This window comes from Suncus etruscus, chromosome 12 (genome assembly GCF_024139225.1).
Source record: "Suncus etruscus isolate mSunEtr1 chromosome 12, mSunEtr1.pri.cur, whole genome shotgun sequence".
Lineage (NCBI taxonomy): Eukaryota > Metazoa > Chordata > Mammalia > Eulipotyphla > Soricidae > Suncus > Suncus etruscus.
Genome location: NC_064859.1, coordinates 69812251 through 69956429, shown reverse-complemented (window position 1 = coordinate 69956429; position 144179 = coordinate 69812251). Strand labels below are relative to the sequence as shown.

Sequence of the window (144179 nt, the reverse complement as noted above, 5' to 3'; positions counted from 1 at the left end):
CACACTACAGAGATTGGCACACATCCCAAAGAATGAGAACAATCAGGGCTGGCGGAAATGTGGAGATAAAGGAACTCTTATCCACTGCTGGTGGGAATGCCATCTAGTCCAACTTTTATGGAAAGCGATATGGAGATTCCTCCAAAAACTGGAAATTGTGCTCCCATTCAATGCAGCTATACCACTCCTAGGCATATACCCCAGAAATGCAAGAATATAATACAAAAAATCTCTCCCTCACACCTATATTTATTGCAGCACTATTCACAATAGCCAGGCTCTGGAAACAACCATGATGTCCTTCAACAGATGAATGGCTAAAGAAACTGTGGTATATATACACAATGGAATATTATGCAGCTGTCAGGAGAGATGAAGTCATGAAATTTTCCTATACATGGATGTACATGGAATCTATCATGCTAAGTAAAATAAGTCAGAGGGAGAGTGATAGATGCAGAATAGTCTCACTCATCTATGGGTTTTAAGAAAAAATAAAGTCATTTTGTAACAATCCTCAGAGACAAAGAGAGGAGGGCTGGAACTTCCAGCTCACTTCATGAAGCTCACCACAAAGAATGGGTTCAGTTATACAAATATCTACATGAGAACTACTATAACCATGTGAATGAATGAGGGAACTGGAAAGCCTGTCTAGAGTACAGGTGGGGCTGGGGTGGGATGGAGGGAGATTTGAGACATTGGTGATGGGAATGTTGCACTGGTGAAGGGGGGTGTTCTTTACATGACAGAAACCTTATCACAATCATATTTGTAATCAAGATGTTTAAATAAAGATATTATATGAAGAAAAAACTTTAACCTGCAAAAAAAAGATTTAATCATATAAGTCTTACAATAGTCATACTGGCTATTTTTCTATCTAGTTACCCTGTGAAACAGGACTTAATCCATTTTAATTCAGTTCAATTAACTGATATTTAAATAAAATCTACTAGGTACTGTTAACTGATTTGCATATGTATATATTTATCTTTTCAGTTAGACATTCATTATTTTCAAATAGATATTTCATCATAAAAATGTTGCATTTAAAATGAACAAACATTTGAGATTGAAATTCAGCAGTATAGTTTTGCTATTTTATAAATAATAGTGCAAGGATTTAGATCCATCCTTTAGGGCAAGTCCTTGAGAGTGAAACATACTGATTGAAAGCAACTACATTGCTCCTTTTATTGCATATGTAATCATTGTTGAAGCTAACAATCTTTTTATTTTTTTTTATCTTGAAATATGCATGAATGATAGAAAATAACCAGGAAATATTTATTGTGATTAATTGGTGGTGGGAATGTTGCACTGGTGAAGGGGGGTGTTCTTTACATGACTGTAATCATACAACCATAATAATGTTTGTAATCACGGTGTTTAAATAAAAATAATTATAAAAAAAAGTTGTAGTCATTTTCTTCAAGTTTTGTTACTTGCTATATTATTCTCCTATTTGGTTAATAATCTTAACACTAGGAATTAATTGATACTTCAATTGCAGTGGCTTACAATTGGGGTTGCTGCTGTATTTAAAAAGACCCCAAGAGATTGCTGTGTTGTCAGAAGAGTTAGTGTGGTACCAGAGTACAGTGAAAGAAGACAATGTTTGACATTGACATTTGAAATGTCAAACGTCTCACAGATTTCCACCACACCACACACACACCACACTTGCACACATACCAAACAATGATTTGACCTATAATATCAATTGTGATGTTTGAGATATATCCCATCATAATGGTATTGTGACACAAAGCATTATTCCTTAGGCACGAATGTCATCTCATTCTTGAGATTTATAGTGTTGTTCACAGGAATTGATTTTTTAAAGAAATACATTTTAGTATTTATTTCTTCATTTAAAACACATAGTGTTAGGTTAGGCATTATGGAACATGCTAGACATTCAGAGATAAATTAAACTGGCTTATTATTTTCATAGAGAATGAGACAATACAGGGAAACATAGTAGCAGGCACTGGCACTTATTAGACATGATGGCATGTTTCTTTTGTTGGTGGGGAACTTGAATTTGGGACTAGAGCATAATATAGGATTTATCCATATTAAATCCATTAAACCCACATGATTTTTCTGCCATGCAAAACTATGTGACTCATTTACCAGATAACGGAATAAACTTGAAATATTTTTACAGGTAACTATAAAATATATAATTCAAAAAGTATTTTTATTGGGGAGGTTGGGCCACACCCATTTGATGTTGAGGGGTTACTCTCATCAAAAAGTCTTTTTAAGGTGTTAAAGTGATAGGAGATACCCCTTCGGCAACAATATTGCAAACCACAATGTCTAAAAGGGATAGAGAAATTACAAGAGAAAGAGAGATGAGAAATAAAAGAGAGAGGAAAAAAAAGAGAAAGAGAGAGAGAAGAAAATGTCAGCCCCTGAGACAGGTTGGTGGTAGGAGAGAAACGGGACATTCATAGAAGGAAATGTACACTGAAGAAAGGTGATGTACATTTTAGGACTGAAACTCAATAATGAACAACTCTACCATTGTGAAATTAATCTGTATTATGAACAACCTTGTAAACATAAGGTTTAAATAAAGTAATCAATTGAAAACAAAAAAAACTTTCTAGTAGCAATACTATATATGAAAGAATTAAAATAAAAATGAAGGTTCCAGGCTCAGTAGTAGAGTCTGCCTTACAAGGCCATGAGTCCAGTCACTACAACTCTTCACATATATCACATAGTATCCATGTCCTGGAAGCACTAATATTTTAATCCCTGGCACCACAACTAAATTATTCCATTATCCCAGAGACTATGTGTTTGACCCATGGTCATTATAAAAAAATAGAAATAAAAGAAAAAAGTGAAAGGGATAATGCAGAAGAGTAGTAGTATAAATCAGAGTGCATTTTTAAGTGGAGTTAGAAAATGAGTATGTTTCATTGATAATTGATTCATAAATAACAAAGAAAAAAAGAGGAATGATATAATTTCTAACATTTCAGGGTGGAAAATAGAGGTTGCCAAAGAAAGAAAAGAGAATGAGGAGAGAAGATAGCAAGATCAGTCAGACTAGCAAAGGTGTCTTTCTTGCCTGGTGTTTACAGAATTGAGAAAAGCCATTTGAAGTAAAGAATTGAAAAATTACCAATGCACAAATTTAGTTACTGAAACTAGTCAGCCATAACACAATAAAACTTGAAGTCTCATTAGGTTATGGTCTAGTCTCTCTGGGATTTGATATTACAAATATGGATATTCTTTAGGTTTTGATACATGGGTCTAGAAACTACCTGTGAGAGAAAGTTTGATGGGAGACATGAATGAGATACACATTGGCACATAGAGTAAATTGGTTGTTAAAACTAGTTGGAAAATATTTTTCTGCTTGTATTTTTAATCATTTGAGGATCTCTCTAAATGTCTCAGATAAGTAAAAACTTTATACTTATTGATGAGGAAAAAAATTTAAAAATATAAGCAATACATAGTATTATAAACTTATAATATGTTCTGAAACCTAAAATTATAGGTATAATTTTATCTTTCACTTAACCTTATCAAAATTTATTACAATTAATTTTTATTGATTATAGTTATGCTTACATGATCCTAACATGTCTGCATGGAAATATAGAGGTTGCCACAGTAATAAAAAAGATTGTGGAGGGGCCGGAGAAATAGCATGGAGGTAGGGCCTTTGCCTTTTATGCAGAAGGATGGTGGTTCGAATCCCAGCATCCCATATGGTCGCCTGAGCCTGCCAGAAGTGATTTCTGAATGCAGAGCCAGGAGTAACCCCTGAGCACTGCTGGATGTGACCAAAAAAAACAAAAAACAAAAAAGAAGATTGTGGAGAAAGGATAGTGACAAGAGTCAGAATAACATATTATGATAATCATATGATTATGATTATGCTACTAAATTAGTTAAAAATTAATTTTACATAATAGAATTTCTTTTCTCAAACCATATTTGATTTCCAGGTTCAAGTTACAATATATGACTATCTTTGTGTTCCTATAGATATGAAAGAGCACACATGTACATGTATGTAATAAGCATGCACATAAATACTCAATGGTTACAGAGCACATACCTGCAAAAGTAATATTAAATTCAAAAACTATTCAATTAATTGGAACTGACAGAAAGCATGGGTTTTTAAAGTTGAAGATACAGTTAATATTTCAGTTTAGTCTGTATCATATGCATCTATTAAAATAAAAGAAGGACTGAAAATATAATAGAGGGGAAATGCAACAAATTTTTTCTCACAGCCCACCATGTTATTCTATTGTACAATATTTAATCCTAAAGCATCAGTAGGACTAATCTCTGAGAACAGGGATTTGGGTGGCTCCAAAACATACAAAACCAATTAACACAGAAGGAAATTCAAAGTAACCTTCATTTTGAATCAATGAATTAAAAAATAGTTAAAAAACATCAATTAAGATTCTTTGAGGAATGACTGAGTCTCCACTGAAGAGGTCACCCCTACTTTCATGACCCCTGTACAGATAGATGTTAGTAAGACTTCTTTTTAATTTATTTTTATTTTTTAATATCTTTATTTAAACACCATGATTACGATCATGATTGTAGTTAGGTTTCAGTCATAAAAAAACACACACCCCTTTCACCAGTGCAAAATTCCAACCACCAATGGTCCTCATCTCCCACCTCCCCAGTACCTCTCTGTATTTGAGACAGGCATTCTACTTCTCTCATTCATTAACATTGTCACGATAGTTGTTAGTGTAGTTATTTCTCTAATTGCACTCACCATTCTTTGTGCTGAGCTTCATTCATATTATGAAATGGTCCTTCCAGTCCTCATCACTATTATCTGATAATAATGTATTTTATTTTCCTTAAAACCCATAGATGAGTGATACTATTCTATGACTATCTCTCTCGCTCTGACTTATTTCACTCAGCATAATAGTTTCCATGTCCATCCATGTATAGAAAAATTTCATAGAAGCCAGCTGCCCTGTTTGGGACATCAGGCAGGGAAAAGCCACAAATCTGCGCCCGCCCAGTGGAGCCCAACTGTGAGTGCTCCTTGTAAATGTTTCTCTACTGTCCTCTTGCGTGAAACTCTTGGGAGTGGGGCAAAAGAGGCTCCAGAAATCTGCTCTCCCAGACGCCATTTCCAGGGCGGGTCTCCAGAACGTGAAAACCGGCGGGCTTTCGCAGAAGCCAGCTGCCCTGTTTGGGACATCAGGCAGGGAAAAGCCACGAATCTGCGCCCGCCCAGTGGAGCCCAACTGTGAGTGCTCCTTGTAAATGTTTCTCTACTGTCCTCTTGCGTGAAACTCTTGGGAGTGGGGCAAAAGAGGCTCCAGAAATCTGCTCTCCCAGACGCCATTTCCAGGGCGGGTCTCCAGAACGTGAAAACCGGCGGGATTTCGCAGAAGCCAGCTGCCTTGTTTGGGACATCAGGCAGGGAAAAGCCACGAATCTGCGCCCGCCCAGTGGAGCCCTTGCGTGAAACTCTTGGGAGTGGGGCAAAAGAGGCTCCAGCAGAGCACTTAGCTCCGCTTCGCTACGCGGCCGTGTGCTCTTTCTAAGGAAAGAACACCATCGTAACAAGAAGAAAAAATCAGACTAAGAACTGAGCTATAACACAGAAGCAAGCATTCCTCCTCGGACTGTCTTCTCTGTTGAATGCTTGAGCCTAAGATTTGATCCAGTGTGAGGCTTCACCCACGGAGGACTCCCCTCCCCTAGAGACAAGTCAGCCCATCCAGAAAGGGCAGAGCCAGAGAAGTGTGCTGCCTACATCATATAGCCAATGAATACCACCACAACACGTAGAAAAACCCAAAATACAAGTGTGACAATGGGGAAACAATGCAGGCCAGCATCAGACATAGAGAATGAAGAGGACAATTCTGATGACCAGATAATGGCCAACCAACTAATCAACCTCTCAGATAAGGACTTTAGACTAGCAATATGGAATATGTTCAAAGAACTCAAAGAAACCATGAATCGAGTTGAACAGAACACTAATAAGAACCAAGAAAATATGAAGACAGAAATCACAAAACTCCAAACTGAAATAACATATCAATTAACAGGCCTGAAAAAGTCAGTAAACGAAGTGAATGACAAAATGGATAAGCTCTGGGACAGGGTATCAGAAGCTGAGAATAGACTTGGTGCTGTGGAAGATGAGATACATAACAATTCTATACAGCAGGAGAGATTGGACAAAAAACTTAAAGCAAATGAGCAGACAATGGAAAAATTAGTCAAAGAATGGGAACAGATGAAAATAGAAGTCTATGATAAGATCAACAGAAACAACTTAAGAATCATTGGAGTCCCAGAGACCCAGGAAGAAAATTCCCAGGAAGAATCAATGGTCAAGAACATCATTAAAGAGAAACTTCCAGAGCTAAAGAATATAGGTGATCAAATCCTACATGCTCGAAGAGTACCAACCAAAAGAGACCCCAGAAAAACCACCCCAAGACACATCCTAGTCACAATGACAAATCCCACAGATAGAGACAGAATTCTGAAAACAGCAAGATCAAAAGGGGAAATTACATTCAAGCAAGCTTCCCTGAGATTTACAGCAGACCTGTCACCAGAAACACTCAATGCCAGAAAGCAGTGGTGGGATATTGTGACAAGACTGAATGAAATGAATGCTTCACCCAGAATACTATACCCAGCAAAACTCATTTTCCAATTTGATGGAAGAATACATGGTTTCACAGACAAAAAACAGCTCAGAAACTTCACAGACACAAAACCAGTCTTAAGAGAAAAACTGAAAGACCTAATCTAAGACAAGACTACCCAAAAGACACACCAAATTTTGAAATAAAGATGGCATTAAATCCCAGGACAATTCTTTCTCTCAACGTCAATGGATTAAATGCACCAGTTAAGAGACACAGAGTGGCTAAATGGATCAAAAAACTCAATCCAACCTTCTGCTGCCTACAAGAAACGCACCTGAATAGTCAGAACAAACATAGACTCAAAATAAAAGGCTGGAGAAAAATTATCCAAGCAAACAACACCCATAAAAAAGCTGGAGTGGCCATACTAATATCAGATAATGCAAACTTTATACACAGGAAGGTTGTAAGGGACAAAGATGGACATTTTATATTAATCAAGGGGTATGTAGAGCAGGAAGAAATAACTCTCCTAAACATATAAGCACCGAATGAGGGGCCAGCAAAATATTTAATACAACTGTTGACAAATCTGAAAAATAATATCAATAACAACACAATAATTGTGGGGGACCTTAACACGGCTTTGTCAACACTGGATAGGTCAACCAGACTGAAACCCAACAAGAATATACTAGACCTGAGGAGAGAAATGGAAGAAAGAGGCTTAGTGGATATATGTAGGACACTCCACCCCCAGAAACCTGGATACACATTCTTCTCCAATGTACATGGGACATTCTCCAGGATAGACTACATGCTGGCACATAAAACATACCTCCATAAGATCAAGAGGATAGAAATTTTGCAGACTGCCTTTGCTGACCACAAGGCTCTGAAATTATTTGTGAATTCCAAAGGGACTCAGAAGAAAAACCTTAACACCTGGAAGTTAAACAGCCTCATACTCAATAACCAGTGGGTCCGAGATGAAATCAAGGAGGAAATCAACAGGTTCCTGAAAACAAATGACAATCAAGACACAAACTATCAGAACTTATGGGACACAGCAAAAGAAGTACTGAGAGGAAAATTTATAGCTTTGCAAGCACACATCAGGAAGGAAGAAGGAGCTTACCTGAGTAGCCTAATGCACAGCTAATAGAACTAGAAAATGCTCAACAAAAGGACCCAAAAATAGGAAGACAGAAGGAAATAACAAAGCTGAGAGCAGAAATCAATGAAGTGGAAACCCAAAAAACAATCCGAAAGATCAACGAAAGCAGAAGTTGGTTCATTGAGAAAATAAACAAGATTGATAGACCACTGGCAAAACTAACAAAGAAAAAGAGAGAGAGAAACTTGATAACTCGTATTAGGAATGAAAAAGGAGAGATCACTACTGATATGAGAGAGATTCAAAGGGTAATCAGAGGCTACTTTGAGAAACTCTACGCCACTAAAAATGAGAACCTGGAAGAAATGGATAAATTCTTGGACTCTTATAATCTTCCACGGTTGAAGGAAGAGGATGTAGCATATCTAAACACCCCCATCACCATTGATGAAATTAGAATGGTAATCAAAGGTCTGCCGAAAAACAAAAGCCCAGGCCCAGATGGATTCATTAATGAATTCTTTCAAACTTTCCAAGAGGAACTACTACCAATCCTGGCAAGATTCTTTCATGAAATTGAACAAACGGAAACACTTCCAAATAGCTTTTATGAAGCCAACATCACCTTGATACCTAAACCAGACAGAGATGCTACAAAAAAAGAAAATTACAGACCAATATCGGTGATGAATGCAGATGCAAAGATCCTCAACAAAATCCTGGCAAATAGGATTCAATGCCTCATTAAGAAGATCATCCACTATGATCAAGTAGGTTTCATCCCAGGAATGCAAGGCTGGTTTAACATCCGTAAATCTATCAACATCATACACAACATCAATAACAAGAAAAATAAAAACCACATGATCATATCAATAGATGCAGAGAAAGCATTTGATAAGGTCCAACACCCATTCTTGATCAAAACTCTCAGCAAGATGGGAATGAAAGGAACCTTTCTCAATCTAGTTGAAGCCATCTACCACAAGCCAACGGCAAATATTATCCTCAACGGAGAAAAACTAAAAGCCTTCCCTCTAAATTCTGGTACAAGACAAGGCTGTCCTCTCTCACCACTCCTATTCAACATAGCACTGGAAGTACTTGCTATAGCGATTAGGCAAGAAAAAGATATCAAGGGAATCCAGATAGGAAAGGAAGAAGTCAAGCTCTCACTGTTTGCAGATGACATGATACTCTACTTAGAAAACCCTAAAGACTCTACCAAAAAGCTTCTAGAAACAATAGACTCATATAGCAAGGTGGCAGGCTACAAAATTAACACACAAAAATCAATGGCCTTTCTATACACCAATAGTAATAAGGAAGAAATGGACATTAAGAAAACAACCCCATTCACAATAGTGCCACACAAACTCAAATATCTTGGAATCAACTTGACTAAAAATGTGAAGGACCTATACAGAGAAAACTATAAAACTCTGCTCCAAGAAATAAGAGAGGACACGCGGAAATGGAAATGCATACCCTGCTCATGGATTGGCAGGATTAACATCATCAAAATGGCAATACTCCCCAAGGCATTATACAGATTTAATGCTATCCCTCTAAAGATACCCATGACATTCTTCAAAGAAGTGGATCAGACACTTTTAAAATTCATTTGGAACAATAAACACCCTCGAATAGCCAAAGCAATCATTGGGAAAAAGAATATGGGAGGAATTACTTTCCCCAACTTTAAACTGTACTACAAAGCAATAGTTATCAAAACAGCATGGTATTGGAATAAGGACAGGCCCTCCGATCAGTGGAATAGGCTTGAATACTCAGAAAATGTTCCCCGGACATACAATCACCTAGTTTTTGATAAAGGAGCAAGAAATCCTAAATGGAGCAAAGAAAGCCTCTTCAACAAGTGGTGTTGGCACAATTGGATAGCTGCTTGCAAAAAATTGAACTTAGACCCCCAGCTATCATCATGTACGAAGGTAAAATCCAAGTGGATTAAAGACCTCGATATCAGCCCCAAAACCATAAGATATATAGAACAGCACATAGGCAAGACACTCCAGGACATTACAGGCATCTTCAAGGAGGAAACTGCACTCTCCAAGCAAGTGAAAGCAGAGATTAACAGATGGGAATATATTAAGCTGAGAAGCTTCTGCACCTCAAAGGAAATAGTGCCCAGGATACAAGAGCCACCCACTGAGTGGGAGAATCTATTCACCCAATACCCATCAGATAAGGGGCTAATCTCCAAAATATACAAGGCACTGACAGAACTTTACAAGAAAAAAACATCTAATCCCATCAAAAAATGGGGAGAAGAAATGAACAGACACTTTGACAAAAAAGAAATACAAATGGCCAAAAGACACATGAAAAAGTGCTCCACATCACTAATCATCAGGGAGATGCAAATCAAAACAACGATGAGATACCACCTCACACCACAGAGAATGGCACACATCACAAAGAATGAGTATAAACAGTGTTGGCGGGGATGTGGAGAGAAAGGAACTCTTATCCACTGCTGGTGGGAATGCCGTCTAGTTCAACCTTTATGGAAAGCGATATGGAGATTCCTCCAAAAACTTGAAATCGAGCTCCCATACGATCCAGCTATACCACTCCTAGGAATATACCCTAGGAACACAAAAATACAGTACAAAAACCCCTTCCTTACACCCATATTCATTGCAGCACTATTTACCATAGCAAGACTCTGGAAACAACCAAGATGCCCTTCAACAGATGAATGGCTAAAGAAACTGTGGTACATGTACACAATGGAATATTATGCAGCTGTCAGGAGAGATGAAGTCATGAAATTTTCCTATACATGGATGTACACGGAATCTATTATGCTGAGTGAAGTAAGTCAGAGAGAGAGAGAAAAACACAGAATGGTCTCACTCATCTATGTGTTTTAAGAAAAATGAAAGACATTCTTGCAATAATAATTTTCAGACACAAAAGAGAAAAGAGCTGGAAGTTCCAGCTCACCTCAGGAAGCTCACCACAAAGAGTGATGAGTTTAGTTAGAGAAATAACTACATTCTGAACTTTCCTAATAATGAGAATGTATGAGGGAAATGGAGAGCCTGTTTAGAGTACAGGCAGGGGTTAGGTGGGGAGGAGGGAGACTTGGGACATTGGTGGTGGGAATGTTGCACTGGTGATGGGTGGCGTTCTTTACATGACTGAAACCAAAACACAATCATGTATGTAATCAAGGTGTTTAAATAAAAAAAAAAGAAAAATTTCATGACTTCATTTCCTGATGGCTGCATAATATTCCATTGTGTATATGTACCACAGTTTTTTTCGCCATTCATTTGTTGAAGGGCATCTTGGTTATTTCCAGAGTCTGGCTATTGCAAATAGCACTGCAATGAATATATGTGTGAGAAAGGCATTTTTGTATTGCATTTTTGTGTTCTTAGGGTATATCCTTAGGAATGGTATAGCTGGATCATACGGGAGCCTTGACTGAGAAAAAAACTCAGCTCTTTTGAGACCTTTTAGACAGAGTATTCTAGCCTGTTTCTTAAACTGTGAATTACCACAGCATATTGGTTCACATAACCATATGCAGGGTTAAAAAAAAACTTTTGATAAAATAAAGTTTCCTAAATTGCAACCATCAAAAAGAAATTCAAAATAAAATATGTAATAAATTAAGATGTGTTTCTTATTGCAGTGGCCAAGTTGCATTTCTTGTATGGAAAACTATTATGAGTGAAAAACTTTAAGCTTCATTCTAGAATGTCTGATAGCTGAAGTCAGTAATGATACAGTTCCCATTAACACATTCAGAACATTCTGGAAACCATGTTGGCATGCGTAAAATAATATCAGTTGTTTATTCTGTATTTGATTAGAACTTTCAAGTTTAGTTTCTGTTTGGCATTTGGGCCACCTTGACTGTGCCCACGGATTACTAATTATTCTGTCTCAGGGACCACATCTGGCAGTGCATGAGGGAACATATATGCAATAGTGGTGATTGACTGCAGTTCAGTTCACAGCAAAGTAAGCATCTTTGCCCAGCACTTTCTTTTCAGAATAGAAACTTTTAAAGACAAGCTATTATCATGATAATACTTGGATTAACTTTATTTTTACTTAATGATGACTATAATGGGGGGAGGCAGAGTAGAATTATTAATCTCCACATTTCTCAACCAGGAATCTCACCAATATAAAACACTGAATCAGAAGGCTATTAGTTCAGATCTCATCATCCTTAACAAACAGCAAAAAAAGCAGGACTTTACATTTTTCTCAAATTCTGGCATATATTTCAAAGCTTGAGGGTCATAGTCTTTTGCACAAGAGGGCCATTCAATGAGGCTTGACCCATCCTAGAATACAGTATTTACTTTCCTTCTTCCCTTGCAATTAGATACTAGGTTTGAGTGAGAGGCTGAAGTATATGTTTCCTAGAGAATCTTCTGTCTTGTTCCTCACCACCGGGCATACCTAGAAAACCCCTGTAATTAGGTACTCATAAGCTTGCTTAACAAATAATCACTGAGATTCAAGGGTGTGAAATCTGCATAATGATATTAATAACAACCTTGATTCTAGTCTGAAACCTCTCTTGCCACTGGTTCATTCTAATGATGAGTCCTAAGTGAATAGCCTGGTATTATTATATGAGTCATCAAAGAATTTCTGCCTGCCTGCTGCCCATGAAGAGGAAAATACAAAAGAAGGCATTGAAATCAGATAAGCAAAAAAAGCAAATATTTAATTATTATTCAGTGAACATTTAGAAAATGGTCTCGTCTAGAATTTGGGTGTTTTTTGTTTTAGTTTTTGTTTTTGAGAATGAGAGCTAAGAGATGCTCAGGACATATTCTTGGCTATGTTCCTCATCAAATCCTCCCTAATGGTGTTCAGGGTGTCTTACCACCTAAGTTTAACTCCTAACTCTGCTTGGCAGTTAAATGTTTATAAAATCTCTTTATTCATCAGTTTCCAGGGGTAAAATTTGGAGATCAGTGTGACTTCTTTGACAAAACTGAGTAGTCATTATCTATGCCACATAGGTAATAAAGAAGCTTTCAATAAATATTAATTGGAAGGTGACTGGTCAGCAGGCTGTAACTGGAATAAAGTTTGATCTCTCCTTAAAGACAATTTGGATTTTTGTGACAAGTTCATGGAGATACTTAGACTCTAGAGTTGTCCTCTCCTGTCCCCAAACCTCCCCTTACCTATTACGTTATCTGTTCTTCACTTACTTCTGTTTAGTGATTAATTTATGAGTTCCTGGACTTCCAAAGAACAAGAAAATAAAGTTTTTATTTCAGAAACTAATATTTTTTGGTTGAAATTGGAGGCAACAATTTGAATCCCTCATTACACCACCATAACTTTAGATCAAGTAGCAAGTTCTACAAAGTGGACTCTTATTTTTATGACCTACTCTAAAAAGATTGAACTGGTACTATTTTCTTTACATTTAAATTTTTCTCATAAAGCAGTTCATAAAATAATGTACATGTATTTGTTAACATAAAATGCATCTCATATTTGAGAATTTAAAATAATTATTTTACAAATCGTGTTTTAATGTGAATTAAAATATTTTGGTGATGTAAAGCTCTCTTTTCCAATCTTATATTTGTTCCTTGATAATCTTAGGGATACAATTTAATTCTTAAATTATTTATTAAGGTTAATAATTAATAATTCAGTTCAAAGAGAACTCCCTTAAGGCAGTATGAAAGATTACTAAAGGGTGATATCACAAGAAGACTTCATTCTAGATAAGGTCAGAAGAATGAGAAACATGGACCTCAAGTCATGAGACCATATTTACATGTGGATTTGTTTATATAATCTTAGGTGGATTTTTGTATGTGTATGTATCTACATTGAAGGAGTATTACATCTGTGTGCACACACTATTCCTATATAACAAAAATTACTGAATGCAGGACATTTTCTGTTATAGTTTAGATTTGCTTAAACAAATAGGCAATATTAATTTAGTAATGTTAAATTTTATTTTATTCTCATGTTTTAGAATGTCAAATCAATATAACTCTGAGGGACTTTTGGGATGTCAAAACTGGCAGCTCTCAGGGGTTACTCCTGACTACACTCAAAAATAGCTCCTGGTATTTTTGGGGGACCATATGGGATGCCAGGAATTGAACTGGGGTTTGTCCTGGGTTGGCCAAGTGCAAGATATATTCTCTGCCACTGTGCTTTTGGAAAATTTTGGTGTGAATACTTTAAAATCTTCATTGTAAAATTTAGAATAAATATTATTGACCCTTAGATAATGTTTGTAAATGCATGATTTATGTATATATTTGTGTGCAGGTATACATATATAATGCAATGATTTTTGTCTATTGTATTTGGTGTTTAATAATTTATACTTTGAAAAAAATTCATACACAAATGAGTACATTTAACTATATAGCAATTATTAAATTAATTAAATTATATTTGAATATATGCCTGATAACTGATAATACAGATTCAAAACTGTTATATAATATATATATATATATATATTTATATTTTGGTTTTGTGTTGTACCTAACCCAGTGGTGTTTACTCCTTATACGTTTAAGGTGCCAAGGATTGAAGCAGGACAAAGATGTCAGTTTTTTAAGATACTGAGAGAATATTGTTATATCATCAGTGATAATTGACAGTAATTATCTTCCTTTTCTTTTTGTTTTTTTTTGGGGGGGGGTGGGCCACACCCAGCTGCCAGGAGTTACTCCTGGCTCTGGGCTCAGAATTTGTTCCTGGCAGGCTCAAGGACCATATGAGTTGCTGGGGATCAAACCAGGGCCTGTCAGGGTCTGACACATGCAAGACACCGCTGTGCTTTCACTCCAGCCCCTCAAATAATTGGCAGTAACTGTCTTAAATAAATATTATTGAGAGAATCTCCTGACTTTCATTCCCTTAAGTTCATAGGAAGAGTATGAAGGCAAGTGACATGGTAATAAAGACGAAATGTTACGAATGAACACCTACTCTATGTCACTTCATATAAAATTTTTAAAAAATGGAAAAATAAGGATGCATTTTATAGAATAATGTAAGAAAACAAATGATTACAGTAAATCATTTATATTCATTCATTATTGAACAAAAGGTATTTAGAACATTTTAGTAATACATTCAAATTTTTGAAACAATAAAATTTGTACTCAAATTAAGGTCTTTTTTGCTGAAAAAATTAGTGATTCCCTAAAACAAACTTTCCTGAGGTAAATGCTCAAACTGGCACCCTTAGCTTTCTACAATCAGTTATATAGTATAGTTTTACAAAATAATTTTTCAGTTTTCCTATGGTCTTTTTGATGTATAAACATCACTTAAAAGCTTTCCACTGGGTCAAAAGTTTATTTTAAACCATTCTCAGAGCTCATAAAATATTTTTATTCAGTGTGCTTTGTGCATTATATTAGAAAAGTGAATTTGATAAATTATTCAAGATAAAGGTGCAAGATAATTGTTAATCATAAGTTTGCTCTCTTTTTTTCTAATTTTAAAATATTTTGTGTCAGGTTCTCATTTTCTAGCAATATAGCGGCTAAGGCTGACTTGAAAGTTTAAAGAGTTGCCCTAACTACTTACTTACATATTTTAATTAACTATACATAATTAGAAGAAATTATAAATCAAAATGACATTAAAATATATCTAGACATAAATATAGTAGGTTAATTTAAACTCTTTTAGAATATATTTAATCATAAAGCCACTTTCCAAACAGTTCAGCATGTTAGGAAAAGGAACAATTAATAAAAATAACAGTCTTTCTCTTTAATATTCCATTTTAAGGGATTTGTACTTTTTCCAAAATGATTCAGAAAATATTCAAATCTCTTGTTTCTTTGTAAAATATAATTCTAACAAGATAATGAAAGAGAAGAAATTGAGAATGGAGACAATCCATGAAAGTTTGAGGATTTAGTAGAATACAAAAGGAAACTATCTCATGTTCAAAGGGTTATAAAAATGTAAGAGGATATGCTATCAAAACTTCTGCATTGCTATTCATGAATACTTCAATGGGCAGTGTAAAATATAATAAAATAAGATGTAAAAGCTCACTGACAAACATCACAAAACTCACATTAATTATATGTAAGATTTTGGTAGATATTGAGGGAATTGAAGATATAAAGTAGATTTTAGATTCAGTGAGATAATAAAGTTTAATGTTTCCTTTTAGAAGAATTTTATTTGTGAAAATAATTATTAAAGTCCTGAATAAAATGTTAAAGTAACAATATTAAAGGTAATTAATTATGCTATTTCAATAAATTATTGCTTGAAATTCAGTATTCATTATAAAAATTTGTTCTAGATGAAGAAGTATAATTTTACAAATAGGTAAAAAAGTGTTTTTGCTCAATTGCAAATATCTCATTTTACTATATTTGTTTTTCTTATAATATCTAAAAGGAATGATAATAATATTTTATATCATATTAAGATCAATAATAAAAGAACAGTAGATCAGAACAAGAGATAGAAAATAGTAGAGCATTTTCATATATATTTTGCTTAACTATGATTTTTGGAGATGCTAAGCCTACTCCACTGTTTAACTCTACTTATTCTGTAGCTATTAGGGGCTAGGGTTTGGTATCCTTAGAACTTTATGCAAAATGTTGTATCTACTGCCCTTAATTCACTACCCCCTAGGTCTTCTCAGCAGGTAAGGGTGAACTGTCAATCAATCTAGGTCACATTTTATTTTCTTTTTTAAATATCTTTATTTAAACACTTTGATTGCAAATACTATTGTAGTTGGATTTCAGTCATATAAAGAACACCCACCTTTACCAGTGCAACATTACCTCACTAGTATCCCAAATCTTCCTTCTCTCCTATTACACAAAATATCCAAACAATGCTTATCCAAATTGTTAATGTTGTTAGAGAAAATAAGTTAAAAAATTCTAAGGAATTTAAGGGAAAACAATGATTAATGATTAAATTTAATAATGAATCCTACTCTACTCCCAGAAAGAAGAGAAATATTAGAAAAATTATGTAATGTGTAATTTTGTTCATAATTGAAAATAAAAACAAGTAAACACTGCTTATTTTCTCTGAAAATATTACAAATTATTTCTATATAGTTAGGCTTATGTCTGACAGTCACATTGTTCTGTTTGTCTTGAGGATAAAGTTGTAAGGATCTATAATAAAGACTCATGTTTACTGGGTAAAATATTTAAATGCTGACCAAAGACTTAAAATAAAGAAGAGTCAAGAGAAGCATTATAAACCCAAGTGAGAAAGTTGTGAGTGCCACCATATATAAACACTTCATTGAAGATTCTGAAAATGCAGAAATACTGTTGAAAAGCTGTGATTAGTGATTATTTTGCCTTAATGGACTACTCAGAATAAAATGATTACTTCAATATTTATGCGGTATTATGTTCCAGATACTAACACAATATTTGGTGCAGTTTATATCTTCATATATGTACTGAAATGGAAATAAAATAAAGAAAATTGTAAGTTTCTAAAATGGCATTTGCTGCTACTATTTTGTGAACATCAACAGATTATAAAAATGTGCACATTTCAAATTAATATAACTGGCAAAGCACGAAATATTTTTAAAGATATTTTATTCTACTTAATATATTCTGTTTCTTGGATTTTTATATTCTATTATATACTACCTGTATTTCCTGCTTGAATAACAAAATAAAATGAATATATACCAATAGACTTTACCAATACAATCTTTTTTCAACGGCATAAGGAGTTTTAAACCACTTTTAGCCATGTCTTAAGAGCAGTGATGAGTGACAAAGATCAGTTAGATTGGAGGGACAGGTCTATGCAAGGAATCAACAGACCAGATTGTGGTCCTAGAATAAATGAGAATTAAATGAAGAGGATAAATTGAAGAGAGGAAGTAATATGAGGTAAAATAAAAAATATAAGGCTCAAGAATGATGGAGAGCAGCATAGAAATGAAAATAGAATAAATTTAAAACAAAGGTATTATCAGAGAAAAGAGGTTAGGAACTGAACATATCCAATTTTAGCTTAAAAGGAGTGTGAAAGCTTTTCAGTTCTAACACTCTGGAGAATTTATTTGTCCAAAGGTATATTTATTCACTTACTTACTGAATGTATTTTAAAAATATGTGAGGTATGTGAGGGCATGAAGATGTAATCAATGCAGAAAAAAATTCCCAAGAGTCTTGAAGCTTAATTTCTAACACAGAAAAATATGAAATACAGTATTCACAAAACAGATGAATAATTATATGGTGTATAGGAAGCTGATGAATGTTGAGAATTAGGTACCAGTGAGAGGAAATGAAAGGTCTGACTTTTGGATAGGTGGTTTATAATTTGAATAGGTACAGGATGAAATCTACCGAGATTACTCTTTATTATTATTAATTTATTATTTTTGTTTTATGGGTTATGCCTGAAAGTACTCAGGGCTTACCTCTAGTTCTATACTCAGGGGTCGTTCCTGATGGTGATTCAGGATCATATAAAGTGCTGGGGATATCAAATCTGTTGTCTATATGCCCTCCCCACTGTACATTAAGGTTACTGTTTGTAGTTGTTTTTTGGTTTTTTTTTTTTGGGGGGGGGCACACCCGGCAGGGTTCAGGGGTTACTCCTGGCTCTGTGCTCAGAAGTCGCTGTTGGCAGACTCGGGGGACCATATAGAATGTGAGGGATTGAACTTGGATCTATCCCAGATAGGCCATATGCAAGACAAATGCCCTACTTCTGTGCTGTGGTTCCGCCTGAAAAGGTTACTCTTCGCTAAGACTATCACAGAGATGAAACTGAAACTAGAATTACCCCTACTCTCCATTGACCTCCTAGAACAGCTGAAATATTTAATAATGAACTAGTGATGAAATAATGAATTAGAAATAAAAGATTATAAAGGCAACCCCACTTAAAAGTGTTTAAAACAATGGTTCAGAGTAATATTACAGCAGCTAGAAATTTAGCTTCCATGAATCTATCCGGATTCAATCCCTGGCATACTATATAGTCCTGTAAGTGATATTTGAGTGAATACAGAAGTCCATGGCTTTCGTATAGGCAAATAATGAAGTAAAGAGAGGTATATATTTTTTAAATTCCACTTTATATTTGTGCATTAGAAAATCAAACACCTAGGAATTGTCTTAAGTAATCAAAAACATACAAAAACATTTACAAAACACTGGATAAAGAAATAAAGAAGTACATGAAGAAATGAAGCAACAGCTCCTTTTCATGTATTGGGAGGAAACTTCTTTAAAAAAATTTGATGCAAAGGTCTTCTCCAGAAAGTCTGAAAACTTTAATTTTTTCTAAAAAGAAATGACAATCTCCATAGAACTCCTAAGAAGTAATAGTTATTAATTTTAGGTGTCCACTCTTTCAGTCAACTGTCAAAATATATCTAATCCTCACAAAAAGAAAGTATATCAGAATCAATTCAGAAAATAATTCCTTAATATCTCACTGACCACTATTGAAAAGTCTTAATGAAGACTATTATTAGTGGTTTATGTTTTCCTAAGTAAATGGTATTTAACTATTGTTCTTGATATATTTCTTGTAACTAGGGTACTTTTTAAGTAAACCTGAATAGAATTGTCATAATTCTGGAAAAACCAGAGCTGGAGTAAATTTGGATGAAAAAGTCTATGTGTATAAAAAAGTCAGAAACAATGAATTGCTCAAAGAATGTCTACTGGTCTACAGGACTTTCTGGAATTGTATTTTTAAGATTCCAGAATGCCCTAGAAATGAATTCACTATAAGTGCACTTTATAAACATTCTCAAGAGAAAAGAATAAAATGAAGATGAACTCGGATTCAGAGATTTACACAGAAGACACTATATGGAGAACACGTAAAGGGAAAACATGTGAGGAAAATTTGGGAAAGAGACCTAGAGAACCAGAAGTGGTCACCAGAGTATAAGAAAACTCTGATTGCATGGGAACCTATTGGGTAGTGGTAAAATTCTAAGGAAAGCATTTAGTTAAGGTCCTTTGCTTCTTCCAAAGGACAGGTATATTGAACCTGTATCATTCAGCCATTGCCTGAGACAGTCTATGTATTTAGATCATGCAACTGGAGACTAGAAACAAAGAAGTAGCATACAGAAGCATGCTTAGAAGCAAACGTTTCTAAGCTGAAAAATGAATTCTCAAGATTACTGTAGAAGATAAGATGCCTAGTATTCCATATTCTTTAAATTGTTTTTATTTAATTTTTTCATTATTATTTAGGGAAGGCTTGGGGCCATATCAGGTCTCATTACATTTACTCGATCCTAAAGATTCCAACTACTTTTTACAATATTACATTATAGGCTTGAGCATCTCTAGTTTAACAAAAAGGAAATACCAATTAATATTTATTTGGTTCAAGAAACCTAGATATTGTTGAGTGGAATTAATAATATTAATCTTAGATACAACTCATAAATAGAAACCAATCCAGAGGTTAGTTTCTAAAATAAAAAATGTAATTAATAAACACTGACATGTTGGAGATCTGAAACAGAACAAGTTAGTGATGCTAACTTTCATTCAATTGCTGTACCAATGTGTATATGGCCTCCAAGCATTGTCAAAAATGATCCCTGAGCAAGATCTAGGAGTAAGCCTAGATGTGGCCACAAAACCAAAATAAATAAATAAATAAACATTCACTGCTATATTTAAAAATAAGAGTACTTAGGACAATGTTGTCTAGAGTAAAATAAAATGATATCATATAAAATTTTAGCTCAATACTTTAAATTGTCCCAAGTTTTATATTTTTATATAAATTTGACATGTCTTTTGTGTTTTAATGCAGGTTACTTAACTAAACATTTTATTTTTAAACAAGCAGAAGGAATATAAAAAAGTAGATAAGAACCAAATTTTTTCTAGTAGAATTATATTGCTGATGTGTTAGAAGTAACTTAAATAGACTAAAAATATAATGTGGGTTTCAACAGGGAAATTATTACTACTTAATATAATTTAACAAATGCAAGCTATAGATGCAGTGAATATAGCTGTGTTTCTGGAATGTGTTTTAGATGCCAAGTTGTTTTAAAATGTGTACATGTTTGCATAGTTGTCAAATAATGGTGATAATAAAAAAAATAAAGTAGTAGGAAAACAGCCACAGCCACAGAAAGGACTTGAATAATTTTTAAGTCAGCTGAAGATGATGTAATCTAGCATTCTGCCTAATGGGTAATGATAAAGTAGTAATGCCAGACACAGACCACACCAGCTGGGCCTTCTGTGTACTTTCCTCAATCTGTACAGATCAGCTTGCCTGCCTCTGAATATTTTGTTCACCGTAAAGGCAGCCAAACCCAGAAACCATTTTCCACACATAATAAATAAATAGTAAGGGCAGCCTGCAATAATAGACTTTAGGAATAGTTTTCTTCCTACCAGGATTTAACTGTTTCTTCCTCTAACTTTTAAGTGCAAGCTAGTCCCTGCTTTCATTGTTTCTGACTAAAGGCATGTAACCTTCATATAAATGAAGCCTAAATTTCCTAAAAATAGCTTTGAGGGACAGACTAGAGCCTCATTTATACAGTGTACTTTATAGATACTGCACACACAAGACAGTGTATTCATAGTCTGTTGCAATCCATGAAAAGAAAAAAGACTTTGATTTTGTATAGTTATTTTTGTTATTTTTAAATTGGACAGAATATTCACATGTTAATCGAAGTCTATACTTGAAAATTGAGTTTTTAAAATTGTGTAATTTGGGTAAGATTGTTTTATTAATTTAAAAGAATTGGTTGCTTGGGCTTTTTGAAACAAATTTCAATTTGTATAGACCCATGTATCCCCAGCTTTGCTGTCAAAACACTCAGAATTTATGAAATTAATTTATATAATTTGTTAATTTTTAAAAGGATGGGTAAAGGGACAGAATGCAGTGAACTGTAACTGTGCACATGGAAACATTAAAATTAATTTTATTTTCAATGAGAACATACTGGTTTTACTAAAAATTGATACCATAGGGACTATACATACATGAATTCTGGTTGAAAGCAAAAAGATGATCCAGTGTTTTGGTCTTATAAAGGAGGATGAAACTATTTGAACCACGATTCTTATAAATAGATGTCAGCTTCTAATAAGTAAATAAAATATTTCTAAGAAAAGTCTTTTTTGAGAAGCAAGGCATTCATTCTCCTGGCTCCTATTTAATTGGATGTAATAATAACAGAAACAAGATTACTGTTAAATTACAAAGACCGTGTGGCATGTGGCTCAGTGGTCTACAATCTGTCATGTTTTTGTGGATGCCTGAGATGAGTTTATATTAATGCATCTCTACTGCACAGGTGGTAAGAGCCTCACTTAAAAGCACAACTGAGCAAGTATTTACCCCACCAGGTTGGTATCTAATACTTATCCCACCTTCCACCTCCTAGGAGTGTGTGGATAGAAGAATCAGACTCGGCACAGCCTGGGTATTGGCTAACCTGATTTTGGAACATTGGTTTTTATCTTCTGAGTGAGCAGCTTACTGCAGCTGTCAGATGGCTCTGCATTTTAAATTTCATTGCCTGTCAATCATAGGCAAATAGAGGAAAGAACTCAACCATAAAACCTGGAGTTCTGGGGAAGAAGGCTTGCATTTTTCAGAAGACACTTGGTCACTCTGGCTTTTTTTCAAATCTCATGCATGCAAGACAGACATGCACTTTATGACTGATCCATATCTCTAGTCCAGTCACCTACTTGTCATTTGCTCAAATACAAACTGTTGTTTTTGCTTTAAAACATGTTTTAGAATCTGAGTCCAGTCCACAATCATTTAGATAATAAAAATAAATAAATTATGAGGCAATAGAAAACTGGTGCATCAGAAATATCACTGAGTTTCTAATGAAGGAAATTTTTCATTGATAAATGCTTTTATCTAGAATTTTATCTAGAATTTTCCAAGAGAGTGTCATGTGGGTAAGGTTTCCATTACTACAGTGAATCTTTAAAGACTTGTGCCCACACTTAAGGTGCAAAGAAAAATATACACATATAGACAATTTAGGATTGGGGTTGCTTTTCCCGTAAGTCTTGATTATACATAAAATAAATACCCTTATTGCTTCTTTGCCACATCAAAAAAAATTTTTTTGTGCTTATATGCCTGCTAGTGAACTAGAGGGCAAGGACAGTGAGGGTTCTGTGATGCTTTGCCTCAGATTTCTTCTTCACTACTTTTTGTACCTCATGCCTCCTGTCTTTCACAGAAACAAATGAGGTCAGTCACTTAAACTTCACCCGGACTTGGATTAAATGTGTTAAGCATTTATTGCAACAACTATAACCAAGACATATTGTTTTAAATCATTAAAAACGCTTTATCTTAATGCTTCATGTTCTCCATTCCCAATTATGTTCTGAGGAAATACATCATTATGTATTAATCTAACCATACCTTCAAATGAAAAAAAAATTCCATATAAAAGTAACGCTTTACTTCTATAAAACCTTTAAACATTATTTTAGGAGTAAACTTGACATAGACCAAAAACTGGTGAAACTAACTTGAAAGCATCTCACACAGAAATTATATGAGGTGTTTACATTTTCTTAAATAAGTCACTAAATAATAGTATAGAAAAGATGAACATAATTATTATTTGGAACAATAAATAATGTTATAAAATTCAAATGTCAAATATATCATACATATTTACTATGAAATATTCTTGACTCAAATTACCATGAAGTTATTTGTTTTTGTTTTTTGGGGGGGTGGTAAACACCTGGCAGCACTCAGGGGCTACTCCTGGCTCTACGCTCAGAAATTGTCCCGGCAGACATGGGGGACCATATGGGATGCCGGGATTCAAACCACCCTCCTCCGTGCAAGGCAAACACTACCTCCATGCTATCTCTCCAGCCCCGAAGTTATTTGTTAAGCTAACACATATTGCCAAAATGTTGGTAAGTAGACAAACTAGTTTTATATAGTCACCAAGAGTGAACAAATGGAACACTTTACTGCATCAATATTTTTCTTGTATATTTGTGTAATTGCATAATTTTATGTTTATTTATGTATTTTAATTTGATAATCAAAATGCATTTTTCTTTCCAAATAGAAGTAGGGATTTGCTTTTATTTTATTTATTTATTTATTTATTTTTTAGTTTTTGGTTTTAGGGCCACACCCTGTGACCCTCCTGGCTTGGGGGACATATGGGAGGTCTGGGGATTAAATTGCTGTCCATCCAAGTCAGCCGCTTGAAAGACAAAAGCCCTACCACTGCGCCACCACTCCAGCCCTAGGATTTGCTTTTAATTAGCATTTATCTACTAAATATGTTCCTAGATTTTTACCATTTATTGAATCTTTTGCCAACTTTATAGTTTTAAGTATAGATAATATAAATGCATTAACATTTATCTGATTTAACTGTTTATATTTTGCTGAATTTATACATTTATGTTTACATTAATTCAATTTAAAATAGTTTTATCATTTTTTTTTACTTTTGCTTAGTTTACACAAAACATTACATTTTAAAGAATATTTCTTTTTTTTTTTTTTTTGGTTTTTGGGCCACACCCGGCGGTGCTCAGGGGTTACTCCTGGCTGTCTGCTCAGAAATAGCTCCTGGCAGGCACGGGGGACCGTATGGGACACCGGGATTCGAACCAACCATCTTAGGTCCTGGATCGGCTGCTTGCAAGGCAAACACCGCTGTGCTATCTCTCCGGGCCCTTAAAGAATATTTCATTATGGACATGGTTGCCATAAAATCCATGCCATACTATCAGAAGTCATTTCATTTTAAAAGAGTACTAATCTATTCTATAATGATCCAAAAGATCCCATCATCTTCCTACAATAAGTCATCACATTGATCTGATCACCATACTTTATACTCTGAGAAGCTAAACTTCTCAAAAATTGAGGAAGTGTTTAGTTTTCTCATGTCTGAGGTAAGGTAGGTTAAAGTGATATAGTCATTTATTAGATATTTAAGAAAGTTTCAAGGTCATTTCCATATTAGATGGAGAAAAAATTTAACAACTTCGGGGGAGAAGAGATAGTACAGCAGGTAACAAGCTTGACGTGCACAGAATTGAACAGGGTTTGATTAATGGCATGTATATCTTATGATATTAAGAGAGAAAAAAGTACTAAGGGTCAATTATAGCACTATGGTAGCTCTTCTCTGAAAATAACTTTATCTCTGAAAAGAAATATAATTCTCTTTTGAGTCTATCTCAAATTCTGTTGCCTGAATTTTTTTCTATATTAATATCTTTATTTAAACACCTTGATTACAAATATTATTGTAGTTGGGTTTCAGTCATGTAAACAACACCCCCCTTCACCAGTGCAACATTCCTATAACCAATGTCCCAAATCTCCCTCCTTCCCACCCCACCCCCACCTATACTGAGACAGGCTTTCTACTTCCCTCATTCATTCACATTGTTATATAGTTGTCAGTATAGTTATTTTTCTAACTACATTCACCACTCTTTGTGGTGAGCTTCATATGGTGAGCTTGACCTTCCAACCTTCATCTCTTTGTCTCTGAGAATTATTACAAAAATGTCTTTTATCTTTCTTAAAACCCATTGATGAGTGAAACTATTCTGCATCTATTTCTCTCCCTCTGACTTATTTCACTCAGCATAATAGATTCCATGTACATTTATGTATAGGAAAATTTCATGACTTCATCTCTCTTGATGGCTGCATAATATTCCATTGTGTATATGTATCACAGTTTCTTTAGCTATTCATCTGTTGAAGGGCATCTTGGTTGTTTCCAGAGTCTGGCTATTGTAAATAGCACTGCAAGGAATATAGGTGTGAGGAAAGGATTTTTGAATTGTATATTTGTGTTCTGAGGGTAATCCCTAGGGTGGTATAGCTGGATCATATGGGAGTTCAATTTCCAGTTTTTGAAGGAATCTCCATATCGCTTTTTATAAAGGTTAGACTAGATGGCCTTCTCACCAGCAGTGAATAAGAGTTTCTTTCTCTCCACATCCTGCCAGCACTGTTTGTTCTCATTCTTTGTGATGTGCACCAATCTCTGTGGCCTGAGATGGTACCTCATAGTTGTTTCAATTTGCATCTCTCTGATGATTAGTGATGTGGAGCATTTTTTATGTGCCTTTTGGCCATTTGTATTTCTTCTTTGACAAAGTGTCTGTTCATTTCTTCTCCCCCTTCTTTTTTTATGGAATTAGATTTTTTTTTGTAAAGTTCTGTCAGTGCCTTATATATTTTGAATATTAGCCCCTTATCTGCTGAGTATTGGGTGAATAGTTTCTCCCACTCCGTGGGTGGCTCTTGTATCTTGGGCACTGTTTCCTTTGAGGTGCAGAAGCTTCTTAGCTTAATATATTCCCATCTGTTTCTCTCTGCTTCCACTTGCTTGGAGAGTGATGTTTCTTCCTTAAAGATGCCTTTAGTCTCGATGTCATGAAGTGTTTTTATCTATTTGTTGTTCTGTCAACCATTACCTGGTTCACATTAAATCTGTGATTAGTACAGAAAATGGGCAAGTCATCAAGAATATATGTTATTCCTTCAGATTTCTAGGTAAATTCCCAGACTTTGCCCACTGGTGTTTATTTGTATCACTGCATAACACATCCATATTATTATATGAAGAATGATGCCTTTTGTCAGCTGCAAAAAGTTTGTTTTGAGTTTAGTGGTTGTGTGTCATCAGGAAAGGTCTTCTAATTTTCTGTCCTAATTATATTTTAAATGTCATCTATTAGGAAAAAAAAAACAAATTTATGACAATATTCCCCATTCTTAAAAAGCGTCTTCACTCCAAGCATTTTTTTTTGAAGAAAATGAATTTTATTTAATCCTAATGCAAGTGATTGGAGATTTTAGGCCCCAAATAAAAAGAAACAGCTAAAAATAATATCAGGTGTATATTGAATCAAAGTATATATGAGCATTTGTATCAAGGGAGACAGGACTAAATTTTCAATGCAGGTCAGATTGTCCAATAGGCCATATTTCTATAGTTTATAGTCTTCTGTAAAATCAAGAGTTTTGGTATGGGATAGCATGTGGAGTAGGTAAAAAAATTAAAGATGTCTTAAGTAGATAAAATATTTTATGATAAAATTATTTAGGTACCTTTACCAATAATAATTTTTGTCTATTACAGTGTATTTTTAGGGGGAGTCACACCCTGCGATGCTCAGTTACTCCTGGTTCTGCACTCAGAAATCGTTCCTGGCAGGTACGAGGGACCATATGGGATGCTGGGATTTGAACCACCATCTGTCCTGAATTGGCTACATGCAAAGCAAACATCCATCGATATGCTATCTCTGCGGCCCACAATGTATTTTTAATTCCATTCTTCAAGCAACTTGTTGATGCTCCTTGAAGAATTCCATTTTCAAATACCAACCCCATTCTAGTGCCTATTGATAAATAATCTCATCAACTTTTTGCTTTATTTTCTTAAAATCTACTAGCTACATTTGTTGGTGGAAGTACTTATGTTTTCTTGTATTTTGTTTTGTTTTGTGGCCACACCTCTTGGTACTCTATTCTTACTCCTATCTATGTGCAGGGTTGGCTAACATATGTTGTTCCATGGGTAGAACTATGGTTAGCTGCATGAAACAGAAGTACATTACCTCATCAGCTCAAAGAAACACTCTTAAAGAGTGTTTGTAAAGGGTTTGTAAAGTGTTTGTAAAGGGTTCCCACATATCAATTATTTTCCCCCAAATACTACTTTTTAAAAAAAAAATTGTAATTATTTTTTAAGTACTGTGGTTACAAGGTTGTTCATAATACAGTTTTTTCCCACAGATAAAGTTGTTCATGATTGAGTTACAGTCATACAATATACAGCATTTACCAGAGCACATTTCCAACCACGAATGTCCTCAGTTTCCCTCTCATGCTTCCCACACCCTCTCCTCTTCCTGTTTCTGGGGCATATATTTTTCTTCTTTTTCTTTCTATCTCTATCTCTCTTCTTTTTTCCTTTTAGACATCATGCAGTACAGTGCACATTTCCAGCCACTAATGTCCCAAGTTCCCTCCTATCTAGCCTCCCCTTGCTTACCTCTGGGAGTAGACATTTTACAGCTCTCTCTCTCTCTCTCTCTCTCTCTCTCTCTCTCTCTCTCTCTCTCTCTCTCTCTCTCTCTCTCTCTCTCCCCTGCCTGTTCTAGCTCTCTATTCTTTTATTCTTTTTTGATATTGTGGTTTGCACTATTTCTAATTAAGGATTATATGTTTATCACTTTATGCCCTTTCAGCATTCAGTTTCAACTGTCACTGTCATTGTGGACTCTTCACTACCCTAATTGCATTCACCACTCTTTATGGCAAATTCCTACCATGGACTGATCCTCCTGATCTTCATCCCTATTGTCTCTTGGGATTATTACCATACTATCTATTATTTTTCTTATACTCACAAATGAGTGAGATTATTTTGTTTCTCTTTCTCCCTCTGACTCATTTCATTCAGTTTCATAATCTCATATCCATCTACATATAAGCAAATTTCATGACTTCATTATTCCAAACAGCTACATAGTATTCCAATGTGTATGTGTACCACTGTTTCTTTTTTATATAATATTTTATTTAAACACCTTGATTACAAACATGATTGTAGTTTGGTTTTAGTCATATAGAGAACAACCCCCATCACCAGAGCAACATTCCCATCACTAATGTCCTAAATCTCTCTCTTCCCCACCACATACCCGCCTGTACTCTAGACAGGCTTCCTATTTCCCTCATTCATTCACATTGTTAAGATAGTTCTCAATGTAGTTATTTCTCTAACTAAACTCATCACTTGTTGTGGTGCGCTTCATGAGGTGAGCTGTAACTCCCAGCCCTCCTCTTGTGTCTCTGAAAATCATTGCAAGAATATCTTTCTTTTTTCTTAAAATCCATAGATGTGTGAGACCATTCTGCGTCTTTCTCTCTCTCTCTGACTTATTTCACTCAGCATAATATATTCCATGTACATCCATGTCTAGGAAAATTTCACGACTTCATCTCTCCTGACGGCTGCATAATATTCCATTGTTTATATGTACCACAGTTTCTTTAGCCATTCATCTGTTGAAGGGCATCTTGGTTGTTTCCAGAGTCTTGGTATGGTAAATAATGCTGCAATTAATATAGGTGTAAAAAAGGGATTTTGGTATTGTATTTTTGTGCTCCTAGGGTATATCCCTAGGAGTGATATAGCTGGATCGTATGGGAGCTCAATTTCCAATTTTTGGAGGAATCTCCATATTGCTTTCCATAAAGGTTGAACTAGACGGCATTTCCACCATCATTGGATAAGACTTCCTTTCTCTCCACTTTCCTGCCAATACTGCTTTTTCTCATTCTTTGTGATGTGTGCCAATCTCTGTGGTGTGAGGTGGTGCTTCATAGTTATTTTGATTTGCATCTCCCTGATGATTAGTGAGGTGGAGCATTTTTTCAAGTGCCTTTTGGTTCATTTGTATTTCTTATTTTTCAAATTGTCTGTCCATTTCTTCTCTTCATATCTTCATTCTTCTATTCATATCAAGATGGGATTAGATTGGGTTGTTTCCAGATTCTGGATATTGAAAATAGTGCTGTCATGAGCATGGGAGTGCTAGGGCTTTTCTGCGTGGTGTTTTTTGTTTGATTGTTTGTTTGTTTGTTTCTTTGGTTCCTAAGGTATGTTCCTAGGAGTTGTATTGCTGAATCATAAGAAAGCTCAATTTCTAGTTTTTGTGGAATATTGTTTTCCAAAAAGACTGGACCAATCTTTGCAAGTTCCTTTCTCCCTGCATCTGTGCCAACACTGGTTGTTCTCCACATTTCAATTCTTTATTTAGTATTCATAGAAATTTTATCTTTATGTTTAGCCTTTTTCTTTGAGGGATCCCTTCATAGCTTAGTCAAGGGACATAGGATCACCCTTGGTAATTCTTGGTCTGATAATTGGTTACTTGGATCTAGCAGTTTACAGGACTACAAGCATCATAGCATCTGCACACACAAAACAAGTTTTCCAGTTCTTTAAGATATTTCTTTGGTCTTAGGAACTTTATCTTTAGCCAACATAATATTTGCAATCAGTAATATGGTTTTTAATTTGTACTTAATTCAGAAGCAAATACATATGATAACTGAACCACTTTTGAAAAATTTCTTAAAGTTTTAATATTTTTATATAGGCATTCTATTTTAAGATTTTGTGATTGGAACAATTCAAACACAGGTTCATTTTATGAGAAGTTCAGAATACTGAAACTGCTGCTACTTCAAGTAAATTTAATAATTTCTTTCTCTGCACTGAGGTATTACTCCTGCCATACTTAGAAGACCATATGGGAAATTAAGGAATAAACCTAGGTTGGCCTCATCCAAGACAATTGCTGGCCAATTTTACTTCCAGTACTTGACATAAACTATGCTTTTTAAACAAAGTAGCTTTTGAAAAGACAATTTTATCCAAGTGGCAACTATAGTTATATCTTTAATAGTATCTTGAAATTTTAATAAAAGAGCTTTTGCTTGGAGGAGGGTGTAAAATTTAGTGTGAATATTCCCTTTTCTTTTTTTTAATCTTGCAAATGATTTATTAAATGTTCAAGTGAATAAGCAGCATTAAATTTGGAAGAATTTTCCTTCTTAATGTTGTGAAAAAAGATAACATTGATATATTACATTTAGCAATAGGATCCATGCTAGTGAATGTAATCTATCATTTAAAGAAAAGATTATTTATTATAACAAAAATCCTTATGTAAATATGTGAATAAAAAGATTGATTTCACATTATCTTGTTATAAAGCATTCATTTCATTAGAAAAATAGAAAGATTAGTGACTATCTTTAATGAGAAGTTTTTAAGTTAATTTTAAATAAGTGACTAAAAATGGTTTTTAAATAAGCATTCAATGTCATTAATAAGATTTCCATCATGGAATTTAACTGAAGTCAATAATGAGTAATTGTATGTGTGTCTGGGATAGTATTATAGACATATAGATCAGAAGTCCCAGTTCCTTTCCTAATTTTCTTTACTATTCATATTTACTCTATCCCAAAAGCCTATTTATCATCTGAAAATATGATATTATAACTTATAATTTAATATTTAAGAAGTGATGTATATATTGAAATATATAGCATTTTTTTACTAAGACACTAACTTAGATCTTTACATCTCCTGTATATTTTATTAGCACCATGACCTAAAAATTTGAAGTAACTGGTCATTCTATTTTGTTTATTTAATTACATTTGTTCCCCATAAATAATTTTATATTTTAATAATCTAGTTACTCCTAACCATCGTCTTCAATTAGAAATTCTTGTGAGTTTTGCTCCTCGAGTGAAACTGAAGCTATATAAACATCTGAGTTTCCAAGTAAAATGTGTAATAAAAACAAAAAATATTAATAACTAGAAACTCTTGAGTGTTTCTGTTTTGTCCCTGATGTGATTAAGAGTGATCGGATCACTCAGGAAAAAGAATGATCAATTTGAGATGGGGTCTAAAGATATGAAAAGGGAATCTAGTTTCAAAAATCAGTGACTCTTGAGATTCTCCCTCAGTAAAGATCTGAAATATTTTGTATAGTAAGACTTGTTTGCTTTAGATTACTTGCCTTTTTTACTTTAATTTAAAATTAGTATTGAAAATAATTATTCTTAAATATTAAGTAAGTGCAAATCAGAAGTCAAGTTAGTTACATTATCGTGAATAATTCTAAGTGACATATCTGTGGTCTAACTCAAGCAAACCTTGTAGTCTGGTGAGCCACCAATTTTATTACAAATGACAACATACCATTATATGATATAAAAATTCACAGTCCAGAAAAAAAATGAGATGATAAACTTTTTGCATATGGTCCCAATTGAAGCTGTGGTTTCTGCCATCAAAATATAAATTTCAAAAGCATGAATTCTAACTGGAAAAATTCCAGAAAGAACATTTTATTCTTCTCTCACATTAAAATATGAGGAAAGTAAAACTTTAATATTCTTTGGGTCAGAAGGACCAGGCCTTTACTTTTCTGTTTTGGTCCTGAAAAACTGGCTTTTGTTTACACTTGTGAGTTGAGGTTAATCTCCAAGTCTGTTACTACATAAGATTCATGTCATTTATTCCATATATCTGTTGCTTCTATGATATTGGATACTGTGAAAAGAACAACAAAAGTTGAAGTACAAATTGGGGAAGATTAAGAGGACACTGAAATCATTAATATCAAATACATAATTTCCTTTGTAAATCATAAATACCATGAACAGAAACAAAGATTTAGAACATGCTATTAATCAGTCATATAAACAAGATATTCACACATGGAAAATATAATAGAAAACAAGCTCTTTAGTCCCTGAGCAAGGATTGATTCAGGAAAAATTATTTGTTCTTTGAAATAGCACTCCTTTATGTGTATTTAAACTGTATCAATATTCCCCTATGAATCATCTCATCTGGTCTTCTGAAAATACCAGATTTTACTTCTTGTCTTCATTTCTAGTCTTTTGCCAGACTTCCCAGGAGTTGTGGTTGCATTAGACCATTAGTCATTATTTTAGAATTACAATGAGTTCAGGTATTATCAGTGTGACATCTGAGAATGTACCAAAGCAAGATGTTCTGTAGCTTTACAAATGAAGTAATGTCTCATTCAGCCACAAAACTATATTCAAAAAACACACAGAAAAAGCAAACCTTTAATTCTTATTTATTGCTTGTCTGGTTAATTGACTGATTGCCACTGGGAAGTGTCTGGAGTCCTCTTGGGAAGTCAAAGAAGGCAGTATCTATTACTGATAGAGTCAAGTTTTAGTTTATGAACATTTTTCTCATCCAAAATGGGGCTAGAAGGAACAAATAAACTGAAGGAAAAAAGTATGGCCATAGATTTAGATTAAAAATAACTAATTCATAATGTTAATTATATTTTAATCCAGGAATTTCAAACCATGGATACATATAGGAATCACTTATAGAGTAAATTATGAACTTCCTATCAAAACAATTCATCGTATCATTTTGTGTGAAGATATCCTTCACATAATAAAGACTTAGAATTATTCTCAAGCCTGTATACTTGTGGATTAAAAGCACATTTTAGGGATTGATGACATGGTCACCAAGTGAAGAAAAGGTATATTTTAATATTGTGAGATTTTTCACTGGAATGCACAAGCACAGCAGAAAAAATGAAGCAGAAGCTAGAAAAGTCATACGGTATTTGTAACAAGATAGGATGAAGCTAAAGCAGAAGACGTTTGAAGAAATTCAAGTTTAAGATTTGTTAAAATATGTTGATACAAATAACTGCATAAAAATATGGAGGGAAGGGGCCGGCGAGGTGGCGCTAGAGGCAAGATGTCTGCCTTGCAAGCGCTAGCCAAGGAAGGACCGCTGTTCGATCCCCCGGCGTCCCATATGGTCCCCCCAAGTCAGGGACAATTTCTGAGCGCTTAGCTCAGAGGGAAGAATTCTAGGTGCTTGTGATTATTTTCTGGGGTCCTGATTTATGAGTACTCTGTATCTACAAACATAAAGCAATAGTTTGCGAAGTGCTAGTGGATTATATCAGACTACAATGTTGTGGGATACACAACTTTTTAATTTGAGTAAAATCTAGAATAAGCAAAGACTGTCATCATTTGTGAAAAGATGTTTGTTAAATGTACAGGATTTTATAGGGTCATTTAATTTCACATGTGGGCTGCGGAAAAAATATGGGTTATAAAACAAGGAAGCAGCAATATTTAGTGATGGGCAGGAAGATAATTAAAATTTGAAATGGCTAACATCTTGAGTACCAGAATTATTTTTTGATTTAAACATATGTGCAAAGAATCATGATTCAGTCTCATGAGAGAAAGGAAGGGAAGAGCTTTGATTTTTTTTAAATGACAGGATAGTTAATTAAAAATTTCTTGAAGCATTGACTCCCCTTTCTTTTTGTTTATATATCTGGTTGACCGAAGAAGAAACTTGAAGTGTGGTTGCACTTTTGTTCACCATGAATAAAAGAATCTCTGTGGTGATTAAACATTCCCATGACATATGTGTTTCTCTGAGCTTTAGCATAAAGAACATAAGCTGATTTATAAAGTATCCTTACAACCACAATCCAGAATCAACTGTTACTAACACTAGAGTGAAAGCCAGAATGTTAGCTTTCTCAAAACCACAACTCTCATGAGTGATTTTTGAACACCCTCAAACTCCAAGCTCAGGACCTATCAGCATATTGAAATAAAAATGAGAGGTGGGGATGGTGGTTCTCAGATAAAAGGTTTTTTTTTTTTTTTTGGTGAAAGTGTAAAAGATGGCAGGCACTAAAGAGCCACTTATATATAGCTTATAATCCAAATGATTGTGTTTTTGAACTTTTCAATTTTTCATAATGTACATATATATTTTTAAACTGGAAATATTTCCTTATTACCAAAAATAGAGGAGTACTTAAGATAAGTGAATGAAGTTTCAATATATAATATATTAATTATTATTATATTACTATACTAGTAATTATACTCATAGCTATAACAATATACACAGTATATATACATATATATATACAGTGGGATAAAATATTTTAGGATATATATACACACATATATATGTACAGTGGGATAAAATATTTTAGGGCAATATGGCAGCCAACTGTGGAGTGAGAATTTTACAAATAGGCATAAATATGATGTATTTGAATTGAGAATTATCTCAATATATTGTAACTTTCTACAGCTCTGGTTGCTGGGCTTTTCAAATTTCCTCCCTCCTACACCACTTTCTATATGCATTAAAATAGACCATACTCTTCTCCAACTTATCATTTCAATATAAATAGAATACATGTAGAAACACCATGGAAATATGCAGGCAATATTCTCCTCTTAACAGTGGAAATATTAAAATAATTATCTATTATCAATTAAAACTATTATTTCATTCATAATACTCAATAAACATTTTACTTTCTGCCATTTACCCTAATTTTTTATATTGTTTATTTAAGTAACATGATTATAGTTGGGTTACAGTCACAAACACAACACCCCCCCTTCACCAGTGTAACATTACCCCCTTCCAATGCCCCCCCCCCATCCCAGGCTGTATTTGAGACAGGCATTCTATTACAGTTATTTCTTTTAAAGTTCAGTAAATTGTTTTTTATTCTTAAAGGATAAGGGTTAAAGAAAAAATAGTAAAGGTGGGACAGTGGCAATCGCCGTTGTTTGCATAGGCCCAGAAAAATATGGGGAAATGGGAAAAAAAAGAAAACAAAAACAAAAAACAAACAAACAAAAAAAAAACCCTTGGCCTGATTACAAGAAGGCCTCACCCCCGAGGTTTATTGGCTTAAGAACCACTCTGGGCTCCAAGCATACCAGTCTGTCCCACCCGAGTCATTCTCCGTGGTCCCGGTGAAACTTTTTCACACTTTAGTTGTTGTTGTATCAGATTCCTATATTTAAAGATTGTGGATTCTATGCATTTCTTTCATCGAAGTCAGGCTGATGTGGAGCATCCTCTACTTTCCGCACACCATTAGATGTGGAGCGATCGCCCTGCAAGCAGGCTGTTGCTGAGTCGTCTGGGTGTTGAGAGCACCCTATGGAGTATGCCAGAGCAATGGAGTCAATGCCAGAGCAGTAGTAGGTCCTCCCTGGTAGAGGTTTGGATCCTGGTAATCTTATAGACAATTGTGGTCGTTTTCATAGATGGTATCCATTGTTCAGGTGTGTATGGGCGATGCCCATTCTTCTGAGGCATAAGCCAAATTATTATGCCAATGTTCAGTATTTACCCTATTTTTAAACTAAATTAGGGGGAGGTAATTACAGTCTGTCACCTAAAAACTTACATAATATTTAAATTTTTACAAATATTTGCAGTTTTATTCTGTTTGTTGGAATTACTCAATTTCAAAACAAATGACAATATAGGCATTCACTACATTTATATCAGTGTATATTTTTATATCTTATTCATTCTTGTTATCTTAAATATTATAATTTCAAAATCTAGTTAAGTGCCATATACTACTTTCCCACTTAATTCAGGAAGAACGAATTGATGAAAATTTTCTGTTTCATCCTCAATGTATTCTATGTTTTAATCATATTTTAATGATAGACAAAAATGCATTTTATTAAAAAATAAAAATGGGACTGAATAGGTATATCAATGTGATGGGCATACACTTTGCATGTGGGAAGCTTTAGTTTGATCCCTATCACCCTCTTGTCCTCTGAGCACTTGTTATAGGGAGCCAGAACACAAAGTATGTAGTTGCCCCTGAACATCACCAAATGTGGTCAAAATCCAAGAATAAAAATTTGAAATAAAATAACACTTAATGAACATTTCAATACTGTGCATTCTTCAAATAAATATTACAGTTATCTTTAAATGTTGATTTTATGTTTCACAAGTAATTAAAGTCATACAATATTTTTTATCCCTGGATTTATTTCATTTGACATAAATGTTTAAATTTCACACCTGTGGCTACAAATAAAAATAAATTGAGCTTTTTATTGCTGAGTTGATTCTACTGTCTATCATATTATCTTCAATCCTGCATTAATGAGCACACATTATCTCTATGTCTTGTCTATAAAAACAATGGAGGACAATCCTGGTAGTGGGAATGGCCCTGATTCATTGTCACTATGTACCTTAAATATTACTGTGAAAGATATGTCATGCACTTTAATCACAATAAAAATTATTTATAAAAATCTTTAAAATTCAAAACAACAACAATGCTGTAAGGGCCACAGCGAATAGGAAGTTCACACTGCATGCAGCAGTGTGGTTTTGAGGTCTGGCATCCCATACATATGGTCCCAAACCTGCCAGGAGTGATTTCTGAGTGCAGAACCAGGAGTTATCCCTGAGTACATGTGAATATGGCTCAAAATTCAAAACTAAACCAAACAAAAACAGACAAACAAAAAAGAACACTGCTGTAAGGAAACACAGATTTTATTTTAACTTGTATTTCTATTTTACATTGTTCATCTAGATAGCTAATGGTAGAATAGCATAAATTATACATTTTATTACCAGTTATTGAGAACTTTCCATATTATTTTTCATAGTGGCTAAATCAAACTGGTAGCTACATAGTAACTAAACCAAACTAGTAAGTACATAGTGGTTAAGCCAAACTAGAAACTGCATTCCCAACAAAAGTACAGGTTTGTTGGTTGCCAAAAGGGATGGAGACATAGTGAGTATGTATTATCAATTATGTGGATATTAATTATATGGGGACAAAGGGAAAATATTATCACTAAATAGCCTATACAAAAATTAAAATATAATAATATTAAATCTAATATGTCCATAGATCAATATTACCTCAATATAAATGTATTTTAATGGCATATAGAAATAAAATTCATTATAAACTTCAAAACAAATTACTTCTATGTAATCTTGGTGACAGCATTTTTCCATGTAAAACAGTATATATTCAGGACAAACTCTATTTTCCTCAAAAAAGTGGTCATAGTAATGCATCATTAGCAAAATTGTTTTAAATATATCATCTTCAATCTTTCATGTCATTTTTTCATTGCATAATGTTTTATAATATCAAATTATCTATCTTTGGAATATGTATAGTGTTTTTATTCTTGTTCTGAAAAATAATTTTGGAGTATTTAGTTTCTATTTCACATTTCAATTGCTATTTATTTAGAACAAAGCTATTACTGATTTAGAACATATAATCAGTTGTAGAATGTCCTCCCAATGTTTGAATTCATCCAGAAACTAGAAATGTGATGTTACTTGGCAGTAGATAGTTTTCTTAAGAGTGTATGCAAATTTTTTCTCCTTTAGATTCCAGAGTCACTCATTTGATCAACTACAGATGTAGGATAAATCTGTAGATGAAGGTATAGCACAAATTATGAAATACTTGAGAAATCTTGGATTTCGATAAATATGAAGTTCTTAAAACCAACCCTTTACAAAAACCAGGGAATAACTGAAGAGTCATAGAGTCAAAAGTTATATACTCTTCTCTTTTCATTATTCAAGAGTTAACTACAGGGTAACTGATGTAATATTCTACTATGGTTCATAACCTCAGTAAAGTTTTGAATAACTGTTACATGTACTATGTAGATATGAGAATAAGTATACTAAATTGAAACTATGAATGTGGTATTAAATAACTAGTAGATAAATTTAATCATAAATTAATAATTAATATATAAATTAAAACATGCCATCCAAAATTGAACTGATAAATAAAGAAAGGAAACATATAAAACTACTACCAGAAATACGTGGTTTAAATGTGCAGTGCCTGGCATTTAACTGTTCCCATCCAGTCATGTGTTATGTGATGAATTTTATCAAACTCTGTATCTTATATATAAAGAACATACACTTCACACTTTCCAGCTATATCTTTGATCACTAAATTTTTTCTTAGTAAAATTACTTTCTGAAGCAGTCAGTTTTTAAGAACATGGTGACCTTGTATGGCTGAACCCATACAACAGAAACTCAACATATGACTTTATTTCCCCCAAAAGTTCTATCACTAGATAGCATACTGATGGTTCAAGTCATGAAGTTTTGCTATTAACATAAATAGTTGACTATAACTTTTTTTATGCTCTTGAATGAAACAATTCAGAGAAATAAAAATATTTTAAAAGCATAGGTGATAAAATTTATTAATGACTTTATACAGATACCATAATTTGATTATATATAAAAATATAAGTGGGATTGCACTATTTATTAAGGATATATAAGGATATAAAAGATGCTACAAACATAAAAATCTTCCCTTTGGATATGACTCGAATAATTCATCAAAGAAGTACTACTTGATTTTACTAGGATTTCAGTTTGCTTCCATTTTTAACTCCTTTCTTTCTTTAAGTTTTTAAATATATTAAATTATGTAAGAGGACACCAACCCATTAAACAATTTATTGTTTGTTCAAATGCCCTTTATAAATATATGCTTCCCTCTTTTTTTCCTATAAAATTCTCTTTGATTGGCCCTGCAGACAAGTGGGTTTAGGATAGGGGGGCGAATATTAGTCTTCCATCTTTCAGTCTACTGGCATATTTTCAATGAAGCCCTAGCTCAATCTATCAATATGTCTATTGTTTGGTTTTTAAGTGACAATGGAGCTGAACTTTGGATTTGCATAGGTTCATTACCTTTATTGTTTCATGACCAAGGTTTGATTTCTTTCTTTTTAAATGATCTTTCAGTAATTGTTCATAAAATGTGATAGTATAATTTTTGGATTCAAAGGTCTAAACCTAAGAGACACTTAGGCTCTACCTACCTAGATTTATCTTCTAATATATATGCCAAACTTCCCCCAAACTGAAATGTGATGAGAATGTCTTTCAGCTCTACAGACAAGTTGAAAGTCTTACAACCCTTTGATATAGGTATGCCAAGTATAAAAATGTGCTTTAGGAAAATAAGAAGGTAGATGTTAAGAGATAAAGAAAAATAAAGTCTTTAACATACATACCACCCAGTACTGAGAGATGGTACCATCGGTAAAGTACTAACTTCATGCTACTGACTCCAGCTTACTTCCTGTCACCATATCTGATCCCCTAATATTACCAGGAGCACAAAGTCAGGAGTAAATCCTGAATACCAATCAGGTATAACAAAAAAAAAGTACAAAGCCCTAATGCATGAATTTTAATATTTAAAGACATCAAGTTCAGATTTATTTATTTATCTTAGATTTCCATGCAAGATAAGCATAAAGTTCTCTCTTTTGTAACCAATTTTATATCAAATGTTACGTATTCTTTATTTTGGGGGGGGGGGTGCTCAGGGGTTACTCCTGGCTGTCTGCTCAGAAATAGCTCCTGGCAGGCACGGGGAAGCATATGGGAAGCTGGGATTCGAACCAACCACCTTAGGTCCTGGATCAGCTGCTTGCAAGGCAACGCCGCTGTGCTATCTCTCAGGGCTCAAATGTTATGTATTCTTTAGAACAATCATACATCAAATTTTAAAGAAACCTTCATTCAAATAAATATTAAACTATCATGTTTTCCTCTAAGTTTTAATAATTTCTTGGTTGTACAGTCTCTCATTCTTCTTTTTCACCCATTCTCTTCCTATTGTCCTTATTTCCATTTGTTGTTAATTAATCCACACATTAATAGAATTATGGAATTTTTCTAAAATAATAGTTGTAGTTTTAATATGGTTATGAAAATAACTGACTTTTCATGAAATTGCAATTCTAATAGTAGATTTGAATGTCACACAAGTTGAGTTATTTAAATTTATTTTTATTTTATTTTCCTTTTCTATTTTTAACCCTCTAATCTAATATTTTATCTAATTTTAATTGTTTATTTAATTATCATATTTATAAAAATTTGTATAATGTATACTACCCTTCACCAGTGTGATCTTCCTACCACCAATGTACTCCTAGATCCCTCCACCATCCCTACCCTGACTGACTCTCATACAGGCATTCTGCCTCTCTCCCTCACTATCATTGTTATGGTAGTTGTCATTGTGGTTAGTGCTGTAGCTGCACTCACATCTCTTTGTGAAAAGCTTCATGTCATGAGATGGCCCTCTCAGTATTCAGCTCTATTGTCTCTGGATATTATTGCTATGCTGTCTTTTATTTTTCTTATATCCTACAGATGAGTGAGACTATTCTACATCTATCTCTTTCTCCAGCTCATTTCACTAAGCATAATAGTCTCTATGTCTATCCAAATAAATGCAAACTTTATGACTTCACTTTTTCTAATAGCTGCATACCATTCTATTTTGTAAATGTGCCACAGTTTCTTTAGCCACTCATCTGTTGTTAGGCATATGGGTTGGTTCCAGATTCTGGCATTGTAAATAGTGTTGCAATAATCATAAGGTTGTATAAGGCATTTTTGTATTTTTTTTGGATTATATTCCTATGAGTGTTATTACTGGATCATTTGCAAAATCAATTTCCAGCTTTTGGAGAAATATCCATATTGTTTTCCAGAAAGGTTGGACTATACAGCTTTCCCACCAGCAGTGAATGAAAGTTCTTTTCTTCCCGAATCCCCACCAACACTGGTTGTTCTTGTTTTTCTGACCTGTGCCAGTCTCTGTGGCATGAGATAATACCTCATTGTTGTTTGCATCTCCCTGATGATTAGTAATTAGCATTTTTCATGTGCCTTTTGATCATATGCATTTCTTATTTAAGGAACTTTAATTCATTTTAAGTAATCCCAAATCCCTGATGTAAGGCTATTAGGGATTGTACTCCTTTGAGTTGCTGTTTACAGTAAAAGCCTATGTATCTATGTATATTAAATGGAATCTGGAAGAGAAACACTCCAAGATTTACTTAGTAGCCCAATCACATTTTGATACTCTTTCAAGTAGACCCTTATTAATAGGGAAGTTCTTATAAAGTAAATTGAGGAAAGAACTGGAGTCAAACCAGGCCCCAAAACACAAGATCCATATAAGGATTCGAATAAACCTTGAAGTTGCAGAATTCCAAGCTCAAAGGATACTAGCTAGATCCCTGGGTTGATCTTCATTTCTTCAGGAACAAAAGCTATGTTAAGTTTGCAAAAGATCATAATAGTTCCCATTCTATGTCCATGACTCTATGTCAATTTTTTTTGTGTGTGTGCACACCTAGTGATGTTCAAGGGTTACACCTGGCCATGCACTCAGAAATCGCTCCTGGCTTGGGGGACTATATGGGACACCAGGGGATTAGAACAGTGGTCAGTCCAGGGTCAGCCACATGCAAAGCAAACCCCCTACTGCTGTGCCATCATTCAGGCCCCTCTATGTCAAACTTTATGCTATAGCAAAACTGTGGCAGTTTTAGAAAACTATAAAAACTAACAAAGTAAAGGAAAAAGCATGCATTTCTTCATTCCAGGAGTTGTCTGCAAAAACTATCTCAGGCATGTAATTCCTTTCAATTACTTTATGGTACATGTTCTCCATCTTGTAGATGCACCTCTTTCTACTAGTTATGTGTACTTAACTCTCTACATTTAGTAGAAGCCCACATTCCCTGATGATCATGTAATCTAACTTCTCTCATACTTATTAATTAATTTCACTTTACTATTTATCTTTCCCATAATTTTCTTTGCTAGAAAATAAGCAACTAAATAACAGATTTAGACTGAATTTTCTTAATCTGCTAAGATAAATACACTCCATAGTGCAGCCATGATTCCCCAAGAAACTCTTGAATAAAGAAAAATTTCCATACAAAGAAGACCACATGGAACTCTGGCATAGTTTTAAGTCTGCCACTTGGGGTTTATGAAATACAAGGTCAAAGTCATAGGTGCTCATAAATAACTTTATCAGTCCTAAACCTACCAGTCACATTTCAGCTAACTACAGTAGATAAAGAGTAGGGTATTAGATTGCCCATTGAGTGTGATCTTTTTCTTCAAACTTCACCTAAGTCATTTACAACAGAACAAGATACCAACTGACAGTGAGAACTATGGAATTCATTGTTGACAAAGACAGAAACCAGTAGTATGTGTTATTGAAAAAAAGTAAAAACAGAGCTAATACATGTATGGTTCTTTTTGCATGTTTGAATGGTTTTGATGTTTTTAGGTCCAGAAATATATGTATGCCAAGAAATAGAACAAACATTCCAAGAAAAATAAAAACCTACCTATTGGGCATTCTGGATACTGACATTCTGGAATGTCAGTCATAAAGACTGACAATCAGGTATAATAATTTTTTTAATTATTTTATTGGAACTGAATTAAACAATACTAATTCAATGATTCCAAATTCCAGGTTAATTTACGTAACTTCTTTTTTTTTATTGTGTGCATTACAAATCTTTCATTGCATTATTTATGGTACATAGTGACAATGAATGAGGGGCATTCCCACCACCAGTGCTGTCCTCCCTCGGCCCCTGTTCCAGTATGCATCCCATATCTCCCTCCTCTACCCCCAGAATGCTAGTGCAACTGGTCTCCACTTTACAACTTGTTGTAGATTGAGCATCTATTCCACCATCATTGGAGATAAAAAGGTTAAGAAAAAAGGGAGAAAAATTTGATGACAACTACCAAAAAAAGAAAAAAGAAGAGGAAAAAAAAGAAAAGAAAAATGGAAGAAAAAAGAAAAAAATGGACCCAGCAAATAAAAATAAAAATAAATCTCTAAATAATAACTACAAGAGTGAAAAAGAAAGAGAAAAGTGGAAGAAAAAAGAGAAGGAAAATAAAGTCAAAAACTAACAAATCAAAACAAAACAAGAAAAAGTATGGATGCTAGAGTGGTAGGGTTTGACGTTCCCCCCATTTTTTTTTTTTGCATAGGCACAGTAAGCATTGGGGAAGAAAGGGAATTCCCGTGGCCTAAGAGATTCAGGGTTTCTCCATTCTTGAAGCGTACCATCATGGGATCAACCCCTGGCTCCATATATACTCATTACCCTATCCCGAAGGCTTTTTTGTAATGCCAGGAAAATTTCCTCTCAGTTGTGTGTGAGAAAATCAAGCCACTGTAGCTAATGATCTTGATATTTGTGCAGGATATAGGTCAGGGTCTAGGATAGAGTCTCTAGGTTCTAGAGGTTCCTATCCATCGTTGTTGTGTTCAGTCTTCTGTAACACTTGCTTCCTGTTTTCGTTCAGTCCCTAAGCCGAAGCCTAGGATATTATGTATCCAGGGGTTCTGCTCAGTCTCTGTTGTCCAAGTTGGACCTCTGCAATAAGACATCTTGTTGTTGTTGTTGTTTTTATGTGTCCTGGGCTACAGCCTAGGGTAGGGTTTTCCTTAATAGTCCCAAGGTAGGCTCTGTTCAGTCACGGTTGTCAAAGTCAGTTTTCTGTTGTTGGTGCTCTTATTTTTCACAGTTCAAAGGATGATATCTCTTCTGATTTCCATTTAGTGTTAGGTGATGTGATAGGACAGCCTGGTGTTAGGTCAAGTTTTCCTTTCCTCGTTGTCATATCAAAACTGGCACAAGTTGGTGCCAGTGTAGTGTTATAAATCTCCCAATGGAGCTTAGTTCCTGGTGGTGTTGCCTGTACTGTATCATTTCTACATCGGGGATATGGGGTTTGGGATTGGACTAACACTGTCCAATCTCCTAGGGACTGGTTGTATCCACATGACACATGTTCAGGATGGGAGGCACTTCTTTCTGAAAAAAACTGGAGTTCCTTTGGATGCATTGCCTCTTGTCTATGTTCATCTTCTAACTACTATAAATTAAATTCAGTAGGAAGAGAAAGACTGCTTTAACAAAATAACTAGATTCACTCCCCCACTCCCCTGCCCAATTTCACCCCTCCACCTCACAACCCTATCTGAAGAAGAGGGTCATTTGGTTTTCATTTGATTTTCTTAAGAAAAATGGCGATATTTCATCACTATTCATCAATTTGATTTTCATAAGAAAAATGGTGATGCTTCATCTCTAGTCTCATACCCTGCAGCATGAAGTGTAAATTCTGACTTAAAGGAGCTTTAAAAACATATGATACTAAATTGGTGTTATTTTGCACCACACATGTAATCTGAAGTAAAAGGAAAGAGCTCAGGCAGAAGGGGAAATTAGATGTATGGCCTTGCTGGGTGGTTTGGGAACACGGAGGCCTCAGCATTCCTTCCTAGCTCTGTGGTTTAGTAGTAAATCTGTGACCTTGAATCAACCACTTAATGGACCCTTTTAACATCCTCACAGGTTTCTTTGCTCTTTCTTACCCAAACACTTTGCTGCATTTTAGGTATGGTTCAAGGCCTGATTTTGCAGATAATTGCCTCAGGCCTAGACAATAATTATCAAGTAGCAAAAAAGCCTCCACTCTTCTCTCAGGGGTAGCACAAAAGATGGGATGCTTTGAAATGCTCACTCCAGCTAAGAGCATTCCCTCAATCTCTTCCTGCAGACAAAAACTCACATTTTCCCTCCCAAAGCCAGCCTGAGAAAAACATATAAAAAGAATATCAGAGTAATACAACGCAAAATACATAGAATTGTATTATCTGAGGATTTCTGTGCTCTTATATTTGCTCTCATACCTTAGTTTTTATGTTATGTATGTTTTAGGGTTTTGGAAGGCCAAACTTCTCTTTTGGGTGGGTTTATTCCTCCTTCTGCATTGAGGGATCACTCTGGTGAAGCTTGGAAACTAACATGGGTGCCAAGTATTAAACTCAGAGCATTAGCATACTAGGTCATCTCCCTGCTTCTGTATGGTCTCTCTAGCTCCTCATTTTCAGACTTTTGAAGCTAATAGGATCTTGAGAATCCTAGACACAGAGCAGAACTGTTAATGAAAATGCTTAGATTTTAATGGGAGATTGGAAATTAGTGCCTTTATTTGGTATGGTTTTAGTCAGAAATACCTGAGAACCAATACTACAATTTTTAGTGGTAAGGCTTTTAGAAATCTTATCTTTCTTACTTCACTAATCTGTGCAATGGTATCACATTTTACATAAGATTGCTATCAAAAGAACTAACGTACCAAAAAGTAGTAAATACATTCATGTTAAGTTCTTATTGGGTTTTGTTATCATGGTTTTCAATTGGTTCCTGGTGTTTTAAAGCCTCAGTCTCCAGAAAATCCAGAAGAGTAACTTGTAAGATTGTTCTCCCTCATCCTCATTCCTCTTTCTCTTTTAGTTACTCTGAAGTGTGAGCCTTATTTCTCCTTTATCTTCAACATTTGATTTATATATTATATAGTGCTACATAAAAAGATTCTATAGGCAAATAGATAGTGCCAGGGTTAAAGTAATTTCTTTGTACTTGGCTCATCAATGTACTTTCTCTTGATCAACACATGGTCAGTTCTTCTCTGTCCCCTGCACTTCCAGGAGAGATCACTGAACACAAATCCGTAAAGCAGCCCTGGGAAAATAGTGTGTGGTTTCAACCTCTCAACGTACTCTTTCATAGACCTGCCATACATCATGGTAGGATATGGGTCAATGGTTAAGAAGTGGTTTATCTTGTGTGGGTGATGATCTAGGTTCAGTACTAGAGAGGTGTGAAGAAAGAAGGAAAGAAAGAAAGAAAGAAAGAAAGAAAGAAAGAAAGAAAGAAAGAAAGAAAGAAAGAAAGAAAGAAAGAAAGAAAGAAAGAAAGAAAGAAAGAAAGAAAGAAAGAAAGAAAGAGGGAGGGAGGGAGGGAGGGAGGGAGGGAGGGAGGGAGGGAGGGAGGGAGGGAGGGAAGGAAGGAAGGAAGGAAGGAAGGAAGGAAGGAAGGAAGAAAGAAAGAAAGAAAGAAAGAAAGAAAGAAAGAAAGAAAGAAAGAAAGAAAGAAAGAAAGAAAGAAAGAAAGAAAGAAAGAAAGAAAGAAAGAAAGAAAGAAAGAGAAAGATACAGAAAAAAGAAAGAAAGAAAGAGAAAAAAGAAGAAAAAAAGAAGAAAGAATGAAAGAAGAAAGAAAGAATAAAAGAGTTGAAAGAAAGAAAGAGAAAGAAGGAAAGAAAAAAAGATGGAAAGAAAGAAAAGGAAAGGAGGGAGGGATGAAAAGAGGGAGTGAGGGAGGGAAGGGAAGGAAGGCAGGTAAGTTGAAGAAAATAGAAAATGAGATATTAAATTGAAGTAATGAATGTCCTTCTTCCTTTTTTACTCAGAGAAATAAATTTTCCAAAGTTTTCTATATGAAAACATAACATTTTTTGTAAGTGATCATTCAACTATAAAAGGGAAGGGAAGGAAGAAAAGAGAGAGGGTTACATGATATGAAAAATCCTTAAAAAACAAATCATGAACATGAGACCTCTTCAAAAGGTCAAGCATTTTATATTCAAACTGCATTCAGTGATGAGTCAGGAGAAGATTTGCTAGAAAAGTATTAACATAAATTCCTTTTTTAAAATATGATATTAATACATATTAATGTTCTCTTTTTGAAAAGCTAAGATTGCCTTACAATTCACACAAGCCTATTAATTTCTACAACTGCTTTTCTGGGTTATTATTAATTATTTAATCTATTTGGCAGGATGGGAAATTAAAACTTAGGAAGGAAAATAACATAAATATTTTACTATGATACATTTGTATGTTTTCTTCATTATGGAGAAAGGTGCCATTTGCATGTTTCAGTTATTGACACTTGTTTAAGTTAACCACTTCTTAGATAGTACCTGGAGACTTGAATTCTTTTCTGGGAGGATATACTTGATTTCAATTATTTCATTTGTTCTGAGTTTAGATATTTCTTGGAAATCCACATTTTCTGTATGTTTTTCAAAGTTTGGAATGTATGTGCATTCAGTCATAATATAGTTGGTGTCTCAGTGGGCTACCACATTAAGAAACTAGAAACTAACTATAACAGGAGTGTATATGAATACATACATGGAGAAAATCATCCAAGAAATGTATTTGATTGTGATACAGAGGAATGAATGTTTCTACTGCACATGGCTGACCAGGTTTTAATATGAAGCAGCCTAAATTGTCCTCTTAGATGGTCAGGAGTGATTCCTGTGTTGAGAACCTGGAGTAAACCCTGACCACCACCAAGTGTGGCCCCCAGTCCAGCCTCTCCCCAAAAAAGAAAGGAAGGAAGAAAGGAAAGAAAGAAAAAGAAAGGAAGGAAGGAAGGAAGAAATAAGAAAGAAAGAAAGAAAGAAAGAAAGAAAGAAAGAAAGAAAGAAAGAAAGAAAGAAAGAAAGAAAGAAAGAAAGAAAGAAAGAAAGAAAGAAAGAAAGAAAGAAAGAAAGAAAGAAAGAGAAAAAGAGAGAAAGAAAGAAAGAGAAGAAAGAAAGAAAGAAAGAAAGAAAGAAAGAAAGAAAGAAAGAAAGAAAGAAAAAAGAAAGAAAGAAAAAAGAAAGAAAGAAAAGAAAAATTGAAAGAAAGAAGAAAAAGCAGGAAAAGAAAGAAGAAAGAAGAAAAAGAAGGAAAGAAAAAAGAAAGAAGGGAGGAAGGAAAGAAGAAAGAAAGGGAGGAATGAGGGAAGGAAGGAAGGAAGGAAGGAAGGAAGGAAGGAAGGAAGGAAGGAAGGAAGGAAGGAAGGAAGGAAGGAAGGAAGGAAGGAAGGAAGGAAGGAAAGAAGGAAGGAAGGAAGGGAGTGCTTCTTTAAAGGAAGTAACCTATCTAACTAACCTTAGCCAAATGCCTTTGTTGTAACTGTTGACTTTGTTACTGCTATTTTTGTAGTATGCAGAGAACTATATGGGACTAACGAGTGTGAGTTTAAATACAGGGCACATACATGTGAAACCCTGGCTCCTACGTACAGTTTAAACCACCTAGTGAAGAGCCACATAAATAGGACCCTTCTGTTGCCAGGCTTTTTCTTGCTCTATTTTAATTTTCTTTCTAAAATGAATGGTTCCTCAGTGTTAAGAATTGACTTTGGGAAGTGACCACAGAGAAGTCAAGAATGAAAACTTTTCCCAAACTCCTTCATGCTTGCATCGTAATTTCAGTTGCCAGCCTTCAGAACTTTGAGAAATGTTTGATGTTTAATTGACTCAGAATTTGAAGAAACCTCAGGCATACTCTACCTCCATATCGCTGGTCTATACCAATTTTTTCCTGTGTAATTTTTTCCACTGTAACTATGTCCTGTCGCCTCATTTGCCACTTTAATGTCTTTATAATTCTTATTCTTTTCTTTCTTTTTTTATCCAGTAAAAACTGAGAGGTGCAGGTTGTCTGTTCTGACTCTGGTCCTGGTATAAAATGGACACAGGGTTGTCCATGTGATTATGAAGTCTGAGTGACCCTCCCTGAGTTTTCCTAAAATAAAGAAAATGAGACATTTGTCAATGAAACCTCTTGGAGACTTCTTCATGGTAGATTTGAATTTTCCTACATAAATTTCCTCATTGAGAAAACAATTTCCATAAAGAATGAAAGAGACATGAATAGATTTATGTTTTAAGGTTTCTTCCAAAAACTTTTCATCAGAAAAAATGTTGTTAAGAGAAATTTAGGTTAGTAGTTTGTCTTAAATCTAAAAGTATGTGCAACAACTTCTATGTGGTGGGGGAACTTCTGTGAGAAGGTAATCCATTTTGGATCAATAGTTATTGGTTTATGATTAGCCAGTGGTTTTCCCCATTAAAACAAAATTAGACTGTCACCCAGAAAATTATTTTTGAACCATGTTTCAATTTCCAAGAAATCTACAAGGGCAGAATATTAATCAGATTGTGCTTTGGAGAGCTGAAGCTCAAGTTATAAATATTTCCTCAGGATATATTATATAAGACAATTCTGTTACTGATGAGGCATGAATGCTTCTAATGGCATATTCTGTAGGGTGATTTATTTTAATTGTCACTCTGGGACCTGTTATTACACAGTGTTAGGATGGGTCACTGCATTAGAAAATTAAAGCTGATGAAAGGCATTCATTTTCAGCCTGTTTGTAAATTCAGGCTTTGGGGATAAGGAGATGCTGACTGTATATAAAATCTGCCTGACCATTAATCCACCAATGACTACATCTTCTGGTTTTAAAGACACTCAGGGTTACATGGCATAGCCAGCCCAAACTGGTCTGGTTCTCCTGTACTAGCCACAACTGTCTCCAGGAATCAGAAACTGTGAAGGACAAGATATCTGCCATCTGGCAGCTGATGATACTCCCCTATATAAACAAGCTTCTCACCTACTATAGGTGGACTTCATGTTCATAGAGAATAAGAATTGGAGAAGGTAGAATAGTATTTATTGAATGTTAGTATTGGTAAATACAGTGTATTTTCTTATACCATTTCATTTGATTTTATCTATACAGTTGCCTGTCTGCAAGCTTTATCTCTACAGTACAAAAGAAAGTTGAGAAAGATTAAGTTCACAAGTTTTCATAATACTAAAACTTAATTGTAGGAATAATTTGTGTATTTTAGTGTTTGCTCAATGGAAAAGGGATGAATGTTTTGCAGTTTTATCTTTTTAGTGGTAAATGTTACCACTAAATTGCAGGAGCATCATTAATTGTAGAATACAAATAGCATAATTGGACTGGTTCTTATATTGTATTCATATTGTTGCCTTAGACACTTAAGTGCTATTTTTTTCTAGTTGATCAGATAGGGAGTCTACATATGGAAGTGTGTTGGAGGGTCAGGGGTGTGTAGGGCACAATTGAAAAAATGACTAGAAATCAAGCTACAGTGTTGAATGGAACCTTTCAGTTCAATAAATCCATTGAGGTGACACAATAGAACAAAAATACATAGACACATTTTGGAGAACAGATATGTAGTTATTCACTATTTTTTGCTTAAATGAATCCATCTTTTGTGTGTGCTAAAATAGCAAATTGCCTGTAATGTAATGTCTAGTCAGTTTCCAAAGCAGAATAGGAAAGTGAGATGTCAAAAATCTTGTCTGCTATTTACATAATTACCAGATTAAAAAGGAATTGTGTAAATGCAAATGAGGGTGCAGGTGCCTGCCACATGGAGATTACCCAAATTATACCCAGTTTGTCTGGGAAAAAAAATGTTCCTTTAGTGTCAGCTTACTGCTATAAAGTTTCCATGTTTGAGAAACTGACTCTTCAATCTATATCTCTTGTTCCTAGGCATTTAAGCCACCAGTGAATCAGGAATTGGTCTCTGAATTTTCAAATTCTCCTTTCTATCAGAGTATAATGGAATAATTATTCAGTGATCAATATAATAGAGGAACCACAGTTAAATTATCCTATGTCTAGGCAATATATTGACTTCAGGTCAGGTTTTTAATTATATTTAACAGGTAAGTCTAAAATCATTTAATTATTTGTTTTTATTGACAATATCAAATTGAGTTTTTAGTTTTTTATTATAACCTGGCAATACATTTAGTTATATATTGTGTGGTTATTTAATAAATTGTTGAAAGGGACATGTTTTTACATTATTTACTTTTGTGAACACACTCCAAATATGTTCTTCCAAATGTTGTCTTTATATTTAAATATAAATACTCTGTTTTCATATTTAATTGACCAGTTTCATAGCTTATGATAAATATGTCATAACTCTCTTCTATTGGAAATAGAAGTTTAAAGACGGTTGCCAATAATTGCAGTTTTTATGGTCTGACCACAAATGGGTCAAATTTTTTATTTTTATTTTTAGATGGTGATATCAATTATTATCTATACAGAGGTTATGGGAATATAATGCACTGTAAGTTTTCCCAAATAAACATGTTTAAAAAATTATGAAAGGGTTTTTAATTAATAAAGAATTACAGTTGAAATGTGGCTATCTATAAAGTTTCCACTTGCCATAATGCAACCCAGGTGTATGGGTCTGAAGCAGGCACACTGAAAGACTTGAGAGAGAAAGAGAAAGAGAAAGAGAGTGAGAGCGAGAGAGAGAGGAAGAGAGAGAGAAAGTATGGGGTCATGGGCTTCCCAGCCCGTAGACTAAGTACCTACAGTCTCTCCCATGCAATCTTTATTGTGTAGACTCCATCCACATCAGGGGAAAGAGCATAGTTAACAGACAAAAGTACCTATATTATGCTAAACAAGTGGGTCTTTTACATCTCAAAAGGTGAGGGGTGAACTGAAAAAGAAACTTGGTGGGGGAATCTTTGTTTGGGGTAAAGTAAATTGTGAACTCTGTGTATATGTATACATCTCCCATTTTTCTATTTGTTAAACACAACAAAATTGAGATGGACTAGACTGTTCTCTCTGTTCCTTGAATCATTAGTACTGGTGCTGCCAACAGCATGTGTGAGCAGATCCAATATATCAAGAACAGAATTTATAGCAAAGTGGCACAAAGTGGCTGTTATTTTGCATAGACACAATAAAATCTGAAATAAAAACTTTAACCTAGATAAGATGTAGAACCAAGTGTCTTTCCCAGGAAGCATTTTGTCATACTTTTCAAAAGTAGGCTTCAGGGTAACCTTTAGTTTGCCTAATCCCAGAGGATCCTTATTCCAAGTCTTGAGGAAAGTAAAGGCTCCTTTACTCCAATTTTCTTCTAGTTGGTGGCTGTCATTGTAAAACATCACACTTGAGCTATTGGGCTCTCTCATGTCCCATGTCATTTATTGCCAGGGTGACACAAAACCTTCCTCAGTTCCATCTAAGACCCTCGATAGTACCCATATTTTGAGTTGTACACCCAATCTCAAAGCCACTGAAGCTTAAGTCAAGCCATTATGACAAATGTTCAAGGTTTTGTAGAATTCAACTGCAATGTTCAAATTTTAGAGTTCCTAGGTCTAACAGATGGGAATTCCTTTATTTCAGTAATATATCCCATTTTAAAGGGTTTATGCAAACAAGGAATAAAGAATATTTAAACGGAGTATTAGATATATCAAAAATATATTATTGGAGGAGTTTACGGCAGTAAATTGTTGAAGGTAAAGTTCTATAAGTGAGAGGATGAATTAGGTCCATGGGAGTATTAGATCTATTGGAGCACTAGAGGACTATGGCTAAACTGTAGTATCTTTTCCTCAGTAGATTACATTGTCCACTGACTTTGATTTATATATATAATAACAACATTGTTCTCAAGAAATGCACATATCTTCCCCCTCTTTCCTGTTGTGCTCAAGTCAAAAGTATGTTAGTTCTAGAGGGCTACTTAAAAAAAAATTGTTCCCCAAGAAATACTCATATCGCCCCTTTGTTTCAAGGTAGGCCAGATTCATTCCAAGCTGGAGGACTACTTCAACAAATAAGGTGACCTGTTGAATGAGAGCCATCAGGAAGGCAATGGACATATCAATGACTTCCTTGAACTGCTGAATGGAGTCACAGTCAGTCAGTCCCTGAGCCAGGACCCACTCAAAAAGATGATTAGGGTGGTCAGTCTGATTGCAAGTGTTAGTCCTCATATTCCGTAGAATGATGCTAAAATGACATGGGGGAAGGAGGGTGACACTGCAGGGCACAAGGGAGTAGAAGGAATAATGTGGTTTAATAGGGACAGCAACAAATCCAGGATAGAACACAGGGAAAACAATGTCAGGTTTCTGAATCCTTCTTCCATGACATCAAACTCCATAGTCTCTCCATCTACAATGCTTTGAGTAACTTCCTAGGATTATTTCACTTAATAGATGTCTGGTGAAGAAATAAATCTTCCTTGGTATCATCCCTGCTGATGAAATACAATATCCAATTCTGTGTAAAATTACAAAATCAAATTAATAAAGGGCATGGTACTTTTTTTTAGTGTGAGAAATATTGGTAAATGTACCACAGCTGTGTCAAGAAGTTCAGAGAGAGGGCCATGTGCACTGCCACTCTGGTAAAGAGCATAGCATATTCAGTCTAGTGCAAAGGGGCTTTGGGGCGATGATCTAGAAAGGAACCATGTCGTCCTCCCTGGTAGGCTGTCAGATATGCTTGCTCCACTCGTGCTTTTGTTATTTTTCCAGTACCATGGGAAACTTGTTACCCCACTTACTGTTTTTGTCCCTGTTTTCAAGTCCCTTTTTGGTCACCAAAAGGCTCCACTTGCTATAATCCAACCCCAGGTAAATTGGTCTGAAGCAGGTACACCACAAAGAAAAAAAAAATAGAGATACATAATAGTGAAAAGCATGGAATCAGGGGGCTCTCAGACTTGTGCAATTCATTATTGTATTGACTCCATCCACATTAAGGTTTAAGATGTAGTTAGGACAGTTGTAGTTAATAGAAAAATGTACCTATGTCAAGTGAGTCAAGTGTAGGTGAGTTTTTTACAGTTCAAAAGAGGTGGGCGGAGGTGAAAAGGAAAGTAGGGCAGTTTGTTTTGGCTCAACCTCTGTGTGTCTGACCATAATTACTTGTATTGTTGAGTTAAATCTTTCACTCGCTATAGGAACATCTGTAAACACACTTTTAACCTTTACTTTGGATACTCGTGTCTTACTTTCACATTCCACATGATGTTTTGCTTATTGCCTTGCAGGTGTATTTTACATATCCAATATGTTATATCAATACATAAACTTTTGTGCATCTTACTTTTTATTGTTCTTGTTATATTTGTGCTGTAACATTAGTTTATCTTTAAATCATTGAACAAGTTTCAGAAATGCATTTCCATATTTCTTCAAAAGTAAATTTTCTATCATGTTGCATCATGCCCACATCAAAAATGCCCAAAATCCCCTAAGCATTTTTCTATTGGATCACTTAGCAGCCTGGATATCTTCCCTTGAAAACCTCAATTATGTGCTCTGAATTCAAGTGATATGTATCTTATCTTGTCTCATTATATCACAATCTGAATGATGTCAATCTATCCTTGTCTTTGCCTTTCTGATCTACTTTTCTTACATTATAAATCCAAAAGTCTAATGATATTGTGTGATAATCTGCTTTTGGTATTAGAGCTATTTATATTCACTATAGGAAAGTATACCCTTATCTTTACTTTTGAGGAAAATTTTGAGAAATATAAATATTAAGTCATATTTTAATGATGGTAGGTTATAGTTTAGAGAACCAAATGTCAGGTTTTTAAAATTAATATAGTCAAATCTAGCAATTCAAAATTCAATGAACCTGTGTATAATTAAGTAGTAGGTAAACAATAATAATACTTATTTTTAGTAGGTGACAAATATTGAAATATTTGTAAAGATTTGTCACAAATATACAGTCATCATTGGTCAGGGACTACAATAAAGAAAACATTTTTCTGAGATATATTTATATGTATATTTAATGTTAGAAATAAAGTAAAATTTGTATTCAGAAGTAAATATGATATATATGTATATAATGCTTTAGAGCCACAACAGGAAGTAATCTGCATTTACCACTCTTTGTGGTAAGCTTTATATCTTGTCTGTTTCTTATAGCCCTCATCTCTATTGTCTCTGGGTATTATTACAATAATGTCTTTTATTTTTCTTAAAGCCCCTAGGTGAGTGAAACTATTCTTTTTGACTCTCTCCCTCTGACTTGTTTTACTCAAGATAATAGTTTCCATGTCCCAACCACGTGTAGGAAAATTTTATGACTTCATCTATTCTGATGGCTGCATAGTATTCCATTGTGTATATGTACCAGAGTTTCTTTAGCTACTAATATGTTGTTGAGGATCTGCATTTCTTCCAAATTCTGGCTATTGTAAATCGTGCTTAAATGAATATAGGTGTGCAGAAGGTATTTTTGTATTGTGTTTTTATTTTCCTAGGGTACATCCCTAGCTGTGGTATAGCTGGATCACATGGGAGATCAATTTTCAGTTTTTCAAGAATCTCCATATTTTTTCCATAAAGACTGGGCTAAATGGCACACCCACCAGCAGTGAATAAGAGTGCCTTTCTCCCCACATTCTTACTGGGAATTTTCTTCCTGGGTCTCTGGGATGCCAATGTTTCTTATGTTGTTTCTTTTGATTTTTAACAAAGACTTCTATTTTTATCTGTTCACATTCTTTGGAGATATTTTACATTGTCTGATTATTTGCTTTAAGGCTCTTTACCAATCTCTTCTGTTGTATGGAGTTGTTATGCATCTCATATTCCAGCTCACTGATTCTGTCTTCATTTGCTGTTACTATATTGGAGAGGCTTTTCAGTGAAAGTTCATTTTGTCTACCGTGTTTTGAAATGCTTTTATTTCAATTTGGAGTTTTTAAATTTCTATCTTCATATCGTCTTGATTCTTATTTGTGGTTCATTCAGCTTGATCCATATTTTCTTTGATTTCTATGAGGATCTTCCATATTTCTTCTCTAAACTCTTTGTCAGAGAGGCTAAACAGATGGTTGGCAGTTTTGGGGTCCTCAGAGCTGCCATCTTTATTCTCTATGCATGGTGTTGGCCTGTGTTCTTTCCCCACTGTCACATTAGTATTTTGGTGTTTTTTAAGATGTTGTGCTGGAGTTCATTGGCTAGAAGATGTGCGCAACGGCAGAGCAAAGTGGAGAGGCCACTCTCCTCTGACTCTGCCCTTTGTGGGCAGAGACAGCCCATCTCTCATGACATGCCCTTAGGATACTTTCTGCTTTCTTACCTTCCTGAACTGTTCTGGGTAGGGTGCTTGATGGCAGCTTTACACAGTAGAGCAAAGACAAATATTCCAAGGAACATAATTTAGATAATTTATTTGAACAGTATTATAAAGAACTATATACTATAAGTAACGTGGAAAACTTCTTGCTTCTAGTAGTTTAAAGAATTCTAAAAATTAGTTGTATTACTGTAAAATTAATAAAGTTTTCTACTATTTGTGTTTTCTTCCACTTGAGTTGATGTGATTTATTATTTGCTCTTAAGAAGTAGAAGCACAATTTCTGATTCTGGGACCAATTGGATTTTTTTAGGATCTCTTTCAATTTAACCTTAAATGGCTAATCAAAATAAATGATGATTTTTTGACTATTTAGTTTTTCCTCTTATTCATCTGTCAAAGACATATGTTTAGTGAAAAGGAGTAATATTAAACTAAAGATGTAATGGTATATTATCATTATTGTTATTGATACTAGTTTATTTTAAATTTTATAATTTATTTAGGAACTACATCAAATTTTATGTGGATTGAAACATATCCATCATTCATTATGCTCTACCCTGTTGTCAGCTCTATAGAGGTTATTCTCCACTGTACCAACAATTACCATTTGCAAATTATTTTATGTTTTTTTAAATCTGTTCCATATGTGTTGTCTTATAAGATTAATCTGTCATTCTAAAATACAAACAGCATGCTGCATGTACTGATGGCTACATTGCAGTAAAAATGAGCTATCGTTTAGTAAATTAGAAACATCAAGGAGTTTTTCATAAAGTTAGTGAGTCTATTCCTCTAGGGCATCAAGAGACAGTGGTAACTTTTAAAAGAATCATGTTAGAAACACCAGAAATCCTCTGTTCTCCAATGGTCCAAGTAAGAATTTCTGTTTCTAACACCAAGCTTCATTTATTAAAACAGGAGAAAGATATGTAGAAAAGATTTCCAGTGTATTTATACCATAACAGAAATTCAAAGATGCCCTTTTGGTTCATGTGGTGATCACCCCTAACTAAGGAAAGCTGAGAAATGTAGATTCCTAATAAAACATTACTTTGGATGAAAGAAAGATGTATTGCCAGAAATCCTAAGGGTAAAAGAAAAGAAAAAAATTTTCCTTGATACCGAGTACTATTTTCCTATATAAATCCTACTAATATTTTTAATAAGGTCTGAATCTAAATCACTATATTTTGTCAATTTGAATAATTCTGTTGTTTAAATGTGACTTTACTCCCTTTGAATGGTATATGTGTCTGTTGATGTCTAACAATTTCTGGTCTTGCTCTTTTCTCTGTGAACATATTAAGTATAAACTATTTGTTTCAAATACATTATAAATATATACATAAATAGAAGTATTTTAATATTTTGAGGCTTCATATAATATCCTTTACTTAGAAGGCATATATTTTTAAAAGGAAGATAAAAATGTCTAATTAATCATATCATTTTAATTTTAATCATATTATTGTCTTACTCAAGTGTAATGATTGATAAGTAAGTGGCAAATCATGAAATATGATGGAAACACATACAGACTCATTAATTTTTAGATTCATTTGGTTTTTCTGGGCTTGATTTGTGTTTTCCAAATTCATATATTGAAGCAAAAATCATACTGAAGAAAATGAAGTCACTTTGTAAAGAGGTTTTTTATTTTATTTTATTATTATTATTATTATTATTATTTTGGTTTTGGGGCCACACCCGGTGGTAATCAAGGGTTACTCCTGGCTATCTACTCAGAAATAGCTCCTGGCAGGCACGGGGACCATATGGGATGCCGGGATTTGAACCAGCCACCTTAGGTCCTGGGTCGGCTGCTTGCAAGACAAACGCCACTGTGCTATCTCTCTGGTCCCAGTTTTTTAAATAATAAAGTTAAGAGGACATCATGAGGGAATATTCTAATTGTCAAAAATACTAACGCTTTATAAACATTTGAATCAGACATTTTTTAAAAGGCTATTAAAAAAAGACCACATGTGCAAAACACAACTTTCAGACAGATATCCCCTGTATTCTACACATCTCAGGATAAGTCATTTATCAACTTTATTAATACATAATTTGCATGTTATTGTACTAACAAGAACTCTACTGACTTCTAGTCTAATTAACTAGTGGGCAAACAATCAGAATTTAATGAAATTCTAATACTGAATCATATAGTTGAGCGGACAGAAAATTATACCACTTTTTCAATATGAGTGAGGCAACAATCAACAAGATTAAAGAGATTTTATTAGTTTCATACTTGTTTTTCATGATATCTCCTAGATATAAATAAAAATTTTGCTTCAAACCATTACTTTGGGGAAACAGCACTTAACCAGGACATTGTGTCTTTATGAAAAGTGAGAAACTGAGATACAGAGAAATACAGAGTCAAGAAAACGGGAAGAGTGGGAGAGTGCCATTTGTAAGTCAACGTAAGAGATTGGAACAGATTTCTTTTTTCTGAACTTCAGAATCAACTCTGTAAACTTGACTTCAGATTTCTGTCCCCTAGAAATGTGAGCTATAATATTCCTGCTAATTAAGCTACAGTTGTAATGTTTATATAGAAGTCCTAAGAAACTAATACATCCATCTATATGACTTTATACAAATGTATTAATATTCTGAATATTGGAAGAACCTATGATTAAAAATGCTTTAAATGTTATTAACTATATTATTTTTATATTAGTATCTTATTAAATGTTACATGTCTACATTATAAACCCAACTAGATTAGATCTTTATACAGTAATGGTCTCTATCTGGCACAAATGATGTTTCCAGTTTAGCTTACTTCTTTTTAGTCACATTGCCATGACAAACTACATATGAGTAAAATAATCATACTCTTTAAACATTCTTTTAAATGCCCCTGATTTTACTGAAGCATTTTCCTTAATATTTATGAAAAGCTTTTTTCATTTTAATATTCTTTTTCTATGCCACAAATAATGCACATATAAAAGTATGAATCTGTCTTTCTATAATTCCAAGCACTGCTTCTCTCCTATACTACATACCTTTATAAAGTCTCTGAGGTTAAAATAGGTGAGTAGTCTATCACTATCCTAGATTGAACACTTAAAAAAATTATGACTGTATATCCTTTTTGATGATAGATGATAACTTACACAGATTTAAAAATGGAATAAATGATAGTTTTATTTAACTAGTTAATTAACATATAATAAATTATTTAAATACATTTCATATTTTGTTTGCACCACTAATCACACAAACAAAAATATCTAAAACTAAAATTATTGCAACTCTTGACAAATTCTAAACTCATTGGTAAATGTTATAGCTGGCATGCAATAATTACTTGTCAATTTAAATTTTCATCTATTTAAAATTATTTATATTTTTGCTGTGAAATAAGTGAGGGAGAATTTATTCAAAAGGTACATTGGATAATATAAAAAAGTTTTGTCTTTATTTTTGTTACAAACTGTGCCTCAAAATGTTGAACTAAGAGATATAGCTATGACTTTTCAAGTATTAAAATCATTGTTATAGGGCCGGGCGGTGGCGCTGGAGGTAAGGTGCCTGCCTTGCCTGCGCTAGCCTAGGACGGACCGCAGTTCGATCCCCCGGCGTCCCATATAGTCCCCCAAGAAGCCAGGAGCAACTTCTGAGTGCATAGCCAGGAGTAACCCCTGAGCGTCACAGGGTGTGGCCCAAAAACCAAAAAAAAAAATCATTGTTATAAATGTTATACATGTGCCTAAGTACATATTTTTGTCTAAGAAATATTTTAGAATTTTAACTTGGTAGTTTTGAAGAGGTAAGACTCTATATCGTAAATGTTTCCACCTATACGTGCATATATTTACTCTGACATCGGGGTCCATTGTCCAATGGTAATTCATTGTCACTCAATTATGTGTACTTCCATGATTGACAGTCTATATTGTCAAGAACATAGATATATACAATTACACTGAAAAATTGGGGGTAAAATTACGGATATAAATGAAAGAATTTCATCCCCATAAAATAAATAGCACTTTACACTTGTATATTGAAGGGATATATTGAGTTTTCTCTATTGGTTTATGGAATTACTAAAAATAAGAAAGGAGAAAACATAACACTTAAAAATAATTTTTAAAATCTCAATACAATATGATGCTTCCATGAAGTTAAACTTCTAACACGATCTATGCAATTTTGCTTAAAAAGATCTATACAATAAAAATAATGATACAAATCCTAAATTGCATGATGAAAGAAGCTGTGCTTAATATATGACATCAATACACAACAAATATAACTTTAATTCAGGTTTTGTAAATCAGTTTGATAATATTCTGTAGAGAAAAAATTCATTAAAAGAAGTGCAAACTGAGAAGTTAACATTCAGGAGAGACCTCAGCGACAATAAAGATAACTATAACAGCAGAGCTTTGGTGAATGCAGGTCATGAATTGAACTGGAGAGAACAGCCCCAACATCAGGAATTGTAGCCTGCCCAAACACAGAGATCAGAGGCAAAGCAGGTAGAGAATATTCAGCCTTAAAATAATGTGGGCCCGGAGAGATAGCACAGCTGCCTTTGCCTTGCAAGCAGCCAATCCGGGACCAAAGGTGGTTGGTTCGAATCCCGGTGTCCCATATGGTCCCCCGTGCCTGCCAGGAGCTATTTCTGAGCAGACAGCCAGGAGTAACCCCTGAGCACCGCCGGGTGTGGCCCCAAAACAACAACAACAACAACAACAACAACAACAAAAATCTGTCACCCACATAGACTTCCTTAAGACCTTTCTGGCAGTGGGGAAGACTAACAGTGTCATGAGAAAGAAGCAGTATGAGACTCATCTCACACCACAGAGACAGGCACACATCAGAAAGAACAAGAACAATCAGTGCTGGCGGGGATGTGGAGAGGAAGGAACTCTCATTCACTGCTGGTGAGAATGTCGTGTAGTCCAGCCCTATGGAAAACAATATGGAGATTCCTCAGAAAACTGGAAATTATGCTCCCATACGATCCAGCTATATCATTCCTAGGGATATACCCTAGGAATACAAAACACAATACAAAAATCCCTTCTTCACACCTATATTCATCACAGCATTTTTTACAATAGCCAGACTATGGAGAAAACCAAAATGCCCTTCAACAGATGAATGGCTCAAATAAAACTGTGGTACATATACATAGTGAAATATTATGCAGCTGTCAGGAGATGAAGTCATAAAATTTTCTTATACATGGATGTTCATGGAATCTATTATGCTGAGTGAAATAAGTCAGAGGGAGAGAGATAGATGCATCTATCTATCTCATCTATGGGTTTTAAGAAAAATAAAAGACATTTTTGCAATAATCCTCAGAGACAAAGAGAAGAGGACTGGAAGGTCCAGCTCATGCCATGAAGCACACCACAAAGAGTTAGAGAAATAACTACACTGAGAACTATTATAACAATGTGAATGAATGAGGGAAGTAGAAAGCCTGTCTCGAGTACAGGTGGGGGTGGTGGGGAGGAGGGAGATTTAGGACATTGGTTAAGGGAAAGTTGCACTGATGAAGGGGGCTGTTCTTTACAAGACTGAAACCCAACTACAATCATACTTGTAACCAAGGTGTTTAAATAAAAATATTAATTAAAAATAAAATTTTTCTATAAATGGATATACATGGAATCTATTATGCTGAGTGAAATTAGTCAGAGGGAGAGAGACACAGAATAGTCTCACTCATCTACGGATTTTAAGATAAACTAAAGACATTGAAAGAATCCCAGAGTTGAGGGCCGGAAGGACTGGCTCAAGATATGAAGCTCTACTCAAATTGTAGTGAGTGAAGTTTGAGAAATAACTCCACTGAGAACTATCATAACAATGCTAGTGAGTGAAGGAGGTAGAAAGCCTGTCTCAAAGACTGGGAGGGGGGTGAGCTGGGGGAAGGAAGATTTGGGGGCATTGGTGATGGGAAGGTTGCACGGGTGAAGGAGGGTGTTCTTGTTATGACTGAAACCCAACTACAAATGTGTTTGTAATCACGATGTTTAAATAAAGAAAATATTTAATAAAAAAAAAGTGAGACTACAAAAAGAGTTATGGTAATAAAGCCTAAAATCTCACCATACCTTGTGGGTGAAGATTGCAACCCAACAGACCCAATCAGTGCTAATCTCTGATATAACCTCTCTGAAATGGAATTCAGATCGGAAACGCTTTCGATGTTCAATGCGTTCAAAAAAAGAATGGTATGCATTTCCAAAAAAAAAAGCACAGGAAGGGGCCAGAGAGATACCATGGAGGTAGGGCTTTTGTTTTGCATGCAGAAGGATGGTGGTTCAAATCCCGACATCCCATATGGTCCCCCCGAGCCTGCCAGGAGCGATTTCTGAGCGTAGAGCCAAGAGTAACCCCTGAGCGCTGCTGGGTGTGACCTCAAAACCAAACAAACAACAAAACAAAAGAAAACGAAAAAACACAGGAAGATATGAGAACCAAAACGAGAAGAATGCAGGCAAGTCAGAACTTAAAAACTTGGTCAGTGAAATAAAACATTCTTGGAAGACTTCACCAACAGAGTAATAGGTATTGAGGACAGAATCAGTGAGCTGGAAGATGAGCTGCATAACATCTCCATACAATAGAATAAGCTGGAAAGAAACTTAAAATAAATGCACAGAGATGAAAAAAAATCTTCAAAATAAGGAAACATCTGACAACAGACCTTTTGCATAAATTCAACAGGAACAACATAAGAATTATTGGATTCTCAGAGAGGCAGGAAGAAAAGCAGTATGAAGAAGCAACAGTCAAATATTTTTTTATCATTGCCGAGAAATTCTCAGAACTTAAGTTTCCATGAATCCACTCCTGGACACCCAAAAATGTCAACAAAGAATGAGAGGGAGAGAGAGGGGGACAGAAAGAGAGAGGGAGGGAGAGAGAGGGGGGAGAGAGAGAGAGAGAGGGAGAGAGAGAGGGAGAGAGGGAGAGAGAGAGTGGGGGAGAGAGAGAGGGAGAGAGAGGGAGAGAGAGGGAAAAAGAGAGGGAGAGAGGGAGAGAGAAGGAGAGAGAGAGGGAGAGAGGGAGAGAGAGGGAGAAAGAGAGGGAGAGAGAAGGAGAGAGAAGGAGAGAGGGAGAGAGGGAGAGAGAGGGAGAAAGAGAGGGAGAGAGAATAAAAATATCTGCCTTAGAAGCAGGCATGGGGGGAAACCAGGTGTGGGCAAGAAGCAAACTGGAGATATTGGTGGTGGGAAATAGGCATTGATCAATGAATGGGTGTTGGTCATTGCATTACTGAAATTCAATCAGGAGCAACTTTTTAATTGATCTCATAAAGATTCAAAATTAAAAAATTAAAAAGTGTTTCTTCTAACATAATAAAAATATCACTCAATTCTCACTATTTTTTGCCCTATGTCATATATATTTTGATCTTCATTCCCTTCTGTCCCACTCTGGTTGGTGGATTGGTTGGCTGGTTGGTTGGTTATTTTTGTAATCAAAGGCCATTTTTGTTAGATACTGTCTATGCCATCATTTGTCTCTCTCTATTCCACAGATGAGTGATATCATCTGATATTTGTTCTTCTTCTAAAGTATATAATAAAATACCCTCCAGTTCCAAACACTTCTCAGAGAATGATATGATTTTATATTCATTAAATATGCAAAGAATTCAATTGTATGTATTTCCAAAAGCTCTATTCTTTTTAACTTTTCCATATTTTTTCATGGTTATTTCAATAGTGCTATTTTCTTTTTTTATTTTAGAAGAGATTTTTTTATTGTAATAAGGATAGGCATATATTTTTGTCTATATTAACCATGAATTTGGGGCTATTTTCTAGTTTACATTTATTATGTAATACTTTATCACAGCTACTGCAACCAATACCACTTAAGGCAGGTACACATTAGAACCACTAAGTGATTTGGGACTTTTATTAGAATATTATTCTCTGTCACATTTAAGTAGTCACAAGTCCCTTTTTCAAACTTTTAAAATAATATTATTATGTGGATGAATATGTTTTAGTATGTAGCAAAAAGACTTGTATTTTGAGTTTGGAGATCATAGTCATATCAATTTATGACTTACGTTGCAAAATTCCTTAGGGCCATGACTCATCTCTCTAGGCCCTTCTAGGTCTTAATGTAAAATTGCACAAAGCAGGAATATATTTTTTGAAGTCTCATTTCTTTCTTAACATTACCCTTACATCATTTCTTATCTCCCATAGGAGGTTCAATCAGCCATAAAATCAGGTCTTTTAAACTGAAAAGGTTTGGAGAGTCTGTGACATCCAAATATGTATGAACTGCTTATTTCCCTTACATATCTTTATAAATAGATGCTTGTAATTTTAAAGTCTAGTTTTTAAACTTGAGTGTGCATTTAGGAGTCAGATCTTTATAAAATCTGTTAAATAGGCTAATAATTATCTGTGTATCATCTCATAGTCCCATGTTTTCAATAAAGCTGATAATACTGAAACATGAATATATTGGTGATTTATGCAATATTTTGTTAAAGGTAAATCCCATAAATCCTTCAGTATGTTTTATCTTCTATACTGTCTTAGTTTATATTAGCATACTAACTTATATATTAGATAATACCTACGTTTTATATATATATATAATTTATATATAAATTTAATATATATAATTTATATATTACCATACTATGGTGAGTTTTTCATGTCATTTATATATTTTCAGAATTATAAAAACATGATTTCACACAAAATTGTGGCAATCTCTTGCCACCTCCCAGATGTGGCTGGAAAATTCGAATTTAGGTGTGGAAATTTACTCTACTGATGATGCTGTGGGGACATCATGACCTCAAAATTATTGTCTCCATGCGTCACAATAAATTGAAGGTAATACATGTTTGCCTAAATATGTTTAATCATCCCTTTGCACCATGGATTGCTACTAATATTTGAAGAAAGTTTCACCCATAGAGACAAATATATGCTCCAACTTTTTGGCCACATTTCTTTTAAATCATAACAAAAATAACCTGAAAAAAAAAAGTGAAAATTCTTTATCCGTGTCCCCAGGAGCAAGAATCACTCAGAAGAATCAATTCAGAGAATGGATTGTACTGTCCAAAGCTGCAGAAATAGCCCACCTTATAGTTAAGAGTGACATTAAATTCTGTGAATCTATAACGTAAGTGCATCAATAGTTTCTGAGTTTATATATTAAGTTGCAAAGGGAAAAAGCATTATGACATTTATGAAAACTAATGCAATTTACATGTGAAAATTTCACAAAAGGAAATTAAAATCTAATTTCAGACTTTGATATCCAATCGCTGTCTAAGAAAGCAAAAGGCACAACAAATTAAGCTGAAATAATCAACTGCTGGCTGAAATCATTGATTTGAATCACACAGAACACATAATTGTCTCAATTGAATAAAGTCGCAATCCAAAACAATCCAGTTTTAATAACGAGGCATTTTAAATGACTCACAATTATAAAGGCCCAGCTGTGACTGTATTCACCCTGAAATGAGAATATAATCTCTGTCTCTACTAAAAAGTAATTTCGTTTATTCTTTCCCAGTGCAACAGAAATAAATAAGAATTTTAAAGGACCAATCTATGGTAACTTTTATAGACTGTAGAACATCTTCATAATTATGATGACTTAGTTACTGAAGATACTATTTGTGACTGACATTTTCACTAACCTGAGCTTTATAATTCTAATACTTAACAAAACTCTAGAATATTTAATTTTAGCTTTTAATATCTAACTGATATTATTGAAGATGTAGAAAGGTCTTTTTGGAAACCACATGTTTTTTTTCTGGAAGACCTCATTTTAGTGAAGAGATTTGTGGAATGAAAAATATTTTTTGTTTACACAAATTTGAGTTGGATATAGAACTACCATTTATTTAATGCTATCTAAGAAAGTCTGGATATGTTATTTAACATTTATTTTTTGGAGCTAAAAATAAAGTAGAAATAGTATATCAGTAGCATAACAAATGGTACTTAGCTCTTGAAAGGTTCATAATTACTATATAAATCAATATATATGCATATTTTCCTTGAATCATTAACATAAAATACATGCTCAGTAGATTCCATGCTTACTTGCATTAAGTATAATGAATTATAAAACAAATATTATTTTGTCAAACAATGGGCAAATCTTCCAAATTTTTGAGAGTAGGATTCATAGTTCTAATTCAGAATTTCCATCATTGCTTAAATGATAAATCATATGAATATTCAAACCATAGTCCATAAGAAATACAATAACCATACTTTTTATGAAGTATTCCTGAAGTGACTTACTTTATTTGATATAAAAATAAATTCCAAGTAAACATTAAAAAGTCGTCAGAATTCATAAATAAAGTTACAAAAATATAGATTTAAAAAACAATAATGGATTGAGTTTCTAAATGAAGTGAAAGGAAATTTCCCCTTATTACTTTGGCTTCTTTATTTTTGTTTTCTCCAAGCAACAAAATTAACATCAGAACGTTTAACTGAGAAAAGTAAATAACACATTGCATATTTTTTTTGTTTTGGGGTCACACTCAACAGTGTTCATGGATTACTCCTGGCTCTGCACTCCATAACCCCTCCTGGCAGGCTCGGGGACCACATAGGATGGGGGGATGAAAACTGGTTCTGTCCCGGGTCAGCTGCATGCAAGGCAAATGCCCTATTGCTATGCTATCACTCTGGCCCCTGCACAAATTTTAAGTGGAGAATATTCAAAAGCCAAAGGGAAACACAGGTTTATACATCTGAGCTAAAAAATAAATTAAATGAAACTTAGTCTTTGAGGATAGATTAGTGCAACACACATGATGAAGACTGGGTGACCCATATGATGAGAAACAAATATATCATAATTAACTGGTTTCTTTGATATAAATTATTATGCTTTAACTCGTAATTATGGGTAGCATTTTCCGATTCCTAGGTAATTAAGTAATCATATTCTTAAAATGTGATAACAAATAAAAATTAATGTTTAATTAAAATTTTTGAAACAAGCACAAAGTGTCATCCTATCCCTCATATATTTTTTTAATTTGAGGTTCTAGGGGGCCAAGAGTAAGTGATAAGAACTACCATTCAGTAACAAAGGCCAATGACCTCTCTCTACAGTGTTCTACATAACTTTTACATGAAGAAAATCATTAATGCACAAAAGAGTAGCTGAGCAGTATGTAATGCTTCAAGAATTGAATTCTTCAAAATTTTGTTCAAAACATGTAAAAATTCTTTTTTTTTGTTGTTGTTTTTGTTTTTGGGCCACACCCGTTTGACGCTCAGGGGTTACTCTTGGCTATGAGCTCAGAAATTGCCCCTGGCTTGGGGGGACCATATGGGACGCCAGGGGATCAAACCTCGGTCCATCCTATGCTAGCGTTTGCAAGGCAGACACCTTACCTCTAGCGCCACCTTCCTGCCCCCCAAACTTCTTATTTTTAATATTATGTAGAGGTATATACACTTGCAGCATCACACACTTTCCTATACACTTGAAATAATAGTTCTAGTATAATTTTATATTACAAAAATTGAATTATATCTATCACCAAAGGCAAACATAAATGTATCCTAGTAATATTGGACTAGTTATCCAAGAATCATACTTTGCCATTATATTATAGTTATAAAATTGCTTTACACTTAAATTCAGAAATGCATTTGGTTTATCAAACTTGAAGCAGCTTTTCTCTCTTGATGTGTTTTCTTTATTCTCATACGGAGCTCTCAGCTCTATTTCCTATTTTCAATCCCCCCTTCATGTGGTAACAGATGGAAAAAGGTTTACACCATGGAGAAAACAGGTAGTACAACCATGAGCCAGATTCTCCTTTCATGAGTCATTTAATTTGTTCAAGACCTGCCATAATTCACACGCCATGTACCCTTGTGAATAGAGCCCTTTGTTAGATTTTGTCATCTAGTTGACTCATAATAAACTTCATAAGGAGTTTTGAGGGGAGAGAAGAAGCTGAGGCTCTAGTCACATCTGAAGTGATTTACAAAGGTTATTGCAACAACAGAAATCAAGAGCATGGAGCAGACAGGAGCATCCACATGTCTAATCTTGTGTTGTTTTCTCTTCAATACATGGTGGAAGTATTACTTCTGCACATGTACTTGTAAGCATCCACTCAGAAAGTACAATTTGAACTTTTTTTTTTTAAGAATAAAAAATTGGTGGTGGGAATGTTGCACTGGTGAAGGGTAGTGTTCTTTACATGACTGTAATCATACAACTATAATCATATTTGTAATCACGGTGTTTAAAGAAATATAATTATAAAAAAGAATAAAAAATTGTAGCAGGTGTGAAATAGAAGCAGGTGGGAAAAAAGTGAGTAATAGCAAGATGAAGCCTCTATTCACCTAGATTGTGGAGATGAGGGTAACAGTAGTTTCAACTCCTTGAGAGCTGAGAGAAGTTCCAAACGAATTGGGGAAGATCAAGGATCAAACAGGTGTGAAAATTTCTATGTGTACATAAGTATTACATATGTTTGAAAGTATACATTTGTCCATGCAACAAGTATGCATGTACATGGCACATATTGACTATATATGTAGTAAAATGCAAGAAGAAACATGCGTGAGTTTCCTACCTATTTGTTTCTTCTTGAGAATTTAGCTTCTTCATGTATTCATGCAGTTAACAAACCAAGTGGAGCTGGTTAAAAACAATCATTGCTTAGTTTCTAGCTTATAAAATTAAAATATTTAAATTTTATGTTGTTTATAAAGTTCAAAAATGTACTTTTATTTTAATTCTCTGTGAGCTCTTCTCTTATTTAATTCCTATATATGTATTCCTACTATTATTAATAAATATTATTTACAACGAGAGGAAGAAATACCTATTTTATACTAAAGTTTAAAAATTACTTAAGAAGTAAAGTATTGGGGCTGGTGAGGTGGCGCTAGAAGTAAGGTGTCTTCCTTGCAAGTGCTAGCCAAGGAAGGACCACGGTTCCATCCCCCAGCATCCCACATGGTCCCCCCAAGCCAGGGGCAATTTCTGAGCGCTTAGCCAGGAGTAACCCCTGAGCATCAAACGGGTGTGGCCCAAAAGCCAAAAAAAAAAAAGAAAAAAGAAAAGAAAAAAAGAAGTATCTAGGCCACATTAATATTTCTAATATTGAACATTTGAACCAAAATCCTATAGCTTTTACTAAAGTGACAATACTATTTGATTGCAATAACATAAAAAATAGAACCATATATATATTATGTACCTCAATTTGATAATCCATGATAAAATGCATAGTTTAATGAAGCTACACAAAGTAAAATAGATTATTTTTTAAGCATGACAAATTTCAGATTCATATCTGTAAATCTATAAATATCTGTAAATCTGTAAACTCATATTTTAGTTTTTATCTGTAATTTGGGAACAATAATTCTATGATTAACAGTGTGTACCCAAGATATGCCTACCAATTTATGTACATTTATTAGTATTGCTATTTATAAGTACATTGAATTTTTTTAGATAAAAGAGTGCTACAAAATGTATGAATAAAAGAAGGTCAGAGAAATAATATAGGTGTAAGATACTTACCTTACACAAGGCCAATATTGGTTAATCCCCAGTACCTCACATATTATTACACCAGAGTAACTCACTCAGCCAGGAGTAAGCTAATTATGGCCCAAATACAAAATAAATTGTAGGAATTCAGTCATAAGTATGTTCCTGTAATTTTAAGGGGTGATGACCTCACTTTTGAAACACCCCCTGTAACTGCCAACTGATTGCATTTGGGACTAGGGTAAAACACCCCCTTTAACTGCCAACTAATGGACTGGGGTAATGGCAGGTGGGACTGGGATATTTATAGCGAGAGCCTAGCAGTTAGATGAGAGAGCCTGAGTAGAATCTGGGGGAGCCTGCTGACCTGGGGGCCTACCTGTTTACCTACCAGCCTGAAGCTGCTGTGAATCAAATCCAAAAAAAGCCTGCCTCCTTGGTTGCTGAATTGTCTGCTTACCATGCTCCTGTTGTTCCTTTTGCTCCTATGCCCCAGGGCTGTGTGGTGTCTCATTACCTTTTGTCTCCCATTCCAGACTCCCTTTCTTCTCGTCTGTCTGTCTGGCTTTCTGTCAGTCAGTCAGTCAGTCAGTCAGTCACTATCTCTTCTGTTTTCTCTCTCTCTCTCTCTCTCTCTCTCTCTCTCTCTCTCTCTCTCTCTCTCTCTCTCTCTCTCTCTCTCTCTCTCTCTCTCTCTCTCTCTTCTCTGTCTCTTTCTCACTGAGTAAAATTAAATGTTACATTTTGTTACAATAAATGAATATGAAAATAAAATTATATTATAATGTATACATGTATAATAAAATAAAGGAAAATGGTTAAAACCTCAGGATAAAGGAAGCATAAAAGAAATAAGGGGAGAAAAAAGAAAATACATTTTGCAATTGTTAAATTTATAGATTTCAAACTTTGTTGCTAGTGTGTTGGTTGTCTTTTGCTTGAAAGTATCTTGAATATTGTGAATTATTTTCCCAGTATTCAGTGTTTCAATAAGTATTATTTTGAAGAGAAAATCATTTTAACTACATTTCTGGAAAAAATGTACATGGTACTGGTTAGTAAACCAAAGAGTACCTACTGATTGTTATGCTAGTAGTATTTATCTGTTGTGATTCTGTATTTGTCTTTATTTTTTAATTATTTTGTTTTAGGCACATGATTACAATTATATTAATGACAAATGTTCATGTATAAAAAATTCTAATTACACTCCCCCCAGTTTTTGCTCTCCTAGTTCCCATCCTTTCCATGTTCTCTCCCACACAATAATTTAAATTCTGTAAACTAGTTTTTAGGTTCAGTTCTCTTGGACATTTATTACTCCCTTACATTATTTTTTTCTTTTTCTATTTTTTACATATGTAATATTTTTTATTTAAACAACTTTATTATATACATGATTGTGTTTGGGTTTCATCATGTAAAGAACACTACCCATCCCCAGTGCAACATTCCCATCACCAATATCCCAAATATCCCTCCTCCCCACCCAACCCCTGCCTGTACTCTAGACAGGCTTTCTATTTCCCTCGTACATTCTCATTATTAGGGTAGTTCAAAAAGTGGTTATTTCTCTAACTAAAATCATCCCTGTTTGTGGTGAGCTTCATGAGGTGAGCTGTGATTTCCAGCTCTTTTCTCTTTTGTGTCTGAAAGTTATTATTGCAAGAATGTCTTTCATTTTTCTTAAAACCCATAGATGAGTGAGACCATTCTGCATCATTCTCTCTCTCTCTGACTTATTTCACTCAGCATAATAGATTCCATGTACATCCATGTATATGAAAATTTCATGACTTCATCTCTCCTAACGGCTACATAATATTCCATTGTGTATATGTAACACTGTTTCTTTAGCCATTCATCTGTTGAAGGGTATCTTGGCTGTTTCCAGAGTCTTGCTATGGTAAATAGTGCTGCAATGAATATAGGTGTAAGGAAGGAATTTTTGTATTGTATTTTTGTGTTCCTAGGGTATATTTCTAGGAGTGATACAGCTGGGTCATATTGAAGCTCAATTTCCAGTTTTTGGAGGAATCTCCATATCGCTTTCCATAAAGGTTGAACTAGACGGCATTCCCACCAGCAGTGGATAAGAGTTCCTTTCTCTCCACATCCCCACGAACACTGCTTGTTCACATTCTTTGTGATGTGTGCCAATCTCTGTAGTGTGAGGTGGTACCCCATAGTTGTTTTGATTTGCATCTCCCTGATGATTAGTCATGTGGAGCATTTTATTATGTGTCTTTTAGCCTTTTGTATTTCTTCGTTGTCAAAGTGTCTGTCCATTTCTTCTCCCCATTTTTTGATGGAATTAGATGTTTTTTTCTTGTAAATTTCTGTCAGTGCCTTGCATATTTTGGAGATTAGCCACTTGTCTGATGGGTATTAAGTGAATAGTTTCTCCCACTCAGTGGGGGGCTCTTGTATACTGGACACTATTTCTTTTGAGGTGCAGAAGCTTCTCAATTTAATATATTCCCATCTGTTAATCTCTGCTTTCACTTGCTTGGAGAGTACAGTTTCCTCCTTGAAGATGCCTTTAGTCTCAATGTCCTGGAGTGTTTTACCTATGTGTTATTCTATATATCTTTTGGTTTCAGGTCTGATATCAAGGTCTTTCATCCATTTGGATTTAACCTTCATACATGATGTTAGCAGGGGGTCTAAGTTCAATTTTTTGCAAGTAGCTAGACAGTTCTGCCAACACCACCTGTTGAAGAGGCTTTCTTTGCTCCATTTAGGATTTCTTGCTCCTTTATCAAAAATTAGGTGATTGTATGTCTGGGGAACATTCTCTGAGTATTCAAGCCTATTCCACTGATCTGAGGGCCTGTCTTTATACCAATACCATGCTGCTTTGATAACTATTGCTTTGTAGTACAGTTTAAAGTTGGGGAAAGTAATTTCTCCCATATTCTTTTTCCCAATAATTGTTTTAGCTATTCTAGGGTGTTTATTGTTCCAAATGAATATCAAAAGTGCCTTATCCACTTCTTTGAAGAATGTCATGGATATCTTTAGAGGGATCGCATTAAATCTGTACAGTGCTTTGGGGAGTATTGTCATTTTGATGATGTTAATCCTGCCAATCCATGAGCAGGGTATATGCGTCCATTTCCACATGTCCTCTCTTATTTCTTGGAGCAGAGTTTTATAGTTTTCTTTATATAGGTCCTTCACATTTTTAGTCAAGTTGATTCCAAGATATTTGAGTTTGTGCGGCACTATTGTGAATGGGGTTGTTTTCTTAATGTCCAATTCTTCCTTATTACTATTGGTGTATAGAAAGGCCATTGATTTTTGTGTGTTAATTTTGTAGACTGCCACCTCTCTATATGAGTCTATTGTTTTTAGAAGCTTTTTCATAGAGACTTTAGGGTTTTCTAGATAGAGTATCATGTCATCTGCAAACAATAAGAGCTTGACTTCTCCTTTCCTATCTAGATTCCCTTGAGATCTTATTTTTGCCTAATCGCTATAGCAAGTACTTCCAGTGCTATGTTGAATAGGAGTGGTGAGAGAGGATAGCCTTGTCTTGTGCCAGAATTTAGAGGAAAGGCTTTCAGATTTTCTCCATTGAGGATAATATTTGCCACTGGCTTGTGGTAGATGGCCTTAACTATATTGAGAAAGGTTCCTTCCATTACTGTCTTGCTGAGAGTTTTGATCAACAATGGGTGTTGGACCTTATCAACTGCTTTCTCTGTGTCTATTGATGTGATCATGTGATTTCTATTTTTCTTGTTGTTGATGTTGTGTATTATGTTGATAGATTTATGGATGTTAAACCATTCTTGCATTCCTGGGATGAAACCTACTTGATCATAGTGGATAATCTTCTTAATGAGGCATTGAATCCTATTTGCCAGGATTTTGTTGAGGATCTTTGCATCTGCATTCATCAGCGATATTGGTCTGTAATTTTCTTTTTTCGTAGCATCTCTGTCTGGTTTAGGTATCAAGGTGATGTTGGCTTCATAAAAGCTATTTGGAAGTGTTTCTGTTTGTTAAATTTCATGAAAGAGTCTTGCCAGGATTGGTAGTAATTCCTCTTGGAAAGTTTGAAAGAATTCATTAGTGAATCCATCTGGGCCTGGGCTTTTGTTTTTGGACAGACATTTGATTACCATTTTAATTTCATCAATGGTGATTTCGGTGTTTAGAAATGCTACATTCTCTTCCTTCAACTGTGGAAGATTATAAGAGTCCAAGAATTTATCCATTTCTTCCAGGTTCTCGTTTTTAGTGGCGTAGAGTTTCTCAAAGTAGTTTCTTATTACCCTTTGAATCTCTGTCATATCAGTAGTGATCTCTCCTTTTTCATTCCTAATATGAGTTATCAAGTTTCTCTCTCTCTCTCTCTCTTTCTTTGTTAGGTTTGCCAGTGGTCTATCAATCTTGTTTATTTTTTCAAAGAACCAACTTCTGCTTTTGTTGATCTTTCGGATTGTTTTTGGGTTTCTACTTCGTTGATTTCTGCTCTCAGCTTTATTATTTCCTTCTGTCTCCCTATTTTTGGGTCCTTTTGTTGAGCACTTTCTAGTTACATGAGCTGTGTCATTAAGCTACTCAGGTAAGCCCCTTCTTCCTTCCTGATGTGTGCTTGCAAAGCTATAAATTTTCTTCTCAGTACTGCTTTTGCTGTGTACCATAAGTTCTGATAGTTTGTGTTTTTATTATCATTTGTTTCCAGGAACTTTTTTTATTTCATCTCGTACCCACTGGTTATTCAGTATGAGGCTGTTTAACTTCCAGGTGTTCAAGTTTTTCTTCTGTGTCCCTTTGGAATTCACAAATAATTTCAGACTCTTGTGGTCAGTGAAGGTAGCCTCCAAATTTTTTATCCTCTTGATATTATGGAGGTATGTTTTATGTGCCAGCATGTAGTCTGTTCTGGAGAATGTCCCATGTACATTGGTGAAGAATGGGATGGAGTGTCCTATATATAACCACTAGGCCTCTTCCATTTCTTTCCTCAGGTCTAGTATATTCTTTTTGGGTTTCAGTCTAGTTGACCTATCCAGTGTTGACAAAGCTGTGTTGAGGTCCCCCACAATTATTGTATTGCTATTGATATTATTTTTCAGATTTGTCAACAATTGTATTAAATATTTTGCTGGACAATCATTTGGTGCATATCTGTTTAGGAGAGTAATTTCTTCCTGGTCTACATACCCCTTGATTAATTTAAAATGTCCATCTTTCTCCCTTACAACCTTCCTGAGTATAAAGTTTGCATTATCTGATATTAGTATGGCAACTCCAGCTTTTTTATGGTGTTGTTTGCTTGGATAATTTTTCTCCAGCCTTTTATTTTGAGTCTATGTTTGTTCTGACTATTCAGGTGTGTTTCTTGTAGGCAGCAGAAGGTTGGATTGAGTTTTTTGAACCATTTAGCCACTTTGTGTCTCTTAACTGGTACATTTAGTCCATTGACATTGAGAAAAAGAATTGTTCTGGGATTTAATGCCATCTTTATATCAAAATTTGGTGTGTCTTTTGGTTAGTCTTGTCTTAAATTAGGTCTTTCAGTTTTTCTCTTAAGACTGGTTTTGAGTCTGTAAAGTTTCTGAGCTGTTTTTTGTCTGTGAAACCATGTATTCTTCCATCAAATCAGAAAGTGAGTTTTGCTGGGTACAGTATTCTGGGTGAAGCATTCATTTCATTCTGTCTTGTCACAATGTCCCACCACTGGTTTCTGGCCTTGAGTGTTTCTGGTGACAGGTCTGCTGTAAATCTCAAGGATGCTCCCTTTAATGTAATTTCCCTTTTTGATCTTGCTGTTTTCAAAATTCTGCTTCTATCTGTGGGATTCGTCATTGTAACTAGGATGTGTCTTGGGGTATTTTTTCTGGGGTCTCCTTTGATTGGTACTCTTCGAGCATGCAGGATTTGATCACATATATTCTTTAGCTCTGGAAGTTTCTCTTTAATGATGTTCTTGACCGTTGATTCTTCCTGGAAATTTTCTTCCTGGGTCTCTGGGACTCCAATGATTCTTAAGTTGTTTCTGTTGAGCTTATCATAGACTTCTATTTTCATTTGTTCCCATTCAATGACTAATTTTTCCATTGTCTGTTCATTTGCTTTAAGTTTTTTTTTTCAATCTCTCATGCTATATGGAATTGCTATTTATCTCATCTTCCACAGCACCAATTCTATTCTCAGCTTCTGATACCCTGTCCTAGAACTTATCCATTTTGTCATTCACTTCGTTTACTGAGTTTTTCAGTCCTGTTAGTTGACATGTTATTTCAGTTTGGAATTTTGTGATTTCTGTCTTCATATTTTCTTGGTTCTTGTTAGTGTTCTGTTCAACTCGATCCATGGTTTCTTTGAGTTCATTGAGCATCTTCCATATTGCTAGTCTAAAGTTCTTATCTGAGAGGTTGATTAGTTGGTTGGTCATTATCTGGTCATCAGAATTGTCATCTTCATTCTCTATGTCTGATTATGGCCTATGTTGTTTCCCCATTGTCACACTTGTATTGTGGTTTTTTTCTATGTGTTGTTGTGGTATTCATTGGCTAAATGCTGTATGCAGCCACACTCCTTTGGTTCCACCCTTTCTGGGTGGGTCGACTTGCCTCCGAGGGAGGGGAGTCCTCCGTGGATGAAGCCTCTCACAGGATCAAATCTTAGGCCGAGCATGCAGCAGGGAAGATAGTCTGGAGAGAAATGCTGGGTTTCAGTGTCCAGCACTGTTCTTATTCTGATTTTTTTCTTCTTGTTGCAATGGTGTTCTTTCTTTAGAAAGAGTGCACAGCCGCATAGTGAAGCAGAGAGGCCGTGCTCTTCTGGAGCCTCTTTTCGGCCCACTCCCAAGAGTTTCATGTGACAGGTCAGGAGACAGACACACACAGGCAGCACTCACTATTTTTTACAGTCGGGCCCCACTGGGCAGCCGTAGTTTCATAAATTTTCCCAGCCTGACATCCTTACTTTATTTCTTGATATACCACATATAAGAGATCCTTTTGTGTATGTCCCTAACCTAACTTCACTCATTGTGAAAGTTTCTAGATCCATTCACATCAGCATCTTATATTTTTCATCAATTTATTATAGCTGTATACTATTCTGCATGGTTGTATGTGTAAGTGTATAATAAACTGTAATCAATTTCTTTACTCAGCCATCTGATCTTGGGCATTTTGGGTTATTTACAATTTGTGATGATTGTTTGTTAATGGTAATTTAATAAACATAGCTATGTGAATGTCTTTTCTAAATAGATTTTTTTGGACTTATGAGGCATATTCCAAGAATTTCTTGCCATAATAGTTAGGTAAGAAAGATATATTAAGTATTTAGATTGGCAAATAATTAAACTATTACTCTCTGAATATGAAATAATAATACCCTTTGTATTTAAAGAACTCTAATGGCAACAAAAATATAGACAAATTAAACTTGTATGGTATCATGCCAGTTAACAAAATTAACACTGAGAAATCCATAGAATTACTATATACTAATATTAAATAGAATAGAGAGGACTTTTAAAATCATTAATTGTTCTTCAAAAATAAACTACTTTAAAAATCTACCAAGAAAGGCCCTACTACTGCCATAGCACCAACTTACTCCAAAGAAGGTCCTTATGACACTCTGACAACTTGGTAACAGCAACAGTCTACTTTTTAGAACAGAATTCTCTGCATTGCTTCCTAATGGTGAGATGAAACCAGAAAACTCTACTGGTCTACCCGAAGAAATTACTTTATAATTAGCTGATAAAATAGGGAAATACCAATATGTAACATTTAGAAATAATTATTAAAATAAATGAACAAAGACACAAGAAAACATCTACTTATTTTTTGTTCATAGATCAAAAGAACTAATATTATCAAAATGACAGCACCATTCAAAGAATTATAAAATCGAAGTAACCTTATAATAGTAACCACGAAAATTATTGTTAAAATTTATATTGAGTAATAAGACCTCCTATAGACTGAAAGCACTCATAGGAAAATAAAGATGGGAGGCTTCTTTTCCCCAAGGCTTAAATTATACTATAAAATCATAATAATCAAAACAGTATGGTACTAGACTAAAAATAGATTCTAACATTAGTGGATAAGATTTGAAAGCCCAGAAACAAGATTCTCAAGTACATGGACAGTTAATTTTTGACAAAAGAGCTTAATATGAAGTGGAGCAAAGGAAGACTCTTCAATAAGTGGTGTTGAAACTGTCCAAGTACAGTTTTCCTATCAATTCCTTTCTCTTCTAAATCAACAGGCAACAGGGAGGAGATCATTTATTCTCAAAGCTAATACTAATCTCAAAAAAATGATTGTAGAATGTATTTTAAATCTGAAATGGAAATATGAGATTAGAAATAGAAACTTAGGGCTGGAGCAATAGTAATAGTTCATCACTCCTACTTATCTTGATCAAAAAGCAAAATAAATGGTTAAAAAATAAAATGTTCATTGAGCAATTATGATAGCAAATAGAATCCATTGTAGAATGTCTGTTATTGTCTGGTTCCCAGAGAGAACTTTAATACATGTCATTCATGTGCTGAAGAACACGGGTTCCTCCTAAGTTACCAATATTAATGTTGTAATTCTTACTACATCATAGTTTTGAGTTGAATGAGTCACTGTCATGGTCACCTGACCACATATACTGCTGATAAAAAATTAGATAATAAAAATAAAATATTTTATGGGAAATAAGTCTTTCACATAGTATTACATTTTCCAATTAAATTATTAGTTTTGTATATACTACAGATTTTTCTAAGTATTTAGTGAAGTGGGATGAAGACTAGAATTTGCTCTATCAACATAATGTATTGTTTGTTAGGAGAATTTGGTGTCAAGAATAAAAGTCACGTTCCTTGTAAAATAGATTTTACATTTTAAAAATGTACCCAGTTTTCAAATACTTTATTTTCTATGACTTGAATGGTGAAGTCATGTTGGAATTGTTATATAGGATATTCACTTTCTTTCTATTCCAACTTTTAGGGAAGTACTTCACACTGGAACGGATTTTCGAGACATTAATTAGCAAACAACACAGCCATACATATTCACACCTGTAATCCAGATGTTGCTGAACATACAGTTGCTTCCACAGTAGTTCACACATTGCTGCCACACTGTGAGTCGGTAATTCATTATGGTGTGATTTTTTTCTTTAACATAGGATAATAATAGAAAGTCTTTCAGCAGCTGTCAAGGCGGCAGGCACAACACACCACTGCTAGACGCACTATATTCCATCTTAATGTGCTGGAGAGCTGCCAACCAGGCTTTGCATCACCACTTTGGCAAAGTGCTGCCTCCCAGACTCTACGTTAGGCTAGTGCAATTGAAAACTTGTTCATGTACACCTTAAGAAAGGGAATGATGCACAGTACCATGGCAGTGCTCTTCTTTAGAAGAGATCCTCCTTTTTATGGATTATCTATCATAGCATGGTTAATTGGAAACAAATACCATTAACTACAGTCCTGTTTTGTGCTCCAAAATAGTGTTTCCCTGCAAAAGAAGGCAAATATAACCCCTGTCATGGTGGTGCTTTGTATCAAGTACATAGACATCTGAACAGCCAGGCTGTCTCCAGAGTAACACTCCTAGTAATTCTACTTTCCATATTATTTTCTGTCCTGCATGAATACTATTGTATTTTCTTGACAGATTGTTGGCCTATAGGGGAATAATGAGAGAATAATTATTTGGGAAGTATTTGGAGACTGTTACTTGATATTAATTGTATAAACTACCCAGGCAGAGGGGAAATAAAAAGGCACTTGCTTCAAGAGAAAAAAAGAAAGCTTGTATAAATGGTTTTACCACTGCCAAAAAGTTTTTTAATGCTTATTTCTATATGGCGTTCAATAAAACTGCAGTCTAAGAGTCTAATAGAACCATCTTTTTCCAATGTAATTAAATGAGAAGTTTAATATGTAATTTGCCAATATGAAGGACTACAGACATATTCCTCATGTCTTGTGGATTTTGATTTAACAAAAAAAGAAAATAAATTCCAATACAAATATCCAAACAAGTAACAAAATTTAAAAAATGCTCAGAACACAAATATTATGAATATGTCATTTAGACATTTTTGTTCTTTTTTGGGTTCACATTCCACTGTGCTAGAGGCTTTCTCCTGGCTCTATTCTCTGTGTCTATCTGTATGACAAAAATTCATGCTGAAAACTAAAACAATACCTTAATATTTAGGCCTGGTAAAAACTTGAAAGAATAGAGTCAACTTTAAGATTGTCTATTATTAATTTTGTAATGTTGAATCACAGGCCTGGGACTTCGTGGTGATGCTCTTAAAAAAAACTGTCTCTACCTAAATGTGAGGCTAAAAATAGAAATGTCGAATGAGTCACAGATCTACTTATCCTTCAATGCAAAATAATTGCCCACATATACTCTAGAACAATATCAAAAATTGTTAACAATAAACCTAAAATTTTTTGTTGATGTTTTATCACAAGAAAAATTGGAATTTTTTAAAGAAAAGTTAACTTTGGGGCCAGTGAGGTGGCACTAGAGGTAAGGTGTCTGCCTTGCAAGTGCTAGCTAAGGAAGGACCATGGTTTGATCCCCCGGGCGTCCCATGTGGTTCCCCCAAACCAGGGGCAATTTCTGAGCGCTTAGCCAGGAGTAACCCCTGAGCATCAAACAGGTGTGGCCCAAAAAAACAAACCCCCCCCCAAAAAAAAAGAAAGAAAGAAAAGTTAACTCTAAAGTCTTTATCTCTACTTTTATTCTAAATCACATTTATAAATATATAAAATCTTCATATAACTAATTTGTAATATCTTACCTCCTATTCAAGGAAAATATGTGTATAGGGATGAAAAATATTGTTGCTTCAGAATAAAACATTATTCCTCTATCCTAAACCAAGATGGAAGCCTAAGTGAAATGGATAGGAGGAGGGGTCCTGTGTTTTAGTTTTAGGTCTTTAATTGTCTTCGATGGCACTTGGTTACAAGAGAAGCTGTGTGAGCTCTAAATATCAGCTGTCATTATTGAAGGAGGGGGCTGTGCTGAAATCTCAAATTACTGAAATGAAACAAAAAAGGCAGATGTTCCATTGTTATCATCTTGAGCAAGCAAATCCAATTCCTTTTCTGTGATAGGAAAACAGTATTTAAGGCTGCCTGATTTGGGAAAAATTTCATCTTTCTACCATAGCTCTCGTAATTTGACAGACAGACTTGAGCTCCTGGTCTCTTTCTAGGCAGACCTGAAAAGGTAAAGCTCACAAGATGAGACAGATGGGCAGAAAGCACTGCTAGATCTGCTGGCTGCCTGCCACTCTGGATTGTGACTGATAATAATGCTTAATCACACGCCTATCATGGCCTTTTATCTGACTGGGCTGCTCCCTGCCATCACTTGGTAGTTGGATCACGTCTCCTAGTTCCTAGTACCAATTTGAAAATGATAACATTCACAGCTATTTTTATTTCTCTCCTATGAACAGTGAGATTTCTTTTTCTCCTGTTTCTTTCTCTTCCTCACATATATTCGAAGATTGGCCTCTGGTTGAACTCTTTTGCTCTTAAAAAAAAAAGTGCTTTTCTCTGTGGATTAGCACAGCAGAAATGCTTCCAGTTTATGACAACTATGAATTCATATAGCAGATAAAGCGTGTTAATATAAAGCCAAATATTCATGGAAATACTAAATTGTCAATTAATAAATAGTAAAAATGTTAATCTTCCAATTATCCATCTTAAAAGCTCATATGGCATCCAGTGAGGTCATTTAGAAGAGAGTCCAAATGCCTATGTGAGGCAAGAAAATATGATTGTGGAAAATGTACGCCTGTGTGCATCAGTACGATATACATAGAAAGCTCTTCAAGCCTCTTTACTAACAACATGTGAAACATGTGTTTGGGATTACAGGAAAAAGTACATTTGCATTAGCTTTAATATAGTCACAATTCTCCCCAAACTAGTTAGTTACATTTCTATGGGTTTCATTAAATTATTGTCTTCCCTAACGCAAAAACCGGTCTGCTAGCCACTCCTAGCTATTCCTAAATCACTGTCAGGAATGGCTTTTTGTAAGCAAACTACAATGTAAATGTATGCACTTTCAAACTGATCTTTTCCTACAGCTAGTTTGACAATGATTGCAGCATTTTCTAAGAACCCAGAAAAAAGCTTTTTTCTCTTGATGAGATCTGGGCGTGCTCAGAGGAGAGAGGGTAGGATAGAAAAAAGGATTGATTAGTTTGTCCTCTGGGAGGACAGTGAAGGAGATACTTAACCTGAAGAAAATGTAGGGGAATAGAATAATTATACCTGATATTTGATATTTAGAATGCTAACGTGAATTGCACCTATTACTTTTACTATCTCTTCCTTACCCCCACACTGACGTAAGCCAATTTTCCAGGAATATGATTTCAGTGCAAAGCAGTATAATATCTTCCTAAAGGGTGCAAAGTTTAAGGAATAAATTGAGTGAAGAACTATGCCTTCAAAGAAGGGTTGTTGTCCTTGAATGTGTGTTCTCTAGATACTAATGATAGCTTTTCTAAATAGGTAGAAGTCAGAATTTAAAGAAGATAAGGAAGAAAATAATGTAAAGTATAGAGTCCTTTATGGTTTCCAAAGGCTTGAACAGTGCAAATTACCCTTGTGATAGCACGTGGGTGGAGCTCTAGATACTTAATGTACTATGGGTTATGGATATTTATGAATTTGTTAGTACAAATAAACATAAAATACCTAGTACAAAAGTAATCATGTTTTAGATGAATTTGGGGTGTTTACAAATAGTATACAAATCAGCTTTTTTTAGTCTGAAAACTATTGTGTTTTGAAAACACAATAAACTGATATTTCTTCCTATACTACTTACATATTTGCCTAGAATAAAATAAAAAATATTAAAGTTGACATGCTTTGTTAGCTCTGAACAAATTTTATGCTCTAAAAGAGTTAGATATTTATATTTAGTCAATGACACCAGTGTTGCAATTTGTGTAAATTTTACTAAATTCAAGAGGGAGGGAGGTACATGTTGGTTTATGCTATCTTGCTTGATTTTTGTTTTTGGGTCACACCCTGCAGAACTCCAGAGTCACTCCAGACTCTGAATTCAGATATCTCTCCTGAATGGCCAGAGCTGTGACACAAGCGGTAAGGCATCTGCCTTGCCTGTGGTAGCCTAGGATGGACCACGGTTCCACCAGCATCCCATATGGTATCCCAAGCCAGGAGTGATTGCTGAGTGCATAGCCAAGAGGAACCCCTGAGCGTTATCTGGTGTGGCCCCAAAACCACACACACACACAAACACACACACAAAATCACTCCTGACAGGCTTGGGGGATAATACCAGATGGTGGATCAAACCCGTGTTGGTCTCAAGTCATCCGCGTGCAAGGCAAATGCCCTAATTCTGTGCTATTGCTTTAGTCACTGGCATGTTTTTTAAACATAAAAAATATTCTAATATAAAATTTTCCATGATTATTTTGTAAAGGTTATAGTTTATCTCAGATGAAAGATATTAGATAATTAAATATTGAATGAACAATTATATCATGGATCAAAAAACATAAATAAAGATGCTATACAAATTATAGAAGTTGATATGACTTTGATAAGATCAAAACAGCCCTAAACTGAAATATAAAAGGTTTTGCTTATGATTACATGAGAACATGTAATTTGGGGTAAGATAATTAATTATTATGAACAATTTGAAATTATTTTCATTATGATGAAAAGTCTGTAGTAGAATGTTGCGTGTTTTAATTAATGTTTGATGGTTCAAAGTAAAAATAATTAAAATTTTTTATTTTCACAGAAACAAAGAAAATGAAGTTTCGAATTTCATATATTTGTCTCTTAATTTTTATGTTTTCTCAGCACATTTAATATATAGCAGTCATTTTTAACATGCTTTGAGAAGAATTAGTTACAAAATTGACAAAGCTCAGTCCAAAATAAAAGTGCAGAGTGCTATATTCAAGATCAGAAGACTTTCTAATTAAAATTATTAAAATATTAAAAGCCTTTTGTTTTCTCCAAAGTCTCAACATAAACTTATTAAGTTTTTGAATGCATCTAGTAAAAAAAGTTGTAAACATTTAATAATTAGCAAGTGTCTTACCATTCATATTGTGCAATGTTAATTTTATATGCAAACATTATTAGAATCCAAAGTTTGGTTTAGAAATTAACTATAACTTAGTTTTGCTATGAACTTAAGTGCAGCCATGAGAGGCTGCAGTTTTAAAATATAAAGACTAGGCCCAGAAAAGCAGTTAGTTCCTAGAACTAGACCCTACAGGGATATTATAGGACTAGCCTCCTGGTCAGATACAATAGGCTAAACATTAGCTGACAGAGCCCCAAATGACAACCGAACCGTGGCCCTATAGCAATGGATAGTTAGGCAGTGGACATCTCATCCTAAATCTGAAGATGTCTGATCAACTCTCACTGAGCTTACAGTCTCTCATACTTCTTTGTCTGATGCTACATTTGAACTATAATCAATCTAGCCCAACTTTGTACTAAGGACCAATAACTTTAAAAATTCACTACCCAGAGAAGGGAATCTCCTAGACCTAGACTGAGCCGTCGGTACTCTTTAAATTTGGCCTGTCAGCCATTCTCAAGGTCCTCATTTCTTAGAAGATATTGGACACCAGCATGCTGGAATAAACTCCCTTGCATTTACATTACCACTTTTCTCCTGGTGGTCTTTTGGGTGGCGTATCCTGAGCTCCGGACTTAACAACATCAGAGCAGATAATTATGTAGTTATCATATTGTGAGCTTTCAACATTTTTAGTAGAAATACTTACATATTTACTTTTAAAATAACTGCAATGAAGAAGTTATAGTTATTGATATTGCTTGATTACTGGACCAGTTTAATATATTTTTATGGTCCTGTTTTGCAGTTTGAGGAAAATTTTGTATTAGGTTCTCAGAATGTTTCTCCATAATTATAATGAGATTTTGCAAAAACTTTGTCATATATTAGGTATTTTTATATGCAATACCTGGACCTGCAATTCTATTGTATATAACAAGTAAATAAATAAGGTTATCCTTTTATACTTTGAACCTTAATTTAGAGGTCCAAATTTAAAATGTTTCGATTTTATTTTGCATTTTATTATATGCATTTTAGTTGATTAAAATGTCTGCACTTATAAATCTGTGTGGCAAAATGGAATTTATTATTCTACAATACTCAGACTATTTTTTTATTTTTTAATATTAAACTATGGCTATGAGCTAGGGACTAAATGTAAGGCTCTCAAATGTCAAGGAAGTGGTTCATGATAACAGTTGCTCTAGCAAGATCTTTCACTGTCCCCTTAAGCACTGGACCAGGCCTATTTCCCTAGTATTGCTGTTATGTGGCACCAAACCCAAAATCCAATAAATTAATTAATTAATAGGGACCAAATATGTCTCTCTCAGTCGAATTCTCAACAGTACATGTCCTCATATCCTGCATCACTACCCATTTATAGTGCATTTTATAGAGGCATTTATGGGATATTTTTTAAACACTCAAGTAGATCATGCTGATACTACCTATACATTTGAGATTTGGTTGAAAAGGAAAAGAGGAAAACAGGCATACCTGTTAGGTGTTAGTTAGGTGTGTTATGACTATTTAAATTTTAGCTGATATAGGTCATAAAACAGAAAGCAAAATATTAATATGAGGAGTCTAATAAATGTCCAGGAGAATCATAGTGCTAAGTAGTGTACAGTCTCATCAACAGAATAGTAAAAATTATAGTAGGTAGGATAATATTTAATATGTGGCAGAAAAGGTGCACACAATCATAAGTTATTTAATAAAATATTATGTTGCTCCTAATTTGACCTTATAGCTGTTTCGAATTGGTGAGTTGCTCTGATTAGTTCTATCCAGACAATTTTTCTACCTCTTCTATCATGTGCTAACTCTATTCTTCATCTTTTTATTTCAAGATTCACCATTATATTCACTGAAAGGCCTTGGGGAAGGAATATTTTTATATCATTGTAGTTAAGATAAATTGATTATAATATTATTAGTATATTATATTGAGATGTAGAGTCTATTGCATCCCACTACCACCATGGTATTCATAACCTTCTTCTATGATCCCTATGTTACCCTCTAATATGGTGTTTATCCCTACTATCCTGCAGCCAATGACTTGATAATTGGTTTTATAATTCAAGTCAAAGGCTTGTCATTGTTTGATTATTTCTTTAATTTTTATCTCTATTTTATTTTAAAACAAATACAAAAACTATTTTATTTATACTATTTCTTATTTATCATATTTGCTTAGCAAAACAGTCATGAGGCACATTTGTAGAAAAAAATAGAAAATTTTTCCAAAAGTTTTTTAAAGTCAACTCTAGCTGGGTGATTATGTTGTGTACCTAAAAAATAGCCAACTTCAGAACTTTAGTTTGACTTTACCTTCATCCATCCTGTTTGGCTATAAGAAAGAAACTTGAGGTGTCTCCCATCTGATATGCCCAGTGGTGATTTAAGTGCAAAGATTCTTACACGTGGCGGCCATAGCAGGACTCACAACAATACAGTTGACCCATAGCAAGAACTCCACTGTTCAACTCAAGACAGTTTTTGTAAACTCATCTTTTCCTGTTTTTATGTGACACCTTTAAAAATAAGCATTATCAGACTGTTGTTCTAGTATTTTCTTTCTGCTCAAACAAAGGACTCTCTCAATCAAAAAAATGTGATTCCACCAGACAGGATGCTTTCTTTGCTGGACTACATGTATTCCTGGAGGCCCACAAATTGTTGAATTGCTATATTCAGTGCTCATTTTAAAATGACTTTATAGAGATAGGTTACATAAGAAAAAGTGATTTTCATGTTGGCAATTGAGGATTTTATTTGTATTTATTGCTTACAATAGATCAAGTTAAAGAGATATATTGTTCCATATCTAGCAGCAAATCCATGAAAGAGAGATGAGTACATTACTCAAATACCAATTTTGAAGCAACAATATGCTACCTCTTCAAAATGAATTTTTAATGAACATGGATACATTCAGATGGGTTAGTTTGAACTGGTCATGTACCTTCTGTAGCCTTTTATCCATTCTTAATTATTTTTATTATTGCACAACTAAGTTAAAAGCATGTACTTCTGTTCTCCACAAAATTGTTCTTTAGTTATTAATGGGAAAATATTTTTCTCTACAAATAGAAATTTAATTAAGGAACTAGCTCTACTCAAAAAAAAAAAAAGAGGAAAACAAAATGTTCAAATAAGAGGTCTGAGTGATAGTACAGTGGTAGGGTTGTTGCCTTGCTTGTGACTGACCTGGGATGGACCCGGGTTCAATCCCCCACATCTCATCTTGTTCCCTAAGCCTGCCAGGAGTGATTTCTGAGCACTGAGCTAAGAGTAACCCCTGAATACTGCTACATGATGCCCAAATAATTAACAATAAAAAGTTCAAGTAGGGGCCAGAGAGATAGCACGAGGTAAGGCATTTGCCTCACATGCAGAAGGTCGGTGGTTCGAATCCTGACATCTCATATGGTCCCTTAAGCTTGCCAGGAGTGATTTCTGAGCGTAGAGCCAAGAGTAACCCCTGAGTGCTATCAGGTGTGACCCCCCCAAAAAAAAACATAAAAAAAAGTTCAAGTATTTGTTTCCAGTTTCACTGTTTTTTAATTGTAAATGTATCAATCTTAAAATTTCTAGTCTATAGCCATCTTAGTGAAGGCATTTAAAAAATGAATTAGGGGCCAGAGAGGTGGACAAGCGGTTCGATCTCCTGGCCTCCCATATGGTCCCCCAAGCCAGGAACGATTTCTGAGCGCATAGCCAGGGTAACCCCTGAGCATCACTGGATGAGGCCAAAATAAATAAATAAATAAATAAATAAATAAATAAAAGACAAACTAGGTAGGAATATATCATACAATATGAATGTTTAGATGTTAAAACAAGCATATCTTTTTTATAATTACTTTATTTAAGCACTGTGGTTACAAAATTATTCATGATTGAATTTCTGTTTTAGAATGTACACCAGCATTCACCCTGCAGTTTTTCAATCACCAGAGTCCCAGTTTCTCTCACACCCAACTATCCTTGCCTGTCTCTGGGACAGACATTTTCTTCTCTGTCTCTGTATCTCTCTGTCTCTCTCTCTCCCTTTCTCTCTCCTTCTCTCTCCACTCTCCCCCTCTCTTTCTTTCTCTCCCTCTTTCCACTCTTCCCCCTCCCTCACCCTCACTCCATCCTTTTTGACACTGTGGTTTTTACTATTGTTACTGAAAGGGTACCATGCATGTCACTTTATCCTCTTAAGCACCCAGTTCTTGTACAGAGCAATCAGTTCCAACTACGGTTGTCATCGCGGGCCCATCTCTACCCCAATTTCACTCATGGCTTCACACTAATAACAAGCTTCCAACCATGGACTGATTTGTCTGGCCATCATCTCTTTTGTGTCTATATACTATTACCATACTCTATTTCTTACATTCCAACATTGAGTAAGCTTATTCTTTGAATATCCCTCTTCCTCTGACATTTCATTCAGCATAGTAACTCCTTATATGTCATGTATAAACAACTTTCATGACTTCAATTTTCCTAAGAACTACATAGTATTCCATTGTGTAAATTTAGTGCAGTTATTTTTATCCAATCATCTATTCTTGGGCTCTTGGGTTGTTTCCAGATTCTGGCTATTGTAAATAGTGCTACAATGAACATGGGAATGCAGAGGGCTTGTCTGCATGGTGTTTTTTTGTTTTGTTTTGTTTTTTGGTTTTGGTTTTTAGGGTATAGCCCTAAGAGTGATATTGCTGAATTAATGGGAACTCACTTCCCAGTTCTTTGGGGGGAATATCAATATTGTTTTCCAAAAAGCTGGACAAATCTACATTCCCACAAGAAGTGAATAGGAATCCCTTTCTTCCTGAATCCTTGCCAGCACTGAATATTCTTGTTCTTTGTGATGTGTAGAAGTCTCTGTGGTGTGAGATGATATCTCATTGTTGCTTTGGTTAGCATCTCATAAGGAGCAAAAAATACAAAGTGGAACAAGGAAATTCTCTTCAACAAGTGGTGTTGTGAAAACTCGTCAACTACATGCAAAAAGTTCAACTCAGAGGACAGAGAGATAGCACAGCGGTGTTTGCCTTGCAAGCAGCCGATCCAGGACCTAAGGTGGTTGATTCGAACCCCGGCATCCCATATGGTCCCCTGTGCCTGCCAAGAGCTATTTCTGAGCAGATAGCCAGGACTAACCCCTGAGCACCGCCGGGTGTGGCCCAAAAACAAAGAAAATAAAAGTTCAACTCAAACCTCTCTTTAACAAGATGCACAGTTGTCAAGCCAAAAATGAATTAAATACCTTGCTATCAGAGCTGAAGCTATAGGGTGCATAGAAAAGAACATAGGCCGAATACTCCATGACATTGAAGCTAAAAGTATCTTCAAGGAAAAAACATCATGCCAAGAAAATTGAAGCAAAGATAAACAAATGGGACTACATTAAACTAAGAAGTTTCTGAGCTTCAAAGGAAAAAATCACTAGGATACAAAGATTACCCACTGAATGGGAGAAACTATTCATCCAGTACTAATTGGGTAAAGGGTTAATATATAAGACATGAAAGGGAATAGAATTTAGCAAGAAAAAACCAACTAACCCCATCCCAAAATGGCAGGATAAAATGAACAATTTTTCAAAGAAGAAAAACCTATTGACAAAAACACACATAAAAAAATGAGCCACATCACTAGTCATCAGGGAGAAATAAATCAAAACAATGAGTTATCATCTCAAACTAAGCATCTTTTAATTGCCAGTGTGTTCCTTTCTTAATAAAAATGCACTTAGTTTTCTAGGAAGTTGTAATAGTAACAGTATAATAATGTGGTTTAATTTGGCTCTCTTTAAAAGAACAATACTAGTGAACCTTGCTTTATCTTGTACTTGGCTAAAAGCCATGGTGTTCAGTTCAAGCTCAGGTTCCAGAGCTTACATCTAGTATAGAAGAGATCAAAAATTCCAGATGAACAAGAAAACCCCATATTTTTTTCAGCATACATTTGGAATTCTTAAGATCTACAAAATGATGAACATAAGAATACACAAAATTTATATATACTATTTATATATAATATTAATTATTTATACTTTCAAGGCCTGCATTTGATATATTGAAGACAATTTTATATTATAGCAGAGACTCTAAATGACTATGAAAAGGAAAAAAATAACTCTGGGAAATCACATAATATAAAAGAAAGTTTTTTAATCAGTATCAGCACTTTGTTTTTTTAGCACTTTCTCTTCAAGTCTATTGTAGACTGTTATGAATCTCTTTCAGTCTAAATATATATATATATATATATGTATAAATATATGTATAGAACACTTGAATCTCATTGAGTACATTATTAATAAAAAAAAATTTGTTTGGTTTTGGGCCACATCCAGGGACTCTCAGGGATTACTCCTGGCTATGTGCTCAGAAATCACTCCTGGCTTGGGGAATCATTTGGGACGCTGGGGTGATCAAACTGCAGTCTGTCCTAGGTTAGTACATGCAAGGCAAACACTCTACTGATTGCCCCACTGCTTTGGTCCCAGAAAAATATTTTTAATTTTTCTGATCAACTAGTGACAGTTATGATACACATATATAAACTTTAATTTTGCTGTTTACAATTCATGAATTAAAAGCATATGATTTCATAAAAACAGTAAGTTTTAAATCTATGAAATCAAGGTTAAAAGAATAGTACTGTCAGGAAATAACCATAAAATCATGTGAATATATTCTATTATAGATAAAGAACATCTTTGCTAATGGGAAGCTATTTTCAATTATTTCAGTCATATGTTAATGGACAGGTAATATAAATGAGTGAAAAGAGGTTTTTAATATTGAATTAGTCATTTTTCTGTTGTAAAGTAAAAGAACTGAGGTGAGAATTTTCAGAATATTGAGGACAGTGATGATGACAATAATAATATTAATCACAAATTGACTTTAAGTAAATGATACATAAAAATCATATGAAGGCAAAGAAATAAACCGTGCTACTTCATAGTTTGTTGGTCCTCCTTGAAATCTCCCATTATCTTTAGCATGCCAACTTCACAATCCTAATTTCTGTTTATACTGCATTGCAATAAAGAGAGTTTGACTGAGCTTGTAAACTGAGGATTGTTAGGATAAAACCTATGAAACATGAGCCAAAGATTTCTTTAAAAGCATTAGCAAAAAAAAAAAAAAAGAAAAAAAAAGAAAATCAAACCACCCAAATGAAAAAAACCAAAAACAAACAAACAGAAAACCTGAAAAGCACCACAATAAGACAACTACCAAACAATAACCACGGTCCCGATATAAAGATGAATCAAAGCACAGGGGGAAAAATGGCAAAGAAAATAAAACAAACAAACAAAAAAAAACAAGCAAATTATTTTTTTTAATTTGTGCTAAATCTACAACAAGCTAGACACAGAAGGGATCACTTATACTAGCAACCCCCAGGGGCAAAGGAGGGACTATATGGGATGCATACTGGGAACAGGGCTGAAGGGAGGACAACATTGGTGGTGGGAATGCCCCTGATTCAATGTCACTTTGTACCTAAAATACTACTGTGAATGATTTGTAATCCACTTTGGTCAAAATAAAAATTATTAATAAATAGAAAAGCATTAGCAAGTTAATTGAGGGTATCAATATTCACAGAGATCCTGGATTTTCAACATGATACAGTGTAGAGAGTTATCAAGTATAGTTTTTCTTCTAGAGAGGAATACTATGGATACTTTATCTTCATAGTAATTTCACTAAAAGGCTTCTTACTTGTTGATTAAATTTGAATAAACTTAGACTTTGAATAGAGCCTAAAATCACAAAGCTCATGAATGATAAAACTTGCATTTTTAAATTGGGTCCACTTGACTCTGAACCATTCCTGCTATAAATGTGATGTTTTTAAATATCATTTCCTGCTTTCACTAAAGTGTTGTTGTACCTATAAAGTATCAGCAAGAGTAGCATCTAAAACCACAATTATTTTCTAATAGCCAATTTTCAGAAAAGTTCTACTACCAGAATATAATGTCTAAGAATATGACTTAGAATCATAGTTTTGAACACTATCACATGTATAAACTTGGCACATTAATTTTATAGTTCTTAAGATATAAATAGATAAGTGAATAGTGTTAACATACAGGGTTGTTATCATCTGTAGAAATTTCTTAACATGTGATCTTTGATATCACATCTCCCTAAATACCATCACTAGGTATAATCTTAGAGATCCCAAACATCAATCACTGAACCCGAATAGGTCTATATCATTTGGTCATAGCACAGAACTGTCCAATTAGGTTGGTCAAGTGTTCCCATAATTGTCCCTAAGATCCTAGTACTGTGGGAGTAATTGTTTTGCCTCCAAAAAAATGGCTTAAATCAGCACCTGTAACTAGAAAATACAATTATAAATTATTTTAGCTTATTATAAAGATGATTTAATTTTACTTTTCGTCATCTTGGAAAATGTCTTTTATCTCTTTTACCACACTTGCATTAGAATTCAGACTTAAAGAACTCAACTCTTGTTTATAGTAGTTTGATGACTTAGAGGCAGAACTATGTTGTAAAATAGTATGTATTTTACACGAAGTAAAAGCAAAATTACTAAAAAAATAGTTGTTCTATTAAAATTTAAGTTATTGATAATTAAATATTTAAATAAATAATTTGAATTGTTAAATCTAATAAGACTTTGCTTCTCACAAAGACTTATAGGATGTAAGGGAATCTGAGGAAACTTTAGTCACCTGAATCCTTAGTATGAAAACAGGGAAAAATTCACACCTAAGGACATTTTTGTTTCATAAGCATCATTTTAGTGAATACCATTGCTGTAGTGCAAGAAGATATTATTACCACAGGAGAAAACACATTCATATATACACATGCTCCAAACGTTAAAATGTAGTTGAATATGAAAGAAAAGGAATGAAACAAACATTATTAGAGTAGTACAATTATTCTTAATACAAAATTATTAGTACTATATTTCAAAGTAGAGCAGGTACTATGTTCCATAGCAATTTTTTAATCCAACAAAGTACTTAAATACACTATTTCAATATACCACTGCCAGAATCTTTATTTCCCCTAGTTTTATCAGATTTGACAACTAGTTTGCTGGAATATTAACTAAACTTGGAAAGATAAGATAGAAGGCACAGTGCTTTTTTTCCAAGTGGCCAACCACTTTTAATTTTTTTTAATTAACCATGTTTAATTTCTGGTATCCTATATGGTTCTGGGTGCCTGCCAGGAGTTATTCCTGAGTGCAGAGCCTGCAATAACAAGGTGTGGCCCAAAATTTTCCTGCACAAAATATTGAATAAACTATTATCAGTCTTTTTAATATAGGACCTGATTTTGATTAGAAAATATACATAAACAAGAAGTTGAATAAATAGGTAAATTTTACACTACCTAAAAATGTATTTTTACATGTGTCTACTATAAAAATAAGTATCAGTAATTAGATACAGTAAAATATATTGAAAATTCTGAAAACTGAATTATAAGTAAAAATTTCCTGAATTATCTCCATGCTAAGATATGTACTATTTTGAATAGTATGTCCAATTTATACAATTGGGTTCATAGTGAATGTAAATATAATTTACTATGAAATGAGATATTTATATTTTAGTCAATATGTGACCACATTTATAAATATAATAAATCTAATATAACTACTTAGTTTTTAATTTATGTATGCACATTCATAAAACTATGAGACTTCATCAAATCTCTACAGCTTAATTAAAATGTTTTCTAATTGCTCATTATTATAGATAATTGACGTGGACATCTTATCATAAATCTATACATTAAAATCATCCTTAGAACATTTCTAAAATGTCAATTACAGAAGACCTCAGGATGTTCTTATATAATTAACATGCCATAAGTATACGATCTTATTTTCAATCCTGTACATAATGCTGTTTCTTCTACTCTTGTGTCAACCTTGGATAATTTCAAAAATTATTATTTTAATATGTAAAAATGATGTTGTACTTGATGACATGTTTGTTGAAGTAGAATGATCTGTTGCTTAATGGGATAATTAATCCATAAAGAATCAGAAATATTATGTTAGTCGTATTAGAAAATAATAGGTGTCTTAGGTTTGAAGTGATCTGCACAATCTATATTTGGTATTTATATGTGGCATTAAACCAAAGACTGAATAACCAAAGGACTAAGAAATAACAATTTCTGAGATTTAGTAACATAACAGTTTTTCTATATGTATGAATGGATATAGATGTTTATACATGAGAATGTACATAATCCATACACACATATATCTCTGTGTGAACATATACACTCATATATGTGTATATGTTTTTAAACCCTGCACTTTGAAAGCAACATACTTTGCTTTATGGAAAATCTTCATATATGGTAATATTTCAAAAATTATTTTAAATATCATAAATGTTCAACAAAATTGTTTTGTACATTTACAATATATATTTAATATTGATATGAATATAAATTATTGGTATTAGTACAGTAACAAACTTCAACAGCTGCGGCAATAGCTATATTACTTGGGAACTGCTTCTAGCTTTGTGCTTGGGGTTATTCCTATAATGCTCAGGGTATTATGTGGTAATAGGGACCCAACCTGGTTATCCTGCTAAAAAACAGTTACTCAGTCCATTAAATATTGTTTTTAATGCACCAGTTTTTTGATAGAGGAAAAATTAAATGGGAAGTAGAAGAGCAATATAAAATCTCAGTGCTTGGCATTACAAACCATAAGTTTCTACTTCATTAAATGAAGTATGCAGAGAACAAAGAATTTCAGTCAAACTAATTGATTTAGTGTTGATCTTTTATAAGCTTTTTGTCACGTGAAAATTGTTTTTTATCTATAATAGGAAATATTTGTTTTACTTCATGACCATTATTTTTCCAAAATGTAGTTTTATATATATGGTTTTTATATACATGGCTTTATATACATGGTTCCCCTTTGAAGTTCTATCCATCTGATACTGATTTCTGAAACTATTTTCATATACACCAATATATACATTTAATATTGCCTTAAGGTTATTTATCTAAAACTTGGAGAAATGGCATTAGAAACACTTGCTAAACTTACAAAACGTTGGAGTCAAGGGAATAGCTCAGAGGGCTAGAGCACGTTTCAGGGCCACAGGGCAGGAGATATTTTAGGGATATTAGCAATTTGCTCTACTACTTTGACATATACTGACCGATATGTATATATTGGACTTGACAGCCACTCTGAAAAGTGCCTTAGCTCTGCACTTAGGAATCACACTTGGTAGGGCTTGGGGAACTATATGAGGTTCTAGGGACTGAAACTGGGTCAGCCACATCCACATTAAATGCAAGTACCTAACCTGCCATTTTATTCCTCTGGTCCCCAGTTTATGTTTTTATCTGATCTATTATTTTAGAAATCATGATATAGTCTTATCTACTACCATTTCTTTAAATAAAAAAGTGAATCCTCACCTTATTACATCCTGATTTTAAATTTAGTCTTGCCAATCACTATGAATGGCCCAGGAGTAGTTAAATGCTTTTTCCACAAGAATGTCTCATTACACCTCGACCTTTTGGGTAAGATCAAGTGATAAGAATGTCTCTAAAAAGACTCTTCTTTAAGTGGTATGTTTTACAACCCTTTTATAATGCACCAAACCAAGGACAAGCTTCAAGGTTCTGATTTTTCATATGGTGTGTTTTGTAGATTTTAGTCTTTGTTGATGTGCATATTCAGAGAAATCTCTTAGAACATATAATAAGCACATTAGAGTAAGTAAACTTATTTTTGCTACTATCCCCAAAATTTATCTTCATGAATATATAGTAATCTAGCCCTATCATAATTTCCCATGAGAAGCTAACATTTTATGAAATATTCTTATCCTCTGCCCTGTCTTACCTGCAATAGAAAATAGAGTAATGTATACAATCCTATTTAGCAAGTACATTCTGGAGGATGAGAAAATGAGATCACTCAAAATTTTATTTCTATAATAAGTACAGGGATATCCATAATTTTCTATAAAAAATTGAGTCTGGAACAATGGTAGGGCATTTGCCTTGCAAGCATTAATGTAGGTGGGACCGGAGACCCCCCAGCATCCCATGTGGTCTCCCAAGCCAGGAGCGATTTCTGAGCGCATAGCCAGGAGTAACCTTTGAGTGTCACCAGGTATGGTCCCAAAAGAAAAAGAATTATAAATATACCCATTTATGCAATGTATTTTATATCTTGTCATATTATCACCTCTAGCATTGTTGAATGGTGGAATGGAATAATGGCATCATATTTGACTTTTATTCTGCACTATTTGTGTTATATGATTATTCCCTTATATAAATCTTTCCTTAAATTACTCATATTAAAAATGAAAATTCTGGTCACTTAGATTAGAAAGCACAAAACTGTATCTTTCAGACTCAACTTAAATCTATGATAGTATGTTATCAGTTTTGTTCTTCAAAATAACTTTAAATTTTATGTAGGTTTAATGCAATGATGTATGAAACACCTTCCTATAGGTATGGCTTGATTGCTATTGGCTGCATAATACTTTCAATATATTTCAATATATTTCAAATTGCAAAGTCTGAAATCCCTTGATGGTTTGTAAAAGTGTCATAGTAATAAACCAGTTTAGAGCGATTTTATGACAGTCCTTATGTCAATCCTTGGCTTAGACTAAATCCATGTTCTGATTAACATTGCTAGAATAAATTTTTATCTTTATAATTGAAACCAGAGACATAAAACAATTTTTCTATTAGCTTGCGGCAATGCAATGAAATAATACCAACAACTACCTGCAATAATTCTTTCTATATTTAAATGCATTTATCTACTTACTCTGTTTTGGAGTCACCCCAGTAATTTGGGAAGCACACAGAGGCTTACTTTTGACTCTACTCTCAGAGTCATTCTACCAGAACTTACAGACTATATAGCCAGAACTTGGGACAGCTGCATGCAAGGCAAGCACCCCACCCACTGTACTAGTTTTCCAGTCCACATTTACCAATTTTTAAGTAAAATATCTTTGTTAAACACAGATCTTTAAATATAGGATCTTCTGGCACAGCTTATTGAAAAAAAGACCTCGACCTAGAGTTAATTAGTCTTTTGTGTTACTCTCAATATTTAATACAATATATATTTACATTACTTGTACTATCTATTTCTAATCAAAATAAGTAATGGATAATAAACGATATTTTCTACATTAAAACTGTCAATAAACATTGGGGGCTTAGAAATCGTCCCATATAAATTAGAAAGTTTTATTTATATTCTTCATTTTATTTTTAATTTCAGTAAGCAAAGTCAGCACACAGCATGGATGCAATTTAGTCTCTAACTGCCTATTCCGCTGATCTACATTTCTGTGACAGAAAAACGTTAATAAAACCAGTGTATTTTGTTTTCAGAAGAATTGCTGCAAACTCTTCTCTTAATGTGCTTATGTTGAATGGGAAGAAATATTCTAGAAAGTGTATATATGTGTGCATGTGTGTGTGTGTGTGTTGTGTGTGTGTGTCACTTAAGCATGGGACAGGATAAAGACAGGCTAGGAATCCCACATATGACAGTACCAGCGAAAAGAACATATAGTTCTGATGAAATTCTACCATTAGTATATCAAATCTCATTTGCTAATTTTCTGAAACTCTGGTGGAAAATAAGCCCAATTTCTATTTGTTTCTGATGCTTTGGGGAAATTATTTATTGCTTTTATGGGAATGTGCTTCTGCTCTCTCCTTATACTGAACCTTAGCTTTATGCTTCTAGAATGATAATCATCTATTTCTTTCGCACACTACTGAGCCTGAAGTGACCCCATCTGACCCAATTGAAATTGATTTTGTTGTTACACTCCTAGCTAGTGCAAATTAATCTTAGATCCATACAAGATCAGGGAAGCAAGACAGAAAGCACAAAGACCTCAAGTACTGAGGGAGAAATTCATTCTGGAGAAGGTATTTTAAGTTTGGCAAGATAAATGGCCACAATGACTTGCTTTGATAGAACATCTGTAGGAAGGGGGAGGAGCCTGGCCAGGCCTCTCAGAGAAAGGCTGTAATTTAATAGACTAATTTCCTGCCTGGTCCTGCAAAAATATCTGCCCGCTCCTGACAGCTGATGAAAATCACCAAGGGCTTGATTTGGTCCCTTATGTTGGACAAGTTGAGACCTGTCCCTGTTTCATGCTCTTGAGGAAGCAGTATTTTTGCAGGCCAGAGAGGGTTACTACAGACTTACTATAAAGTGAAAATTTGATAATTTTGCTTAGTTTATCTAGGCTCTCAGGGAGATTAGCAATGCTGGTTTGTCACATGTCACTTACCTGCACCCACCCTACATATTGTGGGACAGTATTCCGTTCTGAGATGGCTTTGATTTGTTTTACTATTTACCTGAATAAACAATAGCAATGGATTTTCTAACACTTGAAATAGAGATGTCTTGTCTTGCCTTTATCCAAATCTTTATTCTGATTGTTTAAAAAATTCCACAGCCTCTAAAATACCTTTGGAAAGCTTGTTCTGGTTCTTATACCAAAATGATTCTAATTAATTCTGTAACACACTGACCTAATTTTCTTTATTTGCATGGTGTTCCTCTGAACCGTATACTCTGACAGGCCTTGGAGATATCTGATACCCCAGGGTTCTGCTGCCTATATTGGATTACTAACACTCCCTAATTCCTGATTCACCATGCTGAATACAATGGACAGTCAAACACATACATATGTGCTCAGGGCACTTGCAGGCTTCTTAGCACTGAAATGTCATGATTAGAGTAATGAATTCTGAAGTTACTATTCTATCAAAATGGAATTAGGGCTACACTGCTTCTTAATCACCCTAAATTTCCTCTTCACACAGATGCTTTTGTCCTCGTATTTCACTTTTGATCTAACAATTTTTACACACATACTCGTTCAGGCATCTTTAAGAGTAACACTGTTATAGACAAAACAGTATGCTGGTTTTTTTTTAATTATTTAATAATAGCACTAAGCTACAATGCATCAGTCTTTTTAACACTCATCTCTATTTTTTTTTTTTTACAAAAATTGGTGATTTTAACTGGAAAATAACTAAGCTTTTATTATTTTTAAATGCTGATGTAATATCATCAGCACTAGGAAAGAATTTTCAGTGTGTGTATATGTATATATCATTTATCTTTATCTCTATTAATATAGTTCAAATCATGATGGCATGTCTGTTCTTTTCTTGAAATAGTAGACTATAATTTATATGTTTACATACATCCTATTTATAATTCGTTTCATAATTTTTATTACTTGTAATCATAGGTTAGTACAGTAGATTATAAATAAATTTTATTCATATTTGTTATTTGTTGAAAATTCTCTTTGCAAAATATATCAGTGCCCATGTCAGCTATCAGAAGAGCCCATCAGTTTATGTGTACATGTGTATGTGTGCATATGAGTAAGTATTAATAACCAAATCCATCCATTTATATTGATTCTAAAAATTAAGGATTGGTAGTATCTTTAATATTCATTATAAAAAATCATAGATGCTTTTAAGAGTATTGTTCTATTTCAGTGTCCAGGAAAATTTTAAATTCCATTTAAAATTCCAGTTTAAATGGAAAAGCTTCATATATTTAGGAGGATCCCAAATAAAATCTACTTTCTTTCCTCTGGTAAGCATTACACACACACACACACACACACACACACACACACACACACACACACACATAGTGGTGCTCAGGGTTTTAGCTGACAGTGCTGTGCTCAGGGATCATTCATAGCAGTGCTCAGGAGACAAAATGTGGTACTAAAAATCAAATTTTCATCAACTGTATACAAGGAAATTTACCTATGTACAATTTGTCCAGCTCACATTTTTCTTTAAGTATATTATACTACCATACCAAATATGACTTTTGATTTAAAGTCACTTAAGTTAATTCACTGATACCTCAATGCTACTGATATTTGTTGGTTAATTTTATGTAACATTTTTAATGATAAAGTTAAAATAAGTGAACATAAATAGATATTAGAACTTCTGGGTAAAGATTAGAATGTAAAGCTAAGTGGTGGTACAATGACTTACAAGAGATGTTTTATAGACTCTTGGAAATTATTCATTAAGAACATTTTTTTCTCTGCCAAACAGTTAGCATGGATTAAATGTTATAATTTGAGAGGACTCCCATTTCAAATCTACTAAATAATTAATGTCATTTTTTAATTTATCAGAACAAAAATGCAAATTAAAAATGTCCTTCCCAATGAGCTGGTATTTATGATCACTTTTTATTTTGAAAACATAAAATATGGGTTGGACTGAAGTTACCAATATTTGAACTGTTTACAATTTTCTAAGAATCTGAAATTTACTTGAGCAGATATATCCTTGTAATAAAGGCATGTACGTTATGATTATGATTTGAGACTTTCTTCAAGGAAATTATTGAAACTGACCTTAAGGTCCTAATGTTTTTGAGCAGAGTAGAATGTGAATGATAAAACAAGTCTTTCCCTCTGACTGTGACTTATCAGACAAAAGCAAAGGAATGAAAACAGCCTGAACTTTGACCTCAACAAACTGCTAATCCAAAGAAACATTCTGTCTGTATTGAAAAGATGAGCTTTACATTACCATGAAGCCGTTCTCATAAATCCCCAATACCTAAACATAAATTTAGAATGTGTGATTAGTTGTTCTGTTTACTAATTGCTACAAAATGTTAAAAATCGATAATGTGTTGTGTTTGTTGATTTAACTAGGCAATGCAGGTTATGTTCACTTAGTCATGGACTAATTCTTCAGGACAATCAATATTGTAATTACAATATATATAGAAACAACAAGGAAAGGAAGTCATAATAATTTATTGTAGATGATGTCCTCTAGTATATCTGGGTCATTTCTCAAAACAATCACAACCTATTTTTCTACGTTATGCCTCACTGCAAATTTACCATACAGAACGAATAGACAATTGCATTTTCATTCTTTAAAAATATGTTAAATTTGTAATTTATCTCAGTGTATTTAGGTGCATGCTGCATGATAAAAATGATTAAGAATTTGATTATGATTCAAGAATAGAACATAGATTTAACTTACAGTTTTAGGGGTGAAGTTTTATTGAAATTCTGTATAACTTTTATATTAATACTGAGGGGATAAATGTACTTCTAGAGAAAAATAGAGACAAAAGAAATAGTCATTGTAATTTTAGGATAAGGTATATACAACTAGTTAAAAACAACTCTATATTACTTCTATAGTACTGTTCACTAATATTACACACTTTAGAAGTTCTTTATTAGAATTATTTAGAAAACAAGGACTTTTTTCCTATAATCTTTAGGAAGATTGAAAACAATAAATTTACCTACAACTTTATGTTTTATCTTGAAAATTATAATTCTTTAGTTTGTACTGCAAACTAAATCATCTACAATACTAAGCACGTTTCAAAACTGGGGAAGTATTAAAGTATTCTTCTATTTCTAGCAATTTATCTGAAACATAGAAAAAACAGTCATTTAAGAACATATTAAATTATTATAGTTTAGCATTGTCATGTCTGGGAATATGGTAAGATGACTTAAATGGGCCTTTTATTTAGGTTATGATTCCATGATTTAAGGAAGGCAAGTAAGTGCAAGGTAAGAGAAACCAAGAATTAATTCCAAAAGACATAATTTACCTTGACACAGAAGGACATAGAAAAACTGAAAAAAGAAGAAGCAGTGGCCACTCATCTTAGCTCTTATCACACAATCCCTTCAACCTCTACTAAATCACCTATTGGTCCTCTAAAAATATAGTTCTTTGTCTCTTTCCAATTGTCCTTCGTGTGTGTGTGTGTGTGTGTGTGTGTGTGTGTGTGTGTGTGTGTGTGTGTGTGTGTGTGTGTGTGTGTGAAAATGCAAGCCTTGACCTTATCCATAACAAGTGTTTTATAATATGTGGGAAGATTGTGAAAATGTGACAAGGCACTTCATATAAATTATTAGCAAAATAGGTATTATATAGTCAGAACTCAATAAATAGGCACTATTTTATTATTACCTTTGGCTCTCATTGCTGTTTTAAATTTCCAAATTAAAATATATAGGTTATATGCCATCAAAAATCATAAGCATAAATGAGGCTTTCCCATAAATGGGAAATTTGAATTTCCCAATTGTTGAAAATCAGGAATGTACAGTGAAATCTTTTCTCCTGAAAACATTATTATCACAGTTTTTATAAGCTATTTTTCATTTAATGAAAATTAAGAGGGCAAATGGTCTGAATGCCTGTCCTTTCCTGAAGTGCTGATTCCTTAAAACACAAGGTGTTGATGATAAAGGGAGAGACATATAAAGGTGATGAGGTCTGAAAGAGGAGTCTTTTTTGGCAAGATTATTGGCTCTTTCTGAAGAGACTAAAGAGAGATAGGATAAAAGTAATATCTCTAGGTTATGTGAAGATACAATGAAAAGAAGCCTCCCACAAAGAGCGATGCAGGCTTTCACTAATATCTGCCAAAGATGACATCCTGTTCCTAGAATTGCAGCTTTTACAACTGTAAGAAACAAGTATTTGTTATTTGTGAACTTCCCAGTTATATATGCTGTTAAATGGACATTCACAAAAACAAAATATAATTTTCTTTAATTTATTTTTTGAGATTCCAGTAAAGTAAACTGACAAAATAAATTTTAAAAAAATCTAGACAGAAGAGGATCATGTCAGTTCCAAGTGGAAAATGTGTAAAACGTATAAGGAAAGTGGAAGGAGTCTGAAGAATGGGCATGAACTTGAGTTAGTAGATTGTCAGACACACTTACATCTACAGACACTAGATTTATCTTCTCTTGGGTAGGCTGATTTCTTTTCACATCATTTATTTTTCCACTTAGTTAATACTCTAGTAGTGTAGTATTTTTTTAATACTACTATGTTCCAGATGATGTTTTAGTCAAATGAAAAAAAAATATCCTGACTTCAAAGAACTGAGAGTTTTGATACCTCAGTCTTGAACTAAGTTCATGGTATATATAGGAGAGAGGCAGAAAAGGAAAACAACAACAATAAAAACAAAACAAAAACAACAAACAAAATAAACATAACAAAAGAATCTAGAAGAAAATAAAGCTGGAAGAAATCAGCTCAAATAAGCTTTCTTTCTTTCCTTTTTTTTTTTCAAATCCGGACTAGATATTTTTATAAATTCACTGCATTATCTCTAAGTCTGGGTGGGCTCTTCTTTCTGCTTCCAGGTTTCTACTTGTTTTGACACTTGCCACAATCTCAGTTTCTCTTTCTCAAATATACACATAGATAGCAGCAACTCTTACTTAATTGTCATTTGAATATCAACATCCTTGGAAGATACTAGCATCTTGCCACTTGGTGGCATGGAGAATTAGTTCCTTACCTGTACCTCAAATACTGATCACATTCTAGCCAGTGCTTTCACTTCTTTCTCCTTGTTAGAGGAATGTCTCTCACCAAGCAGACTTCTTCTGTAGGTTTGTGATTTTCAGTTTTACTTTGAAGTTACCATTGTGAAGTTTCTTTTCTTGTGTTTTGTCACTTGTAATCATGCGATGTAAAACAGAGTTGATCAGCTAAGAGCTGGAAGGGTGAGGTTTTAGCTGAACTATTTCCCCTGAGGTCAAAGCTCTAAAAGTCAGATCACTGATAAAAAAGGGTTATCATAGGTCAGCTCAGCCAAGGTTGTTTTGTTTTATGCTTAATATCCTTCTCCTATTATGTCCCCAATCAATCTAATGGTACCCAGTGCATACAATAAAGTTTATTGAGCCCTAGTACTAAATAAATAATAACCAGAAACATTTAAAAACACACAACTAGTCAAAAGGTGAGTTAATACTAGATTTCATATTTTCTCCCTTCCTAAGAAGCTGGATTTCTCTCTACCTTTCCAACCACTCTCTCAGAGATCAGTTTGGTAGTTAGGCTGGTAAGATCTCAGACTTTGAGAAAACCACAGTAGTTTCCTTTCCAAGTTAAATAAAGTAATAATTAAATGTCTTGCTTTTTATTGAGTTGACTGGAATGGTGACACATGCACAATGATGAACTCAGTGAATATTAATTTAAAAAAACATTACCTGACACTAAATAGGAAAACAGGAAAAGTAGGAAATAGGAAAAGAAAAAAATAAAATAGGAAAGGAAATAAAAAATAAATTAAATTAAAATAAAATATAAATATAAAATAACAAAGGAAGCTCTGGAGATATCAAAATAATCAAAATGAATTAACTATTCATATTATAGTAATTGTAATGTCTGAGGTAAATGTAATCTATTTTGTTCTGGGGAACCTATCCAGATCATTTCACGAGAGAGTGAGAGAGAGAGAGAGAGAGAGAGAGAGAGAGAGAGTGAGAGAGAGAGAGAGAGAGTGAGAGAGAGAGAGAGAGGGTGAGAGAGAGAGAGAGAGTGAGAGAGAGAGAGAGAGAGTGAGAGAGAGAGAGTGAGAGAGAGAGAGAGAGAGAGAGAGAGAGAGAGAGAGAGAGAGATTTTCCCAAACCGAGCACTAACATAGTGCAGAGTACAATATTGATGCATTACACGACTCTTGTTTGTTTCCTTTGGACAAGACAGGCTACTTAGACAACATGAGAGCTGTGGACAGAGACAACAATTTGCCCATTGATCTATGACAAACTCTTTAAATCTTACCAGGAGAACATAAAGGCTATCTCAGAGCTTTGCCACACCAAAAATACACAAGTATTTAGCATAGTTCACAAAAATTCATAATTATTACTAACATTTCATCCTTAATTTCATATTTAATTTTAAATTGGCATCTTTCCCCACTTAGGGACAAGGAGGAAGGTATACTTGTGGGAACACAGGCAAATAAAAATAAGTAGAAATCGCTCTGACACATGCAAACATTCCCTCAGCTACCCTCTTTGTAATCTCCAGGTAATTCTTCACCTGGACAGGAAATCTCTGTCCTTGGAAAGCAATAGCATGTGGCAGCCTTTTTCCCTGATGGCCTCCTCACCCTCACCCTGACCTCTGATCAACCTTTATGGCAGAGATAAAACTTGACTTGCACTAAACAATATCATGATTAATATATTGCCATTTCTTTATCCAGACCTATTGACCTTTTAGAACAGCAAGACAATACACTATTAGTGCCCAGCCCTGCCCCTAGACATTCTACAATCCTAGAATTTCTCAATCTTCTACTGGAATGTCTGGTTGCTTAGTTTATGAATCATATAACTTTTTAACTATGGTGCTTCTTTAATATTCAGGTGGAGTTATTTGATTAGCTTTTAAAATATGCCTTTCTCTGGGATAGCCTGGAAAGCCTTTATTTAGCTGTATTTACTCTTAATTTTCAAGGAAATAAGGAAATCTCTCTGAGCACTTAATTTTTCTCTTGGCTATCATTGCAAACAAAGAGCATAAATAACACTTTTGTGTGCTTTATTAGAGCAGGAAACCTAAGGATGTAGCATAGGTTTATGTGACCATGTTGAAAAAATTTAACTTGTATGTGTCCTAAAGAGCAACATCCCAACTCTTTGGCATTTTTATTCCTCTTTTGCACTTTAATGAGATCTTTAGGGACAAATGAAGTTAGAAACATATAAATATATGGCTGGAGAAATAGTACATCAGGTAGTGATTGTCTTGCTAGCAGCCAGACTAACCAGACTAATTTTGATCCCTGGCACCCCCCCCCCCAAGACCCTGCAGAATTAATCACTGTGCACAGAATGAGGTAAAAAAAATGTGTTGGGAGTAAGTTTTGCTATTAATTGTTTATAATCAATGTAGTTTTGTGGGGACCTAATTTTGAAGGAGGAAGAAGTGCATATCAGAAGACAAATTTCAATGAAATCTCTCATTAGTCTCTTGCTTTGACAGTCTAAAATATATATAAAAACTAAAAACTGAAGCTTTACTTTTTAAGTTTTAGAAAATTTAGCTAAAAGAATTTAAGTCCAGTTTGTTGTAATACAACCTGTAGGGCATTTGCCCTGTACTGGTTGCCAGTAATTTGGTTCCAGGTAGCCCATATGGTCCACTAAGCCCCAAAAGAGTAATTCCTGAACACTACCGAGTGTGGCCTTAAAAAAAAAAATTTTATAGTTCACATCTCTCATATAAAACTTTAAAAATCAATGAGTCTCAATTTGATCTTTCAAATAAGATTGTAGTTTAAATTTTTCCTAGTTTAATTCTGATAAAACATTGTAAATGTTTAAAGTGAATTATGTAATAACTAAATATATGCATATTAAATTAAAATAGTTACAAATTTTAAATCTTTACTTAAAGGATACCAATAAATGGAAGAAAAAGCATATTAAATAAAAACAAATTGTTGGTGCATATCAGGTACAATATCTAGTGATACACAGATGTTAGAAATATAGCTACTGAGCTGAGCCTGACAATAACTTTAAGATTTGTAAACTTTCTGAAAGGTCTGGGAGGTTTTCATTCCCACAATTCTAAAGATAACAGAATTTTACTTGATGTATTATTCCTGCAATGCAGCCAAATTTGGTCAACTGTCCAGGGTGATATTCCAGGAATTTGGAAGTGAAAGAATTATTCTCTCACTGTTTTTGTTTTGTTTTGTTTTTGCTTTTTGGGCCACACCCAATGATGCTCAGGGGTTATTCCTGGCTATTTGCTCAGAAATTGCTCCTGGCCTGAGGACCATATGGGATTCTGGGGGGTTGAACTGCGGTTCATCCTAGGTTAACACGTGCAAGGCAAACACACTACCCCTTATGCTACTGCTCTGTCCCTTTCTCTCATTTTTTCTAAATACATCATATGAAGAAGCATGAAACAATAACTAGGATACAAAGGTTACTCACAGAATGGGGAAAATTGGGTATTCACCCAATACTCATCAAATAAGTGACTCATACTTAAGATACACAATGTGTTGAAAGAACTTAACAAGAAAAAAGTAACTCCATGAAAAAATAAGGAGAAGTGGGGCCAGAGTGATAGCACAGCATTAGGTCATTGGCCTTGCACATAGCTGACGCTGACGGGATAGACCCGGATTTGATCCCCAGCATCCCATGTGGTCCCGCAAGCCTATCAGGAATGATTTCTGAGTGTAGTGCCAGGAGTAATCCCTTAGCACCTCTGGGTGTGCCCCCTTTAAAAATACCCCCAAAATAGAGAGAAGTGAACAGACATTTTACTCAAAGAATAAATACAGATGGTCAAAAGGAACATGAAAAATTATCAACATTTCAGAGGGATGTATCAAATAGATGTCAATCAAAATAACAATGAGGTATCATCCTATGCCACAGAGACTGGTACACATCACCAAATACAAGAACAACCAGTGGTGGCATGGATGTTGGAATTTTTATCTTTACCTTCCTTAACATATTACACATAAACTAAAATGAGATCTACACGAGCTGACCTCAAAACAGGCTTGGTTACCTGCATCCCTGCATAATAAAACCAACAGAGTCCTAGAGATAATTATAGACCAAAGTAAAACTGTTAGAATTGATTCCCAGTTAAACAATTTTTATTAGTCATCTGCCAGGGACAAGGGACTATGTTATAAACATTAAGAATTCTGAACAAACTCAGTTCTTACATATCAACTTTTCTTGTTACTGTGATAAATTATGTCCCTCTGAAGTTATGTTTTCTTTTGTTTCTTCTTTCAAAATGAACGTTGCTCTCTGCAAGCCTATGTTCATTCTAGCTCTATTTACAATAGCTAGAATCTGAAAACAGCTCTTATGCCCTACAACAAATGAGTGGCTAAAGAAACTGTGGCACATACACAATGGTATATTATGAAGCCATCAAAAGAGATGAAGTCATATAATTTCCTACACATGAATGGAAATTGAGGAACATTAGTGGCAGGAAATTTACACTGGTGAAGGGTGGTGTACACTTAATGATTGTAACCCAACTACAAACATTTTTGTAACTATGATGCTTATATAAAAAATCATAAAAAAAGAAAAACTTAAGACTTTCTTTAGAAAGATAATAACTAGCATGGTCTCACAATTTTCTCTAAATCTGAGAATAATATGCAATGAAGTTCCTAAATTTACCTGAATAATGAAAGTTAAGTATAACTAAATATTATATAAATCATGAAAAATGCAACTCAGAAGATGTCACCAAATCTGTCATAGTTAGGTATACTTATCAAATTTTACCCTTACAAAACCTCTAACAAATGTTTTGTCAATGTCAGCCATTTTTGGAAGTCATTATTCTAAAATCAGCATGTTTTCCATGTGTTTCAAATTCCTGCAAAGATTTGAGTAATTCAGATAGTGAGATGATGACCTAATTGTGATTGGCATTTTTCTTTATGGGACAAAATAAACCCACACACTTAGCTTGTCTTTCCTAAATAGGAAATACATTTTAAAATATGTATACTCAAATTCTACTTCACATAATTAGCAGATCACACTTAGCTGATAAGGACAAAAATTCACATCTTTTCAATTTTACATGATCACAAAGAGCATTTTAGTGATCTTAAGAATCTTTATTTTCTTCATTAGAATAAAAGTCATCATGGTTTATCAAATTGTTAATGTAGGATTTTATGTAAATAACATTCTAACATTGCACCTTCACCTGTGTTTCAGCTTTTCTCTACAATTATCCCAATGCACCACCCTGATTTATTTGCCTGTTTGTTTTTAGTTTGTTTCTTTGTTTTGGACCACATCCACAGAAGCCCAAGGGTTACTCATGGCTCTACATTCAGAAATTGCTCCTGACAGGCGATCAGAACATAAGAGATGCTGAGTATAGAACCAGGGTCCATCCTAGGTCAGCAGCATGCAAGGTAAAAGCCCTGTCACTGTGCCATCACTCTGGCCCCCATTGCCTACCTTTTCACTGTCACATTTGTACATATATACTCATTTCTTTTCTTCCCTTCTTTTATCCTTCCTTCCCTCCTTTCTTTCTCTCTGTCTCTATCTCCCCCACCCTCCCACCTTTCCTCCCTCCCTCCCTCTCTCCCTCCCTCACTTCCTTCCTATACTGGACTATTATATATAGAAATTATGGATTTGACCATTCTAATTTCTTTTCCCATGTCTAAAAACAGATGGATTATTCATCATCCTCACCTTTAAAGCCATGCACTCCAATATTTTGTGCAGAAATTCGAGACTGAAAATATCATCAACCCTGAGATATTTTTATTGCCATACCTCACTATATTCTTGGATATGCACCAATATATAGGCATTGTTCTCTTCAATGCATGTAAGAGAGGTTTCAGAAGCACATTTCTTAATAAATTTCTATTCTAATGCCCAAACTCAAAACTGTGTGGATTAGAAAGAATAGATTCAAGAGTCACACCCAGTTCTGTATGACTTCTTTGCGAACCTTTATACTATGAATAAACATTTAATATAACTTGAGTGAATGAAAGTCCCAACAACCCCAAGACATATAGTAAATGGGGCATGAAAGCATCAGGTGAAGGACTAAAAATGAATGAGCAGGTCGCGGGGATGTCAGAATGCTATGTCAAATGCTGCATTGAGTAGTTTCAACTTTACAAATCTCACAGTAAACTGTGGAAACACAAAGGTCCCTAAAAACTCTATGATATTTATCTTTTAAAAGACCTGGCCTTCTGCACATATACACATTCAGTAATTCCCTAGCTGACATTTTCTTTTCTCTGATTCTTATAGAGTTTTCTGACCTTTTGAGTAAGTGCTGAAAGGAGGCTTCTTGTCCACAACAGTGTGTGTCTCTCAGACTGAAGGGGAATGGGAAGGGTGTCAGGAAGTGGGATTTCAGGACCTTGGTCTGCATTAAACTCCTCTAATTTTGGAGCAGTCATGCGTGTTGAGTTCACCTTTGTGAACAATTAAGAGATTGCAACTTGACTCCAGGGGCATTTTATTACCATCCTATCACAGCACCAATATCATTTCCTTACTGACCAGCAAATATGTATCAGGCTTTCCTGATGCTTAGAGTATGGGTCAAGGAGAAATAAAAGAATGAATGAGTTTCCTATGGGTGGAAAACTAAGAGAATACTTTAAGTGACACTGTTTCATACAGACTAAGAGTTCATGATACTGTCAGAGATGCATTTTATTCTTAAATACCTAAGGGTTCTGTTGTCAAAACAATGGTGAAAGCCTGTGTTTCATAATAAATTTTGTGTGAAAGAAGCTTGTCAATTAGAATACACACGTTCTTTTCACATACTTTCAGATACTTACTAGAATATTCTTTAGGAGAAGCTTAAAGTAAATAAGGAGAAGTAACAAGGATTGGCAAAATAGCTCAGTGGTTCAACAGTCTGAACATAAGCTTTGCATGCAGGAGAACTGAGATCATTCCTAGCAACTCACAGTACCTTAAGGACCACAGGGAGAAATCCCAGGATTCAGACATGATGAGACTAGACATAAACACTGCAAAACTTAAAGAGGGAGAGAAATCTCCTGGTACACCATTCTCTGCTAAAAGAAAAAGCAGAAGTTTAAAATTCATAGTGGAAATGGTGTAGATGAGCTGATGAGGGGAATAGAGTGGTGATGCTTTTGTTTATAGTTTTGTGCCTGGCTTTTGCTTGGCTGGTTGTGCTCAGGGCTTAATCCTGGCTCTGCACTCAGATATCACTCATGGAAGGGTTCAGGAAAGCATGTAGTGTGTTAGGGATCAAAATAAGATTGAAGAGTGCATTGTAAATGCTTTATACACCGTACTATCTTTCTGGCTCCAACTAGTGATGATTTTGAAAGTGGGAAATACAATGCTTTGCATATTTTTATTGGTTCTGGACACCATTTTTTTCCTTCACAGGGCAGGTCATTGATACAAAAGATGCCTCTACAAAACTGGTTCTGTGTCCCCTGTTGCGTGAAATTTAAGTAAGATCTGTTTCTCTCTCTTTTTTTCATTTTGAGAGAAAGGGCTGTAATTTTCCTTTCAGTGTGAACATTTTATTTTCGGTAAGTACTTTTTATGTAGGACCACAGTGATAATACAGGCAGGAAGGTACTTTCTTCACACACACCTACACCAGTCAGATTAGACACTGCATTTGGTCCCCAGAAACCTACTAGAACTATCTCTAAGCACAGATCCAGAAAAAAGCCTGAATCCACTGGTGTGGTTCAAGAAAACAAATGATGATAATTCTGTGCAAAGTTCATTTTTATTATAATTTGTTCTCCTTTTGAGAATGCAAGTGAATATATCTTTTATGATATCAAAGGTGGTAATGGAAAATAGAAAGGTTTATTTTATGATTTAATACTCAAACCTTTGGGGTATACAAAAATTGATGCAAGTGATTGTACTTATTATCTTAAAAATGTCATATAACAGTTTTGTACTCTCTTCACAAATACTACTAATCAGAACACTGATGTACTTCTCTATGTGAAGAATGATTGAGAATTATATTTAATTCAGGATATTGGCCACACATGGGATATGAGCAAAAATAAGTTGTACCTTAGTCAATATTTTCATGTTACAGATGTGTGCATAAACCTGTGACATAATTCTAATTTTATATATATTCTCTGACTTCAGGAAGAAAAATATAATTACATAATTGTTTTCATCAGTCAACTTTATTCTTTCTCCATTTGTTAGACCTCTATTATTATAGTTATTGCAATTATAATTTATTTCAACACCTACTGAAACTGGTTTGAAATATAAGTTTTATTTTGGGTTTTGGGACATACCTGGTGGTGGTCAAAGAATGCCTCAGAGCTAGGGATCACTCCTGGTAGGGTAGAGAGCCAATGGTGTTTCAGAAATGAATCCCAAGAAAAAGCCTCACCTTCTCTATTTTTTCTAAAGTTCAAAATTCAATTTCTTTTAAATGAGACCAATATCCAAATTATTCAAACCAATATTCAAATATATGGTGTATAAAACCATTTCATACAGTCTGTGTAAAATGTGTTTTTAATTGCTCTTATCCTCAATTGTTAATACACATAGTGTGTCTACTACACACCAATTATTATCAAAGAAACTGTTTTTTTAGTCAATGAAATACAACAAAATTCATGGTTTTTTAAAACTTGAGTAGCTAAAATGGAAATAAACTATTGTCACATAGTAGATCTAAGGTGAGAAGTGGAGCAGGTGAATAGCTAGGCAGTATGAAGGGAGAGAAGACATTTTAGAGCATTCATTCATTTTAAATTCTATTTTCCTGTCCGTAGTATCCCATGCCCTGTACCTGTAAATACCACAAAATGTTTTGTTTTTTTGTTTTTGTTTTTGTTTTTTGTTTGTGGGGGTGTTTAGAGCAGGGCACATCTTTTGGTTCTTAGAACTTTCTCCTGTCATGTGCTCAAGTATTACTTCTATCATTGCTCAAAAGGATCATAGCATTCCTGGGGATAGAATCAAGGTCATGCATATGTACTTTAACCTCTGTATTGCCTCTTTGATCAAGAAGCTCACACAACTTTTATGAGCTGTTGGCATAGATTCTATTCTATATGAAATAGTCCTTCTATTCAAAGATGGCTGGTCACCTCCACCTTCACCTGAAAAATCCTTTTTATCTGTCCAATCATATTCAAATTTCTCTTTCCTGGAAGACAGAGAAACCTTTAATAACATCTTTACTTGCCATAAAAGGTTGCTTAGGACCGTATGTGTGTGAGTATGAGTAAGTATATTCATGTGTAAAGAGTTAACTTTTTGAGTAGTCACAGCATTGAATGTATGTTGCTAGCAACTACTATTTACATGCCAGACTACTTGAAAGCATTATGATTAGCATGAGTTAAACCTCCTTTGTCAAAAACATATATACATATAGGAAAATACACGTTTAATTTATATAACTTAAATTTACTTCGTTGTATAACTCAACTTAACCTCAAATTCGTCCTCAGACTCTGACATACATCGTAGACCATAAAGAACAGTATAAAATGGCACAAACTGTAGACTAGATTTTGAGTAGTGTACATTATTCAACCTTTATTGTCTCTGACATCTTTGCTGTAACTTTGAGTCACTATGTTCTTGCTTTTGTTTTTGTTTTAGGATCACATCCCAAAGTGTTTAGCTGCTACTTTGGGCTGTGATTTGGGGTTGTACTTTGCAAGGGCTTGAGGAATCATGCAATGCTTAGAACCAAACTTGGGCTTCTTATATGCAATGCATGCAAAGAGATAATTGATCTGTCTCTTTAACCCGTCTGATAGTAATTAATAATGAAGATATTTTATATTATTAATTTTTGGGGGGAGGAGGTCACACCTGGTGTCACTCAGGAGTTACTCCTGGAACTGTACTAGGAATTTGCTCCTAGCAGGCTCAGGGAACTATATGTGATGCCAGGATTCAAATCCGGGTTTGTCCTGTGTTGGCTGTATGCAAGGCAAATGCCTTACCATTGTGTTATCGTTCCAGCCCCTTATGTTATTAATTTAATACTTATTTTATTACTTTTTTTCTATGGCAAACTAGACCCATTACTGTCTCTTTTTGAATATTTGGTTAACTATGTAGCTCCCTCTTTGAGAAAGAAGTTCAAATGACAATACATAATTAAAATATCTTTTAAAAATTTAGTCACTGTGAATTATAAAGTTATTTATGTGTCTCAGGTTTACAATATTCTACCACCAATCAGTTCACTACCATCCACTGTCTTCCACCAATGTCCTCAAAATCCCCTCCCACTTTCACCAACCTACAACTAGGAAAAATACATTAATCATAAATTGTAAGCACTGTGAGTTACATTACTGTTACTGATAGAGTTTCATGTTTAACACTTGATGACCTTTTAGTATTTCCTTCTTCAGAGTAATCCCTTCCCTCCACCATTGTTGTAGTTTTGTTTTTCCTGTCCTACCTCCAAGCCTCCCAAAGTTGAAAACTTCTCACTTATGATTATTCTCATGTTGCTTCTATTGCTTTTCAGATTTTTTTTTCTAAATACCAGCATGCTGCATAACTATCAGATTATTTTATCTTGGGAAGGTTCCTCAAATTCTAGGGTTGTCTATGACTTTGAATTTGTTTTATCAGGACCGGAGTCATGACGCAAGCTGTAAGGCTTCTGCCTTGCCCACGCTAGTCTAAGACGGACTGTGGTTTGATCCCCTGGTGTCCCATATGGTCACTGAAGACAGGATTGATTTCTGGCAGAGCCGGGAGTAACACCTGAGTGTCACCGAGTGTGGCTGGAAAAAATTTTTTTTGTTTTATCATTTTTAGTGAATATTGCATCTATATCCAACCCTTTCCAAAAGGCAATTACTCCATGCAAGAAGTACATTTGTAAAGGAATTATTTTTTTAAATAAAGCCACTAACTATGCTTGAAAGTATTTTTTGCATGATTATTTCTCTTAGAACAGCTGTATATAAATTTTATTCAATGTAATAATAATTATATTATCAATGTAGCTACTACTAGAAGAAACAAATATGAGGTTTTTGAAAAATCTCTGAGATAATATATACATGACTGAACAGAATGGCAATTAACATAAAATTCAAACTCAGTTCATTTTTGACACCATAAGACAATTATCTGAGACTATATGTAGATTAGAAATATTTGTTATTTGTTGGCTAATTGGGTAGTTGTAAACCCGGTGATAAGATGTCTTTAGGAAATTAAAGGAATACACCAAGTTACTAAACCAGTTTCATCAATAATCGCTTATACTATTGTAAAATAATCAGAGAATAGCTCTTACGCAAACTTGTATGTTTTCACCTATCATCACTTTTTAATAAAAATATTTATGTAACAATGGTATTTTTAAAATAACTTTAAAATTCAAATTAGGCTTAAAATGGAGATAGAGTACAGAAATTAATGCACTTGCTCTGCAAGTAGTGGATGCCAGTTCCACGCTAGGCCCCAAATAAGGTTCCACAGACACTGACGAGAGATTGAATCGATATTTGTACTTCACACATGTCCAACTATAATGAAAAATATGCACATTTTAATAGATTCAGTTACAAATTCCTGAGTGACTAAAGACATTTATTGAAAAAGCACCTTTAACTTTCTCATATGTGATGGTATTGACTTTTTATAATTAAATGTTAAGTATTTGAAAATGTCTTTTTTGGGGCCGGGCGGTGGCGCTAAAGGTAAGGTGCGCCTGCCTTGCCTGCGGTAGCCTTGGACGGACCGCGGTTCGATCCCCCGGTGTCCCATATGGTCCCCCAAGCCAGGAGCAACTTCTGAGCGCATAGCCAGGAGTAACCCCTGAGCGTTACCGGGTGTGGCCCAAAAACCAAAAAAAAAAAAAAAAAAAAAAAAAAAGAAAATGTCTTTTTGTGTTACAGTACTTATTTGATTAATTATTATTGATAAGTTGTACAACTGTGGTGAATTTATGTTCTAGATATTTCTTTTGGGCAATGGATTGTAAAGAAAAGAATAGAACGATTCTATCCTATTTGTTATAATTAATGATCCAAAGAAACATATCTGAAGGGAAGTCAAGCGATTACACAGTAAAAACAAAACTAACATTATATCTAAAGAATTTCATCTGTTCTTTTAGATTCTAAATTAAGCTCACAACTACTTCATTTGTGCTGTGTACAGTGGGTAGGAGTTTGCCTTGCACACATACAGTAGACCACAGTTCAATATCTGGCATTCCATATATTCCCCTGAGAAAGCCATGAGCACCACTGGGCGGAGCCAAAAAATAAACAAGTTCGTACTGGAGTGATGGAGCAACGGTAGGGCATTTGCCTTGCATGCTGCTGACACCAGACGAACTGCAATTCCTTCCCCTTGCGTCCTATATGATTCCCTCAAGCTAGAATTATTTCTGAGCGTATAGCCTAAGTGTGTCACCTGGTGTGGCCCCAAACCAAAAACAAACAAAAACAATTTTACTTCATTGTGCTATGCATTGAACATTAAAAGGCTCTTATATTTGTTATGCTGTAATTTTGTTAACACTGGGGTTTATTGGCATACTCCAAAAATTTTCACACATATAATAATATAGCTGCTTTATTTAAGGGAATCCTAGAGCATGAGACTTTCCTTGAACTTAGAAACTATAAACAGTGGGCATGTTAAATACTCAGCATTCTTTCAAATTTCCCAAAAGTTCCATAGAAACTGAGCTGTTTCAATTTTCCTGGAACTTGTTTGCCAATATATACTTGTTCTTCTTTGATATTATGTCCATTTTAGTATATTGTATTAGAATGATTCTGTATGAATAAATAAAACATATGGATAGATATGTTTTATTTTATCATGTGTAGAAAATGTTTTTAAGTTTATTTTCAGATATATTTTTAAATTGAAAGGTTTCAATATATGAAGCATACATTTTTGTTGTTTTTAATTTGGAGTAATTTTAAGAAATCTTTCACTAAGGATAAAGTTCTACCTGCATTGTAATTTCATGATACTTCATTTTACACATTTAAAGCTTTAATACTTATATAAGTAGTTGTAGAAAATTATCTGACTGTAGAATACAAACTGTATTTTAAAGTTTGAACTAATATTTCCATATTGGTTCAATGATATAATTTTATCAAATAATAGATTTTTTGTGTGAATGAGATAATTTCTGGGAATTTTAGTCCATTGTATTTTTTATCCATCTTTTGCTGGAATATTTTCATCAGTCTCTCTGCTCTTAATTATTCATTTTTGTATAATACAACATATAAATGAAAATCTCATGACTTCCTGACACCAAATAGTTTATTTCATGAAAATTTGGAGTTTCACTCATCTCTAATGAACATTTACATTCCTATGAACACAGTTTCAAAAAAAAATTGTAGTATTAGTCCTATTCAAAAACACTGCATAATATTGAAGGCTTTAGATGTCTTTCAACATAAATTTAACATTTTCCAAATATTGTGTTCATTCTTGTAATTAAGTTTATTTTAGTTAAATTTAATTTTGATGTGCAAGAAATTCATTAGTTTGTATAATAATTTCAGTATAATTCCATTATATTAAAATAAAGTTTTGGTTGGCTTGACTATTTTGAGATGGAATTTATTCTAACTTTAAATAACTCACCTATTTTAAACTTTTTTAAAAGCCAAACATTCTTTTATAGATAAGTCTCTATACTACTTGGTTACACTAATATGTTAAATTTATATTGAAAGAAGTGATTGTCCCCTAGATTCTTCCATTTTAGTGGAAAAACACAGATAGTTGGAAAATATTATATTCAAGTTAAAAATTATAGAAAATATGTAAATTTTAGAATTTTAGAATATATAAATAATTCATAGAAAGTACATCAGGAATGGAAGTTTGATATATTTTTCCTTATGTATTATTTTCCTTTTGATTAATCTTCTATAGTTTTCTACATCATCAATTATTCTAGAACATTATTTTTATAAAACAGTTTATGTCCATATTTTTCTCTGAATAACTATAATCTTTGCTATATACTGAAAAGTCTTTTATAATGAATATATAACCTTCTCTGAACAACAATAAATTTCTTTTAATAGTTAATGACCTAGTTTTTCTGCTCTAGAGGTGAAAAATTTGGTTTAAAACATATATTTTGAAAGGAAGGGATGAAAAAGAAAATGTGCACGTTTGAGACTATACTTACAAATGACAAAAATTTTTTAAACAGAATTTTGAAACATAAATGTAGGTAAAAATGAATTATCAAAAAGGTAAAAGATATCTAAACATGCAAGATATACATACACTAACAGTATAAGTGGAGAAATATTAAAACAATAATAATAATAATAATAGAGGAATAATTATCTCCATTTAAATAAAGGATGGGGAATCTGGTCAGCATAGTAATATATGTTATTTGACTACTGCTATAGCTACAACTAGCGTCTATACAAAACTTCACTTAAAGACATCATTCCAAACACACAAAGAACAATTTCCAGTGTAACAAACAATTTGTAGTTATAAAATAAAGTCCATTAATTTAAAACATATTATACATTATGATATCTGCAATTAATTAAACTTAAAGTAATACTAGAAGGAAATTTGATAAATTCACAACTATAAGCAATATAGTTTATAAAAAGCCTGCCAATTGAATTATAATATACTCTAGATAAATAAAATATTTTAATTGCCTGCTGTAAGAGATTCAACTAAGTATTATTTCAAATAAAATATGTAAGTATTAAGTTATGAAAGTAGATAGAATATTCACTTCAGAGGCACATACATTAAATTCAAAATGTTCAGAGAAGGGGCCAAAGAAATAGCATGGAGGTAGGATGTTTGCCATGCATACAGGACAGTTGTTTGAATCCTGACATCCTATTTGGTCCCCCAAGTCTGCCAGGAGAGATTTCTGAGGGTAGAGCCAGGAGTGTCCAGACTGCTTCTGGGTATGACCCCCCCCAAAAAAAAACCCAAAATATTCAGAGAAGATTAGCATGACATCTGTGCAAAAATAATATGCATATTCGTGAAGCTTTTCCAAATTTTCTAAGACCATAATGTCAATAACTAACTTAAAAATGTGTCTGTCAAGGATGAGTAAAGAGATGAAAAGGAAACTGGGTCATTGGTGAACATATTCCACTGAAGGTGGAACTGGAGTTGAAATATTGTGTATCAGTAACTCTATTGCTAACATTTTTGTAAATCATGGTGCATAAATTTTAAAAAACAATACTAAATTTTAAAATGCAACATTTTGGACTTGAACTAAAATTAACAGCAATACTAATAAAATATCTCCCCTTCCAAAGTAAGATAAGCATAATGACAAAATAAAATTTAAAAGAAGACAGGGCAGATAAGATTGTACAAGGGATAAAGGACCTATTTTTGAATATTCCCAACCTCAGTTATTTACTCAGTAAATTGTCTTTCAAATATCCAGGTGTACTCTCAAGGACCATGAAGACCTCATATCCTCAAACAGAAAAAGTCGTAGTACACTTATGTACAGTGCAGTAGTATATACAACAGCTAAGATCTGGAAAGAACCCAACTGCCTAATAATAGTGATTAGATAAATAAATTATTATATGTGAATAATTAAATATTATTAAGCTGCAAGAAAAGAAACTTGAATAAAATTGGAGGGTACCATGATAAGAAAAGTGAGTAGTAAAAGAAATACCAGATGATCTCACTCATATGTGGGTATGAAAACTCAAATAAAAGCATTATACAATCAATTTTCAATGAAAACAAATCCTAAGGCATGGTCAATTATTTCTGGAACAGAGTGGTTCAAGAAGTGAAGGGAAGGAACCATAGAATAAGTGTGGTGATCTGAAATAATCAGTAGTTGGATTAGTATAATGTTCTGAGGATATAAAATGACTATTATTATGTAACCACAATAAAAAATAAAATCAAGAGCAGGTGTTGACAGGAATACAGTAAGAAATAATATCCAATTTATGGTAGTAAGAATGTCATTTTGTTTAACCTCTCTGTAAAGCAAGATTGTGATTTTTTTAAAAAGTGAACTCTTTTGTATAACCCAAAGTGAACTCTTTCGTGTAACCCACTATAGATAACCCAGTGATCTCCAAAATATAAAAACACTGATTTGAAAATATGCATACATATGTTCATCGCAGCATTCAGTAATATATCTAGGATATAGGAATGACCCAAATGTCCAACAAGATGAATTGATAATAAAGTTATATATTTGTATATATAAGTGTGTGTATCTGTGTGTGTGTCTACACAGTGGAATACTACATAACTATAAGAAAAGATGGAATTAAGCAATTTGCTGAAACATTAATGAAATGGGATGATGTCATGCTGAGAAGTTAGAGGAAAAAATGTTGGGCAATCTCATTCATTTATAGAATATAAGCAGCAGACCAAGAGTATTTATGGTCCTGAACAATGGCAAACATTTTTCACAGGAATAAAAATATAAATTCCCAAATAGTGGAGGGATGGAAGAAGAATGTGAGGAGGAAAGAAAGCCAGACACTGGATTGTCATAGGCATTGTTTTGGTATTTGGCACAATAAAAGTTCACAGTATTATAAAAACTTAAACCCTAAAGTCTTTTAAATGAATAAATTTTAAATTAATCGATCAATGCAATATGGATCTGAATTAGCAGAATACTCAACTAAATGGAGCACATGCTCTGCATACAGGGGATACAGGATTGAGCTCTCATCAATAGAAATCTGGGCGTACCACAGGAACATCAAAAGATATAATCCCAAAATCAAAAATAAAATAGAATACTAAATGGAACAGAGAAAATTAAAATAAATTAAAAGGAAAGATAAACTTTTTTTTTTCGGGCCATACCCATTTGATGCTCAGGGATTACTCCTGGCTAAGCGCTCAGAAATTGCCCCTGGCTTGGGGGACCATATGGGACGCCGGGGGAATGAACCGCGGTCCTCCCTTGGCTAGTGCTTGCAAGGTGCCACCTCGCCAGCCCCGATAAATCTTTTTTTTTAACCACAGTTCTACACCCTTGGGTTGGAGCATATATATTGACATAAGAAAAGCATAAGAAATAGAAGAAAATAAAATAAAATAGGAAAATGTACTCCATTTTGTAAATCAGTAATTTATTCAAAATATTATATAAATATATTTGATAAACAACTAAATCTACCTCTAAGTGTATCCATCTATATACCAGTCAAGAATTTTTATAGAAACATAATAATAAAAAACTAAAGCTTTCTCAAAATATTAGGAGATAATAGAGAAGAATTTGGCACATGTGTACAAAGGAATACTGGTCTATAGTATAAAATGCAGTATAGAAATTATATGTTACGTGTTATTAAAAACCATGCAAACATATTGCTAAATTAAAGAGATAAGTCATGGAAGACAAAAATGCATGATTCCTTATATATTAATAATTCTATATGTACAAATATGTATATTAAAAATTAACATTAGAATTGGGAGAATTTGTAGGGGTTGAAAAGAAACAATAATATAGGGTTTGTTTTGGGAAATGATAAAAAGTCCTAAAATGTGATATGAAGATGACTATACAACTATGTAACTATTAATAAATACTGTTATAGATATTGTAAACATATGTAATCATTAAACAAGATTATTTATCATTTTAATTAGTATAATTTTGTTGAATATATTGAAATTGATTGTATACCTGGTATCTTGGTCATAAAACTTTGCATCTATATTCTTAAAAATGAGAATGTTATAATATTAATATTTTAATTTACAGATATACAATGAATGTAATGGAAGTTCATTGTATTTTATGTATATTTGAGTTGTTTTGAAACATTGTGAATTGACTTCTATGATTTTTATAATAACTCCTATAACCTGTCTGAGTATATATATTTTGAGTTGTTCTTTTGAGAATGTTAAAATGACTAACGTGCATAATATCACATTTAATATTTAACGTGCTTCTTAAGTCAATTTACATTAATTTAAATTTATATTAGAACATTAATATTTAAAACTTGCTAACATTTGCCTATGTATTCCATTCTTTTTAAATTATTTAGTATCTCTGTAGGTACGGTAGTATATGCTTTATCTTTGTATATTTTTGTTGCTCACCCTTGAGTTTTATTACAATAATTAAACATTACTTTTGATTTATAAATTTTCTAATTTTGTCTTAGATTACTAATTTATTTTTTAAATGTTGATCATTTAATTAACTGTTAACACATGTTTGGAGTTTTGACTATTAAAAATAAGACTCGGTTGCTATTTGGTAAAGTTAATCAATTTAATGAATTAGGTCTATGTGCGTAAGTAAAGCAACACTGATAAAATAAGATTTTTCCATCAAACACAATCCAGTTTATTTTACTTCGCTTTCTACCAAACTTACACTATCAGATTCAGGAAACAACTGAATTTATTACTGTTACAATACTGAACATTTATATTTTCTAGATTTTATGTAAATTGCAGATTTTCTTGCACTATTTTTGTCCTCCCTATTTTGTTAGTGTATACAAAAATATTTCGAAAACAAATCACTACAATAAAGAGATCTCCTGAGTTTTCCATTTTTTGCAGAATCATATACCTATAGTAATTTTTGTCAGTGGTCTAATATTAGCTGTTTCTTAGAATTTTCGTTATTTTGTTTGGTAGAGAAAATATACATAGGAAAAACTTAATAACTTCTAGAGACAAAACCCCTTTCATTTAATGATAAAATGTGTATTTTCTCTAGAGAAAACTGCAATGATTATTAATATTTCATTATTGCTAATATTGAATACAACTAATATGTAGAATTATTCATATAGATTTACTCTATAACCAATGAAATATGACACTTATACGCTAACTACTAATAATCTTTTATACAAGTTATAGTGCTTATGATATAGTCAATATGCTTATGTGAAACTGTATATAGAATATTTGAATTAAATATTTTGAATATTTAAACATGAAACAATGTATTATTAAATAAACTTATCTATGGTGCAAATAAGAAAATAATTTGTGATTAGAACTTATTCCTCTTTTTCAGGAAACTTATTTCTTATGTCATAACATTGGAATCCGAGATACAAAAATATGACACGTAGTAATCATTTTTTAATTGTTGCAGTTAACTAAATTAAAAAATCTCAAAAAAAACTGAGGCCTTTTCAATCAGCGTAGCATCTTCACACATTTTTAAAAATGACAACAAAAATAGAAATATTTAACACAAAGTATAAAATAAAGCACTCTCAATTCTAAATGCCAAATAAATGGCTATATTTGTCTATAAAATATAGTTTGGCCCACAGAGATAGTACAGAGGCTAAAGTGCTTGCTTAGATGCAACTGACTTCCAATTTGATCTCTGACAACACATATGGTCCCCCAAACACATCAAGAAGTCATGTTTGAGCACAAAGCCTGGAGCAAGTCCCGAACACCAACCACCAGATGTAGCCCCAAACCAAAGAACAAAAAACACAATTTGTTTTCTAAAAGTAAAAATATTTATTTTGTCTCAATGAACATCTTACTGGTATTACTGACAAATAGCTAACTCAATTAGTACTGTTTTCAGAGCTTATAACCAATATACTGAATGTTTAGAGTACTGATGTAAATAAAATTATTTACATGAAAAGATCTCATTCTTAAAGCCCAAATACAATTCAAACAAATCCCTTATGCAGTTCAGCAGAAAAATGGCTCAAAAAGCAAAAGTAACTTAAAACATTGTACAGAGAATTCTAAGTAGTAAGATAAGACGTACTCACGGTGTTTAGAGATATACATTAATTGTACATAATATATACCTTTCACTGTGTATATGTAGGTCATCTTTATTTCTATGGAAGTGCAAAATTCCAATTTCAATTATAAAAGAAAAGATTCACTTCTATATATACTTCAAATATAAAATAAAATGTCTCAAAAATATCCATGAGAAATACAAAAGCAATACCTCTTTTAAGAATCTGGAAATTTCTGGGAGAATTGCTTCATATATTTGAGTTGGTGGAAAGGTGGTTTGTTTGAAAGGGAAGGGATACCTGTTCCTTAAGGGAGGGAAGTGGGTCATTGGTTCAGCATGTCATGCTAAGAGTTAAGTACATGAGAAGCTATTACTAACAGTATTACGAACCACAGAATTTTCAATAAATTAAAATATTTAAATGTTGCTATCATACCAAAGTATTGAGCAATGAGTTCTTAAATGTTTAAACATAAGCAAAATATGAAAACAACACAATGAAAGCATAAGACAAAGAACAAACAACTATTTGGAAAATGCTAATACTAACATGAGTAGAGCGGGCTCTAAGTTTTCAGTTCAGAGGGTTTACAGTGTCATACTGTGCAATGACAATTTCCAAAGACAAAGATATGATGGTACTTTAAGATGTCATTGGCCTTACAGAAATTTAGTCTAATCTAAATCTACAGGAGTAAATTTCAGTTGTTCAGGTGTTTTTTTCCCCTCTTAGTCTTTCAATGTGGTGGTATAGCTTCAGGATGGTTTCCAGGTCTATTAATTTGGCACTCGTGAGTAGTAGCAGAGCTTACCCGTTTGCCTTCTTGCCTCAAGAGGTCAGCCAGAGGGCCGAGTTTCTCAGAATAACTTCGTTTGAGAAATAGGATCACTTCATCCACTGACCAGGTTGAAGGATCAGAGAAGCTCTGCTTCAAAATGTCCTGGTCAGTTCCAACTGATGATCCTGCATTCGAAGGTACGGTGGAGAAAAAATGAGCTTATCTGTTGGTCGGTGTTCTTGTTTGCCAAGGGTCAGCCATCAGCAGTTTTGTGTATGGGTCAGATGCTGCTCCACTGGGGCCAGCCTTTGAGCAGAAGCTACTGGAAGTTCATCAGAGGAGTTGAGGTGGTCAAAGTTCCCTTTTCTGATAATGGAAGGCTTGGAAATGATAAGGTTGCCTCCCGGGTGATCTTAATCTCCTTGTGGGGTCTCAGGTGCTTCTGCTGGAGGGGTGACATCTACTTCCGCTGTGGAGCCCCTGGTGCAAGCGATGATGTTTCCACCGGAGCAGCTTCAGAATTACCCTCAGCATCTGGTGGCACTACCAGTGGAGTGGAATTGCCACGTAGGCTGTGAGAGTAACCAGAACGCTCCTTTTTCTTTTGCCCCCGGTGGTACCGGATCCTTCGAGGCAACGGGGGACCAACAGTTTTGTGTAGAGAGCCTAGTGACTTGTAAGTGATCCTCCTTGATTTCAATAGTGAACGATGAATTTGGTAAAATTTTTCGTAAAGGAGGTTAAACTTCAGATGCAAGGATTGGATCGAATCATAGATGCTCTGTAAATAAAGAAGGACATCTCTGATCGTTAGGCGTTGTTGACCGGATGAGATTTCGGGTGGACTAGCTTCCAGATTACGTAACTGAGAAGGCCTCGACTCAGAGGCCTCAAGCAAGGTTCCATCTTCATCTTCAGAGTCAGTTAATAGGATACTTTCACTGGAGTCGCTGGACATCTTGGATTCGGGATGAGGTACCACAGGCACTTTCACTTCCTAACCGGATTGATTAGGTCAGAATTTGCCGCAGGATGTGTGGGCTCCCTTGACCCTGCAGGGAAACCACAAACATGGGTTAATTTCTCAGAGGGAATATGGGTTTAGAACATACAAAGAACACACACAAAGAAAATGGGAAAACTAGTGAGAATCAGCTAGCTTCTGTTTATTGAAAAGAGGGCAGATCATTATATATCATTCATGGCGGGGGGGGGGGGGGAAACAAAGAGCAGTAAAAAAATGTGTAGAGCAAAATACTTTGTTTGAACTACTCAAGGCTTGTGGTTACAGATAACAGCATAAGTTTTTCCCTAAGATTCCTCAAGTCGTCTGGCTACATAATAAGCAACGATCCCCTAACATAACTTCCCTAGCACCTGGCTACATAGATAACAAATATTGCTTCTCCCAACCCACTGGATGTGTCTAGAATATGTTCTATCTAAAATATGTTTTTCTCCCAAGGCTACTGGGTCAGTGTTCCCTTTGGCTTGGATGTGTCTAGAATATACCTTGTCTAAATGATGTTTTCCTCTCAAGGACACTTCCCCTTGGCTTGTCATAATGCCTCCTGTCGCCTTTTAGATTGACCTTAGTAAAGGCAGGCTGCACCCTTGTTCAGACCTCTTGAGAGACTGCTAGAGACTGTTAGGCTTCAGGCATCTGCTAGAGACTTACTAGGCCTCAGCTCCCCACAGGATGGACTTGAGAAACTCTTGAATCACCCGAGTCTGATAAATGTCTTACCTTCTTCTTTGGGGCCCCCCAAGACTGCAACACTGGCCTCAGGATAGCTTTGAGATTCTGGAAGCAGAAGTCAACAGTAACCGTTGGCAGCCGTTTTAGCGAGCACAAGTGCAAAGGTTATCTCGGAGACCGGAAGTGCAACGTCATCTTCACGCCCAAAAATCTCAGAGAGCGGAAGTGCCAAAGTCATCTTCACGCCGAAAATCTCATTGAGCGGAAGTTCAAAAGTCATCTTCATCCGGAAATCTCAAAGAGCTGAAGTGCAAAGGTCATCTTCAGGCTGGAAATCTCGCGTGATGTCTTGGGGTTTTGCCAGTCTCTGATGGAACTCGGCAATGAAATCCTGTAGCAGACTTGTCAAGTCAAGTCACTTTTGAACCTCAACAATTTATTTTTAGAGTCAATGAGAAAAGTCTATGGACAAAGCTGAACAACTTAGGTTGCGCCGTATTTCTACTACTTGGACGATTTACTTTTCTTTCTAGTGGTTCATCATTTAACAATAGAATAACAAAATCCGTGTTTTTGATAGGACAAGATGTAAAATGAATGACACTTTATAAGCATCTGCTTCTTTGTACTAGAAATACATCTGCAGTATCAGTATTTGAGGGGTACTTTATACAAAATTGACTAAAAAGCTTCTAAAATTGTATTAAATTATATTTAAATTTAGTCTATAAGAATGAAAATAAAAGTAATATCCTTGGGAATTTCATATTTCAAATCTATTTCTTCTACGCTTAGGTTATGGCTTTAAAGGAGCACTGACCTTGGATAAAAATCATTCATGATTGATTGAATGAACATTTCAAAGTCTGTGTAGTGCCATAGTCAAACAAGTAGACTCAGAAAGCTCTATCCTTTATTTGTAATTACAGATATGCTTCACTTTTTGAGCCCTGTGAATTAAGTGTGATTTTAAATATAATAATATGGCTTAGCTAGGTCAGGGATTTAAATTAATATCCTTACAATATTTTAGTAGTTTTTTTCCTTTTGTATGGATATTTGGTTTCAATTTCTTGTTCAAACAATTTTAGAATCTCAGGATTGGAGGTGAAACAAAAACTGGTTGAAGCTATACTTTACTCTTCCTGAAAGAGAATGGACCATATGGGCATTTTGGAAAAGCATAATAAGCTTCAGAGTTGCAGTAGTTTATTTAATGAGGAAGCAACTATAGTCGAGGGCAAAGGTATTTTTTTTTTCTTTCAGGTAAATAAGTTTCAGTTAGCCGCTTAAGGGGTATCTACATATTGATATACTTATTCCCTTTCAGTTCCCCAGTTCTTATCCAGAGTGATTATTTCCAACTATTATTGTTCCCCAACAAACAGAAATAGAGGAGTCAGGCATAGAGATAAGCTTGGCTTGGGAGTAGGGGGACAAGCAGGAGTGTAACTGGAAAAATGGTGGTGGGAAATGAACATTGGTGAAGAGATATATGTTGTAACATTGCATGGTAGAAACTCAACTAGCTGCAACATTAAACTGTGTCTCAAAGTGATTCAATTTAAAAACATTGAAAAGTGCAATTAAGAGTCTAGCAGGAGGAGGTCTGGCAAGCCCACGCCATGCCGGAGGCCTGCTTGGCCAGGCCTAGGGGGGGGTGCGGGACTCGGGTAACCCCAGCACCCCTCTGCTGCCTTACTCCAGATCTCCAGGGCTTCCCCAGGCCACGCGCCTGGGCAAGCCGGTGAGTTGGGTCCCTTGGTGGAGCTTGAAGGTACCCTAGGCCTTCCCCCACTATCCATTCGGCTCCTTAGGGAGGGTCTGGGTGGGGCTCTGAACCTCTGGTCTCCCAGCTTCTTGAAGGTTCTCTCCTTCCTGGGAGCCGGGAGTCTAGCAGGAGGAGGTCTGGCAAGCCCACGCCATGCCGGAGGCCTGCTTGGCCAGGCCTAGGGGGGGGGTGCGGGACTCGGGTAACCCCAGCACCCCTCTGCCGCCTTGCTCCAGATCTCCAGGGCTTCCCCGGGCCACGCGCCTGGGCAAGCCGGTGAGTTGGGTCCCTTGGTGGAGCTTGAAGGTACCCTAGGCCTTCCCCCACTATCCATGCGGCTCCTTAGGGAGGGTCTGGGTGGGGCTCTGAACCTCTGGTCTCCCAGCTTCTTGAAGGATCTCTCCTTCCTGGGAGCCGGGAGTCTAGCAGGAGGAGGTTTGGCTGGCACTGGTAATCTCTGTCCAGTCTACATTCTCAAAATCGTGCGGGGGCTATTGCCCCCGCGCGCACAAGAAACATTAATAGTACTCTCACAAGAAACATTAATAGTACTCACTATCATCTAATTATGTTTTTATGTATGCAGAATGTCCATTTGGTACTCTGCCCTTTTGCATACCCCTTCATAAGTTCATATTTCTCTTTAACTTCTTTATCTCCTATCATCATTACTCCTTTTTTTTTTTTTTTTTTTGGTTTTTGGGCCACACCCGGTGATGCTCAGGGGTTACTCCTGGCTATGCGCTCAGAAGTCGCTCCTGGCTTGGGGGACCATATGGGACGCCGGGGGATCGAACCGAGGTCCGTCCTAGGTTAGCGCAGGCAAGGCAGGCACCTTACCTCCAGCGCCACCGCCCGGCCCCTCATTACTCCTTTTTTACCCTTTCTAACTTAAGTACTGTTGAGTCCTAATTCACAGACCAAAGTGGTGCCCTAGAGTTAACACCCACCCAACTATTTTAAAAGGCATAAAAATGACGCATATCTTTTCAACATTTTATGGGTGTTTTCTTTGACGGCTATAACTTTTGCTAAATACTTTCTTATACAGTGATGATCCCCCCCCACCCCCATGTTTTTTATCTTCTCTTTGTGAACTGCTCAATATGGAATTTGGTGTGAAAGAATCCCTCAGTTTAATACTTATGTTTGAACCAAGTCATGGGTCTTGTTGGAAATGTTCTTATGCCCCCATATATCTGATAGCACCACATGGCTTTATTACTTGTTTGCGTAGGCACACTAACATGGGAAAATACTATACATACCAATAAGTTCTTATATAATAGAAACGGGAACACACAAATCTTGTAGTGCAATGAGACCTTACACCCTGAACATTGACATAAAGACCTGGCACAGGCCTCAGAAGAATGGGCATTCTCCATTTACCCCTTGATCTACAGAAGACATTTACAAAACATCCAAGGTTGTATATAACATCACCCGGAGGCATTCCTGTACCAGGGACGACCCTACAGCTGCTCTGACATCGATCTACTCAAAAGAGACATCCCTTAACACTGAGAAGACAACAAGAACAATGACCTGCTTACTGGACAGGGCTTGCTGTATTGCCCCTTTATGGTGAGGTTTGTCTATAACATCACCTGGAAGCAATCCTCTACCACGGAAGACCCTACCACTGCTCAGACATCGTCCTGCTCAAAAGAGACTTCCCTTAACACTGAGAAGACTTAACAACAACAACCTGCTTACAGGACAGGGCTTCCTGCATTCCCCTTTCATGGTGAGGTGAAACGAGAAGGCACTCCACATCATGACTTCAATGTAGGACATGCAGATTCCAGAATCTTTAATACAGAAACATGAGACCGACAACAGAGACTGTGTGATAAGTGTGTTGGCGCTACGGACAATGTCTTGGAGCGAACGATAACTTTCCTGAGGCCTAGAGCTGGTCTTATGCCAGGAAACTTCAGGGGTAGGATCTCTTTGTATTTAGGCCAAGGCTATTCCTTTCCATGCCTCTCATATTTTGGTGGGCCTATGCAAACAACAATTGCCACTCTAACACCGTTTTTACTGTGCTCCTTTGACTCTAATCCTTAAAACACACCCACTTAAAATTTGAGGTTAACTTAAGCTAATATGCATGTACATGGAAATGTAAAAAATACTATGCCTCTAATGTTTAAGGAGTTACATAAGTTTGATGGCTTTAGATTGCCTTGTGTGCTGTTAAGAAATATTATAATGTGCTACAATCTGGGGACTTGAGGGACAAAGTAATTGCACATGGATTCTGTTTTATTTATCTTAACTTTCTTTGGTGAAAGTTCAAAGTTAAGATATCAGCAAGGGGACTTCTTCTGATAATTATGTTATGGGTGATTGTCCTTCCACTGTAACTTTACCTTATCCTCTTTCTTTGCATCTTTTGTTCTCATAATTCATAATAAAAAATTATAAAACTGAAAAAAAGTGCAATTAAAAAATTAAAAAGTGCTTACTTATCAGTATTAGGATATTGAACTATGAACGCCATATTAATTATAAACATCACCACTATTCAAAATTGTCAGTAATTATTATTCATTTCTATTCATGTGATTATAAGAATTTAACTGTGACATCTCCAGGAATCTGTGGAGAGAGGCCGGCCCTCCTCTTGCCCACCCCCACTCCTGCCTGCCATTCCTGTTCTTCTAGATACCCCTGACAAACACCCCCACAAACCAGAGCCTTCTGCCATATCTGCACAAGCTGCCAATGTCATAGACCTTTGAAAGGAAGTGTGGACGAAGAAATCAGTCTCACAGTTGATCTCACAGGAGAGAGATGGTCTCTATGAACCACTGCTGTCATCATATGAGCTTAACAGCCCAATGTAGCAAATCCTCAACTTTGCGGGACACACAGTCCTTTATAGTATTGCAGAACAAACCCATAATTTTAATTCTATTTTCCTAGTAGGAATACACAAAATATTAAGTAAATCATTCTTACCTGCCAAGGGGCAAGTTTTGGGGAGACCGGGCAACTGATGAATAGGATCAAGGGAATGTTACATTGGTGGTGTAATACTGAATGCCAAGTAACTCAATTATGAATACCTGTACATCCCAGTATCTAAAACTAATTTAAAAAGTAATTTAGCTGAAATGTTTTACAAAATATCATATTGTATATGTTTTGTGATGTTTCATAAAACATGTAAAATGTATCTAGTTACTTAAATATCTTATTTTGAAAAATAATGTGACCATTTTATTTTGTTTGTTTCTATCAGAGCTCTGGGAACATGCGATGCCAGTGATAAAACCAGGATAATTCACAAGCAAGTTCAGTCCAGAATGTGAATATTTTAAATAATAGATGCCATCCTACAATTCTATTGTTATCAACATTGCATGCTAGGACATAATGCAGAAAAAAGTCCTGTATAAATCCATAGATAATGCCTATGATAAATTATACAAATTTTCATGTAAAATTATTGCTCAAAATACTTATTTTTGTAGAAAAATGATTGGTCATAACTAAAATTAGATTTATTTTTATGTACTTAAGATAGAATTTTTCTAAAATATATCTGTAAACTTAATGTCTTTTAGAGGCTAGAGAAATGATACAGGAAGAAAGATTCTTGCCTTGCCCTTGATTGAGCCCAGTTTGATTCCCTGACACCAGATTTGGCTTTCTGAGCACTATGAGAAATGATTCATGAGTACTGAGCCAGGAGTAAGCTCTTATATCTTTGATCAAATTGCTAAGTATTAAGAGCTTTATTAATTCAGTTTTTGCAAAGTATAGGTAGTATTCCTATACAAAACCTTTACTGAAGTGTGGCCATTTTATGAGGACTACTACCATCTATCACACTTTTAAGTATTTTGTTACCTGTGGGTACTTCATAAAAAGTAGTTTAGTAACTGCCGTCTTCAATGTTTAGGAAAATTTATTTCTAATACTGTATATTAATGAAACAATTAGTCAAAGACAGAAAACTACACATAGGAATGTGTTTAATACAGCAATGTTTAAAATTGTAATAAGATAGTCAAGTTAAAGTTTCATCTTTGAATGATGAATTAAGTGTTTTCCTGGTATGTATCTCATATGGTATAGGAGTATGTGATTTAAATAGAAAATATATATTCACCTTAATATATACTTATATATACTAGTTTATCATGTACAAAATTTAAAATAAAATATGAACTATAGATATAGCTTAATAGACTAGAATGTATGCTTTGCATCAGAGACTTGAGTTTGATCTCCCAAACCACATAATAAAGTAATCCCGAGCACCACAAAGTATGGCACACCCAAAAAGGATTAAAATTATAAACTAAAAAGTTGTAAAAGTACTGAAAGATAGTATAATTAATTAAAAGGGCATTTATTTGACTTGCAAATTGCTACAGAGGATGGATACCTTTACTATATATAATCCCGTGAGCACAGTGAGTACCTGAACACACCAGGTAGGAAAATATATTAATTTATTTGATTTTTGTAAGTGATTCATAAATCAAATAAATTACTAGAAATAAGTCTTTTTTATTTTTTATTTAAGCACCATGATTACAAACATGATTATAGTTGGGTTTCAGTCACAAACAGAACACACCCCTTTACCAGTGCAACATTCCCACCTCCAATGTCCCCCCCCTTCACCCCTCCCATCCCCTGCATGTATTTAAGATAAGTATTCTACTACAGTTACTTTTTTTAAGTTCAGTAAGCTGTTTTTTTTTTCTTTCTTAAAGGATAAGTGTTTAAAAAAAATACAGTAGAAAAGGTGTGAAAGTGGCAATCGCCGTTGTTTGCATAGGCCCAGCAAAATATGGGGAAAACATCAGCCTGACTTCGATGAAGGAAATGCACAGAATCCAGAATCTTTAAATACAGAAACCTGACATCAACAAGAGCTAAAGTGAGAAAAAGTTTCACCGGGACCATGGAGAATGACTCAGGGGTTAGACAGACTGGTATGCCTGGAGCCCAGAGTCGGTCTTATGCCAATAAACTTCTGGGGTGAGGCCTTCTTGTAATCAGGCCAAGGATTTTTTCCCCCCGTTTTCCCCATATTTTGCTGGGCCTATGCAAACAATGGCGAGAATTCAGTTTTAATAGAACATTTATTATACTCTAATTTGAATAGAAAGGATGGACTAAAACATCGAAAGTTTTTTTACTTGGTGCAATAGGGATTATGTCTTGACATTATTTACTTTTCAAAATATTTCACTGACAGTTTTCTAATTTGAAATTTAGAAAATCAAAGAACTCATTGAGACTCTGGAGCAAAATATTGCAGTCACATTTACTTCGTAATGGGTTACAAAATATGATGACCTTGAAAAAATATGAACATGTTTATTATTGTTCATTTCCTTTTTACAATTCAGAATTTAAAAATTATTTTTATGTGAGCATTTTCTGCCATTTATATAATAACTTTATATTTTAATTTCATGAGAACACCTGTTAAAAACGATTTTGAAAAGGAAAACTGTCAGTTAATACTATTTAAAAACATATTAGCAGTTACATCAAAATTCTTTTAAACATTTTGTTATTCAAAATAACTTCTTAGTTAGAAATTTCAAATATTAAAAACTACAAAATATTGCTTTAGATATAGGTTAAAATCATAACTAAAATATAATCATAATGTATTTATGCCTTTGGTAATGTAGCATGGAACTCTTTTTTTTTTTTTGAGGTGGCCACATTCAATGGTGCTCAGGTGTTACTCCTGGATCTGTGCTCAGAAATCATTCCTGGCTGGCTGGGGGACCATATGAGATACCAGGAATTGAACCTGAGTTGATCCTGGGTCTGCCTCGTACAAGGCAAACACCTCAGCGCTGTGCTCTCTCTCCTGCATACTCATGGAACTTTCTAACTATGCACATGTGCTAAGATCATAAAGTTCTTATTCTAAATTATATCAACAAAAATTCTCCTTCAAATCAGGTCACTTTCTAGTTTCTTTCTGCAAAATAGAATTTGAAATGAGCTACAATAGTTTGTCTAAATAAATTCATTAATATCTTGTGATATTTTTAAGGCTGTATCCAGTAGCCTCTCCTAAAAGATACTCTTCAGTGACATAAACATGACTAGGCCTCTGGAATTTAACAAATAACTCTAATTATTAATAAGTCCTCATTAATTGTCCCAAAGCAAGGAAAACTAGTATGCACAACGTGGTCCAATGAATTTAGACAACTACAGAAAGTGGAGATATTATATCTTTGGAGATGTACTTTGCTATGAGTAAACTCTCCTATGAAATAACCTATGAAATAACTCTTTTGCTCCAGGGGAGTCAAGATAGAGAATAAATGACAAATGTTGAAGGTGCCTGCCCTCATATTAAATGAAACATATTCATATTTATCTCATTTTTAAGAAGGTGGATTCCCTCTGACTGCACACATATTCAGATCATAAATATGTAAGTCTAGACGTGACCCAAATTTGTAAAAGTACATTTCAGTAGTTAACTAAATTTAATTTTATGTATATTACTAATTCATCTCTCAAAAAGTGAATTAATTAAATAAGTTTGATACATATTTCAAAAGTCATCATTAAATAGAAAATAATTTAATAATAATAATTTTAGATCCTTCTGCTTCACATATCCTACCTACACTTACATCAATTATGGATATTTTCCTCCCTCCATCGAAGACCAGTATTTTCCCAAAGACTTAGTATGTAGTTTCCTAAGTTTCTGATAAATTCTTCTCACTCTCATCTTACCCACTTTTGTAAGCAAACATGTATAAAAACAAGCATCTATTTTATTTTATTTTTTTTTTTTTTGGTTTTTGGGACACACCCAGTGACACTCAGGGGTTACTCCTGGCTATGCACTCAGAAATCACTTCTGTCTTGGGGGACTATAAGTGACACTGGGGAAAGAACCCAGGTCCATCCTGGGTCAGGCATGTGCAAGACAAATGCCCTACTGCTGTGCTATCACTCTAGCCCTATAAACCAACCATATCTTAAACAGCTATTCTTTGACCTTATGATATCATCTGTCAGATCTAAATTTCTCTCTTCTTCAAAGTTTTAACTTTCCTATTTCTACATTTTTATCTTTTTAGTTTTCATGATTTTCCTTATCCCCCATTTAAAGTTGGTTCCACTCTAGTTTGTTTTCACTGATTGGAATTTTCCAGTCACTAGACATTAACATGTTTTCAAAGTCAGTAAATTCGATTTTAGATGATTAATTATTATATAATTAATTATTAGATAATTAATTTAATTGCTTTTTTTTTTCTCCAAACTTTCTTAAACCATTTTTTGGAATCATTTTTTATAGGTTCCTGGCACTTTATTAAACAGTCTTTTTATATCTTTCTATTTTTCTGGTGACTTTTAAAGTCAATAGTACTTTGAAAGCTCCACTTATTTAGCTTTCAATCTTAACTTTTGCCTTTGTATTTTAATTTTTATCTCAATAACTTAAACACATGAATGCACAGCCACTTTCAAAATGTACATCTCAAATCCACACACTTTCCTACACTGGGCCTGTGACCAGAAAACCCACATATCTTATTAAGATGCCACACTTGAATTTTCAAAATTAAAATATCTAAAGAAGAAATTAAATTTCTGTCCTCCTCTAATTATCGACGGTTTTACCCTGCACAAGTTGTATTCCTCCTCAAAGACAAACATTTCAAATTATTTGTTCTAATTTTTTCAATATGTATTTCCTTGAATAACTCTCTACATCAGTTCTCTCTTTTCAATACAGTTCTATCAGTGATGTATTCACTGACCACCAATTCCTCTTTCTCACCAACTTCAGACTGAATAATCTAATTTATATCTTCCAGAAAATTCCCTCCTTGCACATTTCCAACTTCTTATCATGCTCAAGAAAATAAAGTGACCTAGTCCTTAGAATCTCTTATGGTTTACTCAGGATCAGAAACCCATTTTTTAATGTTTCAGTGCAATATACCATGTCTTATTTCAGTATGAAATCTTTCTTGCCCTTTTCTGGTAGCTGGCATACCTTCTCTTACTATATTTGTCCATAGTCCAACTGTACTCTAGAATAAGAGAAATTATATTTGTTTTCCTGGCTCACTTGACAAGGAATGATATATAGCAATGACTAGAGAGATATAATCTCTTGATGAATACATTGGTGTATTATTCTATCTTTATTTTCAGGGGTCACTGAGTTATACCATATCTAACCTTGGCTTCTTTGGCCTGGAAGAAGCATAGAAAACTAATCACAAGGATTGTCCCTATCACTGTCCCCAATCACTGTTCCCCCTATCTAAGATATTTCTACCTTTGTTATTTTATTTATTATGCCTTAACTCAAAATAGATTGATTTAGTATTATATTAATTTTACAGACACAGAAGTAGTTAAGCATCGAAATGTTATTGCATATGGGACAGCAATTCCCCAGATTTCTTACTGAACACTTTTAAGGAGAAGAAAGGTTAGGCTATCTATTGAGAATTCACAATGTATTCCCACAGACTCTTTGTAGAACTCCTACAGTTTAAAATAAAGTATTGGACTAAGATTAAGAACACTTCATTTGTCCTTGGTACTTCCTTTAATTTATTGTGAGGCCAAGGATTTTGCCTCTAAATATCCCTTCTAAAAATAATGTAATGCAGTGAGTCCTGCCCTCTAAAAAGATCGCATTTTCTCCACTGCACAACATCCTTGACAAACTGCTCAAGGTGGTGTGAGGCACGTGGCTGCAACAGCAGACTGCTGTTAGGACTTGGACAGCCATAAATTAAGTTCAAGCAAGCCAAGTGGGTCTTCTTTTAAAAGAAACACAGAGAGATTAGTCTTGTTTTACCATTCAGTAGAAGAGAAAATAAAAAAGTTCAATGAACAATATCACTTATGAATTAATAAACTAAGCTATAAATATCGGAAAAAATAGAAAAATAAATAAATAAAATTTACAACGATATACCTTTATAAGAAAAAAAATATACTCCTTATCACAATTGTCTCCAAAATTATGCAACCAAAAGGAAAGGAGCTTGTCAAATCCATTCTAATTAAATTCATACATTTGTTACTCTTCAAAAATGGCCACACACTCCATCTGCTAGTGCAAAATGCTTGGAATTTTCAGCCAATATTTTAATGCAAATCTGTTCCAACTGAATTGAAGGGCAAAAGGGCCACGGACTGCGAAAGCAGTTCCCTGAAAAGAGTTCAAAGAATGCTATGTTTCTCTTGAGTTATTTATCTATACTTTTATGGTAAGAAGATCGAATATTGCAGGAAAGTTAAATCATCAGAGTTCAAGTTGCAGGCAAAGCACTGACAGGTTGACGAACATTTTTAGTGGTATGATAATTTGGTTGAAATGCAGTGATTCTTTTTAACAGCTCATATTAAATCAGAGCAGTCGTTAACTAGAGCCACTCAAAAAAAAGTCTCAGAAATTTCATGTGCGTTTTTTAATGCAACATGTTTAATCCATGCACTCTATGTCTTTGTTCTGTTTGTCATACTAATCCTACAAAAAATGCTTCCACATAAGGACATAGTATTGATTAAGGTGGTCCTTCATTTTGACCATCACTCTCTCATCTATGTAAATGTTAACACAAAATTATTTTCATCAACAGTGGAAATAAAACCCATTATATGAATTCTACAGCTCCCCACTTTGTAGAATTTGCCAGTGACTCCTTTCACTCTCACCACTCTTTCACACATTTAGTTTACATGTATTACTTGAGACATTTTTATTATCTCAAGTCATTTTTTGTAAAAACTTAAATCTTATCTTCCCTTGAATTCCAAACACTTATTTTATTGAGCCCTTATCTTAATTAATGCATATTTTGTTTAGTCTTAATAGTTGTGATTTTATAAAATTTATATTTAGTATAAATATAACAGTATAAATATAGTATCTTTTTGACAAAAATTACTTATTATAAGTAATAAAAGTATAAATTTAATAATTTGGAAGAAGATTATTCTTTAAAGATTCTACTGTATAGAGTTTCAAGAAAAAAATTTAGAGTAAATAAATATAAATAGTTTTTTTTAATTTCACATTTCTATAGGCAATACAGTTCCCACTTTATTTCATTTTTGTCTTTTTTATATGCAAAACAGGGATACATACATATAAGACAAGTACTTTACTGCTGAACGATGAGACTGCTATAAAACATTTCCTTAATATATTTAAGTGAAATAGCCCACCTAAATTAATAACTTACATTTAACACCTTTTTACAATGTGCAGATTGAGAAAATAAAAGTTTGTCTTTTGAAAAATATCCTCTGAAGAGTAATTCTAAGGAGCCAGAGAGATTGTACAGTGGGTAGAACACTTGCTTTGCATGTGGCTGACAGGGTGTTTCTTAATACCCAATAAGGGTCTCTGAACCTGACCAGAGTGAACCAGGAGTTCATAATCAGAAATCCTTAGTATACCCTGACTACATGGAAGAAGCACAAAATAGGGAGAGACAGAGAGAACAGAGAACGGAGAGAGAAAGAAATTCTGATGTTTGATAGTATGATATAATAATGATTTAGAAAATGTGAAACCATATAGAAACTCTGAAACCATAAGATAATAGAGAAGTAGCTATATAATATCATGGAAACTTAAAATAGAAACATTTATGTAAAATAGAGACTTGACCCTCTTTATAGGTTACAAATCCTGTAAAAAATGCTGTATGCACCAAGTAAATTAAGGACTATGAGTTGGAACTCAGATTCACTTCAGATGGAAAAACAAATTGGAATTACAGGTTCTAAGATGCATATCTTGAGGCTAAATGTTTGTCTCAGGAAAATGTATCCTTTCTTAGGAAGATTAATATAATTTTAGATCTAAAATTATCAGACTAGCATGTGTCATTTACTAGTTACCATATATGTCATTTCTTGTTAAATCAAAATTATGATTACATTTTCAAAAAAGAGAATAAGGAGCTTCTCAGGCACGTTTTCCTACCATAGATATCTGACAGTATACAAACATTGAAGAATTTCAAATGGCCTATTCTCTCTTTTTTAGTTTACTGAGTGAAGAACCCAGAAATAATGAGAAATAACACACAATTAGACTTTAGATAACTGAATTTAACTAATTATGGCAGAAAATAATTCATTCAGATATATCAGTATAAGATTGGATCTGTGAAATAGTTGGGTTGGGGTTCAGTTTCTCTGACTCTAGAAGTCTGTAGTGACAAGTGAGAAGATAAGAGCGAGCAAAAACAAGGCTCATGACTTTATTTCATTCTACTTTGCAAATAATAAGAAATGAAAACGTTACATCGCATCATTCTTTTTTTTCTTTTATAAATGAAAAAAAGTTAAGCATTTAATGTCACTTGCCAAATAATTTAAAAATTAAAATATAGAAAATCATCACCAGTGGGAGTATCTTTGATGTAAATTGTCCAATAATTCATAAATTTGGGACTAATTTTGATCCCAAAATTTTGATAGCAGGTATTAGCCCTTACACATATCAAATCATCACTATTATTTTGATATGTAATCAAGAATCATCTTTCATATATACTCTATTTAAAACATTAAGGAATGTTACTTGGAATGGGTCTGGCCATTTAGAGAAAAGGAATAAGACAATTATTTTTCAATATCTGTCAAAATCTAGTAATGTATTGGGTAATTGGTTACAGTCATTATTGTAGTATTCATAATAATTTTACTGTTTCAAAATATTCTCATTGGAAGGTATTTGATGCATAGGAAGTTTAGTGATTTGACTTTTTTCATTGTATTCCATGGATAAGTCTGCGTGTTATCAGGATTATCTGATGCTAGTATTGTTTGTCCCAAGTCACTAAATACCCAGAAGAAACATAAATTGCATTTAAATCGCAACACTTTTTTTTGTACTCTTTTTAGAAAATATTTTCTAAATATTTTTATTTAGATATCTAAATATCTAAAAATAGACCCTTTTATAGTCTATCTGCTAATTGTGATAATTAAGTATAGTGCTTTAAATTTTCTTACTCTTTATTTGTCCACTAGGGAGATAATTATGATTATGTTATAGTTACACCCGTCCTTAAGTGTCAATATCATTCTACATGGAATTTTATGTCTCATACATAGTACTACAGCATATTTTTTTGTCAAAGACTCTCTGTGATATCCTTGTACTCTGGAATTTAAGCTAACAGATAAGAACTATCTTTTTAACTCTACCATATTGACCTTCTTCGGGGGTATGAAAAGGTAAAAAGTTATTGCCCTTGGCATGTCAGTGATTTAGTCCTAATTGTTCCACACCATTTCTACTTAACAGTTTGGTGCTGAAACTTCTCAAATGTCTCTTCTCAACCTTAAGAGGGAAATGCAATTATCTCTTCCATGGACTGAGAATGAGCTGAGAAAGAGGTATGTGGGAGGACAGAAATCTACCACAGAAATCTACCACAGTACATTTCCCATCACAGTCATTTTAAACTTAAAAAGAGCATTTTCTTAGACATTTTAATCTCTTTTAAAACCTTAGTTTTAATCCACTACAATTTCTATGATAAAAATAATTTTAGCTACTCAAATCACATCTTTTAATATTAAGATTAACATGGCAAAATAAGAGAGAAAAGCAATTTTTACATCCTGTGTGAAATAAGCATACAATTTAATGAGAGATGATCATTTTCCATAACTAAAGTCAATTATGTTAATCCCCTTAAAATACACACAATGAGATGACATTATTTTATATTAGTAAATAAACAAATACCCAAAGAGATAAGCATTATGCCTAAAAATACAGTTAGGATTGATGTAATTCTCCTTAACATAAACCCCCAAATATGTGACTATATACCATTTAGTTTGCAGGAATTTTCCTCACAGAAATTGTAGCTATTCTATTAACAAATGAAGTGTAAAGAAAACACAGCAGATATTTATCTTGTCTTTGCAATAAAAGCAGCTGTATGTCAGAATGGTCAAGCATGGTGACATTTTATTGTCATTTATTGTCATTTAATGTCACAACAGCAATGTTCAGTGACCTACAGGTTCACCTTCCTGAGAGATGATGAACATTGTTAAAATACCTGTTCAGACTACAGAATTGGCATTGTCTATTACCTCTACATTTGCATTCTGTCAAGACATAAAAATATGACTGATTATATATTCTTTACATTTAAATCATCCACATGAGTTAATATAAAAAAATTAAATTATATCTTGAGAATATACTGCAAATGAAAATTTTCTGTAAATGACAATAGAATTCTGGATTGTGTATAATATATCTGAGACGAATGAGTCTGTAAACCCACTGGTTCCCTTTTTTGGGCAGGTAGATGAAAGATGCAACTAGGTATCATTTCTTGATAAACGCATAAATGCCATAGAAGAGAAAATAAAATACCATAAAGTAGCAATTTTCCACTATAGGAAAGATTCAGTTCTTTTCAGAATTGGGGACATTTTTAAAAGTAATATTGTACAAAGTAAGAACTCCAGCTCTGAGAACAGACCCTGACACTGCTTTGGCCCCTAAATAACACTATGGTGTCTCTAGGGACCACTAATTTAATTAATAAATCAGTATTTAATTTTAAATTAGTATTTACTAATTAAAAAATACATTAGCATTTAAATGTATATAATCTAATAAATGTATATAATCTAAGAAAATATATTTTTACATTTTACTCATTATGTATCACACTACACTCTGCCTCTGTGTGTGACTCTTTATAGTGTCCATATTGCAAAACATTATTTTGGTGTTACAGTAACAAGATTTTAGGTAAACTTGTTTGATTATGGTCTGTCATGAAAATGAAAGGGTACGTTTGTGCGATTTTAATGAGAAGATATTATTTCCAAAATAACATTCACACTCATCTATTTCTGCATTGTTAAAATTTTACTATCAATTTAACATCTATTGAATAAATGTAGCTAAATTATTTTACACAAATTTTCCACTAATTACCTGTCTATATTGTAATTTATATTAAGCATATGTAGGTATGGCACCACAAAATAAGTGTGGCAAAAAAAGTGCTCCTTAATAGACTTTCAGATAAATTAGAGATTTTATTCTTTGATATTATATAAAAATTCAATAATTTTTACTATAATTGGATTAGCTTCAAGTGAAATTTTCAGCCAAGCCAATTGAAATATTCCCAATTCATGATTCAATAATGCATGTTGTATATATTTTATATTATTTTAGAAAATTATTTAAATTATTTAACTATTTAAATTATTTTAAATACACTTACCAAATGTCTAACATTTCTTAAAATTCTAAGTGCAAAATAGTTTCAGTCTTTTTCCTTGAAATTACTTGTAATATTTTCAATACTTTATTGTCAAACATTCAACTATGAATAACCTCACAATTATAACTTTGTCTCACAATTACAATTTCTAGTCAAATTGTGTTCTGCAGAAGGAAACATTTTTGCTGTACTGAAGCTGAGATTTAATTTTAAAAATTGATGAATTATCAATTTTAAAACAATAAACAAAGTTTAAGAATATCAGAGTGCTATTTGGCACAGATTCTGAGTTCACTAGTAAATGTACTCATAATTCCAGTGATACTCTCAGAGAAAATACCAGCATGGTAAATAGGCGATTTTTATGTTAAAGATATTATATTAAAAATATCATAAAATCGTTTTCTGATTCAAAACTTCCTAAAAATTTCTCAGGTTTAAGTTATGTGCTTTGCCTCTGGCTGTTACGGTATATGTTCCCCAGCACCACCCGGTCTCACAGCATCACCAGTTGTTGTCCTAGAAGCCACAATCACCCGCAGGGGGCCCAAGATAATTCCACCTCTGTAGTGCCCAAGGACAGCATCTGTCTGTCATTCCATGCCTCCTAAACTCTATTTAAGCGGCACCTTTCCAGAAAACAAAACTACACTATATTTTTTTATTCATAACCCACAGAGCATTGGTTGGTTGGGTGGGTGTTAATATGAGAATAATTGATATATATAAATATATATATATAACACTTTGGTTTTTCATTGAAGGAGAAAGAGAATTATTCTTAAAGAAACGTCACACTGTAAGATTATATTGATGGAGGGAAGTGGACACTGGTGAAGAGATTGGTGTTGGAATCTGTATGCCTGAAATTGAACCATGAAAAACTTATTGTAGTTGTGTAATTTATGCAAATTTAATTAAAAATAAATTTGGGGCCAGAGTGATGGCACAGTAGTAGGGCATATGCTTTGCATGGAGCCTACCCAGGACAGACCCATGTTCAATTCCCAGAATTTTATATAGTCCCACAACCCTGCCAGGAGTGACTTCTGAGCTCAGAGCCCAGAGTAACCCCTGAACTCTACCAGGTGTGGCCCCAAAACCAAAACAAACAAATAAACAAACTAAAGATTTAAAAGAGAAGCTAAGATTATTAGAAGTCGAAGAGGTTTCAACCTTCAGCATCAAATGCAAAATAAATGCCAGGGCCGGATTTTGTATTTTAAAAATACATAGATTCTCCAAAGCAGTGTTAAGTGTGGTTATTGGTATCAAATCAATTGTATATCCTTAGGCCTGAGTATTGAACTTGCCAGCTCACTTGTCTAATAATTTCTAGTTAGAAATGGCCCCTTGGTCTGGGTACTGAATTCGTAAACCCAACATTTTTTGGAAAAAAAAAAGTGTTTTTTTTTTTCATAGTAAAGAACTAAATGTATAGTGGATAACGTGTATATATACATATAATTCTGAGAACAGCCAGAAGTAATCATTGAACATAGAGTGAAGAAAAATCTTCGCATATAGCCAGTTGTGGAAATCATTATTTTAATAACAAAATAGTGTTAATTTTGAAAACTTTTTTTCTCCCTTGATTCATTTACCAGGCTCAACTAAGTTTGCAGGTAGTACAAATTATAAAATCATTTAAAATTATTTGAGGGTAGTGAAGATAAGCCTAAAATAATATAACCTGATTACTATTATTTTTGCCTACTGGATATCTTTTGAAAAATTTATATTTTGAACTATCAGAAAAGTTCTGTAATATTCCAATATTTTTTATGTATACAATGTTTTAGCAAGCATAATAAGAAACAAGTAGGCCATACCAAAAAGTCCTCTAATTAGGCAGATTCTGCCTGGAACGCATAAAGTAAGAACCATTGCAGGTGATTTTAATGAAAAATAAAAAAATATACATTTAGTTCAATGTGATTTTATATATCTTTGAAACATTCATTATTTGAAAATTCCTTGTTTACCAAAGAATTTTTTTGTCTTTGCATGGAAAGAAAATACATAAAATGTCAATTCACGGTCACTGTCATATCACAAGTGCTTCATACAGTTCTCATTAAGTATGCTGCAAAAGCAAATTAAACTTGATATCCTCTAACATGTTGCTAAGCTGTAACTTGATGGTGAACCTCATTAAGCGAAAGGACAATGCGTATGTCATTAAAATCCCAGGGCAGAGCACCAAAGTCAGATTCAAATACTAAACTTTACTCCTTCTAAAGGGGTACATGACTGACTTTTACTGACATTTAATTTTTAATCTATAAATTTGAAATACTTATATTACTTTCTTTGTGGATTATTGTAGATGTTAAGGGAGAGAATGACAAATGTATCTGGCACATTGTATGTAGACAGTGCTGTTGTTATTACTGATAAAATCCATAAAATTTGTGAAGCTTTACACTAAAACTCATTCATTTTATCTGAATTTAGTATTGTTATTATCTTTCTAGTTTCTGAAAATATAATGTAATAAGGAGCACAAAATTTATAGGCAATATAGGGATGACACAATAAAAACAACAAATAGATATATGATAAAATATCAGAAATATTACATGCAATAAAAATTGAATTATGGGGAAGCTAAATAATGTTTGAAAACTATAAGAATTATTTTCTGGGAAATGTCCTTTATGAAAATAATAATTAAGTAGAATAAGTGGCTCTACTGAAATTCCTGCATCTATGTTAGCTCCAAGGAAATACTGTGTTTTCATGCATCATATCTTATCTTTCATTCTATCTGCACATTTAAGAAACCATGATATCTCTGACATGAATGAATATATTGCAATAGCTACATAAAAACATGTTTTGTACATTAACATTTATCTTATCAAATTAAAATATCATTTTCACTTGTGATTATTAAAAAACAAGTGAAATGAGAAGATTCTCAATGTTGAAGAATGCATGCAATATGTAAAAGTTCACATGGAGATATCGCTTTACAGAATATTACATGTCACAATGCCTTTTGTGTTGATTGATTTAAATTCTCAAAAGG

General features: G+C 34.1%; 1 non-coding gene across 1 annotated transcript; it reads left to right on the top strand.

The window, feature by feature from the left end:
- Window positions 1-117801: 117801 nt before the first annotated feature.
- LOC126025334 (U6 spliceosomal RNA) lies at window positions 117802-117903 on the top strand. The gene has a single exon (XR_007501347.1). It is a non-coding gene; the product is annotated as a U6 spliceosomal RNA (small nuclear RNA).
- The last annotated feature ends 26276 nt before the right edge of the window (window positions 117904-144179 follow it).